General features: G+C 41.8%; 2 protein-coding genes across 6 annotated transcripts in view; one reads left to right on the top strand and one right to left on the bottom strand.

Moving 5' to 3' along the window:
* Positions 1-35768: 35768 nt before the first annotated feature.
* Positions 35769-125835, bottom strand: LOC118312957 (alpha-1,6-mannosylglycoprotein 6-beta-N-acetylglucosaminyltransferase B-like). 5 transcript variants are annotated; one of them, XM_035638057.2, is made up of 18 exons: positions 125351-125835; positions 119223-119335; positions 94456-94606; positions 87370-87479; positions 84900-84976; positions 84621-84800; positions 82768-82932; positions 76421-76590; positions 57684-57815; positions 48866-48999; positions 47660-47790; positions 46652-46657; positions 43740-43898; positions 43411-43557; positions 42858-42974; positions 39908-39982; positions 37951-38234; positions 35769-36855 (listed from the first exon to the last, which is right to left on the bottom strand). In XM_035638057.2, exons 1-18 carry the CDS (start codon positions 125416-125418, stop codon positions 36657-36659), a joined length of 2418 nt encoding a protein of 805 aa, XP_035493950.2. In that variant the 5' UTR covers positions 125419-125835; the 3' UTR covers positions 35769-36656. The 5 variants fall into 5 exon arrangements, with proteins under 5 accessions (XP_035493950.2, XP_035493952.2, XP_035493953.2 ...); XM_035638059.2 differs by having other exon boundaries at positions 43740-43895; XM_035638060.2 differs by having other exon boundaries at positions 84900-84973.
* Positions 125836-143073: 17238 nt separating this feature from the next.
* LOC118312852 overlaps positions 143074-144179 on the top strand; it is a 19113-nt gene continuing 18007 nt past the window's right edge. The window contains exon 1 of the mRNA XM_035637836.2: positions 143074-143163. The gene's annotated coding sequence lies outside the window, so the exon portion shown is untranslated. The remainder of the gene's footprint in view (positions 143164-144179) is intronic.

Raw genomic sequence — 144179 nt, 5'->3', positions numbered from 1 at the left:
TTAAAGTTTTGAGTTTACGTTAAATTTACATTTATTTAGACCCCCATTTGCTGCTGTATTGTAACAGTGGCGATCCTCTTCCTGGGCTATAGCCATTTGAATGATTACAGCATTTTGACCCTCTCTGTGAGGACATGCTCTTCACTCCATCAGTGGTCATTGGGAGAAGCCACAGTATGAGCACCTTTGCCTTCAGACATGTAGACAGATGGAGTCTGTTGTGTTCATGGAGAGGTTGTTAGAGACGTTTCAGGAGATAATTAAACAGATGACAGAGTGAAAAAAAGAGTTAAAAAAAAGATACAGAAAGAGGAAAGGTATGTTTCTGATTAGTTGCAAATTTATTTTTTCATCATGATCTTCCTCACAATGCCATTCAGATGCTCCCGAGGAATCAAGTTTTGTTTTGTCCAGTTTTTGTGTCATGCTGGCGGACTTCCTGAGCACCTTGTGGAAGAACCGAGAGTCGTGACGAACAGGTCCATGTTCAGCAGTAGCTTCTTCCTATGAAAATGAGAGACGCGAAAAAGATTGTAGAAAGGGATCATAGCCGCACCACAGGATCTGGCTGGGTGACGGGTGGGCGGCAACAGCAGCTACAACCCCAATTCTTCTTCACTCACCTTTTTCTCTGTGCTGCCACATCCATTCACCTTCACCCTCAATCAGAAGCCTCTTGTTCCTGCCTGAATTCCTGTGAAAACATGGACAGACTCTGACGTCCGCAACAGACGTCACTGTCTGCAGAACCAGCTGTACCCTCAGCAGCTGCGCAGGTTAAATTGGGATAATGGAGAACAGACCAACGTGTCTTCACCAGGCTGATAATAATAGCAGAAACTAAAATTGTATAATTGATTCATTTTCAATTAGTCTACATGGGAGGTATATGCTGGAAGGAAGCTGGTCTTGTTTTTAGTAATTTACTTAATGGCTCCCTAGATGTGGTCCATTCAACTAACCTTATTTTAGGATGTCCATTGACTGGGAATTACAACCTCATGGGACCACTAATGTGTAGTTTTTTCTTGAACAATTGTAAGAAAAGCAGTTAGCGAGAATTCAAAGAAAGTCACAGAAAGGCTTGTGTATACATGACTCTTTTTTAAAAAAAACGGTTTTCCGCATACAGTTATATAATTCATTAAACTTTAACTATGCACGTGGCTCGAGGCTTAATTCATCAAAGATACAAGGTGTCAATGAGTGAAGCCTCAATCGACCTGCATGTTATGAATTACAGACTTTCAGTTGGGCTCGTCTGCAGGTGTTGTGTAAAACCATCACGACACGTGGACAGGCGATCTGTCTCTGCCGAGGCTCCACGGGACTGTGAAGGAGCAGGTGGTGGACAGGCAACAAAGCTACGGCTTTCTTACGGTGTGTGTGTGTGTGTGTGTGTGTGCAGGTGCAATGTGATGGTGATGGTGATGGCGCTATTTCCATCCATCTCCAGAGTGTCCCCAATGAAAAGATTGTGTCTCCCAGAGAATATACAATATGTGTGTGGGTTTTTTTTCTGTTAACACAAAAGCCTCAAGATACCGCGGACCGATGTTTCACTTTAGTTTGGTGCAAATGGAGCTTGAATTTTCCTTGTGATGCTACTATACACTGTGGAAAGCTGAAGCACACGATGATTACTGAAAGATTAAAAGGGAAATAAGTGACAGTGTGTGACAATGAATAATGTTTTTTTTTAGATCACTCACATCTCTAACCCTTAATCTGCCATTTAACCACAAAAGATTTTCCCCCATTGTCTTGTCTCATGACATTTCTACGTGGTTCCAATGTTCAGCTGCTACATTTCCTCACACTTTAAAACCTAATGTAACTTATTATACGTGTGATCTTTTCTCATTAGGTGAAGAACTGTATATATATAAGCCTTAATGCTTAAAGCTTTTAGTATATAGCGCTAACCCTGTGACCTTGCAAATGAATATTTTAAATGAATATAAGTTAATTACCCACAATCCCTCAAAGTGTGATTAATCATTACAAATGGGCCAAGGGGAAGTACTCATATGAGCCCTGTATTAGTCATATATACATAATGTATGCATATATATTTCAATACATGCCAGGCTTACATGTATATTAATCAAGAAATCTTCAATAATTTCACTGTGACTGAACACATTAAACTCAGAGTTAGGATGGCAGGGATTTCAGCCTGCGCTCTTTAACATGCTCCGTGTCATTGAGATGTCACACCTCACTTCAGGTAATTACCTTTTTCATGTGAAACAGTGCAGGGCACAACATGTTAATGAACTCATTTGTCATTTTCATGTGATGAATCTAACAGGGCCTGTATAGTCTGTGTCTTACAGAGGGTGTGACAAGGTGCTCACCTCCTGTGAGTTGTTCATATTCAGTAATTATTTCCTATCTATGCAATAGATTTTATGTATGTTTTAAAAGTGAAGGTTCTTTGCATTTATAGGCAAAAATTAACTCTCCCTTGTCATTCATACATAACACAGGGTAACTAACAACAGCCACTCAAGCACAAACATTATACCAGAGTTATATATATATATATATATATATATATATATATATATATATATATATATATATATATATATAGTTTCTTCAGTGTTTACTGTTGTCGCGCTCATTAGCGCTATTCATGTACAAGTAATCCTCCATCGTACTCTGGCTTCAGACCGAGAGTGAGCGGGACTAATGATGCTCATCAGGGCTGCTTAGAGAGGTTTGGCCCCGTGCTTCTTTGTGTGAGCGTGTGTGTGTGTGTGTGTGTGTGTGTGTGTGTGTGTGTGTTTGCCTCTTAACAAGGTGAGGCTTAACTGACCTTAAGGGACCCTTTGGGACAGAGGAGCCACTTGACCTACTACTGGACCTGCAATTACACACACTCGACCCTGTCAAAAGACACAGTGTGACCTTTGGTCGAAGGCGGACCGAAGATGTTTTTTTGTTGTGTTGTTTTTATGCTCCTGATATCACAAGCGGTGATTTGATAGTGCACTATTATCTAGAAGAATGTACAGTATGTATCCACATAAAATGCTACTTTATCTCGTCTGAGCTCCAATGTTGTTTCTAAATGTGTGACAAAAAAATACACTCAGCACAAAGGCCGAATGAGACCAATTGAACGCCAGTCTTCAGTTCTATATGGGCAGATCTCACACATATGTGAGATAATCAATAACAAAATGTAGACAACTAGTTTTCGTGTGTCAAAAATTGTGTTGTACGTGTTTGTGGTTACAGCAGGCTTCAGACTACTGTGATAAAAAAACTGAACGTTACTGCAGAACAGATGATCTATTGAAGTCAGCGTCTTTTATCCATCTGTGTTTTCATGTTTTTGTTGTTTTTTCTCTCTCTGCTTCAGACTAAAGCTACATTTTGTGCCTTATTTTGTCGACGTTTGCAAGGATGTGGCAGTTTGGATAAAACCTCACAGGCATTGTTTAATTGACAAAGACGATCAGTGGTTCCATTGTTATGTGGTGACCGGTGAGGTTGTAGCCGGTCGATCGGTCCAGTGCAGTGTGAACATCGAAGATGTTCTTTTTGGCCGTGCAGCAAGGCTGATTAAAATGTGCAGTTGCTCAATTGGGTAACACAATGCATAAGATTACAGTAATAAATACACGCCGTGTCAACCCACCGTAACCGTGACTCTTTCAGAAGAGCTTTTCAAAATATCCTTTGGCTTGTGATTACTGATTATGGCAACAGCAATGAGCATCAAGAGGAAGCCCAGAGTCTGAACCCCTGCGGGACCTTCTGTCCTTCATGCAGTGTTTTGCATTTGAAGGTTACTCAGTAGGATATCGGATGGCCACTGTAGAGTGTCTGTGTGTGTGTGTGTGTGTGTGTGTGTGTGTTAAGGTTAAGCAGTATCAGAAAGGTTCAGTGTGGAGCCTCTTATCTCTATACTGAATAATGCGGTTGGCCATGGGGCCAGAGAGCAGTGAGACCCCCTCAATCTTTAGACTCTCTCTCTCTCTCGCTCGCTCTCGCTCTCTCTTTCTCTCGCCTTCTTACTCATACCCATGCTCATAAATAAACACACTCATGAATACACATAATGAAGGTTTAGTGTCGTGGATTAATCATAGGCAGGACCCAATTGCAGATGCAGGATCAAAGCAGGTTGGAGAATGATAAATCTAATTAACTCGAAGGCTTACACTTAGGAAGGCCGGCAGAACGGGACGTCCAACTGATATTACAACCATAAAAAATCCTCTCGGAAAACACACAAGAAAATGAGCACAAGCCGACCTGAACATAACAGACGCACTGACACAGACAAACGAAAGCAGAGAGACTAAACAGACACAAGAGGACACAGGTGATGAGACACTGGTGAGACACATGAGGAAAAGGTGGGGACAGGAGACACAGGAAATGTAAAGTGAACTGACAAGAGTGAAACAGGAAGTGCAGAGACACGAGAAAAGACACGCCACAGGAAAACAGGAAATGGCAAACGTGATACAAGAAACACAATAACAAGAGTAACTTGACAGAGACACAAGGAATTGGTAAAACAAAGCATAACTAAATGATAACATCCACAAGGAAAAACAAAGTCTTTTCACAAGCTCTCAGTTCACCACAAGCTCAAGATCCTCCAGGATCATGACAGTGGGGACATAAAAGCTCAGATAAAATAAAAAGTTCTGAGTGGATAATTCAGGAAAATAAATGGCATGACCGAGCATCCCAAGGGCGTAGCCTAGGCTACCACGGACAACGAAAATGTACCGTGGCTGGCTGTGGTAACATGCAGGTAATCTTCATTCACACACTGTGGGAGATCTACTTCCCACAGCACCTGATGAACATCACACCATGGTCGCCATCCGTAAATTAGGCTGCTCACAAAATTAAATAAACTGGAGCACAGATTTGATGATTTGTTATTTTCATGAGCATTCTTTTTAACAAATTGTGCTTTTGCAACATCGGCCATTTCAAAAAGTGGTGGGGCCATGTGTCCAGCGTCCTCAGTGTGAATGACACCTAGGTTACAGTCTGAAACTTCTTCGTTTGGATCTATCTGTGACATTGTTAGTAAATGCATCAAGGCCATAATTAGAATTCAGACCCTGTTGACTGTGACAGTGAGGCATTAATGGCGCTGTACATCATGGCTTTAAGCTCTCTGCACCCTCACACAGGCGTTTCCTGTTATCCTGGATCATTATGCCTCTCCTCAGTTTGAAGTTTGGTGGCGTCACCTAAAAGCACCATTAAAAAAAAAAAAATCCCAAATTTCTGTAAAAGGCACTATGAAATAAACTGGAGCTGACAATCGGGTAATGGGTACATACCAAACAATTCCAAGAGGAGATTTACACAACCAAAATAGGTGAAAACATCGGTATAGATATAACTTTGTGCAGCTTGTGAAGTTATTCCTGTTGGCAGATTGCTGATGATGGTATTTCTAGTGTCCTGGGCTCTCGTTTTGGAAGGAGTGATTTTCAAAATGTCATTGTGCACATGAACGGAAGTTTTTTGCTATTTTTCCCATCCCCTGGTTCTCCAGAAAGGGTGAGTGTGAAACATTTGTGAAAGGACAGACTGGTCTAACTGCAAGGATATATATATACAGTATATAAATAAAACAATTCTTGACAACCAACACATTTATCATAATTTTTTTTGTGTTGGTTGTCAAGAATTGTTTTCACATGAGTGTTGAAAATAAACCGAGCCAGAGAGCCGACAAAAGAAAAGAAGAACTGGGAATAAAAAAAGTTATCACAACACCCACACCCACACGCACACACACACACACACACACACACACACACACACACACACACACACACACACAGGTGGCCCATCATTTGTATATAATAGTCTCATGTCTATTACATTGACTTTTTGGCTACTTGTAGTAAGATCTATGTAAGTTCACACACAAACAAACAAACAGAACAGAAAAATGCACAAACACAAGATAACTAAAAAACGACTACATTATTACTTTCAACAAAACTGAACATTTTTGATGAGGTAATTCTGCAGTGCTGCTATATTGCATTGCGTTACATCAGGTGTTTCTTTCTATTATTGCGCTGTTCGCTCAGTATATGAGCAAAGTAACGGTGTGATAATTTTGCAATACTCCATATCCTCGCTCTAAATGCCTCACCTCACCCTGCCATGTGCTAAATGCCCACATATAAAATAACAGAGCGGTGCAGAATAAATGAGAAAGGGAAGCTAGCCGCCGCACAGATAGGAAGATCTATTTTTATTACGGAAACCTGCTCCCTGTGGTTGCCTTGACAACCTATGCGCCTTTGTTTAATCAGATTTTTCGAGACAAATGTATACTCTGTAAGTCTGTGAGGATACGAGCTTGCACAGCGGCCGTTCCCATAAAGAAGAGAAAGGAGAGAAAGGACAACTTTTCATCCAACATCATGTGGGTGGCCGGTATGACGAGAAGCTTCTCTAGAACGAGAAATGTGCAGGTAAGTTGTGAAAAGTTCCTGCTAACGTCAAATTTGTCGCAGAATTGCTCTGAAGTGTTTTTAAAAAGTATGTAGGAGTGAACTGCCTCCAGATTGGCTTGCACTGAATTCGAGAGCCACAACCCCAGTGATACAAACTTTAAGCGTCATTAACATATTTGCAGCTCTGCAGTGTTTCCAGGTCAGGGTTAATGCACTGCAGGGCTCCTCGGCACCCTGAGGCAGATTAGCACCGGAGGAGGCATGTTGCTGAGTTCAGCTGTGAATCTCTTTGTGTGTCACATCCAACAAATTAGCCCCGTTTCAACAGTACAGATTTTACTCTTGTAGTCTACAATACCTGAGTAGTTTGGTTCATTTATCTAAGAACAAAAAGAAACAGTGCATTATTTGAACACGACTTTTCTTTCATTTACCATAAAGTGATAAACCTAAACCCAGTTCATTAAATGCTTCCATGAACCTGGATCTGATTTGCATCACCTCACTGTGAATAAAGACGCCTCACGATGACGCCAGACCACAATATTACACCTTTATGAACTCTAACACAGACCTTCGGGGAGGCTCTTTATTGTACAGCGAAGAGCACAGCTCACCACCTCCACTAACAAAGTTCCTGGGCTAAACCTTATGTACTGTAATGTTTTTTACAAAATAACACTGGAATCATCAGTCCCTCCCCGTCATAAGAGGGGAATATAACAAAGTAAATAAGTTTTCGTCGTCTTTAATATAATCAGGGCAGCTCTAATTATAAAGCAAGGATCCCCAGACAGTGCCAAGTAAATGTGGTCTTCCCGACTCTGAATCGAACATTAGGCCAACAGAATAACATCACTTCAAATGATATTAGATTTCTTTAGGGAATAACATAGTAAGAAAAACAACATAGCCATATATTTTCAGTATGCTACTTTACTATTTGATCAATTCCTGTTTCTCTGTTTCCTTTCCTCCTCTTGTATTCTTCTCTCACTGACTTAGCTCCGCTCATTTGGCGCCTGCTGTGGTGTCCCTGAAGCAGTGTCTTTTAGTGTCAGGCCCGGAGGGTTAGGGTCTCTGCTCGGAACCTATAGATGGTGATATTTTACCTTCGATAGAAGAGATTTCTCGCTCCACTCAGAATAGACCGAGGGACGCGAAGTTGGGAATATTTAAAAAAAACTAAAACCCGGGCTTTTCAGAAAACAGTTGTGGCTGGAGTACCATAAGCCAACCCCTCTGCTCCGCCATCGCTTGGATGAGACGAGAGGCCCATTCCACAAAGTGGAAACTGTTGAAACTGTAAAAAATGTAGCCCAAATAATCGCACCATTTCAGCAAGCAATTTTAATCAGATTAGTTCAATAAATATTAAATAAAAAGTGGCCAAATTGGGCTAAAAACCACCCGATCTTAGAACTGTAATCAACTGTTCTTGGTTTAGAAATCTCCACCACTTTTTTCCACCCAAAGCCATTTGTACATTTATGTTAAAAAACAAACAAGATACAGCGTTTGATTATGCGTTTTGATAATATAGTTATCAACAAGGGTGTTGAACTAGAAGCTGCCGGACTTGGTTGTAGTTTTCTTGACCTTTCACCTCTCATCCAAGAGGCTTCTTCGTTTCTCACTAAGTTGTGGTGAAACGCAGAAATTGAACCTAGTGGAGTGTGGGCAGTGCTTGTCGTGGCTCCAGACTGTTCTTTTGGTGTTTGTAGGTGGGCATTGCAGGTGCTGTCCTTTTTTAAGAAAGTCCAAACAAGTCCAGTTGCTCCTGATTCAACACCCTTGTGGATAACTATGACCTGAATGAATAAGAATCTAATTTCATGCAAAGTGAGGGCCATTATAGGGTCTTATCTTATATTTAAATATGGGTGACCGTTTTCATGCAATCTTCTCCTAGAAGAGTGTTTCAGTCCGTTGTTCAAATCCGAAATCCACAGTGACAGAAAACAGTGGTGTCAAGAATGAAAAAAGACAGCAAGAGGATGTTATCAAAACTCTCCTTACTTTCTCAAATCCACAGCTTGGCCCATAATGGCGTGAGGCAGATGTAAACGTAATACTGCTAGTTTTGGGAAAGTGTTAGAATGGTGAAGGCGCATTCCATCATCTGACATTCAGTTCTCAAGAAACATCCTGGCATCTAAATGTATCAAGGGACTGACCCACAGCACCTTCAGAATTATGGTTAAAATCATTCAATGCAACAACAAGAGGGAGATGAGTAAATCAGTGGTATTTTATTTTAATGGAGAGACGAGAGAGAGAGAGAGAGAGAGAGAGAGAGAGAGAGAGGCTGTGATATTGACTGGTGTTTAATTTTCCTTGAATAGACTATTGATCAGCCTTATAGGAAGCTTTGTGTATTTCTGTAAAACATACAAACAAGCATGCATGCATAGGCACACACACCCATGTACACTGTGCTGACAATACGCTGTCAACCTTCATGATTGATTGGCAGACTCTTGTCTCTCTCTCTCTCTCTCTCTCTCTCTCTCTGTGAAACACACAGATGCCCACACGCAAACACATTCAAGCTGTCGTACAAGATTCATCCCACGCCAACACCCTGTCTCTCCACACACACACACACACACACACACACACACACACACATACACACACACACACCACAACACAATGCCTTCGGTCTCTCTCATCTGCAGCCTCCCATCACAATGCTATCTCTGCTCATTATGTCTCTTTTGTGTCCTTGCCCTACTGCCAAGAGCAATTGGGCCAGAGCTGCTATTCTTCCATGCCCTGTCTGTCGAGACAAAGTGACGGCTTATCAAAATGAACATTTCCATAACACTGGACCATTGGCATCTATGAAAAAAAGGAAATACCAAAGGTGTGCCGAGCAAAGACCACAATAAAGATCCACATAATGGTGTCTTGACATTTCCAGAGTGACAGGCTAATAGCTTCCTTGGTCCGCGAGAGTGTATGTGTGTGTCTGTGTGTTTATGTTTTTTTTTTACTGGTGCATGCTTGTGTGCATATATAAAAGTATATGTGGATACATATACGTATGTGCAACTGTTTTGTGAAACTTTGTTGAAGGCCCTGGCAAATAGGAGGACTCATTTCTGTGATGCAAGTGAGAAGCATTGACCGTTTTTAAAATCATGTTAAAGTTGAAAACGTGTCTGATCAATATGAATATTTTATGGTCCCTAGTAAGCAATTATTTGAACTGCCAGATTTTTGAGCCGGGTTCATCGAGAAATTCAGGGGTTCATCGAGAAATTCAACAGTAACGTTTATATAATATAGTAAACAAGTCAAGTTATATCTCCAAGCTGCTTGTCCCCGTCATATATATTTTCACCAAGTGAAAAGAACGATTTGACAGTGGAGTGATTTTACCACAGAGAGTGGTGTGAAAAACAAGGGTCCATGAGGGAAAGCATAAGGGATCCCAAAGACAAATCATGATGTGATTGAAATGAGATAAGGTACGCACACAGAAAGGAGGCTACAAGCAATCACTGTATACACACATACCATATGATTATAACAACTTATAAAAGATTAAACAGTTCTCAAGCCTGCAGTACACGTGCAACATAAATGGCTATAAACTTAAAAAGTCAACCAAGAGATTCCCAAGCATGTTCACATAAAAAGGTTTGCAGAATATTTTTTTTTACAAATGAAGGGCAAACTGTAATATTTGACATATATGAAGAAGGCTAAAAGCTACAGTTGCAGCCAGCAAATGCAAGAAAGCGACTGTATGAATGCGTAAGTTAATAGGCTTATAATTTCACTGCCCCTCAATTAGAGCACAAGTCGGCCTGACTTTAATCATATTTGTGTATTCCATTAAACTAATGTGTTGCTTATTCGTATGACAGGTTTAGCCCCGTTCTTTCAGCTGAAACCCCGGCAGTGTCAAACTGATTAAGGAGCAGATGTAAATCTCATAAAAAAAATATTTCAATAGATGTAAGTCGCCTTACTTTCATATCTTATAAATGCAAGTGCAAGGTTTCAGTGCTTCAACCAGTCTCTGTTGTAAGATGTTGGAATACAAAAGCACGAACGAAATGGCTTTGACATTGCAGCCAGCAAAAATGAAAAAAGAAAAATTAAATAAAAAAGGCAATGAAGAAGACAGGAGGGGGTCCTCCTACACAGGAGAACACTCCAGCTGAGGAGCTGGTATTAATAAGGGTCACTCATAAAAAAATAGTCAGGAAACGTCAAAGGGGTTTGTCGGGCTCACTCATGATCTGCTCACAGAGCTCCAGGAGATCCTCTCCGAATGGTGACGCCAGAGAACAGTTTGGTCAGTATAGGTCCTTCTCTTCTACACATCAATCTCTTCTGTCGAACAGAGGCAGAGTTAGGTGTTCAGGATGAATTGGCGATTTAACCTGGTAAGAAGTGATTTACTGTGGCAACCCTTAAAAACCCAGGGGTTAAACCTGAAGTTATACCTCGCCCACCACAAATCCTGCTTTGTAGTACAGGCCTCTGGTTTTCACCACATTCAACTCTGTTTTGTCTGAATCATTTAATATTTATACGATTGAACCCAATTGATATTGCTCCTAATACTGATTTTCAGCACTAATAGTTGTAGTTTAACACAGTTCTCTAATACAACTAAGACCTTAAGACAACCTGTGTTTTTTAAAATTGTATATTACTTATGCTACATACTCAATCCTCTACATTTTTATTGTACAGATTCTTGCATAATTTGTTTTACTCTGTTTCTGCCAAATGCCTTCCACACTGTGCACGCTACCATGGCCAGCTCTGTCACCAAAATAAGGACAACATCGAAAACATATGCAGGCAGAGGTGCATTAATGGCAGACTGACATACACAGATGCACTAGGACCCAGATACATACACGTACACAGTGGGCAACTCACAAGAGTGCATCCCTGCGTGTCAACACAAATACACGCACAAACTGTGTGCACACACAAGTGCAACTGCATGAAGGCAAATACAAGGACATCACATAACAATCCTCTTAAGTCGCTCCCTGTTGCCCAGAGCTTTGATCAGTATCCTACACAGTCCATGACCACACACACACACACACACACACACACACTCACACAGTCTGCAAGTATCTATCTTCAGGCATAACGAGCGCAGTGGACGTCAGGCTCAAAATTTCAGGCTTTGTGGGTGGATGATACCACAGTAATGCACCCCTGCTTGTTGGTCAAAGTCACCAGATACATTTCCATATTCATGCCTGTAATTTCCAGTTAAAAAGGTCACCCGCTCAGCAGCTATTTGCATAGCAGAGGGCTGCGCAGGGAGGTGAGCCGTGGCTGATTCGCAGGAACGGTGCCAGGAACGAGTTTCAGATGCCTCAAGTTTTTGTTATCCTCAACCTCAAGCTGTATGTGTGGGAGCACGGTGATGTCCTTCATTAGCAAATTCCTGAATATGTTGTTGCCCAGGGAATTTCAAATTAGAGATTTGGCATGTGATGGCATAGAAAAAAAATGTGCACAACAAAACAAAACATGCAAGAATGAAATCCCCCTTCCAAATATTAGTAATTGGTGACATTCTGAAAAGCCGTGCATTGCTCAAGGCCGATGGAACCAGAATCCTTAGGTAAATCATCTATTTCCTCACGAACTTGAGCGCTGACAGTGGCATCGCACTATAGACTGTACGCGTTACAGAGCTTTACTTAAAAATCTATTTTAGGTATGTTGTATGATCTATTGGTGAAGTAGCATTGGTAACTTTGAGTGGGGGTTTATTTTGTCACCCCCGGGGATAAAGATAATTCAGCATAGGTGGGGATATGAAGACCAGAAAGGGGGAAATCCCCCTCGGCAAATCGCACCCTGTTGGCATGTATGTTTGAGTCCGAAAAGAAATCTGGAGGCCACAAACCACCAGGGACCTCCAAGTAAATTAAAAACGCAGAGAAGTAGAGGAAAAGAAGATAAGAGTGCATCCCACAGTGGCCTCTGCAATGCCGGAGGGGAATCAGGGCCCTGTTTCTGTTGAGCTGGCCTTTTCTCCAGCAAATGAGGTCTGCTAATTCCTTCTCATACCAACTCACGCAGAGACAAAACAAGCCTCACCGAGACAACTATGCTTCGCGTGAAAACACCACAGGAACACTAACATATTCTATTATGAATATATTTCCTTTAGCCTTCTTGTAAGCCCTTGAAAGTGCGCGCTAACATTGAAACTCTCCAAAGGCTAATTCCTTAAATTCAAGGATTAAACCAGAGTAGAAGATACGCAAATAGTTATAATAAACCATAAGGAGACTCTGTTATTTTTGATCAATAATCACATAAATGAACCTGATTAACATTGGTGGATTTTTATTATTGTGCTGCTAGCAAGTAATTAACAGCTTTTGTCAGTTTCCACACCAATTATCCCTAGATTTTCAATGCTTTCATCAGAGCTTCCCCAATTAGATAAACTGAACGGACAACCAAACTAGATCTGGGCAAAAGATTTGATTAAACTATAAGGTCCATCAACATTATCATTGGGGATCACATTAACTCCCAGTGCTATTTGTGCTCCCCTTTCCAAGATGTTACACAGTCAGCAGTGGATGTTTACTGTGAGATGTTCAGCCAGGTTTAAAATCTACACCCCATTTTCTCACAATAGTCATTATCTAAACTGAAGAGTCTCAGCCAGAACTTCAGCCTGTGCTTCATTAGTCCGCAGCGGCAGCCTGTCCGGATGGACACTGCTGGACTCAGCCACCATGTCCTGCCTCCTGCGAGACGCCACAGAATGTTCTGGAAATATTTCTGTTGGAGTGAACGTGTCTGACTCGGACAATCTCCTGCTGCATTTGTCATGTGTGACAGCCAAAATTACGGACTCAATTTTCCAGACATTTTCCAGAATTCATGTCTGAAAAGAGCTATACAGTACCATCTGATCATTGTATCCATAAACAGTTACTGAATTGATTTTCTCAGTAAATATACTACATCATGACATATATTCACATGGTAATCATATTCATACATATACCATGAAAGAGGATTTAAAGGAGATATATTGTGCTCATATTCAGGTTCATACTTTTAATTTGAGCTATCACTTGAAAAGGTTTACATGCTCTAATGTTCAGAAAGGCATCACCGTCCTCATACTGCCCATTCCTGCAGCTCTTCTTTTCACCCTCTGTCTCAAACGCCTGGATTTCATTTAGCCCCTCCTCCCGGTAAACCCCAGTCTACTCTGATTGGCCCGTTAGCCCAGTCTGTTGTGAATGGTCAACCGATTTCAAAATGTGGAGGAAATGTCATGCCCCTTCACCAGAGAAGTGGAGATTCTCAGATTGCAAGATTGCAAAGGTGACATAATATGTCACCTTTATATAATATGTCAAACCAACATTTTCAAGGCCAATTGTATTTACTTGGTAGCTACACTAAACCATAAGATATTGTATATTGGGGAAATTACACAGGGGGAACAAACCACATTCCGACTCATACTGGATGTTCGAGTCGTTGCAGTGTTAGTGCCTGGGAAGCATATTTCATATTTGGTGACTCAGCTTTACCTCAGTTGCAATTTGCCGGCTGATGTAGAACCACCACGCTTTTAACAACTTCTGTCCTATGTGGACCATAGAGAGCAGAGCTGGAGACTCGGAAAAAGAAATGAGATAGATTAAAAAGACATTTGAAGTATGATGAGTTGTGTCAGGGACTGTGTGGGCCGACTACTAATCTAGATTTTATTAGTTTGGAAATCTGAGGAGAGAGAGGACAAACAGGGACGATGATCTCATGAATACTCATGAAACTGCAAGGACTGTAAGTGGGAATTTTTCTCTCGGTTCACTGAGCAACAATGATGCCTCAACCACTAACATTTGAAAAGGAAAGAGTGCATTAGCCAGCCTGTCAGTTTTCGATTGCACAACAAAAAGTCTCACTAAAATCACCAGACCCCAGCAAAAGAATGACAAAGATGTCAAACATGACTAAAGACATCATTCCCTCTATCTGCACTATATGTTCCAGCAGTAAAACATATGGGCCGATTAACATAGCTAAGCGTTGGATTTAATCATAATGGGATTCTTTAAGGCAGTGTGTGCATGAGACACACACACACGCACACACGCACACACACACAGACACGCACACACACACACGCACACACACACAGACACACACACACACACGCACACACACACGCACACACACACACGCATACACACACAGACACGCACACACAGACACGCACACACACACACACACACACACACACAGTGTGTGCATAGGCATGGATCTAATTAGGATCCAGGCAGTTAATGGGCAGACGCCTGATGGTGTGCGATTGCCTGGGTCTAATGCAGACACTAGGGGAACATCAGCCCTCATGTCTACACACACTGGCAAAAACCTGCAGTGGCAGAGAAGCTTTCACCTTTTTTTATTTCACATATTTTAAAGTTGGTGCTTGTTTTTTCTTCTTCTCTCACTCTCCCCCCCTGTGCTTTTGTTACATATACCTTAAATTCTCTCTTTTTTCTCTCTGTCTCTGTCTTTCACACACACACACACACACACACACACACACACACACACACTCGCGCACACATACACACACACGACAATGAATAATGGCTTAAGTCAGGGGCATAGAGGTTATTAATTTACAGAGCACATCATCTGCTTCCATATCCCTGTGTGGACATCCCTCTCTCACTGTACAAACCCCAAGAGACAGAGAAAGGTAGAGACGGAGAATTCAATATGCTTTATATACGTGAAGCTGATTTGACACACGCACGCACGCAAGCACACACGCAAGCACACACACACACACACACACACACGTGCACACACACACACACACACACACACACACAGACAGAGAGAGAGAGAAAGTCTCTGCAGTCTTTCTTGAGTATATACAGCTACCAGAAGAATTAAGAATATGATGCAGACGCAGTTTAAATGTCCCCGTCCACTCGCACACATCTGCTCAACGCATTCATGTTATCGTCGTGTAATGTTGTATTCTGCAGGGGGCTTTGATAAGCGAGTTTGCTTCATGGCAGAGGTTTGTGAAGATATTCCGATGCCATCTGGTGTGGCCAGACTCCTCCAACTCTGTCCCATAGTGCATTGCACTGCCTCAATAAACTTTCAGTCTTAACATAATGCTTTGTGTTGACAGACTGTACGGTCCCGAGCAGCTGAATTTAAATAAGAGTCTTAATTGTCTTATTTTTGCCAGCTATGTTAGATGGAGCTTTAGTCTTATTCCTAATATAAAAGAGTGCAAGTTTCTTTGTTTTCATATTTATGTAACGGCTCACACTGTGACTTTGTTTTAATTACCTTTTCTTCTTCCCAAGTTCCTCGTCTTGCTGAGTTGGTGTGTGTGTTGAGTGTGTTCCTGTAGGTGTGGCAGTGGGCCTGCTCTACCTCCCTGGGCCCCGGGCTGGTTTGAGGCTCTCTCTCTGCTCGTGGCCACATAGTTCTGCCAGATTGTTGGTATTGCACTAGGCCAATGATGAATTTTTGGCCTTTTGTGATTTTTTTTCCAACCATCACACAGTGTTCTGTGTCTGAGGATCACTCAACCTGAAACCCGGTCTTTTCCGGGAGCCAGCTTCAGCTCTATCGCAGATACCACGCCGACGTCAGCCACTCGGCTCGCTCCTGCTCACCACCTGTCGCACATTTACTCCTGTGAACGTTTTATTAAAACTCTTAAAATATTCACCTTGTCCATTGTCTGCATACTGAGTCTAAACCTAGCTTAGCCTTACCAATTTCGTCCATTATATTTATAAGTTGATTAAAAATCTGCACATTTTAGCAAAGTATTATTTGTAGCCTTGTTTTCGTTTATGAAAACCCTTTAGTCTCTCGTAGTCAAAACCAAGAATAAGCATTTTAGTCAAACCCTGGGAAACTCCTCCTCATTCAACATGAGCAATGTGAGTCAGTCAGATAGTGACCGGAAAAAAAGAAAACCTTCCAAATAACCTTCACAACAGCCCTTCAATAAATGTTCAGTGTTGTACCAGAAGGTTGTTCATTTGATTCCGTCATTTTTGAGGGCTTAGTGGAAGTATCGTACTAAATTGTGTTATACAGAGAGACAAACTAATTTGTTGTACATTACCATTTAAATATCCGGAAGCTCTTTTTACACAAAGCACGCTGAGTACGAGACAGATAACTGATGGCCAACGGACTTGGTTCAAGCTTAAAACAATCAATCAAATCAGTCAAAAATAGACTATTCAGTAGTTCACGGACCCATTCAAAATCAAATTAACACATTTGTCTTAAGTAAAACAACATCACTAACTGGGCTAATGATTTTCAGTGAGATTAAATCTTCATCTACAAACAATATAGCTATTTCCTGTTGTTGGAAGAGGCCAACAGATGATGTTATACAGTACCACTGATTTTAGTAGTTTTTGCTTAATATGGCCTCAAAAATAAAAGTAACATTATTCAACATGTTATGTTAGGTTACCTCAGTTTATGTCTGGTGTCTCTTCAGGCTTGTGCCTGCTTGATTGACTAGTGACCTCTGGGAAGTACAAGAGGACGGCAACAGCCAGAATTTAGCACCAAGATAACTGTGGATAAACAGAGGATTGAAAGGATTACCTTGAAGACCTTGTTAGCAGAGAGCAGAGAACGGGGGGTCATCATTTCCAAAACTATTACAGAGTTACATAAAAGTCAAGGTTGATCTGAGCCAGTGGAGGGGGAAACAGTCTGTGCATCTCTACAAAAGACAAAAATAAAGACATAAAATTCTCAGAACACTAAACACTGACCTTGTGATGATCTCAATCAACTGTGCTCTGTGATATAAAGCCACTGCAGATAAGACCCATCGTGTTTCTATAGGTGGAGACTATACGTGGCCCTTTTTTCTCTACTGGGAGTGCTGCTCTGCCATTCAACACATTTGTTCTGTCTCCAACTCTGCTAGTAAAACTTTATACACACACACACACACACACACACGCACACGCACGCACACACACACACGCGCGCGCACACACACACACACACACACACACACACACACTCGTTTCCCTCCCCTGCGACCCGACTGCTGTGCCAGTGTGTTGCCGTGTTAATTAAAGGCAAATTTCCACCGAGGAAGGCAGCCGAGTTCATAACACCACCAGAGTGACAATGGAACTGACGGTGTTGTATTACCATCAGTGCGCCATGCAAAATTGCACCGCTATCCCGCAACGAAACACAAACACCCATGCTTATTAATAAAATTCCTGTGACTCAGAAGGTGGGGGGGGGTTATTGTTTGTGTCTGGTGTTTTTGTCATTAATATGTGTGTACGTGCCTGGTGCTGATAAGAAATAAGAATGTCTGCGACGCTGTTTTAGTGAGGGAACGGTTGTGTTTGTGTGGATATGTAAATGTATGATAATGTGTGTGCCAAGAGTTGCTGCGTGTTTTCACTCTCATTAACATACTTCTCTATCAGAGCAAGATCAGTGACAGCTACAGTATACAGGGGAACCAACAACAATAGCTCGCACACAATGGTTTTCATTATACTGCCTCAGTACATTGTCGGAAGAAAAATCAACCAGCTGTAGCTAACACAAGTACATGCTGATCACAATTAAAAAAGACAGGAAATTGATCCATGTGGAAGGAAAAAAAACACTTCTTAAGTAAATGGGGGAAAAAAGCAGACTTGATCCTCCAGTACACATCAATTTGAAACTAACAGCATTAGAATGAATGAATTAATTTGCTGTAAGACAGTTGGATGTGGCATTAAGCATTTTCTCTTCTTCTGTAAAAGATAAATAAAATACATGTCTCTGATAAAACGGAACCATTAAATGGGGTTCGCATTGGTGACAAGCACTCCACCCCCCACTACTCCCAGGTGGAGATCATTTACAGCGCGGCTCCGCCAAAGGCAGAATTGTGAAAAATATGTCCTTGGGTAAAAAAGGAAGTCACAGAAAATGTGTTTACATATTTAGATATAACATGTTATCTGGTATTAGGCTGTTGTAACTAATTGCAGATCCAAAGTGGGCTTCTTAGTTCTAAACAATGACCTGGTGGTTCTAGACTGGTTGGCCTACTGTACTTTAGATGTGCTGGCGACACGTTCAGCTGTTCTGCTTGTCATACACCACCAAGCACTCTTTCTAGACAGAACAGACTATCTCTGCTCTCTGTCTGTCCTTTGTCTCCTTCGGTCCCTCTGCCTGACGTGCTGTCTTTCCACCAACCCCTTCTCTAAATGAATCCTTCTAATTCCCTTATTGTTCGTGGTATGGTGGCTACACAGTTTATGGTGTGGGATCATAGTCATTTATAGCACCCAGGCTGTGCGTCACCCAAACTGGGACACGTTTCAGCAAAGCTGCTCAGAGAGATTCATTTGGTGGGCAGAGAAGTGAGGGGGAGAGGAGAAGGGCTAAGTGCAAGAGAGGTGAAGTGTCCCTCCAGTGACCCATCCTCAAGTGATATATTTTGTGGAGGCATGATAATACAATTATGATGTAGGGGAAAAAGATTCGGTGGTATCTGATATCAGGATACTACAATATAGGAAGATAATTAAGAAATGTATTACAAATTTGATTAAGAAGTTGTTGCCTTTTCCTGAATTCATGGATTTTGTGTTGGCAAGCATTCTGCACCTTCAGGCATGATGTCCAGACATTTTCCTGAACTTTCCTGAACTTTTCACACACCAGAAGACGTGGAAAATATACTATATACTCTATGTTCCTGTACCTCCAGGACCCAGGGGACCTTAAATAGACAGAAGCAGAGGGAACAGAGGAGGAGGTGAAGGGCCTTGAGGGTAGATGGAGGACAACTCTCATCTCAAATCATTTTTCACACTTCAGTGGTTTTTGTCCTTACTCTCATTTGGATGCGCTGCGTTCGAAAAGTTTTTTTTTTAGATTGGGTAAATGTGAAATACAATCTATGCGTGTGTGTGTGTGTGTGTGTGTGTGTGTGTGTGTGCGTGTGTGTGTGTGTGTCAGAGGGAAAAGGAGTTGCAGAATTATTCTCATATCTACTGTACATATCAGTGTCCAGTTGTCCATAGACACCAAAACACAAGTGCCAGCATTACACAACCTTGAACACTTCACCCACCCACCCACGCACACACACACACACACACACACGCACACGCACACGCACACGCACACACACACACACACACACACACACACACACACACACACACACAGACACGCACACGCACACACACACACGCCCATCCCCTACTCCCCCTCAATCATTCAACAGCACGCAGGTGACCGGGGTTTCGTCTACATCAGTCAGAGTATCTTGTTGATTTGCTGTGGACATTCAGCCTCGGTAACACCCGTGTTCCCCTCGCTCACTGAAATGCGGATGGATCAGCTGTTCTCTGCCTGCGCTGAAAGGTCTCCTCGCAGGAGGTGGCTGTAACCGCTGTGGAGCTCAGAGGTCGTGGTCTGATGAAGCCGCAGGGTGCCACACGCTGAGTGTGTGTGTGTGTGTGTGTGTGTGTGACACTGGAGAGAGATGACATGATTAAAGCAATGTTCCCATGGCCTTTAATAAGTCTGCTCCTGTGGTATGGCATCAAATGTTAATATGTTGATACCATTGTGCAGAGGGCGGATTCGTGTTGCAGGATTAGATTAGAAACAATAACATCACTATGACGAAAACCGGGCAATGACATTCATTAGATATCAAGACGCTCTTGATCCTTTATCTGCAGGAATTATCAACTGATTTTTAAATGAGGACAGGACTCATTGTTAGTGAGTGAGGAGGTGTCTAAAGTCATAAAGACAGAAGAAGAAAAAAATCTGTGTGGTGATATAGGCTTATCATCTGGGCTTTTTCATATCGCTGGGAGTTTGTCAGTGTCACTGAGACTCTGCTGTGGTCACCAGGGAATCTGTGTCGGAGAAAGTTTTTATATGTTTAGTTTGATTTGTTGCATTTAAAAAAACCCAACTTATTTCAGTGTAGGCAAATATGGAGAGGCTAAATTGATGGTAACCTTCATCATAACTGTGAATTTACTGTTGGTCTAACTGTTTATGATGACTCTTTCACTTGTCACACTAAATTTCTTCCTGACTTGAGAGCGGTCATTAAATGGACAGCACTCTTTGTGAATCCAGATTGTCTGTTGTACAAATTAAATTTGACATAAGTACCAAAATTAAGCCAAGTTTGCAATGGGGTGAATCCCATTTTTGAACCCAGCTCAAAGACAAATTTTTGTTTCTATATGTGACTGAATTCATACAGTATAAAGATTAGTTATTTAAGATTATCATATTGGGAGCTCTTAAGGCAGTTAGTGAGACTGGGGCTCCATCCATACTACTACCTTTTTGTATTAGAATTAGTCCCAATCTATACTAACACACCTGAAAATATATATCATGTGACCATTCATGTACACTGAGCATGTGCGTATAGCGGTGTAAACAGGAAGCAGATTGTCTACGAACGAGTCTGCCAACATTCATGACGGATGACAGTCTGAATCCAGTGTCGCTCAGTGACAATCTTATCTACATCTGCCGGACAGGTTGAATTATTTAGTAGCACCATCCCTTGCCTTACTTGAAACTTAATACAGTATTTTGTGGGAAATATCACACTGGCTGCAGTTTGAGCTTTGAGCAATTGTTTTCTTGTATGTCAGTTATTTTTCTCTGTTAATTTTTGTGTTTTTTACATTAGATTTCTCCGACCAATGGCTTCTATCTAATCCTAATGGATTTAAAAAAAGCTGAGACAGCAACGACTTAACTTTCTGTTGTTTTCAGAACATCATTCACCATGAAACTGTTTCTATAACTTTGTGTAGGGAAGTATCTCTGTCATACCTCTTTCCCTCTGTGATGCTACCGCAGTTAAACAATTCCTGATATTTAGCAAGTGTAACTGAATTATAGCATTATTTCACGTAAGTCCATTTTTAACAGTCATATAGTTAAATTTTTCATCTTCTTAATGGCACAGGGTAACCACATGAAATGAATATGGAATGACTTGGTTACCAAATGGAAGAAATTAATATTCAGTTCCTGTTTCAAAAGAGAAGCTTGAGCCTTTTCTTCAGGACTTGAAAATGGCATTCAGGATTCAATAATCCTACTGCAGGAGAAGGTATCAAGTCAGCCGAGGTGAGGCAATGCTCTTATAAAAGAAAATGACAAAGTAAAATATATATTCAGAGTGCAGCACCAAATGAAAAAAAACAAAAAAAACTTAAACAAGTGAGATCTTGTCTGTGTATATGTCCAGAGGGAATAAAAGTCCTCAGGCAAATGAGAAAAACAAGGAGACAATGTCAAGCATGTCAAAGACTGTGTAGGCAGAGAGAAAATACTCATTGGGATTACAGCCAGCACTCTGAGAAGATCAGCTAGGTGCATATAAAGGGAATCAGGAGTTCGATGTTTCTTGTGTGGCATCAGCTCTGCTGGCTTCTGATTATTTCCTGCCTCCGTCTCAGAAACCTCCAGGGACGGCGAAGGTCCGGGAGCAGAGCGTGGGGAATGTGAAGGATAATGTGATAGAATATGAATTGTATCGGGTCGTTGGCTTTGTCTCTCAGGGAGGAATGGTATCCAAATATTGTTTTACCACAACAAACGTCACTACCCAAACCCTACAAAGAGAAGTTGGCTTTGCTTTAAAATTAAAACAAAATGTCTAAAAATGTAAATAGTGAGGCTGTTAAATGCGTGCATCTTCTTTCATTCAATTTGAAACCATCTCAGCTCGTGCAGATGTGTCTTTGGGACAATATCAGTTTAACGGCATCTTTAAATATACTTTGCATGCATTTGCATTGACAATAAAAGTGGCTTTGTGTTCTGTCTTAACACACATATGTTTTTCCACATCATGATAAGTCAAATTAGGAGATGAAGACAGTCCCTCCCTCATTATGCCATGTCTAAGTTGGCTTGATAGCAAACACAATATTTTTTTCCTGTAACAGTGGTGATACTATGAGCACAAAATGTTGTCATTTATGAGCACTGCCGTGTGAAGACTGCGCAGAGAGGGAAATACGGAGTTGAATGACAACTGTGCCCTTAATAAATTGATAGAAGAATGTGAGGAATCTGACGGTGGCCTTTTCTCAAACATGTGAATATGAAGTTGACAATGTCAAAGCCATTCTTTAATGCGCAGGCTTTCTCTGCCTGTAGAGCGGATGCTCCAAAGCACAGGGGTTAATGCGAAGGGACATACCAAGGGAATAGCGACATGACCTTCTCTGTGTCACTGTTTGATATGGTTAATCTCAAATCAACACAGCGGCCAAAGCCTGCTGAGCCCAGAGGTTGTCAGCTGAAACTTTGAGGGGAAGAGTTTAAAGGAATGAGGGATTATCTGTGGCAGTACAGAGACACGGTGATACAAGCGAGATATCAGGAAGTGCCTCAGAAGGGAGCTCTCCCGCCCTCACAGATACCGCTCCTGTCACCTTAAAGCAACGGCTTTCACACCCACAGAACTTTCTGACTCCTCTGAGATGTGAAAAGAAAAAGAAAAAAAAACACTGCACAGAAAGTGAAGTTGGATGTGCACTGCCAAAGGTTAAAGTGAATGGACGATGTCGAAGCAGGGGGATCTCCGGCTGTTAGGAAACTCCCCTGTGACGTCTCTCCACTCTCTGAGATACTTGATAACGTCCGGAGGGAAAATATTGTAGATCTGTGTATGGTTCTCTCGACTGTTTCTCGCACTCCCTGTGACAGTCGCTTCAGGTGAAAGAAGTTTTCTATTCTGAATCTAATAAAACTTTCATCCATGTCACTAGAGAGGCTGTCAGCACCAGTGTCTCCTGAGGATAAGGTGAGAAAGTCACTGTGTATTAAGTCTGTGATCAGATATGCAGCAACCAAAGGCCACGTTTTGATCATCATCCGGAAAAAATAAGCACATCTTTGCCAGCCACAGTCTACACATACAAAAAAAAAAAAAAAATCACCTAGACCATGCTGAAGTGTTGCTGGAGCCACAAAATCAGTAAATGCACTAATAGTGGGACCGGAGTGTGATGAAGGAAGAAGTTTCATGTTTTAAGCAGAATAATTAGTTGAAGCTTGATTGATCAAGGTGAAGCAAAATCAGCAGCAAGTCCCAATCATGAAGGATTTCATGGTGGTAGATTGTTTTTAACCTCGTGCTACGTCTCCAAACAAGATTAGTCTGAATGGATCCACGTCACATTCATACGTGTGGAATTTCCATTGGCTGCCGAATCCTGAGCCACGTTTTACCAGGGTCATGTGATATGATCTCAGATCCTCCGTCCAGCTAGTAGACTATCCTATTTGTGAGGGTCTCTACAATGACCATGGTTGCTATGGCAACTGCCAACTGGGATCTTACAGCCATTTCTTCCCAGCCATGCTTGAGATAAACAACGAACTGTGGTTTACAGTAAGACATGCGAGTGACCTGTGTGGGAACAGTGCCAAAATAAGAGCCTGTATTGTTTTCAGGTAAATCATTTGTTGCACTGTCGGAGAGCAGGCTGTGACCTGGAGTTTACCCGCTGCAATTTAAACCATAACAGAAGAGGGGGAAAAAAAGAAATCTTTCCATCTTCTCAAGTATGGGACACTGGGCAGGTAACATGCACCATGCAAAACCAGAAATGAATTCACACTGGGAACAAGCTAATGTTATTTTGTGGTTCATGAGAAGGATGAAGGACGACCAATGAGAGGGAGACTTGCAATATCTATGTTCTCTTCTATCTTCTTTTTGCTTTGCTTACCATGGTTATTGTGTACGTGCTTGAAATACCATCATTTATTTATCACTCCATGGCCTGACAAGCTTACAGACGCCTCGAGAGGCAAGTGGAATGTAATTATTTGTTTTTTGTTTATTTTTTTTCCATTCGTGAAAACAGGCGGACGTGTGTTTTGTGTAATGTTAGAATTATGTGACATTGGTGACATGAGTTTCTTTTAGGTGGAGTTTTTCTATATTCTGGCTTCTGGCAGACAAAAAAATCTCCCGTGTAGACTGGAGTAGTTGTGCAGTCAAGCATCTTGTGGCCAAAATGACTATTATGCGAAACATGGCAAAAATGACATTTTTTAATGACTCCTCTGGCTTTTGTAGGCACATTTAAAATAGTTCAAAAATTGATTTAGCTAAAATTGCTGTTTTCACTTGCATTCAGGGCTTCCATACAAGCTTTTAACCCATACCAGCAGTATTAAAAAATAAATAACAAAATCTAAATTTCAAAAGATGCAATTATTAGTGTGTTGGGACAAATGTAAAGGCAAAGTGAATACATATCTATAAAAAAAGAATTTGCTACAGGACTGTTGTTTTAGACTGCATTAGTTTAAGCTGGTGAACTTAATAAACAGCCCACTGAGTGCACACAGAAATGCACTTACACATACAATAAAATATTGTGTGATAAAGATACAGTTTGCAGTTTTAGTCTGCTGCAGCTATGGACTACAGAAGGTGAAACTAATAAAAGCATTATATGATGAAGTGTGATTTGAGCTTATGTGTTGTGGCATAATTCTCCACCATCTGTGTTCTTTTCTTATGGTCACACAGTATAGTTCAATGTTTAGTGTTGTTGACATTTATCGCGGAGTTTTCAGAGCAACCAGCTGTCCTGCTTTGTACTGAGGCAGAGCAACATTGAACATATACTGTACAAATAAACAGCCCAAGGCTTTAATACATAAACTAGCTAATCACTTGAGTTAATATCACCTACAAAGAAATTCATATCAATTATAATGATTCTGTGCCTGGAGCACATATGAGGCAGGGTCACCTCAACAGAATGCAAAATGTCAACTGAATAAATGCAAATATATGTAGTGATAGAGAGCCTGCTTTTAAATCTCAAAAAACAAGAACTTGAATCAGTAGAATGTGACCTTGATATGTTCAGTATCACTGTTGCAAAGACTTCCTAATGAAATACAAAACCTGGCTATGGTTATGAATAGAGAATTTGTTCATTAACCTGGTAACTCTAGAGCAAAGCTTTGGGTCAAAATAGATTAAAAAGGTCAGAATAAACGGACAGTCTAATCATGCACCAACATATTTTGTCTGTCGCAGTATGCAAACATGCTCTTTCTGCGTTATGTAGACTACATGCTCTTACAATGCCAACATGTTCTCTTAAAAAGTAAATGGCAAAACTGATGGCATGAGTTTTACGATGATCCAGAATCGGTAAAATTTGATGAAAATCTGTGAAAATTGACATCATTTTTCAACAAGAAGATGACATGACAGACAAATATGATGTGATGGGGCCACATGGTTTTTCAATAAGCTTCCCAACGCCATGGGTCCATCTCAATATGACCATTGGTTCATGAGATATATAAGATAATATATTTTGGGAGTATTCAGCCCTGGTGACCTTTACCTTTGCCCCTTGGTGACCCAAAATATGTTTGCATGCAGACAATATCCATATTAACGTCTTTATTAGGTTTTTGTCCATAACGTATCCAATAGTGTAGATATCGACTTGCGCCGACACACTGACAGGCCCAAAACAATACTTCACTCACCCTTGAGGGGTGAAGTCATTACATGCTGAAGAGAAACACGAGCTGCTGTGTAATTTCATGAAGCAGAACTCAAAAGTAATATAACTGCGACTTAACTACAAAGTGTCTCCAAACAAATCACTTTAGTAATGTTGATGGGAAAAATTATCAACATAAATAGTTGATGTCATCTCCTTTTGAGCGTTCATAAATGATGTTATTTAACATGATCCAATTGTCACAGTGAAACATGTGAGGACTGTAAACAACAGATTGGATTTTCAGCAAAGCGCAGGTTAAACAATGATCCATTTAGTGTGTATTTCAGGGTGCTCTCTGATACCCTATGAAATAAACATTTGTTATTCCACATTACACACTTATAGTTAATGCCCTAGAGACTGAAATGCTGTACAGTAAGTAAATATATTTGACTGCCATTAATATTGGCTTTGTGTCCCCAGTGGCAGTTTGTTGCCTCCAAGCAATCTCCTCATATCCATCTGTACTGTCATGTAGAAACGTATAGCCGGGCTGTTTGTGTCCCATCCTGTCAACACAATCTTCAAAGTCCATCACACGCCTCCTGAAGTTTTCAGGACTGCGCTTGTAATTTTTTTTGACGTTGGTTTTATAGCGGTTTTGCATGGAAAGATATAAACATTATGTGAGAGAGAGAGTCAGAGACAGAGCTTGAATCAATGAGATTGGGAAGTCTTTTTCTTCTGATAGACCATGGTGAGCTTCTACAAGTGGGGTTGTGTGTTTTTCCTGTGCGACTGTATCTATAATCCACCATTTCTCTTTCCATGTCGCCTTGGGCTGATCAAAGCTCCTTTCTGTTTGTAGAGGAGTCCCCAGGGTCCATGTGTGAATAATACTGAACACATGCACACAAGGCCACACATCCTCTGATTCGTAACAATAAAACCCACTTGTATTTTTTGCGCAGCACACACATGAAAACATGTCTTGCTGCAGTGTTTCATAAACGAGAGGTCAGTACTCAAATACGTTACTGGAAAACGAGACTATAAAATGTCATGAAGAAGTTTGGAATGCATTTTTGAGATTATGCATGTATGTTCTTTATTTTCTATTTTTTGCATGCCCACTTTCCTGTAATGTCAGCAGAGGTAAGTCATTTGTTACACCCTTCCTAAGCTTGCACAGTAGCCTGTGTAACTGTATTTCTCAAAAGAAGGTAAAAACAGGGATTTTTTCCTGATGCTGCCGGTGGTTGCTGTGTGTTTGTTTTTGTCTTTTCTATGATGCCAAATAAGTTAGTCCACTCTACACTCCTTCCCAAAAGAGTCAAGTGATATAAAAAAGACCTTGTGTCTGATTGTGTTAGTCTGCCGAATAATATTAAGCAATTACCTCATGCTGTTTTTAATAAAACCTGTGTGATCTGGCCTAGTTTGGAGTGCCAGCTACTGTATGCAATAGTTGCATAGTTGGTAATAGTTTAGAGAGAATTCTGCCATCAACATTTGTGCAGCTAATGGTTTGATAGGAGCTGCATTTTCAGGGGATTTGTCTTTCTTAAGAATTAAAAATAAGGGAGAGGGAAGACAACCTTTCTCTACTGGTGCAAAATTAAAACAGAGCCTTTTAATGAACTCTGGAATAATTCATAGAACTCAGGGTCAGATCCATCTGGCCCGCCAGCTTTTCCACTCTGTACAAAATGAATTGCGTTCATGATCTCCTCACCGGTTGTTGGCCTTCCAGTAGTTGTCTTATCTGCCTCGGAAAGCGAGCGAAGGTTGAGCTTTTCAAAAAGCCTGTATACAGTGCAGGGGTGTTATGGACTCCAAAGTAAAAGAAAAGCTTAAAAAAGCCTCAGTGTTGCCAAGAGCGATACCATTGAGATTACTATTTCTACTTAAAAATGATAATAATCATCAGTTTTCGAGGCCTTTAATTTGTATTGATGGAAATATTAAGGCAGTTGAAAAAGGAAAAGGGACAAACTATATGATAATAGTGAACAAGAAAGCAGGATTAACTGACACAATTGCCAATTTGCAAAACCTAAACCGTTTCGTCATGTTGTTCTGTGTGATAGTGTTTGAAAGAAATAAACAGACGATTTACGATCAAATGGAAGAAACACCCGTCAACCGGGTCCAAAATGAGAATCCAGAAATGCATAGTTGGTTTTTGGGTTCTGCTGGCACCATTAATCTCTTAATCTTTGAGTTCATAGACGGACAAGGAAATCGGTCATTGAACTTCATCATCGAAACTCCCATTAGAAAATATGAGTGTGTGTAAGAAATAGAGTATGAAATAATTGTGACATTTACGTGTGAGTCACAGTCGGCCCACACACCAAGGCCACATGTACGTGTGGCGCATCAGGCAGCTGGGCAGCCTGCAGGAAAAGTAAATGAAATTCTGACATTCAGTCTGGCTGGCACTAAACGCAGGTGTACGTCCAGCCCTGCAGGCTAAAGTTGGATCAGTACAACTGGACATACGGTCTTTGTTCACTGGGAAGGTTTTTGTCTCCTTCGTGCACACTTTCCTGTCTGTGTGTCGGCCTTGTTGCCTTGCTCTCTTTTCATGTGGCGTGGTCAATGTGTGAAGTGATGGGTGTTCAAGGTTGAGTCAGACATCACAGAGGAACCGTTGTATAAGATGCTCTCACTTCCATCTGGTAAAGGACCTCTCCATCTCCTCAGCCCGCCCGCTGAGCACCCTCACTGGGCAGAGGGAAACCCAGGGCCAGCCTCTCAAACAGCTTTTCACACCTCCGCCCTTCTTGATCGTCCACTGTTTGTCTTTTTCTCCTTGTAAAGAATCATTTAATTCTTGGAACAAGATAACAATTAGCAAATGGTGTCTGAATTGATCTTTGCCATTTATTTTGAAATATATGTGTTTTGATGCTTCTCAACACAACGTGTTGTGACAAATTGCACTACAGTGATGCATTAGTGCCATGAGCTGCAGAAATAGTTTGTACAAGGAAAAGCTTAGTTTAAGTTTTATGTTTTTCATAGACGTGAAACAACGCAGGGTTAATCTACCCAAGCCCATTTCCCCCAACAAGTCAGGTGCTATGTGATACTGAGTTTATATATGTGGTGTATTCCCCCAATAAGCATGGATTTGTTGCTTTTTAAATATGGTGACTAATGGGACTCAATGCACAGTCAGTCTTAACAGCACATTGAAATGTAATCATTGGAATTGTATTGACATACATGTAAGTTCGACCTGTCCAGGGTCTCTCACCCAATGTCAGCTGGGACTGGCTCCAGCTCCCACCGCGCCTCTAAAGGAGGAAGCTGTATAGACAAGGGCTGTAAGCGACAAAATGTATCTTTCTTTCTGCACACAGTGACTTTAAAAGAAAATGTAGACAGTGAACAAAGTCACGCCGGAATTGCCCATAAATAATGTAATTTTAGACACCAGTCTGTGTTTGACTTTTGAAGAACACTACCCGAAGGTTATGCTTTATTCTCGTGCACACACACACACACACACACACACACACACACACACACACACACACACACACACACACACACACACACACACACACACACACACACACACACACACACACACACACACACACACACACACACACACACACACAGTTCTGTACCTCATTACTGCAGCTCCCTGAGGGGATCCTTATCAGTTTTAGTCGGCCTCACCTATGCCAGCAATGAAAGAGGCTGGAGGGAAGGAGGACAGATGCCGAGATGCAGAGAGATGAAGGGATGATGGAGGAAGAGTTGGGAAGAGGAGTGCAGTAAAGAGAGGCATATACTGCAGGTGAGGAAGAAACATGGTTAGAGAGGAAACAAGGGTGGAGAGTTGCTGTGGGGAACCATGGCAAGAGAACAAGGTTGGAAGAAATGCACGCAAATAAATAAGCACACACTCATTTGATACTGGGAGAGACAGAGAGAATAAGGTTTTTTTCTCTCACCCGCTCACCTGGGGTATCTGTCATTGATTCGCTGCTCTTTAAATATTTGAACGTCCCCCTTTTATTTACGCAAAACCTTATTTATTCAGGCTCTCGTCAATTCTCAGTCGGAGTCAGCCAGCGAGCCATGCATTATTGACGAGGATGCTGTCGACCTCTCACGGCTCGGATCTCCTCCTTTTCTTCCTTTCTCCTCCTTCCTCCCTCTTTCCGTCGCCTCCCATTACATCTTCACTTAGTTCTCCTCCCTTTTCAATTCCATTTCGTCCCTCTCTCGCTAATTCCTCGTACCTTACACTCCTACGTATCACTTCTTCCACCTTCTATTATCTCTTCTCTCCCTCCTTTCCATTTTTTTCTCTCCGTCTCCCACTCTTGTTAGTCTGGAGTTTTTCTGTAGTTTTTTTTAGTTTTTTTACCACAAAGCAAAGATGAATCAAAACTATTCGAGGGGATAAAGAGTGAGTCGTTCACACATAACACATTTAGATCTCTGTATTTGTTTTCAACTGCTGTCAAACCCTGGCTTAAAAGCATACAGAATATAGCCTACCTGCATAAAAATTCATGGTACTGCTTGATCACTTAGTTTGAACCCTGCTAATCTTCAGTCTTGGCACAGCAGAGACAGCAATAGCAGCACATCTGAGGCGAACAGGAAACAAGCCCACTCCACCTTGATGTGAAAAGCCCAGTGGGGATCTGACCACATGACTAAAGGCACTGGATGCATCCTCCTCCTCCTCATCAGCTTCATTAAAGAGCTGTGCCAGGAAACGTGAGAAAGTACTACAAAGAGCTGAGTGTCTGTCTCTACATGTGTGGGCGAGCTCGCGTTTGCAATCACACACATTCCCCCCAAAAAAGCTTTCATACACCTACCAGACATCCACACAGCAGCGTACACATACAGAAATCATATGAATAAAAACACACATGCTAATGTACATGCAAATCACACGCACTGCTGTAGAATCCGAGGCCGAACGGGTCATCGCAGCGTGTGTTGAGGTGAAGACAACCCCCCCCCCAAAGAACTGTGAAAGTGGTAATTAGGGCCACACATACTGTAGCGGCTATAATGTACAAACAAACAACGTGTGTGTCAGCAAGACTGTTGTTGTGCCAAATGTCTGGCTGGCAAATTGGACCTCTGAGAACCCCTTAGAGAAACGACACACAAAACACGAAGAAAGGAAGAGAGGAGGGCGGGAGGAAAAGGCTGGAAGATGAGAGTCTGGACTTGGGTGGAAAGGGAGCGTGTGTTTCTCTAGAGGACAGACTGCGTTTCTCAGAGATATGGAATGAGTGCCTGCACATCTGTATATATAATCTATGTACGTGGAGGTATTTAAAAACACGTCAGGTATGTGTGCAGTCTACGTTGACCTCCGGTTTGTGTTTGTCAACCTAAAGGAAGAGCGGCAGCGTCTGACAAACACGTTCCCTGAGAGTTACACATTTGTTATTGTCAGTGGCTCAGTAATTCCTCAGCTGTGTACATCAATCTGTTCCCGTACTGATTAGTTATTGTTTAAACACCATAAATAATATGCTTTGGATGTGGTTCTGATTCATATTGCTAAACAGCTGACAGACCAAATGAGTCTGGTAATAAGCTCATTAATGCTGCTTTGTGAATACAGTTGCCCACGCAGCCTGGAAACACTCAACAGACACAAACAAAAATATGACAAGTATGTGAAGATTGAAAGGCAGAATAACCACACAAGTACCATAGGTCATTAACTCTGTACTTCAGATACATACTCATACTTGAGAATTTACATTTTTTGACCCTACAGGATACGGTTTGGTTTCATTGTTGATGCATCTCTTGATCATTTTCTCAATCGCTACATAATTGGAGTCGAGTAATTGTCCATCCGATTCCAAAGTGATATCTTCAAATGTCCAGACATCATCCTCAAACTTAAACATAATCAGTTAGAATAATAAAACAGAGAAATGAGGCAAATCTTCACATTGGAGACACAAATGTAATTTTCTGCTTCATCTTCTATTAGCTGTTTTATAAAATATAATCTACTGATTTAAATACAACTACACAATTGTTAGAACATTTAGTTCCAGCGACAACATCCATTATTGCACATGAATGCCTCAATTATAATGATTCAATTATATATTCAGTTATATTGACACTGGCAAAGGCCCACATTCTGGGAACTAAGCTGGAAACTAACAAATATTATTATTATCATTTTTCAATCATGATTGTTCTGCTGATTGTTTTCCTGATTCATCATTTAATTGCTGTTTATAAAATGTCAGGATGTACTGGAAAGTGCGCACCACATCACGATACCAAAACCCAAAGGCAATTTCTTTAAAGCCCAAGAAAAAAAATCCGCAGCACGATCCTCACAATCAAGAAGCTGGAACCAACAGACTTTTGGCATTCTTGTTTGAAAAAATGACTCCGATCAAAATGATTGCCAATTCATTTTATGTCAGTCAACAAAAGAAATGAATCCACTAATTGCTCCAGCTCTACACACACACAAAATGAGATTGGGAATAAGAAATGTGCACGTGTTCCACTTCCTGTTGCAGAACAGCATCGGAATAAATGAGGCTTCTTTAAAAAGGAGGCAGATGTTGACGCTGTTTTCAGTGAAGGAGGCTTGATTAGGCATCATCCTCAGTGATCAGCAGTCTCTGTGTAAAGGTTACCCACTGTGGATTCACTGCTCTGTCGGGCAAACACACTTTTCACCGGTTTTTATACGGAGCCGTGAGTGATACCAAGACAAAACTGCCCACTCATCCCGGCTGCTGCTGCTGGATATTCTTTAAGTCTTGATGTTACACTGAAAATCCTCCTCGGTGGAGGATGGAAAAATAACTTCCTCTTTGTCATTTTTATCAAAGGCGAATAACATGTGCAGACATTTACATTTAGGTATGATATGTTGTTTGAGCACTAATTCTTTCTTTCGCTTTCATTTGGTGTTTGATCCAAGTTATTCCGTCTGGATGGAGCCTTCAGTCAAAATGAATTGTGGAAACAAAAAATAAAAAGGAAGAAAAGAATTCAGCAGGGATTGCAGCCCAGAAGTTATTTTGACGACTACTACACACACGGACCCACACACTTTGTCCTTCAGAGGCATGTCAAAAAGCATTTTGATGGGGGCTCTACAAAAAAAAATGCAGCTGTAGGAAAAAATAAATAAAAATCCCCATCTGGTTTCTAGGCAGCCATGTGTGTTTAGTTTGAAAGTCACCCGGAGAGTAGACAAGGACTCCCACAGAAAACAAGGACATTGGTTCAGTGCTTCATGTGCTTGATTCCATATTACTACAACGACACGACTGGAGATACCAAACCTTGATTATGAACCTCGTCTGCCATGAGTTATGTTCATATTTTAGTCATCAGTGATTTGTATCTTTTGCATGGCAGGAAAGCATGAGGTTCACACAGTGCAGTTAAATGTGAAGGTGTAAAGTAAGTGACTTGGGGCTCTGTTCAATACTGTACTAACATTAAGGAATATTTTGACATTTTGGATAACGAGCTCTTTTGCATTCGTGCTGAGAATTTGTTGGGAAGATTGACACCACTCTTTATGTTCGTTCATTTAGGAAGCAGTGATTCCCCGGAGTCTCTTCATTAGTTGCTTTGCAGCTTCACACCAAGAAGTGACTGCACTCGGCACCTGGCGGAGAAATGGTGAAGCACATAACCCACGTCAAAACTACAACTTGTTGGTTGTCGGTTTTTTAATGATGGACAGAGTCAGGCTAGTAATTTCCTCCTGTTATGGCTATTAAAATATGAATGAATGAATTATCATCATTACACCTTATGCTCATAGACGTGATACTGGAACCTTTCCATTGGCTGGAGCCTGCTCTGATGTAACAGAGACAGAAGAGATTTTCTAAGAGGACGCTAAGTACTTTTTTATTATCATAGTAAATACTTCCGGATGAATTGTGGACATGAAAAGTAAAGAGTAGCCTCTCGTATTAAATTGCAATCACAATGAGATGGTGAATGGGCACCCCCCCCCCACTATGCTCGTGCAAGTCAACGAGGTCTGATTAATCTCCTTTGGCATTCATACTTGTGATTCATTATTCATTGAATTCTGCTTTATAGTCACTGGGATTCTGACCGAGAGCAGCTCTGTTTCACGCACACACACTCAACATGAAAAGCGCATATAAATGACAATAACACCTGTTCTTGGAGCAACAGAATACGTCTCTTGCCTGCTGGAGCTATTTGAATCATGTCACGAAAAGGAGGACAGAGATGTCAGAGATTTGGGACACCTGGACATGGGGCTATATCTTGGGACTGACCTGGACAAACCGGCACATCGGGGTCACCACAGACCCACTGGATGTCTCAGAGGAGCTCCAGTTTGGAGAGCAGAGTGAAAATGAAATATGATGCGGAAGGACCATTGTAACCGGCCTGAGATGCAACTGGGTGTTTCTCATCACTCGAATTCTTGAACTACAGCACCCTCACTTCAATATGTTAAAGTAACTGCGGCAAAATGGAAATGAATGGTGGGTCCGCTGGTATGACAGGGGACTTGAAAACTATAAATCTATAAGTGAAATTAATTTATAACCATTAACATTTTCATGAAATCAAACCCCATTTTGGATGGTAGTAGCTGTGTAGCGATTCAATGTTACTACATTTAGTAATACTCTGTCAGCCCACCATTCCTCCACTGCATCCACATTACCTACCAGCACACCAGGGATTCACAGGAAACAAGGTATGCATGGAAGTGCCAGTTTTGAATTTTATCCCACTGACATCAGCTGATATCAGCAACATTTCCTACTGCCACTTCACATCCAAAAAACATTCAAATGACAAAGCACAAGGTGGCTTTTATTGTAGGGTTAGGGTTAGGGAAAACAGGAAATGAAAAGTACTTGTCACGGAGTGTAGCACGGCCGTTCATCGTAAATAGGTCTACAAAAGCTCTCCTGCATTTTTGACAACATATTGGTCCCATTACAGGGAGTAATGGAAGAAGATGGGGATGTCCTACTGTTGTGTGGAAAACTACTCGCGCCATGTGCAGCATGAAATCATATCACAGTTGCTCATGTCATGATGAACAAAGGCCAATTATTGACTATATATAGACTATATATATTAAACATTGTAAGCTTGTATGCCTGCACTGTAAACAACATCTATGTCGCATTTCAGACAAAGAAGCCACACGACGAGTATTTGCCAAACAGACTTCTGGGAACTGTAGTGATAAACTGCTGTTGCCATGACAATTAGGATTGTTGCCAAGGATTATAACTTCAAACTTGAAGATTTTCTGTGACAAACCTACAAAATAAAATTCAATTATATTTAAGACTTGTTTTTTTATCAATACAGTAGCTACAAAAGTATTACTGTGATTGTTTACTCTCATAATAAATTTTCATAAAGCATAATCCAGCCATGACAGTTGCTCTAATCAAGCACTTTGCACATTAATGATTAAGTTCAGCTTCTCAAATCTGATTTCCTTTTTCCCTTCGACCTCCAATCAACAGCTTTGACCTGTGCGGGCCGCCGACTCAATGTGAAAAAGATCAAACGTCCCTTCAGACAGTCAGATTAAATTAATAGAGATTTGATTGAATGTGGATGGTGGCTAGAGCAAGACGAGGAGAAACTCTCCAACATAAAAAGATAAGATACAGAGTGAAGACCGGATGTAAAATAAAACCAACCTCAACAGTTGTCATGTGTTCTGATGTTTTTATTTCATCATTTTCTTTCCAACGTAAAGCGCACAGGGACTCTTTAAAAATCCAGCAGAGATCTCTGAAGGCTTATTTATTGAAAAATAATCTTGTACCCTTTATCTTTGTCCTCTGTCTTTCTTTTTTGTGGCCAGAGATGATTGCATTGACCAATGTTGCCTCAGACTTGCAGTTCAGTCTGATAAATGTCTCTATCCGTCATCGGAGGAGGGAGGAAAGAGTCACGGAGATAACCCAGCTGTCCATCATCCTTTGTCCAAGTGCAGAGAGGAGATTGGATATTGACCCGAGGTTGCCTTCTCCAAGCCACCATATTTGAAGACCCTGTCATGGATTGACACGGGCGTCCTAATACCGAGTTTCTCTGGAGTCATTTAAGATGTACATTTTCCAACTCAAACGGCTCATTTTTCGCAAGATGCAATTCCAGAAATGAAAAGATGTGTGTCACATCTTGAAGAAACTAGTCGGAGGGTTACTGTGAAAGTTGGTTGGCACTGTGAGTTTGCAACCCAGCGTTTATCATTCAGTGGAGTATACATCTTTGTTGTAAGGACACCTGGTATCACTTCCTGTTCTGTATCAGTACTACCCCTCACTTCTAAACGTCTCCAGCCTGTTAAAGTGTCACGGCAGCTTAACAACTACAGTCGACCATAATCCAACTGGCACATATCCAAACCCTGCTTTTCGCTCCTTAAAAACATTGCATGCCCGCTCCTCATCATCCTACATTTTGGGGTGGAGCTGCCTCAATGCACCATCAGGTAAGCTGTCACAACTGCTCTGGCTGTGGCTGCCCTGCAGCGTCCCGTTACCCCGCCAATCTGTGTCTAATTCTTTTGTCTGCCCTTCACGTGCCCCTGTCATTATAGACAGTCTCTGCACAGCGCCACCTGACCGCGGCGGAAGTCTCTGCAGGGACAAAGGCGTCTGTATTTGGGGGAGTGACCTGCACAGCTGAAGAGGAGGGGTTCCCGCTGGAGGCCACACTCCTGCCGTACCACCGAGAAGGCTGGAAGGACGTGGTTGATCTCGGAGTCCATCACATCGCACTGCACCTCCAACCTGGAGGGTGAAACAGAGAAGCAGAGGCATGAACGCACGCTAAAATAACAGTTGACTGGGTTCGATCACAGCGAAAAATGTTCTCACAGTGTTCTTCAAAGGATAACTTTGAAAAAACAAGTTATGAAAGTTATTTCTATTTGGCATAACCTCAAAATAAGTGGAGCAGTAGACATGGGGGAAGAGAGCCGTTTCATCTCTTTGATCACGCGACAGATGCCATTTTAAAAGAGAAGGAAGGAATTTAGTGGAGAGGTGACAAGGAAGTTGGGAAAAAAACTGCAGGAATGAGATGTCATTGTGAGAAAGATAACTCGTGTCAGAGAACAGACCTGAGCTACAAAGGAAGAGTAAGAGACTTGAAATGAAGGAGAGAGGCACTGTAAACCAAGACAGAAAGAACAAAAAGTGAACACAAAAGAAACTTGGAAGATAGAAGGAGAGAAAAGAATCAGAGCTGAAACTGAAAGCAGTTTGGAAGGGGGCCTTTAGAAGAGAGGACTCAAGCACTCGCAGGCTTTCAGTCTTGGAGCTCAAAAAAAGGGCGAAAGGGCGATGTCTGATACTTAGGTAGAATATGAGATTCTGCCCCATTTTCATTTAGAGTTCAACTGTAAGATCTACAGAAATTGCTCAGCACATTTCAATCTAAAACTTGTCATGGTTAAACTAAAGATATGTTTTTATTTTAACTTTACCGCAGTGCAATCACGCTGCTCCACGGGGACGGCATTTAGTTTCAATTGATATCAGAGAAGTTATCCATCCATGCAGTGCAAAAACACACTGCAGGTTCAGATGCTGAGTCGTTATTTGAACTCCTCTGGCTCATTACTCATGAGCTCATAACTCATCGTGCCGAAAGACAAATTTACAACTTTTCTTTATATTCAATGCATTCCAGCTGACAATGTGTGAAGAGAAATCACACTATAATTATCATGACTTCTGTGGGAATGACAAAAAGCCCAACGACTGTGACTGAGGGATCCAAATGTTGCAATGAAAAGTTTCGACACGTATAAATCACCATTGACGCTTTGCTGGGACTGAACCGTTGGTTGGCAGACAGTGAGTTACTTTAGGCTGACGTACCCACGCAGGGCCTCCTTGTTGTTGATGATGCGGAAGTGAGCAGGCTCACAGACGAACCCGGCTGACTGGCACGCCTCCACGCAGGACTGGTCCTCTTGAGATACGAGCAGCCTGAGGGAACTGAGAGGAGGCCAGGCGGTGGGAGCCGTCACACTGGACGACCAGCCGAGGGCTGTGGAATTGGGCAGGGGCACAAACAGAGGTCCCGGCGTCCTGCTGCCACCAGCGGACCCCTGTTTGGAGAGGTTGGTTGGCATGAAGGGAGTCTCAGGGGCACAGAAGTCCTGCAGGTGAAAGATTTAGCAGGCTTAGTTTGTGGAGTCGTGTCTTTTTCGTGGCGCTACTGTTGGAAGAAAACCTGAGAATGTGTCTTTTACTGTGTTTAAAGGCAGAACCACGATGCAGCTCAGTGCAGAGCATTTAAACTTCCCTCTGTGTCTGCTGCTCAGTGACATTGTTGTTCTGTGTTTTAATGGCTGCTCAGAGGGCACTACTCCACCGCCATGGCTACTGGCTGTATCCAATACTAGCAGCCTGTATCATATGCTAGAGGTGGCTGCTACTGTTGCACTCTCACACTGTGTCTACACAGGAGGTATTCCACGAGAAGCATGAAAAGCAGAGTGGCTTTCGTTGACGACGTGGGGGTCACATACTTTTTCCCCTTGCCACACGTCATTAAGTTTAGCTATAAATGATATATGATATAACAAACAGCATGTGAAAACCCCAGAGTGGAGGATCTGAATGACTGGTGTGGGGTACGCATAACTCTAGAAACTCAGAAAACAGTAATTCTACGCACCTACATTGTTTTCCTTGGTTCGATTTCTCTCGTTGCCATGGCCACATGGCAATGTGCCATGGTGGCAAATTGAAAACAGTTCAACCGTCATGGACTAATCTGTGGGTGGCAAACAGCCGTGCAAGTTCACAAGAGCAGAGCTGCCCTTCCACTGTGCTGCTTTACAAAGGACTAAATACAAATAAATATAATATATCATACAGTGTAAATCGTATTAAAATAAATATCTTCTTTAGCCAGCTGCTCTATCAGTTCCACCAGTATCCTCATTATTACTCTGTCATTATTGCTAATGCGTATGAGCTGACAAATACGTTTTTTTTGGAAAAGGTGAATAAGTGAAACAACAAATGCACCTAAGCTGTTTTCAGACGTGAACTAGGGAAAATGAGTTTGAGGTTTTTTTTTGCGTGTGACAAAGGGCATTAGGACCCTTAGCAGCATCTTTATAGTCTGAAAGCAGTTATACAGGCACAAAAGTTCACCAACTGTACGAACTGGTTTCTGTGTAAAATGTTGGTGAACAGGAATCCAGCTCAACGTTCTCCAGGCTCTAAATGCTGTTTGTTTGTTTCGTGTCCAAACCAGCTTATAGTTGTTGAGAGACCCTCTGCAGTTTATTGTGGGCTTTTCCTTTTTTGTTTCTTTTCAAAAAACAGTTTTTCTTTGCCAGTCCTCCATCATTATCACCCTCACACTTTTGCTCTTTCTCCTTCTTCATCCCTCCTCATCAGTGTCAGAAGGCCTTCTGCTTTAGAGCCGCAGGACAGATATGTGGTTCGTAATGAGAGTTTGCATGTAGATTAATCACAAGCCTACATACATGGAGTGTACACACACACACACACACACACACACACACACACACACACACACACACACACACACACACACACACACACACACACACACACACACACACACACACACACACACACACACACACACACACACACACACACACACACACACACGTTCTAGGTGTTGTACTCTCACGACATAATGAGGAAATATTGAGCAGAGTGGGGGATTTGACGGCTGATGAAAACAGTTCATATAGAAGACAGAATGAAGAGCTGTGACTATAGGAGACAATCTATGCATGTTCAGTGCATTTACATTTGTGTTGTCCAGACGTGGACTGGACCTCACCTGGTGCTGTATGTATGCGTGTACTCTTTCCAGCATCCCCTCGCAGGTGTACTCATAAGGCAGATATGGCTTGACCTGAAAAATGACAGAGACAAATAGTCATCATTCCATTATCATTTCCGTATTTTGCATGTGCAATAGTGTGCGTTTTGCTGTTGTTTCATTGTTCACACTAATTGCAGGGGAGAATATGCAAACACAGAAAGGTCCTGGTTTGCTCAAACGGGACGTGAATCCAGAACCACATCATACTGCAGCCCCTTCAACTTTTATTGTATCTTGGAAATCAAAATAGACTTAGGCAGGCTTTTTTGCTTGTGACAAAAGGCATTAGGACCCTTAGCAGCATCTTTAGAAAGGGTGGGTGTCTTTGTAAATGATACACACAACTCACTAAATTGCACTTCCGTCTGAAATCAAAGCAGCCTAATGTTCAGCCACGTGTGAAATCAGATTTGGCCCATTTCAAATGAAAACCACTGGGAAGCAAGTGTGCAGGGATGATGCAATTTAAAAAGTTCCGCACACTGCAAATCTGATCAAAGCCTTATGTTAATCTACTTGTTAAACTGGAGCAGAGAGTAAACACGTGCACAGGAGTGACACACAGACACGAGCTCCCTGCAACAACAGTCTATGGAGCAGAGTTTTCTCTCTTTCACTTTTTCTGTTTAGTTGTATTTCACCAGGCATAATGACATAGGCCCTGTTCCGACCCGGCATTAACACCTTACCACCTCAGGTGATCAGATCACATGTGGAGAGCTCTAAGTACAGGTGTGAACGCACCCAACACGCATGAAGCATTTGAGCTCTGATCACTCAGGCCACATTTGCAGGTGGTCTGGGACGCATGTGGCCACATTCTTTTAGCTGAAGCTACATCCATACTACCATGTTTGAATTTTAAAACTAAAAACGGTCTCTGTCCACACAAGCGTTTTAGCTCTGTATCAGAAAGAATACCAGTCCACACCAACACATCTGAAAACGTATGTCACATGACCGGAGCATGTGTGTACCAGTGTAAACAGACAATCTACTCTGCAGTTAGTTGCCAAGTTACGGAAAATACTACGATCGAAAAATAACAACGGTTAAAAGCACAAACTTGTTTTGGACCAATGAAAAGGTGGAACTGGTACTACAAGCATGTAATCAACTTCAGCATGAAATATTGAAATATAATCTGTGCAAAGGTCTGTCACTGCAAACACCAGGTAAGAAAGGTGGGAGAAAGAATGAAGGACAGAAACAGTAAAAAAAAAAAGAGATGGAAAGGGGGAACAGAGGATGGAAAGGGAACAACAAAAGTAAGGACAGAGAAAGAAAGAAAGAAAGAAAGAAATAGATGGTGAAAGGATTTATTGGAACACAAGGACTTGTCTGCCAGAGATTGCTTTGTCCTGCATGAATGAACATGAGCCTCACACAGTGTGTGTGTGTGTGTGTGTCTCGTAGTTAATGGCTGTAATGTGCAGGTAAGGCTCTCTGTGCTGATATGCCTGACCTGTGCAATTTCAGTGTCTCTGACTCTGTGATCCAATTGTACTTATGTGCTTGCTTTTGTGTGTATGTCTCTGTGTGTGTTTGGGTATGAAAAAGTACCAGCAGAATAATTTTATCTGACTGTGTGTGTGTGTGTGTGTGTGTGTGCGGTTGTGCGCATGTGTTTGCTGGGGCATTGTGCCTCCAGTGAAGGGTGAAGTGGTCTATCAGCTCACTCTCAGTGGTCTGACAGCGCAGACGGAGACAGAGCAGTCAGCCGGTGCTGCTGAGCCGCAGCTTATCCGACAACACAAACGAGACGAAGAGATGACAGAGAGCGCACACACACACACACACACACACACACACACACACACACACACACACACACACACACACACACACACACACACACACACACACACACACACACACACACACACACACACACACACACACACACACACACACACACACACACTTGGCATTGATATCACAATTTCTTTAGCTGTAAATATATCACTTTATCAAAAAAACAAGAATGTGCACCACAGTTAATGATGATATTGATTACATGGCAGTCACTTATTCATAAGGTGTGATGCAATAAGCGTGTATATGTATTTGCCTTGTTGTTCGGTTATTATATTGTACGTCTTCGGTTGCAAGACAAATTTCGGAATAGCATTTTGACAATTATGTGTATTCTTATCTAATCATATTTAACTTATCTGAAAAACTCCTGTCAGTCTCACTTGATGAAACTGCATACACATGTATGGATGTCTTTGTATGTACACAGTATATATGTGGGCACATTTACATATGCAACATATGTATATACCCTAATGTTCAAAAAGAAAAATATATGTATGTGAAAGGAGAACGTGTGTGTGAAAGGTCCAGAATTTATGTGATGTCACATAAGGCCCCTCATACTTCCCCTTCACTTGCTCTCTATTCTTTTAGCATCTTTTCCCCTTCCTCTTGTGCTTTCCTGAAAGATTACATCTGCGACGCTGACTCCCACTCTTGGCAGTTCCTAGCATCCTCATATTCTCTCTCAGCCCACATTTACAGAGTGGAAAAGTTCAGCAATATCAGGCTGCGTCTTACATACTGGCAAACTCTCTGGAAAAGTCCATCTTGGCAAAGCTAGAAGCTCCAGCACTTTAATCGTCATCACAACTTCTTAATCTCAAGGTCATTTATAGACGGAACTTCACTGAGTAATTAATAATACTGTTTACTATGACAAGCCATACAAAATGATTATCATCAACTGAGCCAGTGAGACAAGTGACTTGACCATTTCCCCCTTCATATTACCTGACAAAATGTTGCTTTTTAAATATTGTACGAAAAGGGATTAGAACAATCATGCTTAAACATCAGATTATTTACTGCTGATTAATGACTCTTTAAACTCGTTTTCTATCTATGCAAGTTACAGTGACATTACCTTGGTCCTCATGATTTCCCTGATGGCAGTGTCAAACTCGAGGGAGTTGTTGTAGTCCACTGTCATGACATGAGGTTTGCCAATGTACTGCTCTGCATATGGGTGCTGGGAGGACACCTTCAGGAGACACGCGGACGGCAGTTAGAGCTCCACACAAAAATATCTTTCAATCTTATCACTGTGGGGTATCTTAAAATGATGAGGATGCATGTCACAGATAATGAAGTCAATTTGATCAGAGATCAGATACAGACCATGACAATTTTACACGCTGAAGTAATGGAGAAGTGGAGATTTCTTAAGTGGAGATTTCTTAAATGTGGTACTTGTGGCACAGAGCTCACACGTCAACTTTCATTCCAAAGATTGTGCTTGAGCGCAATGAGCTTTTGTCTCACAGGGATTTCTTTTACATACGTTTACATCATTATTTGAAACTTTGGCCGTGTTTAATATGAACATCCAACATTGTAACTTTTTGTATCAATCGATTATATAAGATCTACTGATGAATAGTTGGGTGTGCAGTAGCGACCGGCAGCAATGATCTTACCTCTCTCGAGGTGGGTTTGCCTCGGAAAAACTCGTGATTGAGCGAGCTGTGAGGCGGGTGGAACTTGGGCTGGAGAAAAATGCAGCCATTGGCTATTGCTTCAAGAGGGGCGGGACCTTCGTAGGGGAAACCAAAGCCAATAAAGAGCTAGAACAAACAAAAAAAAATCACAAAAATGTATTTTATAATTACGGTAATTCACTTCAACATGTTTTTATAGATGTTATTGTAATGTGTTGTATGTTTATAAAAAAAACTACACAGCTTCTGATTAAATGTGAGTGGAGGTAGGAGTATTTGTGAAGGTAATCTTTTTTATAGTCTCTTGCCTTGGCCTTGCGTAGCAGTTGCTGCAGTTCATGCTGCGGCAGCAGGCCGTGGTTCTTCACAAAGGCCGGGACCTCCGGAGGTCTCTGGGTCTCGTAGTACACTGTGCCGTGGACCTCCATGTACCTGTGGAGAATCTGCAGGAAACCCTCCTTACCCTGCTGGGAGAGGAGGATGGGGAAAAAGATGGGTTGGTGAGATGGAGGCTGCGGAGTGAAGAGGAGGATTTATGACAGCATAGAGAAGAACAAGACTCTCGAGTACAAACAATGAGTGCGGTTTGTGTTTTATTTCTGATCTTCGTGGGAGTTGTCTGCTCTCTGAATGTGTGACATTCCGCTTTTGGTGCGAGTATGTGTGTATTTCACAATATCTAAGACTACGCCCTACAAAACACCTTTTACATGTGAAAACAACTTTCCACAGCAACATTTTCAGATCAACTTTACACAGATTTCTGTCCACATAGAAAAATGCAAGACGGAACAGGAAATGCATCTTCCTTTTACGCCTCCTTGACTTAATAAAGAACAAAACTCTTAAAGAAGTGACTGGCAGTTACTCTCAGACAGAATCTCAGCTGGCTGACCCTCCATTCTCTCAGCTCCTGCTCTCTACATTCACTTTTACTGTATTTTACCCGTGACTTTTATGATATAAATGGTTCTTGTTGTGTTATTTGATCACAGACTGTACATGTTAACAAAGGCAAACATTAACTACTTTAACTCCAGTGATGCGTTTTGAGACAGCAATCAAATATCTATGTTATTCTGTAATATTAAAACCCCCAAACAGGGAGAAATTTGCCCTAGGTGTATGGATCTGGCCAAAAGTTTCTCATAAAGAGGAGAAACCGGCCTGTTTTTGTGCATGTGAACCACTCTGCGGGGCTGCTGACACTACCCCGTTTTCTCACTGTCTGACACATTTTGGATTTTACACCTGTACACTTTTCATTGCTACCTACAGAGATGCTTCTTTGTTCAAGGATTAAACCCAGGCCAGAGATGCACAATCTGATTTCAAAGTAAGTAAGTGAAAGAATATTATCCATTCATTAAATCATCAGATTGTTTACTGAAAAAAACAACAAGAACAAAAAAGCAGAAATAAATATTAGCTGAGAGGGGAAAAATAAAAATATAAATAAAAATAAAGCCTCATTAAACTTTGCTTGACTTTGGCTGAGGTGTGCTGCTCCGTCATAGCTGTGCATTCATCTCTCTGCTTAGTTTTGCAAACAATATTAACATAATATGTTTGTTTGTGAGAGAGCCAAGGGGTCACACTTTTAAAGTCAAGGTTGAGCAGGATGACTGCGAGAACTAAAAAAAACAAACAACAACCAAAACTGAATCATGTGAACAGAGCCCGGCCCCGGGGCCAGAGTATTGACTGGCTGTCCAGTGTTAAGCAGCTTACTGTAACCCCCCTGCTCTGTGGTGGAACCCCCGCAGCCGTAATAGGAGGCTGTAGCAATCGATAGCTTCCTCTGTGAGGATTTTCCCAGCCAATTAGGAGATTAGCTCAAGCGCTAAGTGCAGCAGACAACATGAATTAGCAGAAGGAGAAACGTGCGTGGAAGAGCAGCTGTGTGTGTGTGTGTGTGTGTGTGTGTGTGTGTGTGTGTGTGTGTGTGTGTGTGTGTGTGTGTGTGTGTCCAATCTAACCCTCACACGCGGATAGGATCAGGAATTGATAATGAGTATGTGCTGATGTGCTGGTTTTTATAGCTCAGCTCATTTCATGTGGATTTAAGGAAGCGGTTTTCGGGACATTAACGCATTGAGTCCGGTTTGCATGGCGCGTTGAAAGGATGCGATCACACAAAGGAGGAATTATTCGCTAAGCCTCATACCTTCGTTGCTGTTGCTACACCTGTCAAGCATTCTGTCTCTCACAGATTATCCACGTGGATTGCAATGAAAACAGTGGCAGGTCTGTGATTTCATAATGGGGCAGAGAGAGACGGCCTTCCACTTTCCAGCTGGCACCTGATCGATTTGCTGGCTGAAAATTGTTACTGCCTGAGCTTTATTTGAGCTCCAAGAGTTGGTCCAAACACTGTGTCTGAATGACTTTAACTGTTTCTAGTTAATTGGTTTTAAAATTAAAAAACCCCTGCAAGAAAGGCCTTAAATAAGCATTTCAAAGGATTGAGGCCAAAGCTTTATTTGGCACTAGTGGATGATCCATGTGCAAGTCATTATTTTGTTGTAAATAAACCATGGTTCTGCTGCTTAGTTTAACTTTCATTTTGACTTATCAGGAGAAAAGACAAACCGAGGTGTAATCATATGTAGTGTTTGCTGAGTTTTAACTTTCCTAAATCCAATAAAGAGCAGGACAGAGTCATTTCCACTGGTTACAGTTGCTAATCTATGATCGGACAGTTGCTGTCTGGGGGAGGGGCTTAGCGTAAAGTCAATTATCATCCGAGATGCTTCAGTGGCTCTAACTGGTTGGGAGCCTCGATTTACAACTCATCGTGGGTGATGAGATGACTGCTCGTGAATAAAGTGGGAGCCACATGTGCAGACCAGCATCATCCATTGGTGCTGCATTGGCCACATTAACCAAGTTGTATTGTCAAAAAAGTTTCAGTTGTAAGAAAGTGAATCATCAGTTTACATCACAAAAATCACATCCTTCAAGTGACTGGTTACCTAACCAGCCATTGTGCTCTCTGACAAGTAGCAGCATAAAAAAGATAATCACTGTTATGCATAAAACTCTGAAGAGTGACGGCTGCGGTGCATCTGAGTGTACACAGTCACAAATAGCTTCTCATAAAACACATGTCTATGTGTGTTTGTGTGTGTGGTCCTTGACATGTTAACTGCCCAGAGTAATTTGTACCTTTGGGCTCTGAGATGGACATGACAGGACTATTTGTTGAACAGGCTCTTACCTGAAGCTAATGACCATCCAGCCAGACAGCAAGAAAAGCAGAAAGCATAAGAGGAAAACATAATCAGACAAAAGTGTAGATAGATCCTCAAGATATGAACAGTACAATAATTTTGAAAACCAAAAAACAATGTGAAAAAAACATGATACATTTTCTGCCTTTTCATCAGGCTTTGGCAGAGTATTGTGATTTTTCACGAGCCACAGATATATAAAGAAATTCAGGCAACTGTATGAACAGACAACATCACTATCACCACTCTAACAATGGTGGCACCACTGTGCCCTTCTACACTATGTGAAGGAAGAGCAGGCGGCGTGTGTTCAGATCAAAATTGCCTGTAAATTAAAAGAGTGCAATTGTGTATGTGTCATGTGAAGCTGAACTGTAATGGGACAAACAGTCGGGGAGCGGGCAAAACGCTGTCATTGGATTTTTCTGTTAACACTGCAGTTTATGGTTGGAGGTAGTGTGTGCTCGCACGTGTGTGTGTGTGTGTGTGTGTGTGTGAATTTGCATGTCAGCACTGACAGAGAATTCAGCTGTTAAGCTCTTGTACTAACTCATCTGTTTAAATTTGATAGTGCAACACACAATGGAACATTGTTGTTGTGTATACACAACAACACGTTTGTTTATGTGTGCAAGTGGAAAATGCACTGGGCTGTATATTGTATACAAAGGCATATGTGCATGAACATACAGTGCATGTGTGAGCACAGGGATATAGTGCATATGTGTACATTGTCATTGTTGCTTTCATATATATGTAAGCAACGATGACAATGTACACACATGAACATATATATATAGTGTGTATTTGTTGTATGCACAAAGGTACACACAAGATGAACAATAATAGTTAAATACTGAGACAGTTTCAGATAGTTTTTTTATCATAGGGATCAAACAGCCTTCGCTATAAAGAAAGCTTTTATACGGCTTCAGGATCAATGGCCGCAACAACAAAAATGTAGTTATTGTGTGTGTGGGATTTGTGGTCTGTACCTTCCACATGCTGGCCTCTTTTCCGTACACAACAGCCATGTTGTTGACTTTGTTCTGCTGGATGCTCCTCTTCTCCGTCTCATTAAGCTCCTCCGAAACGAAGCCCATGAATGAGTTGTCTGGTGTGTGAGCTGAATTTGGTGTGTGTGTGTGTGTGTGTGTGTGTGTGTAATAGTAATAGGGAAAAGCAGGGTAGTAGCACAGAGAGAGAAAGCATCACACAAAGAGAGGGGGAGAAAGAAAGTTTGACAGTTAGTGAGAACCAGAGAAGAAAGACAGAAGGAGCACTACAGCCTTGTTTACTTCAGTTCAGTTCAGTTCAATAAATCCTAGTATTTTACCGGATGGAAAACAACAACCGATTAATTTATGATTTCTTTTGTTTTCATTTCTGCTGTTAAACTCTTGGAGAGTGACCTTTTCAAAACCACCACCAACTTTTTATCCTCACAGTTACAGCCATTTTATTGGTTACCAATGGACATTGTCATATATTGAATAACCGTAAAAAAAATGATGGAGCCTTCTGCTCTTTCACAAGTATGAAGCAGCTGATGAAGCCGAGTCAATCATTACAGCTTAGGAGGGTGTTAAGACAGTAAGCCACACGTTAACGCTAATGTTGAGGGTCAGCTGTAGCTGAATGGGCACGACGCGGTTGAGAACTGAACGTGAGAGCAGGAGAGAGTTAAGTAGTCTTAGTAGAGAGTGTCGAGGTATTTACAGTATGTAGCATTAAACAAGACAAGAAAAGCAAACGAGAAAAAGAAGAACGGATGCAGCTTGAAGGGACACTAAAAGCTGTGGTGTTGCTGAAAATAGCAGCATTAAACACATTACATCACATTAATGTGAACAAGCAGCCAGACCTGTCAAAGAAAGTCACAGAAAACACTGCATTGATGTCATTTTTTTTTCATATTCAGAATAAATTTCAACACTGATAACATATGTTGTGTATTACAAGGCAGAGTCTTAACGTTCATGGTTTGAAGTTGGATAGTAAAAATGCTGCAGCTGATGGGAGGTTTTTTTAGGATGAAATGTTTTGCGATACTCAAAATAATGTTGGCACATTCTACATATTATATGATTTACTCATTTGAATTAAATGAGAATTCTTTCAAACAAAAAATTGCATACTGACGGTACAGATAAAAAAACACATTCAATTAGGACTTCTTAAGTAAGTGAACTTTTCCTTACGGAACATGGTCATGTACTGCCTGGCGTTGAGGTTCCAGTAGCCCCAGTTGGTCCGGTAGCCGTGCAGGGTTGCATACTCCTCATGATTGTAAGCTGGCTCCGTCCCAAAGGTGTCAATCACCCGGATGTGGCACCTGTAAAAAAGACACAGGACATTCCCTTTAAAGTTAAAGGCTCCTGTTGTATCTGCTGTGTTCCATGAACAATTTGTCTCAACTCATATTTAGTAGTCATAACCTGTATATAAACACTTGGTGGTGGTTTGAGACGCAATATAACAAACTAATGACTGACTAGATGATTGTTAGACAAATTCATTTTGTCAACCACTATAACTTGATAGCTGTCACTATAATTCTTTGAATCACATCTTCATGAAGTTGGAACCAAGTGGCAACCCACTGTGATGTCACCCACTGCTTTGTGAACTGTCGCCTTGAGGCCTCGAGTTAAAGAAAACAAATACTACAAAATAACAACAATATTTAGCACACTACCCCTAATGATGGTCCTCATATGAAGGGTTGTCAAAAAATGAAAAAAAGAGAAGAAGCCCTAAAAGAGAACAACAAGAAAACAGGAGCGTTGTCTATGTAGTGCAAGCGTTGGAGGTTTTACTTGAAGATGACAAGTAACAGAAAAGCGAGCAGGCAAAAGAAAAAAGAAAAAAAATCACAGAGGCTCAGAGGCTGGAGGAATAATAGAGCACTGATCGCTGTCCAGACGATCGATGAGTAGAACTACAATGAAGCGCAACTGAAGCTGTGCAGGAACACACAAAATAGAATCACATACACACACACACACACACACACAGTTAGTGTTTTTTTTACTGGAAAATTGTCTCAGGGACCTGGAAGTGGACTCTACCTTCGGCTCGTATTAATCCCTCACAGACTGAGCACGTAGTCTGTACTATCAGATTCTGTACTGAGTTGGTGAAAATCTTACACGCTGGCCAATCCACAAATTAAATCATTTTGAGGGAAGAATCTGTGAAAACAGAACTGCAACGCGAAAAAATAACCACAGGAGAGTTATGCCCACGTTTTACAGTTCAAACTTCACAGCAGCATATCTAACAAGGTTAAAGAAAATTAGCCTACTGATGCCTCTGTAGCATTTCCCCGGCCTTTCACGTTAAAGGAGTCCATTCAGAGTCTTCAACAAACAACAACATTTTTTCAACCACACTCCATCTTAAGTACAACATGTTTTTCTGCTGTTCTGTTTAATGTTGCATTGAAGCGGCTCGCAGTGGAGAAATTGTGACGAATCTATGGTGGATTTTTTTGAACTTGTTGAACACAAGGATAAACCACGAGTCCAGAAAAATAAAGAAAAACATCTTTCATTCTGATAAGCAGAGCAAAAGTCCTCCTTTTTCCTCATTGTAGCTGCACTGGAAATGCTTGGAGGATATGCCATGTTTTCTACATCTTAGTGGTGCTGAAGTGTTTTGAACAGAAAGCCTTTACCCTGGGGAGACCAACGATTCCCCCTGGAACTCAGCAACAGTTGCCGTCCCTCTTACCTTCAATTCCGAGAGCAGCATTTAGCTGCAGACATCTGCTGCAAGAAAACAAGTGTTTGTTTTCATGTTTAAATATATTTTCAGGAGCTTTAATACAGGCCGTTGTTCGACAATGCTGTCGAAATTTCCGTCATCGACTGCAGCTCGCCAGAGGCCGACCTTTAAATTGACAGAGAAAGAGCTTGGGTCTTATCTTCAAGAGGGAGTCAAAAAACAACCATGCACTTATCATGTAGCTTTGTTTTTGAGGCATCGAGAACGAGATTCTGCAGTGAATGCTGTGTGTCTATTTGTAAGAGTCACAGGGGCCGACGATGAATTATTAAGAACAGATGTCGGCTTCCCTTGTCTCCGTCTCCCCTCCTGCTCTCTCCCTCCAAACCCTCGGCAGCTCTGAAACGGTGGAAATGTTTCTGCCCACAGATAAGATGGGGGGGGGGGGGGGGGGATAAGAGGAGGAGTAGCTGAGCTGAATATCTATCGGGAGATCAGAGTATGGGGCTAATCTGGGTTAAACGGCTGCTCAGGGCTCAACAGTCCTCCGAGGTGAGGAGAATATGGCAGGGTGGTGCTTTGTCGCAAACAGATTTTGGCCTTTAACTACGAGTAGTTAGACAAACCTGTGTTTCACTGGACAACAGCAGAGTTTTTTTTAAACTTTGATATATAAATGGCAGCACACCTCAGCATCTCACGGTCGCACAGTGACAGTTTGTCTGTATTGAAATGGGAAGGCAACATGCTCTTTGCAAATAAGTCTCTGACCCTTAGCTTCAATATGCTGACACAAAGCAGATGTGTTCCTCTCTCTCAACTTGTTGGAACACTACTTATTAACAAGAAGACCACATGCAGTTTCTCAACTCGATTATTCACTCTCCCGCCTCCAACTAGTTCACAATGCAGCAGCTAGGCTTCTTACTGGTTGATCACTGTCAAAGCTCTCCTGGGTCCAGTCTTACTGTAGGTCCTCGGGCGGTGCCCTTGTGGCCGTCCCTGAGTCTCGACTTTGGAACGACCTGCCTGAGGAGATAAGGTTTTCAGATATCTTTTAGATCTCTTCTTAAAACCCTTTTTTTGTCATCTTTTTGTTCGCTTTTACACAATGTTTGTCCTTCTCTTTTGATTGTTCTCATTCTTTTTATTTGTATTTACTGTTTTTACACGACGTTTCCCTGTCATTGCTGTTATTTCTTGTGTTTTATTAGTGTAAATGTGTTTTAAATGTGACTTCCCCTGAGTATCCTGTCTACTTGGTCTGTCAAAGCACTTTGCAAAGCCCGATTTTATAGGTGCTACATAAATAAAGCTTATTATTATATATATTATTATTGTTGTGCATCTGTGCTTGATATCTCTGTGTTTTTTGACATTTGTGCAGTGGGATGTGTTGGTTTCAGCTGAAAGCCGCCACACCCACATTCACACACAAATGCTCCAATCATTTTTCGGTGGCTCATTGCCTGATTAAAATGGAACACTTCCAATTCTATGTGACAGTTCAGTTTGTGCTCCAGGTCCAGAGGCTGCCCAGTTTGCCATCAGTGGAGCACACGCATACGCAACACACAGCCACATCAGGACACCACGTGCAACACAGCAGGGAAGGGAGACGCAATATATCATTTCACTGCCTTAATGCAAGCATTGGGCTGCAGGCTTATCAGCTGATTGTGTCAGTTTACTGCAAACCAGACGCCTCTGACTCTCACTGTGTCTGAGTATTAGTTTCCCTCCATCACTGTCTCTGTGTCTCCTATTTGCTCAGCAGTTTTGGAAGAAAAAGAAGTTTCAGAAACAGAATGATAGGAGCTAAGACCATTGTACAGACTTTACACACACAAATTCAGTGTTATGCCTTCTTCCATTTGACCTTTCCTCATTCTTGTCCTGATGACCTGGTGTAAGAAATATTTTTTCTTTGGAAAAAATCCCATCATATATATCACCTGTGGATGCTCATTACCTGTTATTACATATGGCTTTATGTAAAAAAAACCCCACATCACTATGTAGTTCATGAATATCAATAATAATAACTTACTAATAACTTATACTGTACATTGATCATCCTTTAGCAAATGGTTTACATTTTGAATTGAAGAACATTCAACATTTTAAGCACAATTTGGTGATGGTTAATTGTTTTACAGGCAGTGATCCTTTCTGTCCAAGTGCTGTGATTTTCAATACTCCTCCATCTATCATTTATCCTTCATTACTTTAGCAAATTCTGCGGCTTACTCGTGACACTATACCCATTATTCTGTTTTAGACTTTGTGAAGTAGAACTACTTGAGCATGTTGTTGTTGTCCTGTGGAACTGGAAGAATGTTGAAAGCAGGTGGGGAAAACTCCGAATGTTACTGGGGAACCGAGCTGGAATGAAAAACCCAGTGATTGTAGATAATCATTATGTCAGAGCAGCTGGGGAAGTGTTGTCAAGGGGCTTAAAAGTCGTGCCACTGATTGGATCACTACAATAGATGCTCGTCTGTTGAGAAAATTGCCAAATGTCTTGGACTAATGAAACCCTCAGAAACTAATTATTTCAAATCAGGAAGATGGTCATCCAGCTCAGAACATGGTGGACATGACGATCTGCCAGGATAAGGGGCAGCTTAAAATCACTCCTCTGGAACTCTTTTGGACCTTGTGAACTTTTTTTGTTTGGACTTTGAACTTCCTTCCCCTTTTACTTTGTGGTTGCTCACCTAGTGAGTGTTATGCCTGTTTTACTCCCTGTCTTTTCCTTGTTTCCCCTCTCTCGTGCCTGTCTCCTCTGCCCTCGTTTACTTGTGTCCAATTATCCCTGCCTCCCTCGAGCATTTGGTCGCTGTGCTCCCAGTCGTCTTTGTCAGTTTGTCTGTTCGTCTCGCCGGTTTTGCTTGTGCTCCCATTTGTCTCAGTCAGTCTATAGCCTTGTGATTCTGCTCTTCTCTGTTCACTTCTGTTTGTCTACCCAGTCTAGTTTAGTGGTTCTATTCTACCCCCTGATGATTGCTTTGTGTTTTCTACTTTGTTCCTTGGAGTTGGACTTTGTCTGCCTGCCTGCCTTCCAACCTGCCTACCATAGAGACTGTAAGCCTATCAATTTAATTAAATATTCTTCACTGCACCTACATGCCTTAACGCAGGCATTTTGGGCCCTGGAAACTAAAAAAACTTAAAGCCACATCATTCTTGAACGTAAAAATTGATTTTCAAAACAACTCCCCTTGGAGAGCAGGCAGCAGTAATTTATTACAGTAACTACGCTTTAGAGAATCATTATCTCACCTCAGAGATGTGAGCGGGAGATTGAGCAAGATGACAGATCCACAACAATCAAAAGAAACAACTGCTGTTACCTCCCATGAAACTAGCTCCTTAGCTTAAGCGGAATTGTTAGTGATGTGTCCCCAAAGAGTGAGCAGGCTCCAGGGAAGTACAGGCGCCCTAGATCATCTTCCGTCTAGGTAAGGTTTGTTTTTTTAGGTATTCCCCTGGATATCTTCTCCAATCTGCCTCTAGCCGAGCAGTAAATTTGCCATGTAGAGGAAATCAATATGCTCGTCCCATTATAAGATGAGTGGGTGTGATTTAAGACTGTCTCTTATCGGCGATCAGCATCTTTAACGGCAGTGCACATGCACCGGCACACACACGCGCACCCACACCCCCACACACACACAAACACACACACACAAACCAGACAGGACAGCAGCATGTTGTCCAGGCATAATAAATGAATGTGAATGTTAGTGGGAGCATAAAAAAAAAGTAATTAAAGGGAGCTGAAGGGCCCCAAAGCTCAGAGCACTTGATTAATGATCCCTTTCAGTGCACAGGGCTCAACTAGAACTGGTGTAACCTTATGAGATGAGACAGACAGAGAGAGAGAGGTGAATAGGTATGTAATTGACTGGTCCTAAACCTCAGGGGGTTGTGGACATTGATTTTCACTAGTGCCTTCAATGTAACTTGCAACATTTCATGCAACATTTGTAGAATGTAACTTCATTTCAATCAGGAGAGGCAACATTTGACAGACGAACAACATGTTTTTGCCGTGCACGACAGAAGAGAAAGTGACACGATGAGAAGTGATGCAATTAGACCTCTTGGAGATTTTATCATGATTATTAAAAGGGGGAAGGGAAACCCTCCCAGGGTCTAGACTCTTGTTGGTGGTTGTATGGAGTGAGGGGCTGTTGAGGATCTGAATATGTATTTGGGCTCTACATGGCTGGACCAGGGCTTTGAATATGAGTAGTGGAAGTTATTGGGGTTTACATAAAATAATCTGCATTTCTTTTACACTATTGGGCAGATGCTGGTCTATAAGAGCTCTATCTTTGACAACTTAGGAACCAGACGTCCAATGACTGACATTTTCATCCAGTTTGAAGCATTGAAGTAGTTTTTGAGGTCATAAAAAGTGAGGGAGACTAGAAACAGCAAGAAAGTGGTCAGCTGGATTTGTAGTAGCAGCCAGCCATCCAGTCAACAGCCAGGTGCTTATGGAAAACTCTGGATTATGGAACAGTTGGGTTAGCATGGTAAAGGTATGAATGCCTGGAAGGGAAATACTGGAGTAGGTGTAGGTTTCTTGCTCTACAATAAATCAGAATGAATTAATAGTGAATTCCTCCCCATCATACACCTGACTGTGGATTTAAGTGAATTCTCTAAAGCTCGTAGTGTGTTAACAAATCTTCACCTGAGCTCCCAAGTGCACAAAGAAATGATTATCCCGGCCATTCCTCTCCATGAATTTGAAATCACCGAGGTGCATCCTCTCGTGAAAGTGAGAATAGATGTTCCTTGTTTCACCTGTGTTGCTGGAAAATTCAGATGATACCCTCACTGCAAGCTTCCGGCCAACAAAGAGACCATCTCTTACAAACACTAAAAGTCACATCCTGTTAGGGAAAGCAGAAATCGAGACGCCGCGCGGTAATGACGGAGCTGGGAGCTGCTGACCTCAGCAAGCAATTAGGTGCAGACTGCAGGCTGACTGGCATCTCGGCTGGGGGAAATGTGGGATTGTGTGTGTGTGTGTGTGTGTGTGTGTGTGTTTGTGTGAGAGAGAGAGACAGAGAGAGAGAGAAAGAAAGAGAGGAGGTTGTGAGAAAGAGGGAGACAGCAAAACAGGTTTGTGTGCTGGGAAAATAGCTCCCCAACCCACCCGCAATGCATTTCTCTTGCTCATAATTGGATTTTAAAAATACATGGAGCGGCCCTTTATATGTGGTGTCAGGTTGACTCCTGACACCTTACACTACCTCTGTTTTGTGGTATCTCTCTGTCTTGGTTCTCTCTATATTCTCCTTTGTTGCCATCTCCCCTCACACCTTCGCCGTTTAATCTCATCCTCAGTCTTTCGTCTCTCTCTTTCACTTTCATTTGGCCTCCTACTTGGAGATGCCCTCTTCTCTTTTATGTTTTATTGTTGCTTCTTTATGCTTGGAGCAAGAACAAGGAAAGTGAAATGTCAATTGCTGCCATCACATGAAGATGCCAATTTATTGGAGCGAGAAAAATGAGAGTGGGACAAAGGCGGTGGCTGCATGCTGTTTTTTTAGGTGGCTGGAGGAGACAAGGCTCATCTCCGGGTGTTTTTTCCTATTAGGTACGAGTGCTTCGTACCCTGCGTGCAATATGCCCCTCCACTACCCTTCTACGACATTAGTAATGTTGTCCCACACCAAGCACACTTGCATATCAACACTCAATACTCTCAATCTTCTTGTGTCCAGTCGTGATTGTAATTTAATCCTCTGCCCAAAATTCAAGTAAGGATTCACTTTTTCATTAGACCATTGAAATCCTTCTATGGCCGTGGTTGAACAGGACAGTTATGACATTTTATTGTAAATAGCGGTTTCTCGAGTTTTGGTGCAGTATATTTTTTATACCTGATGTGAACCGCACCAGAATTCAAGTGAACCATACCCAAGCTCACCTTTTCAAGTCGAGGAGCAGTTCGTTGAACCCACAAATCATAGGAAATGGACTTTGGGATCAAGTGTGCTCGGATCCAGGTCCCAGATGTGAAAACTGCTTCATTCGTTTTGACAGTAACAATATGAAAGACCTCTGGAGATCATGTGGGCTCATATTGCTGTGCTTTGCAGGGTTTTGTGACTTTAAATTTGGGTTTTGGATCAATAGTTTGATAATTTTGTTTGGCTGCCTCACTCTTATGTCTGTTATGGCCTAGTTGTTCCATCTTCGTAGCAATGCCAAAAGCCATTACGCAGACTTTTGTAACAGCAAGAAAATAACATACTAAATAAATAAACAAACAAAAAAATAGATAGATTCAAAAACTCCCAGTCTGTTTCTTTTTCAACATCTCACTAATCTTTCTACTTTCTCCTACTCCTTTTTTTACCTGACTCTGTATTTCTGTGTTTACCTCCCTCCCTCCTGTTGAGTTTCTGAGTGCATTTAAACAACAGCGAAAATAAACTGGTGTTTGTGTGCATGTGTGTGTGTGTGTGTGTGTGTGAGTGTGGGGGGGGGGATTGGATGTGTGCCAATGTTCACGTACGAGTTGTCAATATCTCATATGCCTCTAATCTTACACTGCATGTAATACTTTTCTTATTCTTGCTGTGCAGAGTAATGATGCATGACAGGTGGTGACGGTGCCAGTTTGTGTGTGGGACAGTGTGTGTCAGAGTGTGTGTGTTTATATGTGTGTGGTGTCTTGTGAAGTTGTTCCATTACATCAAGCAAAATCACAGGTGTTTGACATATTGTGCATTTTGATTTTATGGTCGATTGGCTGGATGCGGACTGGTGGAGGGAGAAAGTGTGCGTAGATCTGTGTGTACATGAGTGTAACATCTGAGTGAGTTACACTCAGACCTCTAGACAGACATGTGTACACCTTATTACCAGCAATAATTAATCTATAAACACAGCCAACGAACCTTCCTCCCTGCCTGGAAAATTGCTGACATACACACATCTTCAGATACACACCAGACACACAAACCCACGCGGAAATATTAATAAGTAAAGCAGCACACACATCAGGTGATGCTGATTAAGTTAAAGCACAAACTTGCCCTGCACACTCAGGACATATCTGAAGGGTTGTCAAAAATGAAAAACAAAAACTCACACCAACAGCTTTGTCTACAAAGTGCAGCGTAGTACACACACACACACACACACACACACACACACACACACACACACACACACACACACACACACACACACACACACACACACACACACACACACACACACACACACACACACACACACACACACACACACACTAACTTGTGTTTCTTGAGTGAGAGCCCCATGTGTTGCTTCATCTGCTGCAGGCCGTGGTAGTCAGTGTAGATGAGGTCAAAGGGCAGCGGGCCAGTGAGTGGGCAACTGCCTCTGCCTGGAGGCACGCCGAGAAACCTGGAACACACACACACAAGTAAAACAATAACTTTAAACAACTAACTAACTTTAGACAAGCAGAGGAACACGACAGAGAACTAGTGCATTAGCTGCACTTCAGCCGGCTGAGCTACCAGAGCGGCCATGTATTAATTTAGTAACTCGGACAAAAACATTTTGGTTTTGTCCATCATTTAAAATGTGAGGGGGATGGATAGTTCAGGAGAAGGACAATTGTTATTCAATAATTTATTAAAAGATCTTCTCTTATTGATTTGCGCCCCTCCTTAGCAGGTTAGTAACCAAACAAAACAACGAAAAATATTAATATCTGACGACGAGGGAAAAGGTCATCGCTTGCTGTGGGCTGCCAGTGTACAATGCCCGGGGACCAACTACAGTTCTTTAAAATAATCAAAATCATAAATGAAATCATCAAAATCAAAAGATCAAGCTGCTGAGCTCTGGTTGAGTTGACTTGGAATGATGCAAAAGCATCAACACAATAAGCAGCCAGATAATCTAGTGTCATGGAAACCAAAAGTGACACATTTAATATGAAAAGTTCAGTAAAACATAATTAATAATATTAATAATGTTTGCTTATTGCTGGCTGGTTTGCTGTACTTTGAGGCAACGATTGGACGGTACTTGCTGTCAGTGACTGACAGCAAGTACCGTCCAATGCTCCACTGCATGCTCCACTGCACAATGTGCTTTATCGTCTATTTTATTTTTAAATGAACCATAATTCACCAAATGAACATCATGCTGTGTTGAAAAAGATACAAAACTAGCGATTGAGACCATAAACTGCTGGGGAGAATATTTACTGACATTATAAATCAAGTGAGAAAGAGAGTAATTTTCTCACACACTTCTTTAGAAACTGACTTCTTTTGTAGCCAGTGGAGTCGCCGTCTGCTGGTCATTCCACTTCCGCATTGGCTTCACATTAACATGCTAAACTAAGATGTTAAACTTGGTAAAATATATAAATGCTTAGCATCACAGAAATATACCATTGTCCTGTCTACTAAGGTTTTAGCTAAACCAATGCTGTGCATAAGTACAGGGTCATAGAGCTAATAGCATTGTTGGCATTGCTTTATAGTGGTGGACAAAAAAGTTGCCAACAATAAGAAAAGATGTCATTATTTGAATTTTAAAAAGCTTCAATATTCAGAAATTATAAATGAGATGATACTTGACAAAGTTGAAATAATCCGGAAAACAGGGACTGCTGAATTACACGTTTCCATCAGCAGAAGAACTGCATGGTTAGCATCAGCGGTGACAGCTGACAGAGAGCACCAGCTACTGAGACTGAACTATATCGGCAGAAAACCCAGTTTGACTGACAGATGGTCTCTGAGAAGTGCAGCTTTGCAAAGACAACACAGCATCGAGATCCTCTAAAGATGGAAACACATGAAAACAAATAAAAATACTGCATTCCCCTCGAAGAAATCAAAACCCCTGAAACAGGAGCTTTAAGACTCAACCTGCTGAGCCACACAATAATACAAGTGAGAGAAATAGAGGGTAAACTATATGAATATGAACCATAGTAGTCACATTAGTAGCAACTTCCTACATTTTGTGCCATAATTATAAAAGACCACTAGTATGTCCTTCAAAAAAAGTTGGGTGACTGCAATGACACAGTAACTCAAATAGAAATAATCAAATGGCCATCACTGTTTACAGCCTCGCTTGCCTCGAGTTTGTCATATCAAAGTTGAAAATTGAATTCGCTGGAGAGAGTCAAACACACACAAAAAAAGCTTTTTGACTGAAAATTACATTTAAAACATGTGTTTGTTGATCAGATGGTATCGCGTGGGTAACGCTGAGTTCAATCAGAGGCAAGGCAGAGGGGCACAGAGGAGGCCCGTGGCACAAAGATAATTCAAACAAACAGGATGAAAAGAGCTGAATGTGAAATGACCTGGCTGAATTGTAGCTTACAGCAGCAACATCGGCAACAGCAGATGGTTGATGGATGAGATGGAGAGAGAGAAAATGGAGAGAGATACAGTTATATCCAATGTGTTGAGGGTGTGTGTGTGTGTGTGTGTGTGACAGGTGCTCTTGTGTAGGATCTATAGGCTACATGTGAGATCACCACATATATGCACACACTGAAGGAGTGGAGGGATATTTTGTCTAAGTGTGCGGTGTACTGTGCCTAGTTTCACATCCTTGTATGACTCTGTCATTGATCCACATAGGCCCTCTCTGTTACCGTGTCGACAGACCTGCTATTAGATATCTGACCTGTGAGTGGTCTGCTAGCGCTTACTTATCTCTTATTCCTTAGACAGATGAGGCCAAAGGCTAATGCAGACTGTAATGCAATTGGTAACCCGGTGAATTTCATTTTGCTATGCCCGTTTTACAATGGAGTCTTTTTGGCTGCACTGCTTATCCAAAGGGTCCTTTGACAGTGTTGTCAGGCAGCTCTACTGCCAGCTGCTCACCACCATCAAACAGCAAGGAAAACAAGCTCATAAAATAATTTGATGATGTGAAAAATTAAAAAAGGTACGAGGGTGTAAACCAACGACTGCAGCATGTGGTTTCTACATATGGATTTGGATATGCCTCCATGTCTCTTACATCAAAATCCCAAGCATGCAACGTAAATGTAAATGCTGTCTGCATCCATGGCATTTAAGCAGCTAACCCCCATCTGCGGTTTTGAAGCCCTGTAACACATTATGGAACAGCATGATGGGATTTCAAGTGTGCACTTTGCCTCGAGTGTGGTGCCTCACATTAGTCTTATTTTCCATTAGTGATACAATGTCTGCGTCCATCCTTACAGATAAAGGAGAACCCTCTTACTGAAGTCCATTCAATGAGAACCAATAACATTACAGGCATGTCAGGGAAAAGCAAGCTTTCTACTGCATGATGTAGACTTATTACAGAACTTTTAAGTGAAAATATGCATTAATCTGCTCCTTTTCTAAACTTTTCGTCTTCCTGCCTGGTACGGTCAATAAGGTTGCTGATTCAAGAACAATTTTTTTCCAACTCGTTACTGATAGGACGATGAAGAAAGCTAGGAGTATCCTGGCAAGTCCTTCAGCAATTTTGAGTCATTTCTCAATCATATAATAGCCTCATCGATGTTTTGTGTCTCACATACAGTCATGCACTCACATACTCGCTCTTGGTGATCCATAAAAAGCACTTGTTCAACAGCATCGTTCATGATGATCGCTGCACCGTCTCTGCTCATTCTTTGAGGAAAGCCAGCAAAAACACAATTTGTACCATCTATTTTCAATTCACAGAGCTGGAGCTTAGTCAGTCATTTTGTCTGTCTGTCTGTCATAACAGACAGAAGAGAGACAATGAGACCAGTGAGAAAAAGGTTTGGATAATTGTAGTAATGCAAAGTAAGAATAACAGAAAAAAACCCCACGAATTAAGATAAGACAACACACAAAGCTTAGATACCAGCAGCATGGTGGAATAAAATCAGCTCTTTTGGTTCTACAGTTTTCGTCGATAAGACTAGAAAAGCGCTATATAAATAAAGTTCAAGCATTTATATCTTTCTGTGTGTTTGAATGCCACTTTGCATGTGTGTGTGATTGTGATGTCTTTATGTGTGTGCATGTGTATGTGTATTTGTGCACGTGTGTAATAGAAACTTTGCCAACGAGCGCACTGATTTCAATCCCCTGGGTGCAGTCAGAAGCGAATGTGTATGTGCCTCAGTGGCGCATACACGCACAGGATGGCAGCCATCCCAGACACAATTCCAGTGCCACACGGGAGTCCAATTACCCATGGTTCTCTTGACTCCTGGATGGCATCTAGTCAACGCACGGACGCACACACACAGCCTTGCAGAAAAACGTGTTGCTCATGCATTTGTTGACCATGTTTGCCCACAATCTGAAAGTGATGTGGTACGGTCCAGTGATCATAAAACCTTTTAACAGGGCAATGTCCACTGCTGACAGAACAAAAACAAGCCAAATAGGAAATACAAGGACATCTGTAGGACGTGGACAAGGCAGTTATTCCCCTGCAGTCATTAATCAAACTGAAGTGTTTTGGTTGCTATACAAGAAGACAACTCTGATGGGAAAAGCTCCTTTACAACTGTGATGCTCTGTCTGTGCTGACCTGTTTCCTCAAACCTCCAGATATTGTGTGCACTCATAAGAGCCAGGTGGTATTTAAATATTATAAGATTACTTTAAAAAAATTTAAGGAGGAGGTATTCATATTTGTATCCTGATAATCATGTCAGCTATATGAAACATTCCTAATCTTCACGGATAAACAGGATACTGTTTATCAAATCTTCTGTTTACACACTTTATACTGCAGACTCGATACCTACCTTTAGTTGTTATATTTGTTATTAAAATTCTCGGATCTTAAAAACAGCTTTAAAAACATTGAACTCTTGTCAGGAATTAAGGATTAGACTAGCAGACCTGCGCACGCCACTGCTGTAACTTCCAGACATGTAACGTAGACTTGTCTTCCTAAAATGGCAGTAGTATACGACCTGCAGCTTCCTCTAGGATCCACACATAAGAGGATCAAGCTGGTGTTGCACAATTTTGTCATTATGTCAGTGATAAACTTTAGCAAAATTAATCTCACTGACTTTAAAGGCAGAAACCTTTTGATGCTACATAATGCAACACCAAGGCAACATTCTCATGACAGTGTTTTTGGTTCCACAATTGACTTTTTTCATGACCCGTCTTTGAAATTGTTGAGCTTGTCAACAACTACACATCTAGCATTCCAAGTATACATTTACCTTTTAAAGTATTATGCAAAAATCTACAAACCAGTTTTAATGAAAGTTATATGCAGTTTTATTTCACATCCCCTTTGCTCTTTAAATGTGCTTTTTTGGCTTGACCACTCTTCTGTAGGTAACAGAAGCGATTACCATATTGTTCTCTATATTAGTTTTCTTTCATGGCAGAGTGAGGACTCTGACCCTTTACTTGCATGCATGATGCTTGTGTAGATTAGTCTCAGCTGCCCAGGTAGCTGTCAGAACATGATACATGATTTTCATGAAGTTGAAAATACTTAATCCAAATTGTTGAATTGTTGGATTGTTTTAAATTTGTTTTGAATTGAATTTGAATGATCATAGAAAAAAAGGAAATATATATAAAAATTCGATTTTTTTTAAAATCACAGGACGTACGCACGCATGCACACGAGCACGCATGAGAGCACACACGCACACACACACACACACACACACACACACACACACACACACACACACACACACACACACCATCCCCTTCTCACTGCAGATCTGACAGACTGCCTGCTGATCTCGTCTCGCCCTCTGTCAGCCAGGGCAGTGCGGGGTGACACCGGCTGACAGCACCGATTGAAATGCCCTTCAACTTCTGTGTCACATACACACAAATCACAGACACATGAATATCAAACTAATGCATGCACTCACAAACTACCTCCGCATACAGATCATCTGTTCCTCAGTGTTACCTGCTGAGCGCAACATCTCCACCCTACAGCGACACATGGCCAGCTGTATGACACACACACACACACACACACACACACACACACACACACACACACACACACACACACACACACACACACACACACACACACACACACACACACACACACACACACACACACACACACACACACACACACACACACACACACACACACACACACACACACACAGGAAGGAAAGAGGAAAAGGGAAGAAGAGATCAGGCAATGTTGGACAGAAAGATTGAGCGGTCAAAACAGACCGCGTGTCTGCGTGTGTGTAAATGGTAGGGTTATTGAATGAAACATGAATATGAACACATCGCATATGCACCATGTGCTAATAAGGCCTGCTCCTGCTCTATCTCCCCAGGCTTCAGGTGGTCTACTCTTTTCCCTTCATCAGCAACTTTTGATCTCATCCAACTAAATCAAGAAGAATGAGAGTCGGCATTGGTTGTGAAGGAGGAAGTCGAGGGAGCTAAAAATGCAAACATACCGATCCATACACATGTGAAACACCCTACCCCCCACAAACGCTCACACAAACACACGCACACACACATAAAATGCACATGGGAGTGTAAACAGATAGTTCGGCAGAGGTACATATCATTATGCTCTCACGCATGGTCCAGATCAGATAAATCCACTTTGCAACCTGCCACTGGCTCTCAGGAAGGAATGAAACAAGCAGAGTGCCAGTCAAGTGATACAGCAGGCAGATGTCTTTCGCTCAAGTGTGGAGCGAACACATGCACATCGATGAATGTGTAGGAACAAACACTTACAATTGCAAATCATCTGAATTCAGGTGGATGCAGGAGCCATCTCACATCCCAGCGTGCGCGTCCCCCACCCACGCACACACACACATTTTCAAGTGAATCCATTACTATTACTCTGCTGACAGGGCAGAGCTCCGGCTGAGATCCAGTTTTTAATCGATGTGTGTGTTGCTGCCTGAACTGAGCTCGAGCTCACACCTGACACTAGACTTAAACCAAACTGGTGCTAAGCGAATGACTCTTCCAGCGGCACTTGAAACGACAGGGCACGACAACAAACCCACCTCTCATATGTGCCTTGATGAGATACAGAAAAAAAAGATTTTTTTTTTTTTTTCAGGAACTCACCATTTGGACTTGACAAGTGATAATTAGGGAGTTGTTTATTCACACCTAGAGCTGATATAACCCTGGGGCAGTCATGCAAAAGTATCAAATGTGTGAAATATGAAAGAGTGGAAAGAAAAAGTGAGATTTTTACCACTAATGACAGCAACAGTCAAAAACGACAACATTGGCTGTTTCAGCATATTCTGCAAAATACGCTTTTGTTCTTTACCTTCCCAGTGGAAAAAGCCACTAGCGGCCATGATGATAACAATTCTTGTCCATTGGGTGCAAAGAAGGAAATAGTGTGCTGCAATTATAAAGGCCAACACGCCTGCTGAGGGAGAAGGTCATGGTGGGTGATTGGTTCATCAAAACTCCAATCTTTAACAAGGGAGACCACTGTTTGCTTCCTGTTTCCTAGTAGCAGTCAACATTTCTTTCTTTTAACAATGATCACAATTGATACCTGACCCTACACAAGTAATTATCAGTTATTCTAGTGGTTATGATTGCTTTGTTGATTGGACCCCCACTTTGGTCACGACTGAAAAGTATAATTGAAAAGACTAAGTGCAGCCTTACATGGCCAAGTTTATGATTGTTTAATTAGGGGTATTATGGACTTGTTGGAAATTTTGGACAATGGAGAAATGATCCTGCAAGTGACACATCTGAAGTCCATGGACACAGGCTAGTAAACGGGAGAGCCAAAAGAAGTACCTAACACGATTCAAATCCAATACATTCCGAATTTTGACCCATCAAATATGAAAAACTGTTTTTTTTTGGTGTGGAGGACATAGCTGTCATAGACCATCATACATCTGCTCATATCTCTCCATCAGGCAAATGGAGCAGAAACATAATGTCAGTTTGTGGGTGAAGGAGCTGTAAAAAGGCTGTTAGAAGCAGCGTCTGTCGGCACATGTCGATTCTGTGGGCATCCACAGAAAGAACTGCCAGAGCATTTTCTAACGGCCTATCTTGAGTTCAGTTATTACCCAAAATTGTCCTGCACAAACCAGAGACAGAGTGAGAGCGACTGGAGTGATGTGTGCATAAAGAAAAAGCAAAGTGAGGAAAATGGGGGGAAAAAATAAAATAAAGGTGAGGAATAGACAGCAATCTATTTAGATTTAGTGAAACGAAAACCTTTCTTTGCTCAACCTAATTTCAAGGCTGACTGCCCTAAAATGGCCCAATTTTCTCCCGGAGATGGCGCAGAAATATCAGGAGTACTGACATCAGTTTGAACCTGGCTTTGAAAGCTTGTCTCTTTTTAAGCCATTAGGTAGACAAGCCAGTGACAGCATCATTGAGCCAAATATTTTGGGTTCTTGCATTAACTCTTAACAACTCCAACGACACCTCGTGAGGTGGAGTATGTAGACACCAAACCCAATTATGCTTGACTTGGCGCATGTCAACTCCATTCGCTTTTCAACGAAGGTAGAGATAACAAGGACTCTGATGCATCTAACAAGCACTGTCAAGTTTGCTACAGGGAAATGTGGATAATAAGAAGTTTCTGGCCCCATTTTTAGCAGTGCTTGGCGCAGACGTGATAAATTGGTTTTCTCTGGTTTAAATGTCATTTAACTTAAGCGACGGTTTCAAGATAGATTTTAATCTTCTAATGGGCAGATAAAGAACAAAGAGTTGACAATGACCCAGTACAAAGATAAAGCTGTTATGCTCATAGTGAGTCACTGAGACGTCAAAAGTAAAATAATTTGTGGGCAAAGCAAGGAAAGGAGGCCAGAATTTGAAAACACTACAGCTTGTTTTTGATTTCCTCAGAAATGCTCAGTTTTACGACGCACATGGTTGTTGATGTAACTGCTGATATTCTCTTTTGATGCGTGACTACATGCGTTCCTAACATCAAAAGTGATGACTATATGCTTGCTATGCAGGTGCTGCACATTAATTTATCAGTAGTGGTCTTGTGCCATTGCACTAAGAGCCAATTAAGAACCATTATGTCGTTCATGATCTTTCGAGTCATCCATTTCTCATAACCCGAGAATGAATTTGGTTTTTTCAGCCTCACCCAACAATATGTATGACGTTAGATTTTTCAATGAGTAACTCCACTTTTATGGCATTTCACTCGGTTGTAAAATAAATGTCCCTCCATTAAAAACTAGCCCTGATAAGCTTTGTTAGGTATGTAGGTTTTTGATACATTTTACGCAAGACTATCCAAAGTAAGTAAGCAATGTAGTTACACTATGGCCCAACTAACGCATCCCTCTCCAATGTAGAGATTAAATGGTATGACAAGTATCATGGTTACCTGTATTCTCACAGTTTGGTTAAAATGTCCTGGGAAAATGAGACAAACCAGGACATTTTCACAGCACATCATTCACTGAGCAAAAAAGTTACTTTCCTTTTGCAGCACCTTTCCCACATTTTCTGCACACAATCTTTGATCAAGTTTTCCTAAGCAAATCTATAAAACCAAAATATTGCACCACAAATCAGACGATCACAAGGCGTGTCTCCAGAGCACTGTCACTGCCTTCTGTGATATCTATAATATTTGAACTATTTGAACATATTTTTTTGAATTTTTTCCACCTGTGGTGTTTAAAAAGTGTGCGAGTTCTTTTAATTTGTGTTAGCCAAAAACTATGAACTGGTTTACTGAGGGAAATGATGAGTTATAACGGTGCCTACGTTTTTGTTGTGTAAAGCGAAATGTTTTACGACATGCGATTACACTTCAAGCAAATTCTCTTTTCTGTTCTTTCCTTTATTTTACTTCTCTGCCTGCCTTAGGCTACTTCTCCTGAGAAATAAAGCTCGGTGAAGGAAAGGAGCATGACGAATGGCTGATAGTGTCGGTTTTACTGGAGCTCGGTTCAATGTGTCCCCGGGCCCTTATGCCTATTCAGCGCTGGAACACTCCTTCCCCGGTTCCATCTCCCAGTAAGAGGAGATTGAAAAGCCCTCAGTGCCTGAATCTTGGATGAGGAAACACACACACACACACACACACACACACACACACACACACACACACACACACACACACACACACACACACACACACACACACACACACACACACACACACACACACACACACACACACACACACACACACACACACGCACACGCACACGCGACACACTCACACTTCATCTCTGACACATCCACTTTTTGTACCTGTCTGTCAAGCGTTGCCTTTCTTCTGACTTGGTTCACCCAGAGGCAACTGTTTGGACCCTGCTGCTGGTAGAGGCTGACCTCCCATAGCTCCCTTTTCTAGTCAGACAACTGAAGTTGTATAAAGACCCAGATGGAAACTCTCCACTGTACCTCTCTCTCTTGGTCACTCACCATTTTACTTGTACACATTTGGCAAAGTGATTTAATGGGACAAAATTACAAAGAGACCTGTTCCTCCTCAGAGACCGCACTGTATTTTTCTCAGACCACATTCACTCTTGTACTCATTTCACGTATCTTGTAGCTGTAGAAATCATGTGATGTGATACACACTTTTGATTAAACCTAGGCCCTTTTCAGACCTGGTATTAATATCTGTCTCAGGTGATCCGATCACAAGTGGACAGCTCCAAGCAAATGGGCTGCATTTATATAGTACTTTTTCTAGTCTTGTCGACTACTGCTTTACAGTACGGTTGTCATTCACCCTCTCACTCACACATTTACACAGTGCTTCTATACCTTGTACGTAGCGCTTTGTCTGTCAGCCATGCTTCTCATCCACACGCTGCCGTCAGGGGCTACTTCGGGGTTCAGAGTCTTGCCCAAGGACATGTCGGGATGCGGAGGGGGACTGGCCAGGGATAAAACCACCGACCTCCCATTATTGGAAGACCAGCTCTATCTCTTCAGCTGTAGCCACCCACAGTTGTACAGGTGTATATCCAAAGCTCAATGATCACTCAATGGGCCCATCTGTATAGTGGCACTGGCTATAAATAACATAATATGGTCTTTGAAAACCAAAGCAGATAAGCGCTTTAACAGCATGTTGGGCCGTCCACATGACTGTATGAGTTAAAATAGCTGGAACCACTGTTCTTTCCGTGTCAAATGATGTGAAGAATGGCAGCTAATTTCAGTGTAACTCTAGCTGCCATTATCACAGGGGTCAGACCCCGTAGAGGCTAATTTGAAATATCCCCCACTGATACAGTTAAACTTGGGAGAAGTAAAGATTGCATGTGCAATGGATGAATTAACATATTCTCCAACATCTGGCTAAAATGTGAGGGGTTTCAATTAAGAACTTTCCGGATAGCTATCTGCTCTGCCCACGGCAAAGAAGTGATAGAGATTGAATGGGGTCTTTAATCCCTCATGATATATTGTGCATGCTGACTTGGCATTTAAATGGAGCAGAGGATACTTAATATTCTTAGTTAAACCTGTGCTATTTCCTGCTGTGGGAAGAGAAAAGTGAAGCAGGTCTATAAAGTGAGAGACTGACAGTAGAGTAAAAATTGGTGTTAGGGCTGGTTTGCACTGGAAGAAAATAAATCAATATTTACAATCTCATTCAAACTATGACCCAGCTCATCTTCAAAAAGTGCCCCATGGTTAAGGTCTGCAAACCCAATTTTGCACGACTAAAAGCACCAGCACACACAGACACACTCTTGTACGTACCAAACATTGTGCTAAATCAGCTAAAGAAGCATAAGCAACAGCTTGTCCTATTTATGTTCCTGAGACCCAGTTGTGTCACGCAGACCAATTAGAGGTAATACCACGCAGGGATATGAGTCAAAGCAACACCAGAAACCAAAGACAGACCTCGGGGCCACGGCTGTTTTCTCTCTCTCTCTCAGTTCTTCAAATCTGAGACAAGGGAAGTCATTACTAAGTGTGTGTGTGTGTGTGTGTGTGTGTGTGTGTGTATGTGTGTATGTGTGTGTGGAGTTAGGAGTAAGGGTAGCAGTGATGAGGAAGTTTCTAACAAGCACAGTGATTTGAGCTTAGAGGGTAACAGAGTATAGGAAGGGAGAGACAGAAACAGAGAGACGAAGAGAGAGGGAGATGGAGAGAAACGAGGCAAGAGAGGAGGTTGGTTGCAGTTTGTTTCTGCAGACGGGGCATACAACACATTTGCACGCTCTAGTTTTTTAACAAAGAGACACGCTGACACTCCTTCCCACATACCAACACACGCATACACATTCACACACAGAACATCTCCCACAACTGATTAATGTTAATGTACCACAGTATTGCCTCAAAGAGGGAGCTACCCCTCCAGTCTCTTCAGGAGTTCCACACACCTCAGCACGTTCCAGCGAATAAAGAGATCGGATACACACTACCGTAACTCAAAAGGTTAGATATTTTTAATAGAAGACGCTTTTTCCCCTGCATTTACAGCCGTGGGTATAATCATTTTTCGACTCAGCTGCTTTGAAAATGGTTTCCCCCCTAAAAACCTGCAGAGTTGCTCACTTGCATAACATAGTAAGAGAGAACAGAACAAGTTTTCAAGTTAAGAAAAATATAAGAGAATCCAGCAATCTCAGGAAAGTGAGAACAGCGTAATTTGCGTGGGAGAGGCAAGGGAAGCGTGATTGGGGTTTTAAAGAGGGTTCGTGTGAATGTGTGTGTGCTTCTATCTGCTTGGGCTAAGTAAAATACGGCCGGCCTGTGGGAGAGAAGCAGGTGAACACTGAGGTCACTGACTCCGGACTCTCTACAGGCTTCACCTCCGTGATGGTGGAAGGTGAGTGAGTGAGGTTGATGGTGGGTGATGGATTGTAAAAAGACATGTGGTGAGACAATGAAATAAAGGGAGAGAGAGAGAAAAGAGGGAAAAGAGGGAGGGATTATGAGTCACAGAGTTGCATAGAGCACGACGTTAAGTTTTCATGGAGTTTACTCACCTATTCCGACTGGCCTATCCCACTGAACACCGCTCTCCATCAAATTCATGGATATGTTGCTTTGGTTATTTTTTTTCCATTTATTTTAAAATGTGTTTGTTTTAACTATATTTGCCACATCGCTACTGAAACTAAAAAGTCAGCAATCACAGACACACAGATCATTTAACAAGGTCAGAACGCAATTAGTCCAATGATATTGAGAAACAGATGAAAGTGAGAGATGAAACTGCGACCAAGGAGACGCTGATAGAAAACAGAAAAGAGAAGACAGAAAGAAACTAAAAGAAGGTGAAGTAATGCAGCAATGGTCAAATTAGAGCACCCGCGAGGCAGAGAGCAAAATATAGAGAAAAACAAGTGTGCCTCTGAGAGGATCTGGAGACCCATCCAATTTTATGAGGCATTACGTAACCTCAGCAGATAGCTCTTTTTGTATTAATCTCATGGGTTATGTAAGACATCTGTGGGCAAAAGCCCTAGACTTATAGCAATGAGCTTATGATGCAAACTAGCATTAGTTCTTTTACAGGATGCTGCCGCTGCTGTTCCACTACTGATCTGGCTAAAGGCCCAAAGGTAACACTTACTTGCCCTGCTTTGACCCCAGAGGCACTAAAGGCTTTGCCACTGCTGCATGTCCAAATAGTACAAAAAGCAAACTTCTCTGACCTCTGTGCGCAGAACATAAACCCCAGTAAGTCAGTTCAGTGCGAAGGGTACTGTCAACAGTAAACCTGAAATCATTGGACAAGATAAAACACAAGCCTGTTCAACCGCTCACCACTACTGTGAGAAAGAGCTTAAAGCCACCAGGAGATTTAACTCTGGGAAAGACAGACTAATTCTCTTTGAGATGTAGTTATTATGTGAATGGTTCCGTGGTTTGACTGGCAAAACGAGAAGGCCAGAAGAAGAGGGGAGCAATATCACTGTTGAAAAGTAGAATAACACTGGTAATGTACATAGGCATATAAAAAAGAATATAACGTGCAGAATATTTGTGAACAGCATTGGCCCACATAGCAACTGTTAATCGTCATCAACAGTGGTTTAAAAACTGATCTCGGCCACCACAAGGAATTGACCCGTTATCTTGTCTCATTGTGGACACGGAGGGTCTGACTCAGCAACTTAAAAAAGCTTGTAAAGAAACACAAATTTGTAGAAATGGAAGAAGAGGCCAAAGCGGAATTAACTTCAAACACTGACATTAAATCATAGAGAGTGAACGAGAGTGAAACTGTGTGAAATGGACACCTCTGCTGTTCACAGGGTGAAGTTGTGGCTAACATTTAGCTTGGGGATTATTTTGCAGCAATGTCACACCAAGGCAGCCATTGAGTTTAACAGAGCCCCCCGAGCAGGATTAACTAAAGCAGCAATTTTATGGAGCGGAGGGACACTTGGGCTGAACAAAGAGGAACTCGAGGGGCCCAAGTGCCAGAGCTTTGCTCTCTGATCACCAGTGCAGCATGTACATTTCAGGTGTAAATGAGCTCATACATTTGAGACAAATTAATGGAAAAGAAAACTAGGGTTCGAAAAGGCATGAGCAGAGTCCGAAATCCTGTCATAAAAAGTCATGTGTTTTGTCTTTTCTTTTAGCAGTAGCAAAATATACACAGCATACATACACAGAGACCATTTTGCGATGGGACCAGCTACAACACCCGTGAACGCGTTGATGTTCCGACTCATGAGTACTCAGGAGTTAAAACAACATTACTACATGAGTGCTCGGTACTCTTGGGTCAATCTGCACCCATCTTCTTCTTAATTTTGATCTGGATGACACATCTGTAAAGTTTCGGGACTGTAGCTCACACGGTTGTCATGACGCTATCTTAAGCTCCTTTCAGACATGCACTGAAGTCCATACATTTTCCTGGACTATTCCAGAGGAGCTGCATGTGAAAAACGCAGAAATGTCCAGAAATGTTGCTCCAGATATTTCCCGGAACTTTTCCTGCCAGGAGTGAGCCCATGTGAAAATACAGCAGGAACATCTCCAGAGAATTCTCAGCGAGAGAGTGGGCATGTTGATGACTGTAAACAAATACGCTGCTTTCTAGTGCAGAATTATCATCTTGTCCTGCCTCCTCCATGCCACAGAACGTCCCGGCAATGTTCCTGTTGGTGAGAACGTGTCTGACTTTGACAGCCTCCTACATTCGTAATTTTCGGTCATATTCTGGAGTTCATGTATGAAAATAGCTTTAGTTACATGATATGTCCACAGGCAGACAGAGAGTCAAACAGACAGACAGACCACCATGCTATGATAGGACCAGCTGAAAGGAAGGTGTGAATCCCGACGGTATCCGAATATCAATCATCAGCACATCTCAGGAACAGACTCGGCTCGATGCAGTTTGACTCCCTACTACTACTCTACTCTCCTGGAGGTGTTGATTGGTTCTTACTCCACCTCCAACCCCATCTAGCAATATATCCATTAAATTCTGATCAATATAAAACAGTTTTCAAAAGCAACCGCAATGTAATTCTGTCCAGTTTCTGATTGTATTTATTTTTTCACACATTAACTGTCCCATTATGCCACATTTACTGCCTTTGGGTTTACTATGGACTACTTATTTGTATAATGACTACTTCCTCTGTCCACACGATGTTTCCTGTGTGTGCTCCAGGCCATACGCTGCATAAGGCCATTCTTTTACTATCCTGTGGCTGATTCTTCCTCCTTTCGGTTTAACAGAACTTTCAATATGTTGCATTACAGTAGGGACAGGATCAGACACAAAGGTGCCGGTCATCCACATTCACAATGAATCCTGCAGTGATCTGCACCCTCAAGCCTGTAATGCAGACGGAGCTGTGTCTTTTCTACACTAATACATCTCAGGTGCCTCTCCAATCTAGTTGGCACTAAATTGAGCTTGCTTGCTCAGTTATCTCACATTGTGAAGAGCGCACACTCAGCAAAGACGGGGAGATGCAAAATCTGTATTGAATTAAATCATGTTTTGTGTGCACTGGTGTGTGGGCAAGTAAATGGAGCAAGTGAAATGTATGCTTTTTGCATAAATGACGGAGAGTCCAAAGGCTTTGGGGGGGGGGGGGGAAATTTCTCTGCATAGAACCATTATTTGCATATTTGAATAACAAGACATCTGCCCCAACTCGACAGATGCCAACACAGCACTTTGCTGAACTCCATTCTTCCAGATTGGCTTCTCCATACACACATCTTCACCTGCACAGTGGCAGCCTTGAGAGTGAGATGTGTCTATTCTGTAATATATATATATATATATATATATATATATATATATATATATATATATATATATATCCCAAGTCGATGGTCTATGTTCACCCTCAGCTGTTGTCTATGGGCCCCTGTACATTAATGTGCTCTGTTAATGCATCCCTAGTGACTAGTGTCCGGACACCTGACCGCAGTACTGACTGGAAACTACAAACCAAGGTATATATCATATACAGTAACACAACTCAAGCCCGAATCAGTCCCTCAGTGGCCAATTACAGCTGCTCTCTGCACTCACCCCAGCCAATCACAGCTCTCAGTTGCGGCCTTGAAACCAGTGTGTCACAGGCTACGCACGCACACAGGGTGGAGGGACCCTTGGCACCTCTTCAAAGTTTTGTTTTAATGCTGGTCAGCATTGCCGCTGGGAAAGCGAAGCCGTCTGGTTTTGTCCATCGAGCCACTCGTCTGTCTTTGGTGTAAAATTTTTCAAACTCTCTAATGTCTTCTCAGGAGTGCTGACTGAGTAGTACTCTACACAAAATGTCTTTATCCACGAAGAAATCTAAAAATAAAATTGCAGTGTAAAATTAGCACCACAAGTGTCAGAAGTTTTGAAATTTGGAACGCATGTTTTAGCCAGAACAACGACAGCATTGTTTATTGTTTAAGTCTCTATACCTAATCATTTTACCACATACTAAAATAAACCAGCAACAGCAGCAAACAGGAGATCAAAACACGACATGTGTGTTCATTAATCTGAAGCTGAGGGATACTTTGTGTGAAATAACTGAGACAATCAAAGTGTTGCTGCCTTTAAATCACGTCTTAAAACTCACTTTTATAGAATTGCTTTTCGTAAAAGGTGTCAGACTTCTGTGTCCATGAGCTATTCTTCTTAATTCATAAGGTCTTTTTTTAAATCTTCCTGTTGATTATTGTTTGAATGTTCTCACCTTTGGAAAGTATTTTGTGCTTATTGTATTTTCTGTATAATCATTCTTCTTTCATTGAGAGTTTTTATTTGTCTCCCTTAACATTGATTGTGTTTTGAATCTTCTCACATTTGGAAAGCATTTTGCCCAAGAAGTGCTCAATAAACTAGAATTACTGTCTGGCAGTTTTGTGCCTAAGTCAAAATGTGTGTTGTAAGGTCACAGTAACCTTGATTCTGGGAAATCTTATCAGTTCATTCTTGAGTCCAAATCGATGTTTGCACCGAATTTTAAGCATTCCCTCATGACGTTTATCAGATATCGTGTTCATGAGAGTCAGTTCGACGTACAGAGGGACAACTCCAAGCTACGGCTACAGCTTTCGCAAGCGCAGAAGCATAATATAATAATAATAATTATTATTACTATAATTTCTATTTCATGAGTGTTTTAAAAAGGACCAAGTCATGATCCAAATGAAGTTTGAAGAAAGATTATAACTTCACCAAGAAATCCAAAGCGAAAGGGTATTTTTCTTTCCAAAGCAAAACAATTGTTCATGCTGGTACGTTACATTGTGCTGCACAATCGCCAAAAACATCACAGCCTGGGTTGAGAGAGAGAAGTTTTAAAATGTGAGCCCCAAGATACCACAGTGACGCGCACGCAGGCAAAATGATCCTGCCATCCGTTTCAAATCTGACAGCTGGACTGTCCCTGCCATCTCTAAACTCATTCTTTAAGTATAAAATTCCTCTAGATTTTCCCACTCGCTCCTGGTCCCCGCAGAGGTGTTCTATGTCTACAAAACGACTGCCAAAGGCTGGGAGTTAATACAATACTTCCTCTATGATTTGTGAGAGTTGTCGTAGGGAATGCTCGGTGTAAAATGCACAGCACAGTGTCTCTGTGGACACTATTATATTGATCTATACACTATACTGGTGTCATCGCAGTGATCAGAGATGGCAGAAAGACAAAGACTATTGGAACAATCAGGGCTGAACAAAGATGTTGTCTATCTACCGTATGAATCAGCTGTCTCCTCACATGCATACCTATTCATAATTCTGCTGTTCAACATTTGCCATCCATCTTCAGCCTGACAGCCCGTGTGATTTATTCAGTCTTGCCATGAAGTAGATATTGCATAGCCTGAACAGAACAAGCCTGAGGGATCTTTCCCAACAGGATGGATTTACATCCATCCACCCGCCTGTGTGTGTGTGTGTGTGTGTGTGTGTGTGTGTGTGTGTGTGTGTGTGTGTTGGCTCTACAGCTGTATCAGTCAGCAGAAACACGTAAGCGCGCTGACGCAGGGGATAAAAAGACACACCGACGCAGTCACACTGACAGGAAGCTGTGGAGTGCATCAATACGGGATCAATACAGCGACAAATATATCAACAGCAACTTCTCAGAGCCCTGATGCCCATTCTTTGGGTTAAGTGAGAATGGGGTAAGATGAGAGCACAATGCAAACATTTTGAATAGAATATGTATGAGAACGAGAACATGGTGAGAATGGGAGAATAATTAAAGGTCACTGGTTTGTTGTCAGAGAGTCATCAGGGGCTACGATGTGGTAGAGATTCTGTCTCCCAACTGGTGCGCTGTTCTGGTTTTCAGCACCTGATCATCAACAATTGTAATCGTTGCTGCTACTTTCACATTCTTTGCTACCCTGGCGTTTGTAGTCTAAACACTAAAACGTGATACATTCATACATTCCTGTTTTCTGCTCAGAAACAAAGACGGGTTCACTGCAAGGAGACATCTTTGGAAACACGAGGGTTGATTTGATGAATGACAGAAGACATCATACCATCACTTTCTTAAAGCCCATCACCACAAATAAATCAAACCAGCACTGGTTCCGTACATGTAGCGCATAGTGACTCACCCCTGCAGCTCCTTGACAGACATGGAGATCTTCATGTTATGTCCCAGAACATGGAGAGCGGTGAGGATGTCAGCCCACTGGACCATCTCTCCCAATGGACCCCCCTTCAGCACCTTGGGGCTGAAGACATCTCCAGACTCTTCTGTGAGGAAGCCCACATGGACCAGGATCTAGAAAAAGACAATGACAGGGACTGTTTTGTGGCGGAGGGTAAAACAAAAGTCTGTGGACTGCAAAAAACATTTTTTGTAAACTAATATCACTAAAATGATAACTGAGATGTTTCTATGACAAATCTCAGTAATCAACTCATTGAGAACAATGTTATTATTACGAATAGAAATTATGACCAGAACTTATGAAAATGTGGTGATGTCTAACTGATAGTTATGGCAGTAAAACCTGACCCTAACCCTAATCATTTCATAAGGGGTTCATAAAAATAAATTTTTACATTTTACTTGTATTATAATATCCTCCCATGCTATACTAAGTAGGACTTTGTAAGGTGACAGTATTAACACTAGCATATTAAAGTGGCACATTCATTAAAGGTGCACACTTTAGAGGCAACATGTCTCAATGGTACTCATTCTATATCATATGTTTTTTTAATAAAGTAGATTTAATTTAATCAGATTCAAATTATATTATTTATATCCAGTGTGTGTGTGTGTGTGTGTGTGTGTGTGTGTGTGTGTGTAAAGTTAAGCTCCTTGAAAGTTAAGCTTCAGCAGTTCAAACTGTTTTAATGACTTTGAGGATTAAATTCATTACAATTTCCAAAAAGAAATTATGGAAACCGAAAACTAATTCTTTGAAATCCTCAATGACTTATCCCCTCATGCCCCAATGGAATAGCATGCATGTGTAGGAATCCATAATTTATGTTCCATGTGCTTGTACTGCACATCATTCCCAGGAACCTGACGGGCAAATCCCTTTTGTTTCAAAACATCATATATAACATGTGAAGGAATCCTCACATTTTATATGTTGCATTATTGTAAAAAAAAGTTCCTGTCACACGTGCACCTAGCAACTGCATAATTAGTGCAACCCACTGAGAAGTGAGCAACACGTTGCTTTTCACAGCGGATTAGACACAGCCATGTCCAAACATTGCTCTGCTGAGTAATCGTGATTAGCTAACGCAGCATGAACACCTCCTGCTGCTCTTGCTGTCAAACGAAGCCCGCAACTTTCATTGTGCAATACGCCTAATGAGCTTAGGGTCAACTGTGTTGAGTTGGCTGGAAAGGTTCGATGGCCGTTACACGCCATGTCTCCCTCTCTCTGTTAAGTGTATGTGTGCCCTGTGTCTGTACCTGCACAACTGTTGAGGTAATGATGTGAAGCTTTTTCAGTAGTGTGCTGCAATGCCCTCTCTTATTACTCCCTTCCTCTGTTTATCATGTCACATTAGCTACCATGCACTAACGTTGACATTTACTTTAGGAGTCAACAGTGCACACAAAGCAAACAATACAGTGCCCCAACACATCACATAATTCATGCTCCTGGAATCCAGTCAGATGGAAATAGAGGGAAAACAGCAGTAACCCATCTGGGCATGTATTTTATACAGTTAATTTCAAATGTACTGTTTTAAGAGGTTCGTTATCAAAACCACATTCATGCAATACGGATGCTTAAGTCATTCAACTGATGCCCAATACTTAATATGTACAAAATATGGGGGACACGTTGGACAATGGTGCGTTTGCAGCCGAGTCAAGCTCCAGTGAGACTCCAGCTGGTGTGAAAAATCCCCTGATTTAATAAGCCTGCTCTATTAACTTCTGCTTCATAAAAAATGATAAGTGAAATTTAATTATAGTTTAGGTGGCAGATGGCAAGAGTGAGAATTCATGGAACCAATACCATTCACTCTTTTTACTTGGTGGCGGTGGAAGGGGGGGGGGATTCGCACAAACACTGGCTACCATGCAAAAAAGGGAGACAGAAGGAGCCGAATTTCACATACTGGCAGCAGCACAGTAACGCTGCCACATAAGTATGAGAATATCACTGAGCAACAGCAGAGCTGAATAACTGTGGATGGGATTCTATAAAACTGGCATCCACACACAAGTGCAAAGTTAAAAGGGCAAAGTTAAAAAGGAGAGAGGTACAGTATATGGATGCTTTACAAAATGTGGCTACTCTCACACATAATGTGGACTGCTGAGGAGGGATTTTCACTTTCTCTCTAACAGTCAGTGTTTATCTCCGTTTGTTCATGTCAGTTCTGTTGTATGGGAACAGAATTAGAGAGGAGTTCAATTAATGATATCAGAACAAGGCTGGAGGAGCAACTATAGCTGCAATACTTAATGAATTAATCGGTTAGTGATCAACTACTTAATTAATCAGCAACTATTTTGATAATCAATTAATCGGCTTGAGTTGCTTCTATGAATAAAAACAGTAACAAATCTCTTAAAAGTTTCTTTAATGTGAATATTTCCTGGTTTCTTTGCTCCTCTATGGAAGTAAAATGAATATCCTTAGTTTTTGGACCAGACAAAACATCATCTTGGGGTTTGGGGAAACATTTTTCACAATTTTATAGATCAAATAACTAATCAATTCATCGAGAAAATAATCAACAGATGAATCGATTATGAAAATAAATGCAGCAGTTGCAGCCCTGGACGTGTCCTATAAATCACAGAGCAGGAATCAATAGCTTGAGTGGAGAGGAGATGAGAACAAGTGTGGGTGGCTTATTCCGAGCAGATCACTGGCACACACTCTCACCGCCAACTCAACATGGGCATGTTTGCCCAAGCACTCGTTTGAAAATGATCTGCGGGAAAAAGCCACACAATGGGAAGTGAGCAACAGAGGGAATAACTCTGAAACTAAAGCTGTACTTCCTCACAAACTCCTGGATCACGGCCAGCTGCCTCCCAGAGGCACACTCATCACACACGAGAGTGGAGCTCTTTATGCGGTGGACTTATGGTACTCCCAGATGGTGTCTGTGTGTGTCCTGATGAAATTTTGTTAATTTGAATTTGTTTCAAGAGCAATTTTTTCCTCCACACTGACATACATCAATGAACTCCAGTCAGAGCCCTGCGTGTGTTTGTGGATGTTGCTGTGTGTTCAGCGTGGATGCCCGCACACTCGCCACGAGCTTGGGGGATTCTCAGCAGGACCTGAAGCCGCTCTCTACTGTCAACGTCCCGTGGGGATTGAACACAAAGACCTGCCGAACCCACTGAGACAGACAGAGAGGTACGATAACGATGCACTCACGCTCACCTTTACAACATCCTGTCCGCCTTTTTTCACGAAACTTTCATGCCACAAATCAAGGTCTTTTCACAACATCTTCCCTGATCTGATCGGTTGTGTGACTATATATCTGGAATAAGCTGTGTAAATGGAGATCTTTTTTCTTCATGTCTTTCCTGTGCTGGTGTTAGGAATGTTTTATGTACTGTAGTATGAATGTGTGTCTGAGTAGAGATCCTTGGAAAGTCCTTGGCGCGTGCATACGAGAGCAGGGGGAGTAGAAGTGGCTCTTAGGGATGTGGTAACACTCGATGCTCTGCTCCACTCCACTCACCGCTAACAGGCTAACGACAGATGAATGCTAATGCTTGTCTCAGCATCTGTAAGCGTAGGACTGAGTGTGCGTGTGTGTGTGTGTGTGTGTGTGTGTGTGACCTCGTTCCCTCATGCACTGTGGCCCTTGTGAAGGTCGCAGCTGTCTGATGGAGTCCACGGGTGGCAACACAAGCTGGCGCTGCCAGCCATCACCACTCTACCCTTAATTTCACCTTCCCCCTTATCCACCTCTACCCACTGCTCTCCCTTCTTAATTTCTCCTCACGACTTCCCTCCTTTCCTTATTGCCTTATTCCTCCAACCTGCTTCCTCCCCCCTCCACTTTTACTTTTTCGTAACCCCTCACACACACTCCCGTTTCCTCACCTCAACTCACCCTCCACATCCCATTAGTCTCCTCCACTGTCTGCACCTCATCAGTCAGAGGTCAATTAACTCTCAAATGCTGACAAACACTAAATGTGCCTGCTCAGTGCACACCAAGCACAGATGTACACAAAGTCACTTGCCGTGACACTTCACAGGATGAGGACAGTTTGAATCTGTACTGCCTCTTTTCCTTTATGTCACAAATCAGCTGAATGTGTCTCTATTTGATGTGGGGGGCAAAAGAGAAGATGTTTATATTTCAACATAAAATGTTCCATTTGCTTCTTTAAGGAAGCAATGACACAGGCTTTTGAATAAGTTTGATAACAACAATGGGAAAAAAGACGAGTTCTCTCAAATACTTAGTCATTTTGAAATTGAGTGCACAAAAGGTTGATTGTGTTCTTTCTGAACCTCACCATCACTGAGGAACCAAGTAGATGAGTTGTAAAATACTGTAAAAGAGATTTCCAAGAATAATTAACACAGGTTTCATCATAATTTGCACAAATTCTAACAAATGTCTGTCTAACATCTAAAATAGATTTGTACAAAACATAGTCTGCTCTGAATCTTGCGCACGTGACAAATTTGACTGTCACTCATACACACACACGCTCACATCCCCATTTCTTGTCCTTGAGTCTGCCGCTGAAAGTTGAAAAGAATCATCTTGCTTTTTCCACTCCCTCTCCACCTTTCTCCAATAATTCATTTGTTGTCTGATTCAAATCAAACGGAGAGCTAAACAAGGAAACATGTGAACTAAATCAACGCTGCCCCTTTGGAATAGTGTTCTGCTTGAGTGCGCAGTCTTTACTCCGCTATTGGAAATGAGGATTTTGTCAAAGGCAAAGATTAGGCAAGCACAGGGCCACAGTCAATTCACATGAGACACCTGTTTTCCGGGGTCAGAGTTAATTTAATTCGAATGACGACTATGTTAAAGTTTTAATGAATCTCCCAATGAGGGAAGAAAGTAAATTGGTTGGAGATTTCATTTTCAAATAAAATTAAAAAATTACATCATGGCTTTTGTTGCAGTGACATCCAACACAAACCCACCCACCCACCCACCCACACCCACACACACACACACACACACACACACACACACACATTTTTACTTCTGTGACTAATTATTGTGATAAACAGCTTTTGACAGCCAAGGCTAACTCTTACAAACACCAAGACATCTGCTGTTGAGATAGCAGCAGTAGGTTGTGAGGCATATAGGCTGTTCAAGCAGCCACAGAACCATGATGGAGGATAACAAATCCCCTCAGTGCACTGCACACAAAGGAGAACATCAATCACAGTGACGGAGGGCCATTTCCACCCTTGTTAACTTACTTTAGAGATAGATGGGGGCAGAGGGAAACATTTAGGAGAGAAGAAGCACAGAGCGTGCTCGATCTGCCTTCTCACATTAACTCCATTCATCATTATTGTCTTAACTAAAAGATTATGAGTTTATACTCGGAGCAGAAAAAAAGAAATCTCAAAGGGGAGGAAGGTTACGTTCTACAAAAAGTTTGCGAGACTCCTGAAGTTTTGATCCCATAGTGCTTCCGTTGGCATTTAGAAAAGTGAGCCTTTAAGTGATATTTTTTTTATTTTGAATGAAATCACAATTATCCACAGGCACCCTGGCCCAGTCCAGTATTTGCTTACTCATCTCAGCCGTGCCTCACAACTCGCCCATCTCCCTCCATCAATCCTTCCCTAATCCATTTTTCACACTATCCTTCCCCACTTCTCTTATTCTTCTCCCTCTGGCACTGGCACACGCTTGGCATCATGTTGTTATTCCAATCATTCATCACCATCATTTCTTACGCCTCTCCTCCTGTTCGTTACTTCTCTCTCATCTATCCTTTCTTTCTTGCTTTTGGCATACAGGGCTTAAAGCGGGAAGTAGCCAAGCCCAGATACCAGTATGATACCAGATAGATTTTTTATTTTATAGTATGCAGCTTTGGAAACCATTTTTGAACTGATATATGAAGACACTCCAATTACAGGAGAAGAATGCAGTCTGCAGCGATGGATGAAAACCTTTCATTACCTCTTCATCTGTTTCCTCAAAGTACATGTTATCATTCAAACTGAGGACCTTCAAGAAGCATCCGAAAAAAGGTTTTTTGTACCAAACTACTTCAGTGGAAAACACGTGTTTGACATAACTATTATCTTTGAGATGAAAAGCTTTCAGCAAACCTTGAATCACCCCTTTCACTGTAAGACATTTGAAGATAATTTTGAGTCTCACTTGTGATTGTTTTTTATGTTGTACAGTTTTCTCAGCTGCACTTTGCATTTAGACATAAAGTCGTCCCACACCTCCTTCACCATCTATCAGTGTTTTGTCTCCATTGCTCCCTCTGTTCTCTTACCTTCTTCTGGTCCCTCCATCGTTGCTCCAGCTTGGCGTCCAGACGGTTGGCGGCCGTTGCCCACTGCTGTGCAAGGCGGCGGATTCGGCGCTTCATGAAGCTGAGGGACTCCTTTCCTGTCCCAACCTGATCCAGCAGTACAGTGAGGTCTGTGCGGAAAGCAGCCTAGGTGGAAGGCAGGTTGATGGATAGAGAAGTAAAAGGAGAGGTGAAGAGAGAGTGTGTGAAGATGTGAATTAGAGAATGGCCCTAGAGTTTTGCAAGCATGTGTATGGCTAGAATGTTACGCCTTAGCCAAACTAGCAGCAGACTGTGATCCACAGTTCAGTAATTCGGGTCATGGGGTAATCTCCCTGCAACCACAAATTAAGTAAAAAGTCAAGGAGAATCTGTTCATGCACAGATAAAATGCACATGTTTTCCCATGTTTCCAAACAAACAAGCTCTTATAACTGTGAACATTACTAGACATTAATGTGTGTGCATGTGTGTGTGCGTGTGTGTGTGTGTGAGCTTCAGTTGTACTGCGTCACCAATGTGAGGGACAAAGTAGTACATAATAAAATACTGCCCAAAACATCATTCTCCTGCGATTGCCAGTTAAAGTAAGAATAGTAGAGTGTTTCTTCTTCTGCAAGGACAACTACAACTCACAACACAAACTCTAGATGTATCCACTTTGAGATGGTAACTTCACACACTAATACATTTATAAACTGATACTTAGAAGACTATTAACAGGCATTAAAGTTTTGGACTGCTCCATGACCTCCATGGGTAGAAGAAAACAATGAGAGGAATCAGGCAGGTTTTAATTGGTTCAGAGTGAACAGGGTCAGATGAAGGTTAGCTATTATGTAGCAGTTGGAGCAAACGGCTTACAGTCTTATCAGCATCTTTTGAGCAAAAGGACTGTTATCCTCCCACTTTCGATTGGTACTGCGGAAATGTGATTGACAACTTTGACCACTACTACTATCTGTTTCTGTCATTTTCAATTTCCAGTCCATGTTAAGCTGTCTAAAAGAGGAAGATAAAAGTGAAAAGACATTTCTGATGTGTTTTTTTTTCCCTGTTTTGTAAAAACTGTTTCCCTCTCCGACACTCAATTTAAATTTTTCATTCGATACTGAAGCAAGCAATTAACATTTAAGGTCGCTGACTACTGAATGGATGTTTACTTGGGAGCAGCTTGGCAAACGTAACAATGAAGGGTTCATAACAAGGGCAGGCATTTACACATTGGGAACATTTTTTATTAATTTAACGAGTTGAAATCCTAGATTTCTTTTTTATGTTCCACCACACATTTGGTTTGTCTCCAATTAAAAACCTAATACATTTTTTTACAATGAAAACATTCTACAGTCATATGTGGCTTCTATAGTTGAGTAAAGGGGACATTAGTTATATTCTTTCCTGAATATATGACAGCAAAATTAAAAAATTAAAAATGTCAACAGGGGTAGTAAAATAAAGAATTACTTGTAATCATCCACTGCATTCTTTGGACCTTATTTAGTATTTTCTAAAAAGAAAATCAAACCTGTTTTCACTGTGTTGTATTCTTAACCCCTGACTGCAAAACATGGGTCATACATGTAAAAGCCAATAATGGAGAGACCAATTTATTTTCCACAGGCCATCAGGTATTGCAAAAGTGATCACTTTCTGATACTGTACATACTGCTCAGGTGAGTATCTTCTAAATATCCTTTCTGTCTAACTGGCAGCCTCCACTTACCTTGTCTGTTTCCAAATATATCTACATGCACGTCTGATATTTCCATAGTAAGATCGATTGTTGTTGTTGATTTTCGTGTGTTATGCATGTTGGTGTGCGGTCTCCTCACCTGTCTCTTGGGGGCCTTCGCCGGCTGTGTATGTTGTGTGGGTGGGCTGCTGTGGTTCCTCCAGGCCAGTGGTGGGCAGAACCACTCCACCTCGCTCAGGTAGATGAGGAAGGAGCAGTCTGAACCGTCGACCCCATAAAAGGCATAGCAAGGGTCTGACGTCCAACGTGCACGCATCCACTGTACACAATTATTCATGAAACAAATAAATAAATGTATTACAGTATAGGTGCAAAAAGGTTGCCCCGTTTTAATAAAAAAAAACTGATTGACACTCACATCTACTTTCCCAGGACACTCTGGATAGTGTGGGTCTCTTGGTACTTCACACTGGCTTGACGTCCCATCTCTGACTGCTGAAAAGACACAGCGAGTGACAATGTTACCTTCAGTTATGAACCATTTATATATATTTTTGTCGGCTGGACACCTTCCAGAAGACAGCCTGCAGAACACCAGGATTCACACCCGCTGTTTTTAGATCGATCGATCAATATTTACATATTGTGAGTGAAATACAAATTGAATGCCTCCGCCTTATACCCACAATCATTGCTGCTTCATTAGCCTAAAGGCTCACAAGCTTAGCTCACTTAAATCCCTTGGCTTTAATGTGAATATTTATTCCCCAGTGAAACTAATGATTCCAGCAGCAATCAGCCAATGCAATATTATCCATCAGCTCATTGACCAACATATGGCGCATGCGAAAACCTTTTTAAAATACAGGTTTTAATCAATTAACTTTCACAAAATGTTGACTGCAGAAGAGCTGCTTGACCAACGGGATCCCCCCTCAGAACTGCCGCGGTACAGTATCGCCCACATTTACCACTTTTCCCTACTCGCTTGTGGCCATTTTATGACGACATTCACCTTCTGCGTTAACATCATCATTTCCAGTGTATGTCACATGAGCCGTCGGTGGCCATAAATCCCTGCCTGTGCTTCCCTCTTTGCAACTTCGCCCCGTCTCAGCTCTACTGCACTGCACACTATTCACTGGGACGCTCGAAGCAGCACAGCCCGTCTCCCGCCATTGACAAGCATCCTAGGGTTATGCCAGCAAGTACGTCTACTCACTTAATGCACTTACTGCATTAATTGCTTCACTGATTTAGTTAACTGCCTCTCTGCTGCTGATGTGAGGAAAAGAAGGGACCAGAGTGACAGAGAAAGTGAGAGAGAAAACTGAAATGATGTCGTCCGTGAAAGAAGCCTCATTTTCCTCATTGTATTTCTGTCTTTCAAGCCCCTCCCTCCCCTCTCTCCTTCTTTCTCCCTCTGGACCAACAAATTTGCCTTCTCTCCAGATTACGTCTGTCTCCATTTGCCTAATGAAAAAGAGACATTTCTCCACATAAGTCTTCCCTAGGGCTTCTCTCCATTCTCTGGAAACACACTCACACACACACACTAAGAGCCTACGAATATAATTACAATAGCAACCACTGCAGAAACAATTGGAAATGTGGTCAGCTAACTAGATAAAAACTTGACTCCTGTCCTTGCAAGACAAGAACATAAAAGCCCTGTCAGTGCTTGAGGGGGACGAAATTCTAATCATGTCCCCTGCGTCTCCCTTTCTCCCATTGCTCCCCCTCGTACATGCCTGACCATGAGATAAATAAACTGCCACTGAGCCTTATGGTAATAAAGTCTGCCGGCGGTGTTTCAATTCATCTGTGATTAGAGAAAGCTGGGTTTTTTTCTTCCATTTTGTCGTGTGCCATCGTCTCTGCAGATACAGTGGGGGAAAACAAAGGGAGATTTTTTGCTCACTTATTATCATGTTGAGAATTGGGCAATTACCTTTAAGAGAAAAACTGAAAGGGAAATAAGAAAGAAGGAATGATTAGAAAGGTGTGAGTGTGTGTGTGTGAGTGTGTGTGTGTGTGTGTGTGTGAGTGTGTATGTGTGTGTGTGTGTGTGTGTGTGTTTATACATAAAGCTGTATATACATATAGCTATAACTATATATTTTACAACTCAACCATGTTAATGTTTTATGATTTTGCAATGATGTTTTTGACAACTTTTTTTTTTTTACCTTTACTGGAATAATCTGACATTTTTCCAATATTGTTTTTTCATGTTTTTGTGTGAAAGGAAGAATAACTGAATCAATAACGTGTATTTTGGCGAGGTGTCAGAAGTGATTTGTGTAAATGGGAAAAATCAGCTGTGCTTTAAGTTGAATGTTACTGAAGAGTTAGATGTAGTGAGCTACTTTTTTTTTTCCTTCAAAAATATATTTCTTAATTACAGTCACCTTATTACCAGTCTAATTAAAGGAACCGTTGTAAACCCAATACATTTTACAATCTAGGTTTAATGTGTCTTGCCCAATAACACATCGGCACACAGACTGGAGGAGCCGGGATCAAACCACCGACCTTATCCTTTGTGGACGACCATCTCTCCTGAGTCACAGCCGCCGCAACTCTTTGAGTGGGTCGGATCATTGTTGTGTTAGTGTATTTAACATATTGATTGTATTTTTATTCATTTTTCTTTAAAGATATTTGGTCTTCATATTTATCTATATGGATGTTTATAATTTGGGATGGCCTACAGTGCGATAAAGTTCAAGACAAGTATCCCCACAGGTATGATTAGTGATTTTCATACTCAAGATATCACTCAGTTGTTTTGTCAAACTTTAGACTTACTACAGCATGTCTAGATATTGTATAGATACTGTAGAGGACAGTAAAGGCATTTTAAAGTGATGGTAATGACACTGTACCTCTTCCTTGCACCACACTGTTTTGCAGTATTTGCTCCACTCTGATGGCCATGTTCGAGACGTTCTGGGCTATAGCTTGGATCCTCTCCACCAGGCCGGCTGGTTGAAACCTGTAGACACACACACACAGAGAGAGAGGGAGAGGGAGAGGGAGAGGGGGAGAGATAGAGAGAGAGAGTAAAGAACAGATAGTCATATGACAGTGACAGGTAAAGTACACTGCTGTCACACAACGTAAACTTAATTCAAAACACAAGTGCCATGGCCAAAGCCAAAACCTCTGCATTAATGTAGAGCATCTCTATGACACTCACTCGCACTCGCGCGCAAGCACGCGCACACACACACCTCAGTAGTATCACTTCTCCTTCTCCAGATTCTTCCCCGCTCACTTCAGTCATGGGCTGTAGTCTCTCTCCTCTTCATTTATTCCACTCTTTTACTACTGTCTCATTGTTGTTTCTGCCTTTTTTTCCTCCTTTATTCTATCTTCTCCCAAGCCATTTCTTCTCTACTTTCCTTCCCTTTTTTTTTTTACAACTCAACAGATGTAGAAGTGTTTGGGGGACATTCAAATTGGAAGACACTTGGTTGGAGCGTGAAATAGAAAAAGACCAGCGCTGTTAATACCACTCCCTGTGTAGGGTAAGAGACTTCCCATTCACATAGTGAGATGAGTGGGAAGTGTGTGTGTGTGTGTGTGTGTGTGTGTGTGTGTGTGTGTTTGTGTGTGTGTGTGTGTGTGTGTGTGTGTCTTGCTGATTGGATCGGGTTGTGTGCTCATTGTAGTTTTGCCCATTAAGCCAGTGTGCCCACCCATGTTCATAATGTTGTGCCCATTAAGTCCGTTTTGATGACGTGATTTCAGTGTGTGCGCGCGTGTGTACGTGTGCATGTGTGTGTAAAGGCTTGAACGCAAGGCTGCTTAACTAACCAACCAACAACAGCAGCTGCATGAAAATGAACTAAAAAAAAACATTAAAGTGGCTGAGGGAATATGGGATGAAAGGGAGTTTGTTGCTTTACAAACTGTTAAAAAAACAAAGCATCATAGTCACAGGCAGTCTCCAAGCTCAATTAACGGCGTTTGTAAGTGTCACATGTTAGTGTGTCTGCATCCTATTTAATATTTTCACTACAAGAGAGAAGTCATTATTCCCCAGTGCATGTGTATTTCAGGGACAACAGCTGTCTGCAAAGAGTAAAACTGCTGACGTGAAATTATAAAGAGATCTACGGTCTTGTTTGTTGCTCTTATAAAGAGTACCGTAGCTCTATGTGTTATTCTGCAGAGTGCACAGGGGGAACACGCCTCAAGTCAATTCTAACTCATCAAAATCATAAGGGACATTTTGACCTTTAAGAGTATCTCATATGGTGACAAGTTCATCTCTGACTGGTAGGTTGAATGGAACCTACAGCGAATGAGGAACAGCTCTTTAGCGCATCGAGAACTAGATACGTGAACTCCTCCACTTGACTCTCTTGTAGCCTAAAGGGCGCAATCCACTGTTTTCTGGCAGAGAGCCGTGGTCTCAGACTTAGAGGAACTGACCCTCATCCCTGTCGCTCTAAAACCGTGCATCGTTTTCCACAGACATTTTGGAAGGCACACCTTCATTCTCATTATTGTCAGCGTGGTTATTAAGCCACAAATGACTTTTTTCTCACCTGCTGACAGAGGCCGTGCTCGGCGTGAAAGCACAATGAAACAGAGTTATCTCAAAAGCAACATGACAGAACTAATTATGATTTCACTCCTCCAGTCTGTGCAAATACAGAACACGCTATAAAACTATATTAAGGCATTAATATTAATATGTTTCACAAAAGTTCCCAGCTTTAAAAGATTACTGCTGCCATGTAAGGTTTGCAATGTATTTGGACTGAAGGACAAAACCTTTGCTCGCTAAGCTGGGTAACCCCTGTTACAGTAAAGCTCTCTTTAGGAGGGGGGCTTGACTGTGGCTGTTGAAGTTGGCCTACAAAAGGCGCGACCTTCTAATCTCACCTCAGATGTCCGTCACAATGTGAACTCTTCCCCAGAGAGGAACACACAGACACAGAGGAAGGGAACGAGTCATGGAGGGAGAGACTGGAGCGAGAGGATTGCACAATGAGATCCAAAGAGGGCAAGCAAAAGAATGAGGCAGACGGAGAAACATACAGTGGGAGAGCTGAGGAAAGACTGAAATCAAAGCTGGAACAACATGAAGAGGGGGGATCAAGCATCAGCGGCAAACGGACCAAGAGTACCAGGGGGACTTCTCTGTCGGAAGAGAAGAAGATCAAATAATGGGATCCTGCTTTCCTTCATGTGGATGCCAACAGAAAACAGCTTGACTGAGACATTAAACAATAACCATGATCAAAGATTATGAGGATATACATATTTGATGGCCCAGAGTTGCATGCTCCTCGCAATGAAGCTTCCTCCCTTTTGATGATCGTAGACAGTTGGCACTTTTTACAAATGAGGGAAACATGACAGCAACGAGGAAGAGCAAAGAGGAGACAAAACGGGAGGAGAGTGTAGTGGGGGAGAAGAAACAACATCGGGAAATCCACTGGTGTGTGCCAAACAGAAGGAGAACACAGGGAGAAGAGGTGGGTAAGAGAAAATCAATGATAACTAGAGGGAGGTTTCCTAAGGATACAAATGAAAATGCGCTTTCGTGTTCTCCGTATTCGCCTTTTCTCTCGCCTCTTTATCTAATGAGCTTATCCTCTCAAGGCACGTGGACAGACCTGGCAGCCTCCCATCAACCAGCGTTGTCCAGGGCCACAGATGCATGTGACAAGGTGTCAGCGTGTGTGCTTTTGTGTTTGGCTGATGTCCATTTGTTTTTTGCGTGCAAGCTGATTTTCCCCCCGCTTGCTGTCATGATGTTAACAGCACACTCCGCATAAAAATGAAGGCACACATGCATGAATGTACACAGGCATACACTTGACCCTAACACTGCAACAGCGTTTGCACTGCATCGCCCGCTGAGCTATGCACAGGGCAACTGAAATCAGGAAATGAATGAAAAAAGGAATTTACGTGTTTTCCTTCCTGTCTATACTTCCAGCAAAGCTACAGCATGACACTGACTGGAGTGATGTGGAATTCATCAACCCCCTGGGATGAAGGTTGTTACTGACAGGGCTTAGATGGGCGCTTAGGGAGGAGAAATAGGTGAAGCCAAGCCACGGCCGCGACATTCGGAGAGCGTACGCCTGAGGGGAGACTTACTTACCCATCTCCCTTCTCATCTGCTGCACCGTAAAACCGAGTGAATCAACTCTGGATCCATTTTTTCTCCCCCTTCATCTTTCCCTCTCTCATTTTCTCAGGCTCTTCGCCGTTCCACTCCCTTCCTCCCTCCCTCTGTTTTCTGCTCTAACGAGTGGCTGCCCCATGGGCTAATCGCAGGCTGGGGCCTCAGACATCAAGTCCCATTCGCCACTACACGGGAGTGTGTCAGCATCGATGAATCTCACACGAAGATGAGACTCCCGCCCAGTGGATGTGTGTACGTGTGTGTGTGTGTGTGTACGTGTGTGTGTGTGTGTGTGTGTGTGTGTGTGTGTGTGTGTGTGTGTGTGTGTGTGTGTGTGTGTGTGTGTGTGTGTGTGTGTGTGTGCGTGCGTGTGTCTTTCTGCGAATGTGTGCCTGACTGGCCTGGATTTCGGATATGTTTTTATTAAGCTCTCTCTTCCCATTTGCTCCTCACTCCACTGGCAAAAATCACACTTTACCACATCACTTACACCAACCAAGCATCTTTCAAGCACTGATGTGTATGTGTGTGGGTGGAGGAGGAAGAGCAGCGAGCCAATATTGTAAAAAGACACAAAGAGCAAGAAAAGGAAGGCAAAGAGATTAAAGGTAGGAAGAACAAAAGACAAACATGGAAAAAAGAAGGAGAGGAGAAATGAGCAATGGAATGAAAATCATTGGATTGAAGAGAGACTTTAGTACAATGACTGTTGCTGTTGTTGCATTCAGTGTGTGTGTGTATTTACTTGTTCTTCTATCTTTACGAGGTCTGTGTGCGCGTGTGTGAGTTACCTGTCCACTACAATTTACTTAGTCAATATCTTTTTAATTTTGCTTCCTGCATCAAAGATTTCACTCCATCTATTACAGCTGGTTCATTCCAAGGATCTATTCATCCCGTACCAGAGAACAATGCCCTCAAACAACTAAAATAAAATGTGATTTTGACAGTGTGACCTGGTTTTTGATGCATATTGCTCACAAAGTACTGCTGCCTGAAGAGAACAACTTTTCAAAAGGCAATCATCTAAGAAGACGGTAAGATGCGTAGCACACAGCAGATGTTTATATGCCAATCTTTAAGCTTGGATGATGTTCTCTTGGGCTTGTTTGAGGCTGATGTTTACTGCTTCAGACCCATCATAACATATCATAAATACTGTATGCCTTGTATCAATTAGTACCAACATAAGTCTAGACTGTGGTCATTCATAAGAGTTTTGTTTTTGATCACATATTCTAATGCTACGATCACCACACTGAGCCAGCAAAACACATTTTTGCAGCTGATGTTGGGCTGATGTTTTAAAATGTATTAAAATATGACATAGCTTTATCAATTATTATGAATTAGTCATTGCCGGTTTCATTTGGGGTAATACATATGTGGGGTTATCACCAAATCACGAATTGCATTCTGTGCTATAAATGTGGCTCATTGGTTTAATGCCTGCTGTGTGTAATTGGATGTCTAGCCAAGCCAAAGGCACCATTAGTGGGGATTAAGCCTGGGTCTCTGCAATGGTGGCTTATTTCCCCCGTGCCACTAAAATACCCCAACTGAACCCCCGGTATGATGCTATTCTGAATATTGTACCCAGTTGTACCCATGTGAACAATGTGTCAATAACGTCATAATCATCAAAGCTTGAACACTTGAAAGTCCCAACCATTTTTAGATGATAATGATGATGATACAATAATAATCATAAATCATGATTAGTCAAATGATAATGCAAATTATTCTCCATATAATATAATTACCATAACCATGCAATAATGTATAATCCTGTAATTTTCCACAAATTTAGTGAGATACATTATTGGGTGTTAATTATTGGTAAAGCTGTAGGTGACAATGAGTCTAGTGCTTACGGGCAAAATGTTCACTTACCTGTTTGGAACAGGATGGTCACACAACATTGATTTCAGCTCTTGTACTTGACCCCACTTAGACCCTGACATAACCCACTATGCAGCCAAACTGCCCCCTTCAAGGGGAATAACTGCAAATTGATTTCAGTTACAGTTACATTTTCGTGTCACATCCTTGTTAGAGTCCCTGACAATAGAGAGAGTTACACCCCTCGCCCACGAGCAGACCTGCTTCCTCCACATTAAACAGCCCATTACTAGACATTGATTGCATTTAACACTAACGCACGGCCATATTAATCGCTCCATCCTTCCGCTCCGGTGCCTCGGCACAGATCTGAACCTCAGCGTTTATCCGGGATCATTTAACAAAGTTGGAGGAAGTGAGGGGATTTCTGTCAGTGTGTATCACATCAGCCCCACTGCACTGAGTTTAGTCGGGCTGCGTGGAATTGAAAGGAGCCGGAATGAAGAGAGTGTCAGACAGAAAAGACAAATTGGATGTTTTGGCGCTAAGGGGGCAAAGAGAGGAGCAGTTTGATGAAAGGCAGTAGCAACAAGGTCATAGAAGACTTCTCTGTTTGCAGCAGCAATTCTGAGGTAATAGGCAGGAGTTTCCACAAGTAAGTACGTATATGAGGAGGCGAAAAAAATGATAGTCAAGATGAATGTGAAGTACAATGAGGTGTGGTGTTAAAAGGAGGGAAAATAGAAGTCATGAGAGCAGTTGAGTATAGAGAGGTGGTGTACAGTGTGAATCACAATGAGGAATATATTTTGAATATGACAGTGTCATTATAGTGATTCATGTCTATAGTGTGTAATCTGACGAAGCTCTAACAACTGCTCTGTTTGTACGAACCTGAGATGAGCAAAGCATTTCTGTTAAAGCCATATATCCACACTGTGTCAACTTACTGTATGAATTCAATATTAGGTTAGAGATATAGATTTGGGCTCCTTTTTTTTTTAAGTCTAACTAAACAAAATATCCTTTGGTGTATTCGCAGGTTGAAGGATAAAGAATGTAACGTGGCTGCATTATGATCATCATTATTATGTGCTTATTGTTTTCTACACTTTTCCTGTTATCACAGTAAACTGAACAAAGATTGATGTTTAATTTATCATCCAGAAATTGGAGAATAAAACAGAAAATATTTAGATCTTTATTTGACAAATAAAACTAGTGTATTCAATCTGATGTCATCCGCAGTTTTTGAACCATTTGTTATCACTAAGGACATTTTGTCTAAAAGGTAAAAAAAAAGGTGAAGGCACCAGGATAAATGGCTGTCACTAAAAGCATTTACATCTAGGTAATGATGATTAATGTATTAAGAATTGGGGATTGCTAGTAGGGAAGAGGGGAGATGGGAGAAAGGGGGCAGTGGGAGCAGGAGACAGTAAATCTGGCACAGGCCTACCGATAGTGCCAATTAAAGGATTACCAGTTGAAGGACAAGGAGCAGTTCACACCATGTGGAGTTATGAATGGGATTGATTGGGTCTGCAGACGAGGGACCGGCATCGACGGCGGCATATATTCTAAAACATAATCACACAGTGAAGAAGGAGAGATCTATATAGCTGAGGAACAGCCAAAGAGGAGAAGGAATGTAAGCTTTGTAGCAGAAACTGTAGCATCAGTTGTTTGCTCTGTATCATGGTTGAACAACATGCAAAGGATTTTATATAATAAGGTTGTGTTTTTGGCTTCAGCTATAAGAAAGAGCAGGCTATCCACTTCCACGCAATATAAGACGCTCAGGGCTGTGTTGTGGCCTCGGCAATGTGCGTCCATGAATTTGGGCGGAACCTCTGAAGGAAGGGGTGTATCATTAGTCTGCTGAATTCAAATATCTACAGTCTTTCTCCAGTTTCGCTAACTCCACCTTCAACACAGACAGAATAAGGCAGTGAAACGGAAGGCAAAGTCAGCGTACCTGTTGATAGCAGAGCTGAGCTCGTCCAGACGCCGTGCATCAGTGGTGGAGGTGTTGTCGAGTTTGGACAGGCTATCCATCCTCTTCAGGATCACCTCCAGCATGTCACTGATCTTCCTCAGTACACCACGTGACTCCATGCCCCCCAGCACTGCGCGGAGAGACAGACATGGAAGCAGAGAGAGAGCGAGCAGATGAGTGAAAAGCTGGACAGTGGAGTACACGGCAATTTTGTAGAACAGCATGCACGATAACCACAAAGCCTGCAGCTCTTCTGGATCACCATGCTGTAGTTGGTTTGGCTGTGGGTTTGATTTGGACAACTGTCTATGCCCTGCAGTGTAGATGAACAGCAAATTCCCTCCTCGTGTGCCAAACAATGCAAAATTCCTCCATTAAACACTTAAGTTTCATCCATGTCTGCCGAGACACGTATTATTTATGTAGTGAAGACTTTGAAGGTATTTAATGAACAGTATTTTGTGTATATTGGCATTATTAGCGATTAAATGCTTGAGTTATGGCTACAGGGACCTTGACATTTGACCTCCATCACCAAATATGTTTTAACCTCTAGTCCAAGTTCCCTCACGGCGCTCCTGAGAGATTGTGCTCATGAGAATATGACAGACGGACAAACTGAACGACACATGAAAACATGATGCCTTGGACCACGGCTCTCACTAGCAGGGAGAAATGGACATTTCTTCTGAAGGTAAATTGTTGAAACAGCAGCCAGTTAATTCCACTGTGTTTATAAGGGAATATTTTTAATCTAACAGCAAATAGCGTAAATGTCAAAGAGTATCACCCAATCATTTACCTACTCAAAAAATGGTGTTTGTCATAGCCAATACTCCAAAGGGAGATGTGAATTGAAATTTAAGAGTAAAATCATAGTAAGTGAATTGTCTCTCATATGACAAGTAGACTCTCACAAGTTCTACTACTCATTCTCTGTTGGCATAAGGACAAGTTTCCTGTTATAAACCAGTTTTCAAAGAGTCAATGTTCATCTCTATTTGGGGCACATAGCATGCAATGTACCCAGAATCCATAAATCAACTTGACTTATTGTCCATAAAAAAAAATATGAGAGATTTATTAGCTGAAGCTGAATGAAAGTATTTATAATCCTAACGTATAAATGTTTAGACATTGAATTAATTAGTACTCGAGCTGATTTTTTGTCATTTAGTGTGACAAACGTTTTAGTTTTCATTCACTCCCTATGTTTGCTTGATGGTTTGCTTTTGTCAGGGACTTTTCCCATCTTTGGATTTTTTCGATTTTATCAGGCAGTTTGTTCACACGTCACCAACAGGTAAAACCTGCCATCACCTGCATAGTACACTGTCCGTCTGTAGCTGTCTGACAGAGTTCACTAACCCCTCCTCAATAAGTGGTTGCCATGGAAACCAAGGTCCCTACACTGGTAGGGGAGGAATTTATACGCTCAGTCTCTGTTCGAGGAAACATGGTGGGGAGTGTGGACTGTGGGACTTTCTCATGGTGAAGCAGTAACACAAGTCTCCTCTGAACAGCACAGATATGCAGTGTAATTTAGATACAATATGGCTGATGTTTAGGACCCAAAATAATCTCCACATGTATGGATGTGACGTGGTTCAGGGTAAAATAACCTGTTTCGAACATGTAAGTATGACATTACACAGTGTTCAACTTGAGATGATATCCCTTTTTTTTTTTTGCCCTTGACCGATGTGCTTCAACAAGGGACCCAACCTTCTTCCATCAGCTCACAGGATTTTCCTCACAGCTCGGAGTTGGTTGGCGAGAGTCATCTCGGCTGCTGACACACACAGACAGTCCTTAAAGAGAAAAGCTCACGATGTCCATAGCACCACTTTAACTTCATGAGAGCATCTCCTCCTCATTTGAGTGTTCTTACTCATCTTACAGTCTAAAAACCAACACTTTGGTGATCTCGGTGTTTAATAAGCTATTTTTTTTAAATTGCTGTAATTATCATTTCCTCTGCCATCAGCAGTGTATGTTGCCCCATGCACTATTTTGATCTCTCATCATAAACTGGGTTTTGTTCAGGCCAGACATCCAAACACTCGAGAGTCTGATGTCTGCATATGAGCTTACCTTGATATTCTTTGATACTGTTTCATATGGGAATGAGACTTTAACCAGGACTATGAGTTATGAAAAGCCAGGAACTTATTACGCCGAGGCTGTGTGTGTGTGTGTGTGTGTGTGTGTGAAGATGAGCTGGCCGTCAGAGCTGAAAAGAGATTCTCAACACAAACAAATGGGCACACGCACGTTTGATGCAGAGAGACAGTAAGTGATAGAGGTACTGTGCAATACACTCCGACTGCATACAAGATGTACAAGACATCATTAGAAAAAATTACACAGACACTGCCAGGTTCAGAGGTTCACAGGGTCTGTGAATTCAGTCATTATGGCTCTGAACGAGGAGCGTGACTGAGAGGTGGAGAAACAGATGGAAAGCTCCCTCATTCAACTCATAATTTTTAGGAACACACACCAAAAATAATCAGCGAGAGAAGAAGTGTGGCTCAAGAAAGAGGGATGCACAGTTTGTCCTTTTTTTCCGACCTTAAGTTAATTGTAGTGAGTAATGAAAGACCAGCAACAGCAAAAGACATGTACCTAAATAAAAAAAAAACTGGATGCTGTACTTTGTTGTGGCCAAAAGCAGTTGGGAACATCAGTGGATATATCATTGTGTGTGCACATCTAATAAACAGACAAACACAGAAGGGCAATATGGCAGAGAATGTGAAGTGTGAATCACAACAATGGACCGTCAGGAGGCCAGCTTATGATGAACAAGACACATGAGGTGTTCATAATGTGACAGTTTTGAAGATTTGATATCTATGTTTCCAAAATGAGAAACTGAATTCAGTGTGTGAACACTGTTGATGCAGATTAATGTCAGGTGCAATGAAAACCAAAGCATATTGAAAGTCAGGACAATCCCCACACTGTCACACCTGATAATGCAGGGTAAAGAGAGCCAAGGGAAAATGTGTCCACTGGAATCTGATGCCATCATTAAATCCTCCATGACCAAACACAATGCAGTAAACAGCTTAATAGGATACAGCTCTGGACATTAGGGACACAGAGGTCAGAGTGTATCCTTCTAGCCTCCATCACAGCTCATGGTAGAGCCCGTACTGACACTGCAAACACCTGGATTACGCTGTCCTACCGCTCTGTCAAACCCCGTGTCTGCTGCTTGACAGGCAATTACTGCCAATGGGCTCCATGCCTAACAGCGCTGATGCAAGGTCATTGTCTGCCTCGATCGCTTCCAGCAGCAGATGGATCCTGAGTTCAATGAGTTATCTCCACAGCGACAGATGTATCCGTCTGAGGCTGAGGGTGTCATATCCTTTGCCTGTGATGGATCGTGGTGTCAGGGTGTGACGATGGGAATGCTGCCCCTTTTTTGTGACTGGCTGATAATGGATAGCGTCCACATTGAGGGTCAAGCAAATTAAAGGAGTGGCCAAGCTGAGAAAACGATAACGCATGTTAAAGGTTGAACACATAAAGGATTGTTTCCGTGCTTTTCCCAGAAATTATATTCCTGGCAATGTCTCTGGAAACATTTCGATCAAAATGTATATTCGAATAAAATACTGTGAGCATATATGAGTAGGAAAACGACCAACTAATTGTAAAAAATTGGCTGATCAATTACAGCCACAAATGGCCGTGATGATTAGGGAATTGACTCAACAAAGCCTCAAAGGTGCAAGAGAACAGATCTTCCCTGCGTTCTCGTGTATCAAATATCATTTTTGAGGCCAGGGGCTGATTGTTCTCTGTGAGTTTTTTGTGTCTTGACTGATCTGTGTCAAAACTTGGTCACAGAAGCTGCACTCCCCTGGGTGGCAAACGACCAGTATCAACAAAAGATTGCTGCTCACTGGAAATTTTCCTTTTTGACTAAGGAAACCAAAGTGCCAATATTCCAAAAGCTTGTTACATAGAATATAAAGGTGCTCATCATATGAAACCTCATTCAGACCTCACTGATATAATGTAAAGACAAACAGGACAATTCAGGTGCCGCCTCCTTCTGAAGATGCATTTGAAGACTGATCGCGTCACTGCCGACTAATGCGTCCTTCCTGTCCTAAACAACGAAGGATCCGACGGTTGGATCAGATCGCCTCAGCCCAGACATTTTGGTTCGGCCTTCACGGTCTACTCGGCCGACCATTACCACCCGCCTTCATCGGCTGCGTAGACCGCATCCTCCGAAGGAGGCGGCCCCTGAATTGTGACATAGCTACTGTATGTAATGGAACAGAAAAGAGATAAACAGCATTAATAAAATCACTGCAGAAATGGAGGTGGTTTGACTTGCCCAAGCTTTGAGGCAGTTGAGTAAAAAATGGGAGCATGTGTCTGTGTTTGTGTGTCTCTTTGGGTGACTTTGACATTATAGGCTCAACAGCACTTTGCAGAAATGCAAACATCAGGATGTAAAAGAAAAGAATCAACAAGAGAAGGATGAACACCTAACATGGGCAAGAATAAGGATTAAAAGCTAAGAAACATTCAATTTGCCCTTCCGAGCATCTGTCTTCAGCCTTGGGATATTGTTTGTATGCATACTGATCACAGATTACATGAAAATTTATAAAAGGGCACTAATTGCCCCGCTGTTGCAGAAGTTAGCTCATTATTTTGGTAATGCGTCTACATATCCTGTCAATAGCACTTAAGTCAGAGGAAAACCTTGCATGGAAAACACGCATCTTTTAGCGGATGGAAAAAATCTGTAATTTCTTCATTGTTAATCTCAATTTGTGACGGAGATCGTTTTGAACCGACTTCACTGTTTGTAACGCAACACAATTCACTGACCACTAAAGAACCAAATGTGTTTCATTTCAAACTGTAGTGCTAAAATAAAAAGGGCAAACGTGTTAAAAGTGACTGAAATGACCATACAAGACTATAACTGTCGGCACAAATGTCAAATCAGACCAGATAAGAGCTCACTGATAATAATCACTCATCACTGCTAATGCCCACGGTGCTGAGACACCTACCTGACTGTGAGCCGACAGTGTTATCACTGCTTTCACCCTTTGTTTCAACTTTGAAAAATGCCATTCAGTCTCGATGAATATACTGCCATCATACACATGAGTGATAAAATTCCCATTACTCGGTGCTTCTATCACTTGCACTATGACACACTGAGACCTGCATTTGAATCCCCACCGAAAGCAAATATGCAGTCGGAGTCGGAGCAGCTTAGATCAGCGACGCTTGACCTCATGCAGGGAAAACACAACATTTTGACCAAACCAATACAAGTTGTGAGTTGTGCTGATAACAATGCATTGTGTGTCTGTAACTTTGTTAATCTTGATCAATGCATGCAATTGTTTGGTAGACACATCACAACCAAATATGCTATTAAGGGAATTTTTATCAAAGAGTGAAATATATATATATATAAATAAATTAGATGAAAGATTAAAAAAACTGGGAAAAATGTGTAGACTTCACACAAATTCATTATTCACTTTAATTAGAAGTCCGTTGCTACTTGACAACCTGAATCATTAACTTGAACCTCAAGAGATCAAACAAAAGTTGTTTTTGGCCCTTCAGTGATGAATCGGTACACTGTCTGCCTGTTTGTGTTTGTAAAAGATAAATGCGGTATTAAGATTCAATGTGAGTAAAAGCAGCAAGTTAACAGGACCAAGCTGCTGGCATGCTATTTCATGCTGCGTTTGGCTTCCCCCACTGGCATGGGGTGGAAAAAATCAGCAGACAGACACAGACACACACACGCTCACTCACACACAGTGCCAGGCTTTAGCCACCATATTGGACTGAATATTTAATGTCACGGCACATCATATTTCTCCTGAGGACTGAAATGCATAAAGTTGAAGAGAATTCTTTTGAGTGTCTGTGAAAGGACAACTGGAAACGGAGAGTGTTTGTGTGTGTGAGTGTGTGTGTGTGTGTGTGTGTGTGTGTGTGTGTGTGTGTGTGTGTGTGTGTGTGTGTGTGTGTGTGTGTGTGCATTAGCTGTAGCCTCCACAAATCGTTTGCCATTTTACCTTTAACCATTTTGAACTACCGAACCGATTCTTGAGAGTGGGAACAATTGAAATTAGTGACTGGGAATTAAATTCAGCAGCCTAATATAGAAAAATCCTGAGCTTCTTCTTACGTGTGTGTTTGTGTCTGTGGGCGCGCGTGTGTGCAAATGAGTTCAAGAAATAGCCACAGCATGTCCGTCTGCTTGACAGAAAGGGTCATACAATATAAAACAGCTATGACTTCCTCAAATCCTTTTATGTCACTGAGTTCAAAATTTCACATTTTACCACGTCTGGGAACAACGTCTGTCTGTGTCAACTGCGCCCATCAAAAAAATAAAAGGACTTTTCCTATCTCAGCACAGTAGGGTGTCACATAAAAGAACAGAGGGAAGGCAGGAGTGTGTTTGAATAGTATTTGAGTATGTCTATGACTGATGCATGTAAAGTGCGCAGGGTGAAATACAATGGATTCCTCTAATACTGTTGAAGGCTAAGCCAGGAAAAAAGGATTTAGAGCAGTGGGGTTCCCTCCATTAAAAGTGAGTGCTTGCGCCAGGAGGACCTCCTGCCGCCTGTGTAAGTGTGTGTGTGTGTGTGTTTGGGTTTGTAAGGACAGAAGTCATAGAAAAGGAAACTGGTTGAAAAGTTGGATTTAACGGAATTGACCTAAATTAAATCGCACAAATCATAAATGCAAAAAAAACTTTTAATTGATTGTATAACAGAACTTTTTCGATTTAAATCAGTGAGGCTTAAGTCAAGTGAACAATTAATATTGACAGTTATAGCACATTTCCCGTCTCCTCATCTCCAGCTCAATCAAGCTGTGAATCCTTGAAAATGAAACTGACTTGAATGAAACTCTATCATTTGACATGTGGTGGATTTGTGAGAAAGCTCTGAACTATAAACCTTCCTATGGTGAGTCAGCAATTTGTCGCGAGTGTGTATCTATATGATTTCACCGTCTCTACACGGTGTCTTTGAGTGTGGCTGCATTTGCACACAACTCACGAGTGAGTGACTTACTCATATGTGGCGCGCGCACACACGCGCACACACGCGCGCACACACACGCGCACACACACACCTACGAGCATGAGGTGTTATTCGTGCCGGAACAGGATGGTGTCTAGATTGGTTTGGGGAGGGGGGAGGTGGGGGATGTATGAATATTTATGAGAAGAAAACCATTTGTAGTCTGATGAATGGTGACAGAAGGGCCTGCTGGATAGAGGTTGACACAGCTAAATTAACTGGGGACCAATGTCATTTTGTCATTTTGTCATTTTGTCACACACACACACACACACACACACACACACACACACACACACACACACACACACACACACACACACACACACACACACACACACACACACACACACACACACACACACACACACACACACACACACACACACACACACACACACACACACACACACACACACAGCTCCTTAAACAGGTAAATACAGAAACAAACAAAACATCTAAAAGATAGAAACTCATCTCTATAGGCTAAAAATCAGGGCTGCTATTACATGATACATTATGGGATGTTTCATTAGTCCTTATTTACTCCAGGGCTTTATATTTTGTTTGAGATATCCAACTTCACCAAGTGTGATTTGAATGCCAGGCTTTCAGGCTGTAACTCAACAAAAGTCACGGCAGTAAAATGACCACGGGTGCTGTCATGGTGTCCCGTCTGTTTTCTCCCATTACTCATGATCAGCTCCACGACTTGTCTGGAGATTACATCCTCACCGCAGTCTGGCTCTGCTCCTCAGGTTAAGGAGGGACTACAACCAAGCCACACAAGCCAAACGCACACATATTAATTGGCACCTGTATGTACTACTCCCCCCACTTCATCTCCATCCTCCTCCTTCACTCCTCCCTAAACCTCTCCCTTCTTTACCCTCGCCCCCGTCTCGCTCTCATCGCTGCTCTCTCTCCCGAGGCCCTATTCTCACTCCATCACCTGATTCGTCATTCTCCTCCACCATCGCCCTCCCTCTCCTTTGCAGTAAAAGGAAAGCGAACAATCACCAGTAGAACTCCTCTCCTTCACCCCTCAGTGGGCGGACAGACAGCGTCGTACAGACAGACAGACGGACAGAGTGGAGCTAAAAGCTTCTCTTCAAACTCCCGTACATTTCCTCTGCCCATTTCTACACCTACGTTCAATTAGTCTAAATTACTTGCAGTTTAATTATTATGGCGTATGGAGCTCTACTGTTCATTAGCTAAAGAACGGCGGGACTGATTGCAGACAGAAAAGAGTGGGATGGGAGTTTTTTTTAGCTCCACACTGGGAAGGAAAGTGTTCGGTGTAAGCAGCATGTGGGCAATACAAATGAAACAAACGAAGCATGAAGGAAGTGAAACATTGCGCCGGCAATAAAGTAAACACAATGAATACCAATGATCTAAAAGACAATTTAATAAGATGTAAGATCTGAAATGAAGCGATAATCAGTAAGATAAGTTTTACCCCACATTATAGAATAGAATAGAATAGAATAGAACCAGCTGGCGATGGTGGGGAATTTAAACACTTGTCTCCATCCTAATTTCCCCCTCTTAGTTCAGCTGTTGAAATATTTATTGTTCATTTGGTTTTGACATTTTTCTCACTATTCATTCGGAGACGTCAAGGCAAATTGGATTTCCTGATGGGAGATGGGAGAGATGAGAGGATATTAAAAGACGTGAAGAAGGAGAGACAGCAACAATGCCAATTAATGCCGAGGGTTGCTGTCACTTCTCTTTTGAGTGCTTCTGTGGTTAAGAGTGATCAAGGACAGGATGAAGAAAGACTCTGTGTGGCTGTAATCTAGCTCTTTGAGTCTGAGCAGATTTAGCCCTCCTCCTCCTGTCCTCCTCCTCGTCCTCCTCCTCTTACCCTTCCATTCCAGAATCTAGTTAGCTGAATTGTATTTTTTGTTTTGGAGATTTCACATTCTAAGTGGACAAGATCCTTTTCACCTTTTTGTATTCTCAACTTTTTCTCCATCTGCAATAACTTAAGAAAAAAAAAAGTTCCATTCTCTCTCTCTTTAATTATCACTCTTTCACTCTCTGTAATCATGGTTTATCTTATCATGATGACAGAGGGTGAAACACTGGCATCACCGAGCTTGCTTGACACAACACACAAAACACACAAGCACACAAGCACACACACACAAGCACACAAGCACACACACACACACACACACACACACACACACACACACACACACACACACACACACACACACACACACACACACACACACACACACACACACACACACACACACACACACACACACACACACACACACACACACACACACACACACACACACACACACACACACACACACACACACACACACACAGCGCTTTAGACAGACAAATAAATAAACAATATTTGAATAGAAAGCAAATTGCATATACACAAATGCAGCATGAAAGGTTAATCTGTTGACAAGCACAGTGTGCCTGCCTGTGTGGGTGTATTTGTTTCTTGATGAAACTGTGATGAAATGGAGCGATGGTGACTGCCGCCTGAAATCACAATTTCAAATGGAAAACAAAACGATGCATTTCGTCATCAGATAGGATTATGCTTATTGGAATTACGCATGAGCAAGGCACTGTTTATCTGTCGGACTGAATGGTGACATTTACAAGTGATGACCTCCGTTCGGATTGGACCTTCGCAAATACATACGTGAGAACAAGGAGGCAAGCACACTCAGAAACACACTAAAAAATTGTCCATGCAAACATGGCTGAAAATCACAAGTGTCACAGATCTCTGGAGGAAATACCTCTGCTCCTGCAAATGTGGGCCGTTGTTAGGTGCAGAATTTAGACAACAAGTTCAGGAAACGCATGCAATTCCTAATCCATGTTGCGTTCACCAACGGTTGTCCAGGCTGATGCCATTCGCTTTCTTCCAGAAAAGGGTCATGTGAGGGGAGCATGACGACTCAGGGAAGAATTCAGGTAGCGTAAGGCAAGACACAAATCACCACAAAAAATGGGAGTAAGAGAAACTTTCCGTTCTCCATCCCTCCTTTTACCCACGTTTGTAGTACAGCTGCAAGGCTTTGTGATGGGGGTTTTGTTTGCTATGGTCCGGACTGAGACCACCTCGTCTAAAGTGTCTCGATGCAATCATTTTGAACTGCGCCGAAAAGTGATTACTGTGTTCACGTCTGCCCAAACGGATCGCACCAAGGGGGCAAATCGAACCAGAATGTGATTCAACTGAACTAAAAGGTGCAGGTGTGTACCCAAACCTGAGAGCAGAGACATTTATCATCAACTTCATCCAAATTGTTTTAGCTACCTTGTGACGTCAGTGCGACCATTTTCAGAATACATGTTTTGGCAACTGTTGCATAAAAGCCATTATATGTCAGCAGTTTTTATGGTAATTATATGCAATGAAGACTATCAGAATTTTCTTATGACTCTGAGCCTCTCTCATCCTGTATGATAAGCGTATAGATATGTTAAAAGGCTGTTAAGACTATGAATACATTCACTTTCCTGCAACAAATTTATTCACAGATTTCTCAATAATCTTTCTGTCGTTATTTCACATGCTCACATATTCTTTACCCTTACTATTTCTGACGTCTCCATACAGTACTTTCCTTCCTGCTATCTCTCGCTCCCAATTCCCCTTAAATGTAATCTAATAGTCTCTTGCTCTTTCTCTCTCTGGACCTGTAAGTGTTTGTCTCTATAATTCAGCCCTCGGCAGATGAATTAGCATCTGTCAAGGCTTTGCTCTGTGCTGAGAGCTTTGGCAGAAGCCATTTCTCGATGGCACACTTCAGCGCCCTGGCACCTTCACTCATCCCGTTATTTACTCTGACTCACAGGTAATGGAGCAAAGGACTGGTGAAACCGTGTGTGAGAGAGGAAAGACATACCGCTCTCGGAGCCAGAACGGACATCTGGCCTCGTGATACTGGGAGGCTGCGTTACAAACTGGGGATATACAAATGTTTACAGTTGAAATGAACAGCTGTGTTGGGGGCAGTTTAGGAGTACAGTGCAAAAGGTGTTTATCTGAAGGCTTTTGTGCCAGCGGCTGCGCAGCCAGCAGAGGAAATAAGCAACACACTTTACAGCAGCAAAACACATTTGTTGCCACTACTGTGGAAAACACTGGTCGATTGCACACATTTAATTTTTTTTTTTTACATCAGCTGTTGATATTGAGTTCAATTGTTAAGCCTGCAAAAATAAGATTTCACTGAGCCCCGATAAATGTTTTGCTACAAGCGTATAGCCTACCGCTTCCTGCAAAATCCCAAACTTTTCTTCGCTGATGGAATTTTAAGACAAGTACATCGGAAAACAGAGGACACTTAAAATTTTCAGGAAACACATCAAGCAGCAGGGTACCTACTGTACTATATAATGACGCACCTTAATTATGATTCTATGTAGCTCTGATAAAACCTTATCTGTGTATGTTTTCTACCTCATTATATGACAAATATTAAATCTAGTCAAAGTTACAAACTTTACATTTGTTGACTACGTTTTTTTATACAGCCTCTGCTACACAGAATTCAGATCAGTAGGCTGTGGCGTCCTAGCTCAATATAATTTTGAAGCTTTTATCAAGATCATGTGAAATCAATTTAATTTATGTAAGTATTGAAAATCAGAAATGTTGTTAAAACAAAACAACCACAACAAAAAAAACTGCTTCATCATCGTCATCACCAGTCCTGACCCTGCCAAGATCGATACACTGAGGACACGAAACCTAACCCTTTTCATGCAAGCCAGGTCAGTTGTGAAATAACGTTTTTATCCAAACCTGAATACTAAATCTAATCTACTGAAATGCTTTTACCAGCTTCATCGTAAATGTAGTTGCATATTTAAGTGTCAAATTCCTTTGTCGCTTTTTCTACTTAAGTACAAGTTTATTCTGTCTTAAACTTAATTTGTGCTTTACACAAACTCTTGAGTGATCACCATGAGAAACCGTTATTAGTTTTTAATTGTGCTGACGCTGAGATCAGATAGATAGATAGATAGATAAATACTTTATTCATCCCAAGCTGGGAAATTCTGGTGTAGCAGCAGCACGTTTCACACAGCACACATCACACATTAAAAAATATAAACAATATTTAGACAATAAATTTAAAATGCACGAATTGCCCAAAAAATATAGAAAATAAGAATAATAAATTCACAGAATTTACATGAAGTATTTACAGTGGAACAAGGTCTATCTGTCAGCCAGAGGTGAGGTGTTGTATAGTTTTATGGCTTGTGGCAGGAAAGATTTCCTGTAACGGTCCTTGTGACAGCGAACCTGAATCAGCCTATTGGAGAAGGAGCTCCGCTGTCTGTCCAGTGTGAGGTGAAGAGGATGGTCCGGGTTATCCATGATGGATAACAGTTTGTTCATTCAGTTTGTCATATCGCTTGTCGAATAACTAAAATTGTTCCGCATGATAATTCTGATTAAAGCCACATTTCCATAAATTGAGCTTATTTTCCCCACACACACAAATCAACACGTACACATACTGAAGCTCAGTCTCTGATCTGTCTCCCTCCCAGCTTTATCTGACAGCCATGTCGGCTTCAATAAGCCTCTGTTTGCAGCTGAGGCTCTGCGGTCTCTGACTAATTTCATTTTCTTTCTGCTACCTTAGACACAACTGTGTTTTATTTCGGCTGATGCTGACGACGTCACTTTATTCTAACAAAGATAATTTGTCCTAATAAAGAGGAAAATGTAGTTATTGGGTATTTGAAACTAAGTGAGTGCTGTGTTGATAATATTGCTGGCCACTTAAAGGTGAAAGTTGGAAGAATGAACCGTCCGCAGCCCTGAAGTGCAAATTTAAATGAAAAATTGCAAATCACAAAAAAATATGGCTATTCAAAAAAACTAATAGAAAATGATAAAACACAACAGCAAATCAAAAAACACAAAAAATAAGAAAATACAATGGCCAATTAAAAAATAAAACGTGTTTGTGTTTTGTCATTGTGTTTTCCCATTTGTCATGTGCACAGCATACTCACAAACCACATATAGAAACGGAACAGAAATAATAACACCATACATGTAAAGAACAAACATGTATGTATTAAATCCCATAGGATGGCTAATCAATTATTTATCAATACACCTGTGCAGAGGATGATGTTCTTTTGAAATATTGATGATAGCCACTAGACAGTGCAAAGTGTGTTTGTTGTGTGTGTGTGTGTGTGTGTGTGTGTGTGTGTGTGTGTGTGTGTGTGTGTGTGTGTGAAGGCCAATAAATACATAATCGTATTACCAGTTCTATGTGTGTGGCATATTAATAAGACTGTGTCTACTTGCCATCTCCATTGTTTGGGGCATAATTATCTGCAAAAGACAAATTTGTTCATATTCCATTACACTATAAAACTCACCATTCAGTCACAATGTCACAATTTCATACAGCAGCCTGACACTTGTCTTTCTAACTAGCCAATAATATCTCTTCGAAGAACATATAAACATATATAAATTTATATAAATTTATATTAATAATAAATCAGAGTGACAGTCCTTTTATCTTTTATATCAGAAAGTGTATTCTGTTGCCTTTTAAAGAGTGCAATATCAACATTAATCAAAGTAAATGATCAAAACCATCACTCGGATGGCCGAGGACATTTTTACAGTATGTATGCAGCAACAAAGTTCTTTACACACAAATCTCATTTTTGCTAACCTCCAGTGGGTTAACTCTAGGGTGTGTCAGTGCACTGTGACACCAATCAGATCACTTTTTTCTTCTTCTTTGTTTGCAAAGTTGTGATACCAGTGGAGCTGGAGCTAAAGAACAGCTGATATATTGGTATAAAAGAGAGGACACACACAACACGACTAGACTGGACTATGCAGTTTGTGTTACAGACGTCGTGCTGAAACAATTGAAACAGACACTCCACTGATCTATAATATTCTTGGGTCAAATAAATCTCCCAGCTTTACAAAGAAAGATACACTAACAGCTGTGAGAATTTAAATAAGTGATATGTACAATTAATTGCTGTGAACCTTTTTACTAGATATGAATGCAGCATGGATTTTATCTGCACAGAGCAGGGCTGAGGGGCTTAAGGCCAATTCCTCGCATCGACTTGCTAAACTGTGTGAGCTCAGCTGCTTACAAAGCTTGTGGGTATAGTTAGCTGTGTGTGTGTGTGTGTGTGTGTGTGTGTGTGTGTGTGTGTGTGTGTGTGTGTGTGTGTGTGTGTGTGTGTGTGTGTGTGTGTGTGTGTGTGTGTGTTTGTGTGTGTGCGTGTGTGTGTATATATATATATATATATATATATATATATATACTGCCGCTGGTCCATATATTGAATGCGTGGATATGATGTCCTATATACTGTGTGTTCGGAAACAATCAGTCCACTGGTTCGTATGTGGAAATAATCTCCATCTTGAGCTGCAGGTTTATGAGTATTCCAAGATTCCCCAACCACAAGATGCTGAGTCGGACACATTTCATTCTTCACAGACTGATAGCCTGGTGGGATCCAGGCAGACTGACGAAGCCTTGAGAGGACCCATTAAGGAAATGAGAGTGATCAATCTAAATGCATTAATCCAACTCAATCTCCTAAATGCAGATAAGAAAAAAAAAAACTGTAGCAACACTATCTCTTGCACTCAGGCAGAGATACAAAATGTTGGCATGCATGCCCACATAAGTACACACTCCCACATACATTTAGACAAATACACAAAGCACAGTGATTTCCAAGTCACTAAGATGAGCCAAAAGCTAAAATTAGAAACTGTTGTTTTGGGCTTTATAATAATAATAATACATTTAATTTGACCTGCGTCACTGCAGCTCAATTTGTGCTTCAAGTGCACGGGTTTGAACACACACATTTGTAAATCCCAGGAAAGTGACTATGCTTCACCACATCGATTGTAAGGTGAGCATTTCTGACAAGGAAAAATGGCTGCGCTTGTTAAAGCCGCTTGCATTCAAACGTGGCGCATTTTCTCCGCAGACGAACCTGAATGTTACATGACAGAAACAGAGAATGAGAGATTTGGGGCGAAAAACTTCCAGAAATTGCTTTTTTTTTTTCTTCTGTTGTGCCTCAGTGTGTCTTTTATTTAGTGAGGAACGGATGGGACCTATCATCTGAGATGACAGGTAATGCCATTTAAAATTTCCCAGAGAGAGGAAAAGCCCAAGGCTTGGCAGTGGAGCACACACACTACCAGATCAGTTCAGGAAGCTGCTAAAGAGATGCTTGAGCGGAGGAAAGGTGTCAGCAGGCTGCATGTACATTTAGGCAAAACAAAAAAGTGCTAGTTTCCATTCAATATTTCGCCATGACAAAGAATCTAATGTTTTTACTGTGATAATAAAATGCAAAAAAGACGAAACAGTATGAAAATACATTGCTTACGAAAAATTTACTGAAAAATTATAAGATCCTGGCTGCTGCTTTTGTTTTCATCACACACAAGTTTACAAGATAAAATTCTCTCCACAATATTATCAATTATAATGGTGTGCAACGTGTTTTAGTACAACTAGGAGGTAGCTTTAAAGGGCGTAAAATATAATTTGAGAGAGAGAGAGAGACGAGAACGGGAGAAAACAGGTGCTGACTGGTTGACCTTAATTTCAGCTGACTGTGTGACGAGTGCGCAAAAGATGATGTTTATGCATTTGTGTTTTCAGCAGGCACGAATCTTAATTTAGCTTTGAGCCCAGCTTTGTATCCACTGCTTTAAAATACAAACATCTCAGCTGCTCTAAAATCAACCATCTTGTACTCTCCTGAAGCTCCCAGCATTCACACACACACACACACACACACACACGCACGCACGCACGCACGCACGCACGCACACAGTGCTTGGACTTCGCAGAGTCCAAGCACTGTGTGCTCCTGCTCATCTCTCTGTCTCTGTCTCTATTTTTGTGGAGCTTCTCTCAATCTCTGCCACGACCTGTCAGAAGAAGCTCTTTATTCTGTTCATCCTGCAACAGTGGAGGGGTGATGTACTGTTGGATAGTAGACACAAAGAACAGTTTGGAGTCGGTAAGTTTCGCCTGGACAACAATAGAGGGAGGGAGTGTATTCAGTAGAATTTCATATATTTAATATTGATATCTGCACAGTGACAAATGCCAACCAGATCATTAGTGGCTTTTCATCCAAAACATCACATTAAACTAAACAGATCAATGTGGCTAATTGTTCTTAATTATCTGCACCTCCTTTACTGCCAGCTGATTATGCCCCAGAACATCAACCTTGCCAACCAACTTCTTGCATCGCTGACAAAACATTACATTTGCTGCTGCCCTCAAACTAGGAGCCAAAGCAAAAGACAAGAAAGGGAAAGGGAAAGAGGGAAAGACGTGTATAGACAGTGATGAAAAGAGAGCCGCAGTGTGGCTGCAGCAAACAATGCAAATCAAACAGAGCAGAGCAGAGTTAACTCTTATTAGAGCAATCTCTCTCATCTGTTGTTTTCTCCTCATCTATCTATACTGCATCTCTACTGCCCTTAGAGACGTGTCACTTCCTCCTTGCAGCGTTTCCGGAAATAGCACCAGTGCCCTCATAGGCGATGTACTGATACTCCGTATCTCACAGAGCAGTTCAGATGCAGTACATACAGTAAAGTATAAGAGATTTACTGTGGCACTAATCTAAAAGTGATGGTGACAGTTTATTTATGGCAGCGCATGGATGCGTTGTTCACCTCAGCTTAGTTCTGCTTTCTATTCTATTCTACCAGGGGTCATTTTTGGATTACGTACAATTATAGTGCGGCATGTCATTCGCCAATTTTATAGCAGCTGGTCACAAATCCCTTGAAAGCCTCTTTCTTTTTCATGTGTCTCCTTCTGACAAGGACGACAGCATATGTAAATGAGTCCACTCAGTTAATTTTTTGCTTCATTTTTCACTTCAATAGCCAGATATCAGTGAATTACTGAAACAACTTTCCATGATAAACTGATTGTTTCCACTTGTCTGCCAGGATAGTGATCTGTGTGCGATGTATTCTCAAGGAATAGCTAGAGAAGGTTTTTTAATCGGTTCTTCATTTCACCACGTTATTGTATGAAATCGTGAGCTGATGTGTTTATTGCTGATAGAACGAAGGCTTCTCCCTCATTCTTTCTTATGCAAGGCCCATAAGATTTTCCATCGTGGAAATGGTCTTGTTTGCTTATAATACTCTAATCAATATTCTATTTCACAGACAATAACAGCAATGTTTTGATTATGTCAAAATGTTATATTTAGTATAAGCATCTTAAGATATTGTGAGTGCATCTGCCCCATATTTCAAACCATGTCAAGGGAGATCATTTCAGATGAGGCAGGGTCAACTGCACACAAAGAAAAAACAGCCGTAAGCCGTCTGAACCCAGCTTCATGATTTATTTGAGTCAAATCTGTCACTTTGACGAAACTAAAATGTTTCAAAACCATTGCTTTTGTCACTTCCATTCTATCTAATGAATTGATTCCCCCGCATTGTAGTAATCATTCCTGTCACTTATCAGACAAAGGCAGTCTTTTTTGGGCAATGGGGAAACTGTCAAACTGCATTCAACACAGGCCTGCTCATGTAAGAGCAGGATATTAAAAATAAGAGTTTGCACAGAAATAGGCATAGGTGAGGTGAAGAAAAACAGGAAAAGCTACAGCCGGCAATTATTCCGAATATATTTATCTCAGGGGGAAAGAAATGAGAGAGAATGTGCAGCTGGAAGAGAAGGAGAAGGAAGTGGGAAGAAAATAAAAGAGGTGGCTATAGGAAAGAAACAATCTCAAGTCATGCTTGGTCTGCTTTATGACCTTATCAGTCACGCCAGTAAAGACACCAGACAAATACAGCCGCCTTAATTGTCAACACAGACGTAAAACAATCAGTAGTCTCCCCAAAAGCGTGAGGCAACACAGGCCACCATTAGAGTATATCTGCAGAAAGGAAACACTTCCACCAGGGAAAATAACCAGCGTATGGCAGGGGGAATGATGAGCTAGCAACCTGTAGACAAAGCTTGATGCAGGCGGGGTAATCGAGACAGCCTATTGGTGCAGGGTAACCTTCCCAGGGCCATAACCATAACACAATGTGCTATGGAGGAATTTCTCATTTGCGGCGGGGTAATAGCACTTAGGTCAGAACAATAGCCCTCTCCACTTGGAAATTGGATAGGTTTTCTCATTAATATGTATCGGTGTTAGGAATGGCCTAAGGATGGAATAACATTGGGGAATGGCCTGAAGTTTGCACAGAGGGGAAACAAAGTTGTGGGGAAAAGAATAAATATGGATAGCACAGATGTCTTCAACAGATGCAGCCTAAGTCCCGACATACTGTACTTGTGGGTGGTAGAGATGTAGAAAAATGGTTATAAAAATATGTGCCGCTAGTATAAAATTGAATATCTTCACAGCAATCAGTGTAAATAATACGCGATTTAGGTGATTGTGACAGGAAACAGGAATCTAACTCAATCAAACCTTGCCATCAGTGGCTCATTTAACAGCTGCTTGGCTTAACAGCTGACTCTGTCCAATGAAACTACATCAACAGGTCATAGCAAAGGGAGTTTTGATGCCCCTGTAAGTTGGGGGGTCTTACCAGTCCCTGTTGGAGCTGCTTTTGATTTCAATAGTGTCTTCTACTGGATGGAGCTGTGTGCATTATTTCTACCTGTAGTTTCCCATCCCATGGCTGAAGATGAAGGCTTAAACTACAAGCTACAATTGGGTGTGAAGTAATTTATGATTTTGGTACAAACTACAATTGTACAATTGTACAAATTGTAGGGGAGGAAAACCATGAATTATTCTACTGGCGCTGCGCATGGGCGCAGCGGTTCTGAGCTCCCCAAGCCAACGTAGCTCTAGTTGCTCCATGCGGCTGTTTTTCTTGTTTTTATACAATAACAATAAAGACTCTGTTGAAGTTGAACTACATGGTACTTCCCTTTTTTACAATTCTGCCCTACAGTTGTCTGAGCTTGTTTTAAACATACATATTTTTTACTCTTAGACATAAATGAACAAAGTATCTCTGTTAGCTCACTGCTGTAGCCTGAATGCTCTCCAGGATTCTCTGATGACAAATACAGCCGAGCAGAACATTCACCTTTCCTTTTACTACACTCATCCCTTAATTCCTTAATTTCCCTCATACCAGACCTTACCTACTCTATACCTAAGTCTAAACTTAACTTCAGTCCTAGTCCATCTAAACCTAATACATTAGTTATTTTTCCAAATTATACTCTTGAACTTCTGGATGCCTTTTATGGATGTGGATCAAGAAGCAGCTTCTCTCTAAATTGAAGTACACCAATAAATCTACTCCAAAGCTAGACAGTTGGCATTAAGTCGCCTTCCACGTTTCAAATGGCACAATTGCAAAGTCATTGATTATAATATATTGTACACTTTTATAGTGTGTGTTTTGCTGCCAAACAAAGTATTGAACCAGTGTCTACGAGAAGATCTTGTGTACTTTAATTATTTTGAGAAGAGATGCTACCTGGTCTGATAGATAGGAACTGATCTGAGCTACTGTCTTCAAATTGCACGTAAGAAAGACATAGAAAAGACATTGTTGACTTTGTATTTGTGTGACATGCTATATTGGAAATGGTGAAATGTTTCAGGCCTCTAGAATTGAGAAGATCCAGTGTTAAGGATTTAGGGGGATCTATTGGTAGAAATGATATATAATATTCATAATTACTTTTTCATCATGTGTATGATAACCTGTAACTTAGCATTGTTGTGTTTTTGTTACCTTAGATTGAGCCTTTTATATATACATAGAGAGCAGGCCCCATGTTGCCCCACCATGTTTTTCTACAACCAAGAACCAAAGAAAGGGTCTAGAGGGGCCTGATGGCCACCATAAATTTTCCCTACACACTTGAATAAGGAGGGCAATTTAGTTGGTTGCATACTGCAACCTGACTGCTGGATGTCCAAAATGTCTACACACAGCTGGACCTGAACGTTAACTCCTGGTAATATTAATGTTTATTGTCTCTTTGAATCTGGTTCTTGAAAAGGCACAGGTAAAAGTGAGAATTGGCTCAATGTCCTTGATTTGAATTATGAAATCTCTACTATTGAGGTCAGGAAAACACATGCTGGCACTTAGGTACACCAGAACAGCCTGTTACACACACATTCACTCACTCACTCACAAAACAATTCTTATCTTTCTAGCACTTGGTGTTATCAGGAGAGAATTGCACAACCATGAATCCAGATGCACACACGAACACACACGCGGTCCATTCAAACTCCCCAGGCTACGGGGGCACTGATACAGAGTACTCCCCGAGTGGCTCCACTGCTGCACCTCGCGCCGCACACATGCAAACGACTGTCATGCCAGATTTGTTCAACATGAAGTGATGGGAAGGAAACATAACTGCAGGGAATGTGTGATAGAGATGAACATCCGGTGTGAAATAAACATGAAAAGGGACCACAGAGTGGGGCTGTATGCCGTGCTCAACCTCATCCAGCCACTGTATAGTGATATACACATGTTAATGTAGGTGCATGATGCATATGCCTGTGAGCTGCATTTAACCATCGTGGGTGTAAACTCTCAGCTGAGGTCCTCTTAGGACAGGAAAATGTCTTTTGGGAGTGAGTCTTTTTCTCACTGGTGGCATGGAAACTTTCAGACAGACATGACAGAACTGAGTTTAATATAAGTCAAACTGCGATTTGTCTCGGCCCCTGCTTGGATGTATACAGGGCTTTTTCCTCTTGGCGATTCTAATTCTTCCATTTTATGAATTGCAGTCTACGACTGCCTGTTTTCGGGTGCATTTAGCTAATAACACAGCGAGATGAGAGTAATGCACACTGTAAAACTGACAAAAATATCACTTTATATTCATTCTCCCATCGGGGACCCACTCAGATAGTGAGAAAGCCCACAGTCTTTCAGCTGCAACGAACGGTGCGGTGAGAAACATGCTTCGGGTAAAGGCACTGTCCTGGGTCCTTGTTAAAGTAATAAACTGCAGAGTATGAACAAGCTCCACAGGGAGGGCCTTTGATCAAGCTAACATTTCTTTATGTCTGATGTATTTTAATCTAGAGAGAGAAAAAAATCTGGTTTTATACCTTTTAACCATCCTTTTCATCTGTTTCCTAAAGAAATCTGCACACACACACACACACACACACACACACACACACACACACACACACACACACACACACACACACACACACACACACACACACACACACACACACACACACACACACACACACACACACACACACACACACACACACACACACACACACACACACACACACACACACACACACACATACACACATCCACCACCTTCTTGCTCCTTCTTCATTTTCTCATTTTCACCATTCAGCCCCTACCTCTCAATCCTTGGCTCGCAGTTCCTGATGAGTTTGTCAGTGACTGAGCAGACACGTGGATTTGAGCGGAAAAAAAAACCAAGCACTCTACACCTCCAGTGGAAGTCGATAATCCACAGAAGCGAGAGGTGGCTAATACCCAAACAATTGCTATCAGCGCAACTCCTACCACGGTGACAAAGCCCGACACTAATTCGGCAGATCATATTTACAAACAACAAATTCATATCCGTATAAAAATGGTTATATGGCATAGTAAGAGATGAAATGCTACAAGTTTACAAAAGAGGAACATGTTCACTACTGTGTTGATGATTAGCTGAATGACAGCTGCTGAATCTGACATCCCCAACACATTCTGGTTGTCATCTGAATGGCAAACTATAAAATGTTAGGAGCCAATTTTGACAATTTCTGGTGGTCTGGAAAAAAAAAGACACAGTCCTCTCCCTATTTTTTTGAGTGGCGTCTCTTCAATTAATTGTTTCCGCTCCTCGACCACAACATGATATTTCTTGGCAACTGTCAGATGGTCACAAACGCAGTTGTGACTTAACTTAATCCTGTCAAGTATTGCAGACAACAGTTGATTAGCAAAGTGAAATGAGGTCAAATGAAAATGACCCGGTGATAGAATCACCACTAAACTCTGAAAAGCACAAAATGCAAATGTTTTGAGAAAATGTATGAATTTGGCAATGTTGAACGTTTCCCTGTGGGACACCTGCCAGAAACTACATGTACTTAATGAAAAAACACAGTGGAAACAGTGTGTGTGTGTGTGTGTGTGTGTGTGTGTGTGTGTGTGTGTGTGTGTGTGTGTGTGTGTGTGTGTGTGTGTGTGTGTGTGTGTGTGTGTGTGTGTGTGTGTTAGGATGTGTAGGTGGTGAGTAGAAGCTTAATGAAAGGGCCAGTTGTTTTGTGGGGCTGATTTTTTAGAGAGCAGATGGATCGGTCTCTCAGCCTCTCTGGTCTCAATCTTGTCCCACATTGCTGCTGCTGTTGCCCCATTGAACAGCCAATTTCCTGCCGGCTCATCACAAACATACGTAAAAACACAAACAAAGGGACGAAGCTGCGAAAACAGTGTGTGGCAGCAGACCACAGAGACGACCACAGAGAGAGAGAGAGAGAGAGACACACACACACACACACACACACACACACACACACACACACACACACACACACACACACACACACACACACACACACACACACACACACACACACACACACACACACACACACACACACACACACACACACACACACACACACACACACACACACACACACACACACACACACACACACCTAAGAGGAGGCACGGTTGGACACTGCAGAGTTTTTAATGAGCATACTCCAGATGTCTTCCCGAGCTGCATTGCATGAGTAGTTGATTAATCAAGTACATTTTACTAAGAACCACTGACACATAAACACTAATTCTAATTTATCAGACAAACACAGTAATCTCAATTTATCACAAGCACAATAATCACAAATGCCCCCCCCCGTTATCCCACACACACACACACACACACACACACACACACACACACACACACACACACACACACACACACACACACACACACACACACACACACACACACACACACACACACACACACACACACACACACACACACACACACACACACACACACACACACACACACACACACACACACACACAGGATCATCTTTCACTATGACAGATACCACAAAAAACAACACCTGCCTGATACACACTTACTTGTTTTGATTCAAACTGACACATGCTACACACATGTGGAGGTGAACACAGAACACAGGATGTCTTGTTTTAACACGAGCAGTAGGTACAAGTGGTCGGCCTCCACAAAATGACCTCTGGCTTTCAATCTTTGCACCTTGTACAGCGTGACATTACAATGGCACCTTTTGTTTTGTTTTTCCTTTCTGCCTTGCCACTGGCAGTCAGCGTCCACTCTGGGTTGTGTGATATTGTTGGCTGGCCAATGTGTTAATGATGCTTCACTGGTGAGATAAGACTTCGCCAGACGCAGGCTTCAATGTCCATGCAACACAAGTAACAACCACTGTGCTGTGTGCAGTGGTATAGAAAAATCCAATGTTTATTAAGGTTGTATTTATCTGCGAATAGTGTCTGTGGACAAATGACCACAATGAGGGGTTTCCCACAATGAGTGTGAGGTCTCACAGGGAGATGCTCCACTTTCGTGGTCATTTCTAATGTATATTGCCTTAACCTCAGTTTCTCTTAGTCAAGCAAACTCAGAAATCTGAACTCAGCTGCTCTTCAAATTCAACCTGCTTTTACAAATCTGCAACTTGCATGCTTTTAATGCTAAAGTTAGTTGTTTTGCTTGCTCATATCATATTTGCTCATATACTGGTTACTAGTCTTATAGGTCAGGCACAACCAGAGGCGAATGTTAGTATTATGTAGTCAACTCAGACAGTCAGGAAATGCTGGGAAATCCAATGCTTCCTATGAGTGGATCTTTAGAATGCATTTCAGGCTGGACTGATTATCGCTCCTCTCAGGTTCATTCTGTTGTGAATTAGGTTTCAGTGTTTTGTCTTAGTGTAAAATACGGTCAGCTGTGTAAACACCAGCACATTCACATGTATTTTCAAATGTTTCAGTATGTGTGAAAGACTGAACAGGGTTGCTGTCAGTGCAGGAAGCCTGGAGAAGTGAGGGTGAAACCCAGATATAATATTAGCCACCCACCCTGCGGTCACTGCTGTGCATCGGACTGCTAATTTCCGAGCTACTGGCTGGTCGCTCTACTTTATGTCCCACTTGCTGGAGACGGTAAATCTTCTTTTACAAGCACCTTGATTTATCTCTCCAAACTTGACCGCGACTATAGGAAAAAACAGCTTTTCGGCTGAAGGTTGTATGAATATAATGTTTAACAAATTCAATGCATGCAGTGGCATTTTTCATATAATTTATGATTTCTATGCTTCATCCTGATTTTCCAGGCTATATATATATATTTTTTTGTATGTGATCTTCCAGTTTCATGCGGTTCACCAAGTGCCACATGGCAGTGACGCACCACCAACACCACATGAAGATATAGAACCACAATATGCAGTGGCATTACAACATTTCAGTACTTTTATAGTGGAGGAACTGTTTACACACACACACACACACACACACGTCAATACCTTCTGTGCGGATGGTGAAGGGGGAGTCCCCCAGTCTCTTGGCTGAGAACTGCCCCCCCAGAGAGGTCATTAGAAAGCACAGGCTGAAGAAGCCTATTCCCACCACGAATATCCTGCAACACAAGGGGAGGAGAGAGGGAACGAATTAAAGGGGAGTTGAGATAGATCAACTTTTTATGGGGATGGGCAGGTAAATATATGTTTTGGGTGAACAGTTTGGAATTATGAAAAGATATTAAGGAGAGTTAAAGAGATAACAGGGGTGAAAGGCGTGGGAAAACCAAAAGGAAGAATGTAGGCAGAAGAACAGGCAGACAATAATGGAAGAGCAGAATGATTGACATTGAGAAAAAAAAGATGGAGGGAAAATAGAGATGCAAAGGCAAGAGGACGAGGGAAAATGTGGCAGCAAGCAGAAGAGGAGAGGAGGAGAGAAAGGAAGAGAGTTAAGAGCAAGCAGGCAGAACTTCACGAAGTCAGAGCAAAAATAAAGCAATGGTCACATGTAGAAAAGTAAAAACTTGAAGCTAAAAGGCACATTTGAATCTTCTGATGAATAGTGATCACATAGCATTTTGTCCTGAGTACAAGCCAATGGATGTGGATATTTCTGAAATATCAGAGGTCCACATGGGGGATGGGAAGAAAAAGGCAGGAGGACAAAGACGGCCAAATAGATTTAACCGTTCAAAGTGTGATAAAGCTAAAATGCCAAGTTAAGTCTTTACAACACACAAAGTAGGTCAACAACAATGGACTATGAAATTCTTTCTTCACTGTACGAGTTATTCTCCTGAGATATCAAATACATCTCCATTCAAAGACTGTGTCGGCGAATGACAAAGCATTAAACTGGTCCCAGGTGATTAGGTTGTAAAATCCATCAGGGATGTAAGCTCCCATCTTTGTCGCAGACCTGGCTTTGTAACATAAAGATCTGCTTTACTCTGATTTGTGTCACAGATCTCATACATGAACCTTCCTCAGAAGAAGAAAAAAAAACTAATAAAACAGACTCGTGTGGGTTCTCCCTTTGTTAAACCGCCATGAGAGAATCAGATTTTTGACTTAAAAGAGTTCAAATCAAGCGTTTTGTATCAGAATGAATCCTGTCCTAGTTAAGCTGCTCTCTTCAGTCTATATGGATCAAAGGTTACCTCATTATGCCAAGACTCTTTGGGGAACCAGAGAGGCTAAGCTGTCTGTGATTCGTATCCACTGGACAAAATACCTGTCAGCTTCCATGACTAACAAGTCAAACCCTACTTTAAAAAAACTGCTTGCTGCTCCGCTGCTAAACCCCACAAGAGAGGATTCTTATGTAACAGAGAGTGGTTTACAGTCCAGCATTTGCTGTATAACACATGTTTCCGCAACTGAAGCCGTTCCCCCAAATTTCCTCAATTGTGTAAATGTGTTCGGGTAAATGCATTATAATTTTTTGTGAAATGCTAGCACATCAGGAATCTTTCGTATGATGTACGGATAAAACAGCAGGAGAGAGAGGCATTCACAAGAGCTTTTGTGAGAAAATGATCACAATTCACTTCATAATTTATGACCAACCCTGCAAAGGTAAACTTTTAACTTACGCAACAGAGGTTGGAAAGCTTGATCTTAACATAAAAAAGGAATGCATAATTCATATCTATTGCTTTCTCTTCAAAGCCAGGCAAAAGCTGTTTGCTTGAATGCGCGGCCCAGTGTGAAATCTGGCAGCTCTTCCTGGAATGTTGAGTAGCTTCAGTCACGCAAAGTTCAGAACAAAACCTCTTAATATTGATGAGGCCGTGTAGGAAATTAGTTCCTATCAACACCGACGAAGGGTGGCCACTTAAAAGCACATTTGCTGAGCTGATCTGATTGACCCAAAGAGATCAAGATGATGTTGAATAATCTGTTAAGTATAGAGTGCGGTGGTTTGGCAAGCTCCCCGGGTGACTATATCATTTCCCAGACCGAGCCAATGTGTCTTGCCCTGGGTTGTAATACACTCAGATTGCTTCAAGGACAGACGGAAGGATGTGGCCTCTTCCAGAGGAACCTTTTTAATAACACAACACAAAATATATATGTTGGTAATGAAGAATCATTATCATCAAGGCTCTTGTCTAATGGGTTTCATCAAACATGATAACAGCTATCTGATCACCCCAAAAAACGTAAAGCAGTTGTACAGTCATTACAACTAAACTGGTCATTTATCTTCATGTTCTGCACCTTCTGTTAGCAAGGAGAGAAGACAACACTTTGAGCTGGCTCTGATGGATTACAGTACCGATTACACTTGATTGATTTGCTAGTGATGGAAGACGATTATTAGACACTTTAATGTGAAGACTGTGATCATGAGAAGCCACAGCAAGCGGCTTCAAAGCAAAGCGCCAGCAGGTCAATGGCCGCTCCTGCATTTAGCATTTCTTCATTAAAGGGGAAATAGACAACTTTTGGCTTAAACTTGTCATTACGATGTTAAATCTAATTGAAGCCTAAACGTGATAGAAAAACATCCCTGCTTATATTGGTAAAATGGCGACTGCATTTACGGCACAAAGGAACTGCGTCACACATAACCACAACAGAGAAGACAAAAGCGTTCTCCTGGTATTTTTCTCCAGGGATGGAAGAGACGGCAAGCTCACGACGGGCTCGTGACAGACGGTGGAACAGCTGACTTGACAAAAACAACTCAACCTTGCGAGAGAAAAAGAATCCCGTCGAGCTCCCGAACTTGAGAAGCTTAGAAAAACCACACGCAGTTAGTATTCCTTCTACTAGATCAGTGAGTAACTCAAACAGCCTAAGTTTTAATACCACCGGACGTCTAACGCAAGGTGACTTGTACAAATTGGTGTTTGTAACGGTTGTTTTCTGCTTTGGACAGTAGCCAGGCTGCTGTTATTGACTTAGCCATGATGCAAACGCTGTCACTAGTTAGCGCTAGGAGGTTTCTTCTCCTCTTTTACGTCCAAAGTGCTGTCGACAACTTCCTCAGGAGCTCTGAGGAAAAGTACCACCGTCCTTACCGGCGTCTTGCCACTGCAGCTACTGTCTTTGCGACAGTGACCAAACAATAATACTACCTGGAACCACCGTGGGCACGAACGTTGTCTGTTGCCTCTTTAATTTACAAGGAACACCATAACCGTACTTTATTCAAGCAGAGTCCCAGCACCTATAAGCACATGCTCAGCCACTGCTTTCGCATATACTGTACAACTGTCTCCCCCAGGACACTGTAGTATTATGAAATTATGAAATATTACCCCCATCTGTTCCAGGCATATTGGGGAATGAATTGGAACAGCTCAATCATTGTCAGAGGACCACATGAGCTGCAGCACAGTAACTGATGTGAATCCAATCCCATACAATCTGTATGCTCAAGGGATTATTAGTCATAAATATGCAGCCAATGGTGGAGATACTTATACCTGCATGGATTATGCGCTTACTATACAACCATCTGGTCAGCAAGCCAAGTAAGTGGAAGCTGCAAATCAAAATCACTGACCTGATTTTGAGCAATTGTTCATACATCTCAACAGCCCCATTGTTTGTTTTTCACTCTCATCCTCAGCGTAAGACAAACCGAAGAGGCACCAGTGACAGGATTGAAAAAAGATGAAGGGGTTGCACAAGGGACATGGTGCAAAACAGGCTGATTTTACAGACCGCCAGCATCAGTGATCGAAGAATTAATAAGTATATGTCTGCAGGACCGGGGGGAATGTTAGCGGTGCTTGTAAGCAACACAAACATTGATGGAAAGGAAAGGGAAAAGAAAGTGAAAGTGCATGTCAGCTCACGTGGGTGCGCGGGAGCCGGTCTGATGCTGTCCTACGGCGATCGTTTCCCCTCTTATCATTTAGCCCTTTTACAAAGTGGCGTTAGGTGGGTGATATGAGAGGATTAGGGCCCGGTCCTGCCTGACGAGTCTTTAATTAACAGGCTTAAAGTAAATGCTCTGCTCCCTATAATTGGATCAGAAGGAGAGATCTGCTATCAGCTAATTGGCTTCCTAACACATGCCTCTGGGTGGATGATTCTGAAGCGAGTCGTTCTGCGAGGCGTGGAGGAGCCGTGGTGTAGGTATAACTTGTGGTGTTTTCCAAGAAAACTTTTTTCTGGGAACCTGAAGTCTAAATTCAGGGAAAGATTTCATGGCATCCATACACAGCCTTGAGGTGAATTTCAAATTGCACTTGACTACAACAACAAGCAGCATTTTTGGTTATTAAGGTCATATTTTTTAGTATTCCATCCTGTTGCCTACTAATTAGGACATGGTTACCTGTCTTTATTGTCTTCTGATACTGTCCTGATGCTCCAGTGATCCAAAATTCACATTCACAATCAGGCTGGGCAATAAAACAATGACATTCATTATTGTATTATAATTTTCTTTAAAGGCAATATAAAAAAAGTTCAATATAAATCTATAGAGTATTGTGTAGAGTTGTAATAGTTAAGACTCCGTCCTGTCTGGACCCAGACCCACAACTGATAGCTCAGTGAGAATTATTAAATATTGACAGAGTTTTTCCATTTACTGGTGGTGCGTCACTAGCCTGGAGTTGCATTTTTTTTTGTCCAGATCATAGTCAGGAAGCAGGGGGTAAGATTCACTTTCTCCAGGGCCGAAGCGCCGTCTCGCTCCGGGATCAACCCCCATACTTTCCTCAACTAATCGAGAAAATAATTGACAGATTAATCAATGATAAGAATAATCGTTAGCTGCAGCCTTAGTATTGTACAAGCATGCTGAGAGGTTTACCGCAATTGTTTTAAATGTTCTACTACAGATTTGTGAATTTTTCTTTCCATAGAGAAGAGAGTTTAAAATCACAGCTAATGGTCTGGTGTCTCACGTTTAACTCAGGAGCAACAATCAGTCTGTAAACTTGAAAAGAATTATTGATATCGACGGACATGAATGTATTCATCAAGATGACATTTTGGGATATATCGCCCAGCCCCGAGCCACAATATCCCTTGTTCAACTCTGGCCAGACAACTTAATTTCTCCCCAGGTTTTGGTCGTTTTTTTCTTGACAAAACTATTCCATAAAGGCAATATGCAATGAAAACACACCCAACCTTCACGGCAAAATGAGTGAACCTCCAGCTCAGGGCAACAGATGTTGTGTCACTTTAAATGAAATCACTTGTAATATGCCCTCACTGTCTGCGCTGTCAAGGCCAGTGCAGCTTGGTCACAAAGGCTGCTTCATTAAATGTGCTTCATCGACCGGACCGACAGCAGGTGAAGCAATGCGGTACAGACCGAGTGTAACTGTTACCGAGACCCGCTTTGGCCGCTGCAAAGCTGCTGCACCATTACTCCAGCCCACCTGATAAATAGCTATGAAAATCTAACATTATTATAGGTGGAAGTATGAGGTGAGTGGAAGAAACCACTTGAGAAGGTCCTCTAGCTTTTTGTACAACGGAGAGTCCGTGCTGCTTTTGATCTCCAACCGCCTGCATTAAAAAAGAGAGAGTCATAGGTGGATTCATTTGATGATTTAGAAATGAAAAGCAAATACAATGCAGCTCACTTGCACAGCACGGCCCAATTGACTGGAAAAGTATCAGCTGTTTCAGTGATGTGGAAGAAACACCCCCCCCCCCCCCCATGTACTGTACATCTTCACAAGCAAACCCCATGCAGCCGCTCGGTGATAATGAGAAAAAACTAAGCCAGAGCTCGGCTGACTGGTACCACGGCCATTACTTACATTGAACAGTGTTATTTTCGTGATTTATCTCTGCGGGCTGTCCCTTTAATTTTTTTAATGAGTGAATCCAAATCTAATGCATCTGCTGGAGTTCAACATCTGATGATCTGGTGTGTGTGTGTGTGTGTGTGTGTGTGTGTGTGTGTGTGTGTGTGTGTGTGTGTGTGTTTGGTGACACCACATGGACACACACACACACACACTTGGCTCTACAAGTATACACAGTACTCTGCCGATGCTTTAACACTCAGTGGATCCATTCCTCAACACCTCTGTCGTGAAAGCGGATGAATGTGTTCAGTATTTGAAATCAACCCCACGCGACCACGGTCGCTCGAGGGCTCCGGGGAAATACTGGGTCGAGAACCACGTCGTGGACTCTCCTACCTGAACGGCTTGAACGTCACCAGACATCTCCTGACCATTATTCTGCCGTGGGTGCATCCACTGATCATTTTCCAGAACGCGCGAGCCCTGACATCGTCGTTGACCTCCCGACCTGCCTCTTCACGTGACCACACATTCTTTGCTGTTCTCTCACACCGGCGGTCCCCGAGTCGGTTGTTTGAGACGGAAGGAGGACTCCTCCACCTCCACGGGAGAAACGCGTACAAAGTTCAATTCAGCAAGTCTCATCTCCCGCGTGTGAGGGAAATGTTATTCAGGGGGTTTTCATTTCCGTCGTCAGGTCGAGCGCGTCGCCGCAGGTTGCGTGGACCGTTCAAGTCACTTCCCGTGCGAGTGAAACAAAGGGTCACGTCGCTGTCGTCAAACGTGTGGTTCCCAGTGGAAGGGGTTCGGGGTGCTCCTCGCTGCTCGCTCCTCGCTCCGTCTCCGCGGACGTGTGGCCGGTCAGCCTCGTGCACTCCTTCACTTCTCCTCTCAAGAGCCGCGCTAGATGATCGAGCGTTCAACTTCCTGTCGGGCCTTTCAAAATAATAGCCCCCAAACAACCGTGTCGAATCGTGCGTCGGTGGTATTAAGAGCTCATAACATTTGCAAATAATAGGTGCTTCGTTCACTTTAGACCCTACAGTCGGTGAGAAAAATAAGGCGTCGGCTATGCATCCATGGACATATGGGAAGATGAATGAAGATCTATTTAAATTCTGATGGCAAAAAAGTAAATTAATTTGATTATTTTTCACAATATACACAGTTTAATGTGTTCAAGTTTAATGCTAAGGTTACAACCCACAGAAATCTGGGGAATAGTGTTCAAAACATAGAATGTTCACAAATGGACGTAGTGACCGGGTCCGACAAGTGAAGCCAACAATGCGAAGTGTAGCTGAAACCTGTCATTATACCTAATGACCAGCAGGGGGCGACGCCTCTGCTTGCAAATTGAAGTCAGTGAGAAAATGACTCTTCTTCTTAATCGATATATTACGGCAGTAAACATTTCCCTGAGGAGTGTATGGTCTCAGTCACTAGTTTCAAGTCTTCGTCAATACAGCACGATGTTCATTTTGCAGATTGTCGTCGCATTTAGAATTAAAAAGATGATAAAGTACGGTATGCATTGGGGGCGTGGCCCGTGTGACTGACAACAATGGGTGCAGGTTGAAGGTGTAGCTGGACGTGCAGTGGAGAGCCCTCAGTCAGGCGCCACCTCCCGCTCCTGTAAATATGGTTACTTCTGTTTTGTTCGTTTTTGAAAGATGGCACTGACCACAATGCTAAACTCGAGGCTTCAAAACTGCTGTTCAAAATCAAATGGATGATGTCACGGTAGGTCTTTTTTTTTTTTAAAACCCACAAACAATGTGTTTGTGTCATGTATTGTGTTTTTTCTGTCATTGTGCGGGGGATAAAACTATCTACAAAGAAGTTCAATGATCATAAAGAAAAAAAAGAGCATGTAGCCCTATAGGTCAAAGCACTCAAACCATTACTCAGTGCGAGCATTGTCTTCTTTTATTTGGGAGGCACATCCACATGATTTCCTACGCTGCTGCAGCTTCCTCCGGCTGACTTGACGCTGGTCCGGCTGCACAACAACAGAGAGATCCGATGGTCCGAAGCCTCCGCAGTCGCATTTCGCCTGCGCAAGGCGCCATCCGCGACTTTCAAGTTCGCTGGAAGCACTCAGAACCTCAACATCCATTGTTCCCCCTTGGTACTATGAATAAAACAGTGACCAGTTTGCTATGCCCTACTTATCTTCTATGCAGCCTTTAAAAGAAAAGAAAAGAAATCTTCGCCGAGCTTTGAACTATAGGGACATTGGTGGCAGGCGTCATCAAAAAAACGTGTCATCATTTATTTATCATTTTCATTTCATTCTGTAGAAGTAAAATGGGCGTGGACAACTGTTCTGCACAAACAGTAGGTTCCTCCATTTTCACCCGGGTATTATAATTGTGTGATTATTCATATTTCTCTAATCACAGTTTTTGCTCATTTGGACCTGGGACTGTAACGTTGCATCTATTTGATGGTGACTGTGTTGTGCAGCGCAGCAGTGAAGTTCAGCACCACGGACAGCGAATGTGATCAGGATGCAACAGCGACACTCAGCGGCAGAACGTGTTACTGTAGCCACAAGAGTACTAGAGTCACAGCAACAGCAGGAGTGACGGTAATAATCCCAGTGCTATTGACAATGTGTGTATAAAACTTTAGAATAAATACTTTTACAGTAATGGATGAAGTACTGGTTACTACAGTATAACAATGGGCTTAAATACAATAGGATTTTTTTTTTCCCCCAATGACTACCTGATAATACAATTATTAATAACCATAACATGCAATTAAATATGTGTGAATCAGCGCAGACAAAAGAGGGAGGAAAAACCCAGGGGCAAGTATTAAATGATTAGCAGTCAGTTTAAGTTGTGGCACCAAATATACAGTCTTTGTGGCCAGCGAAGCGTTGGAGCAGAACTGGAGGCAGAAGGGGGAGTTCTACAGGGAACCAGACCAAAGATGAATCTCAAACTCCCTTCATGCATCACTTACCCCTGGTACATGTGGATATGACTGACAGCCAAACACCCGTGCCGGCTGTCCCCTCTCTGCAGGTTGTGCGAACTGTTCTGCACAGTGGTAGAAATCAGTGAAGTCTGAAAAACATTCTGTGTGACGCAGAGAATACCCAAAGGCAGAATGCTTTACCTCACTTCATACTCTTACAACGCAAATGTAGATGTTATTACCCATGTAGCTCAATTCTAAGGAATCATTTAGAAAACGTTGCACTGTCTGAATAGATGCATATAAAAAACGACAAGAGCTGCCCACTGCAGCAGTAAAGTGCAGCCTATTATTTCAGTGTAAGAGGTGATGAGTCCAGCTCTCCGGTTCTAGAGTGGAGAAAGTGTCCCCGGTCCTGTCACAGCTATAATATGTAGCTTTTCTTTTTCTGGTCCTGCCCCCTGTCCCCCTCCACTGGTTAAGTTCCCTCTGCAGCACTTGTCACTATTCCTAATGAGCTGTCTACCTTCAAACAGCATCTAGCCCGAGGCTGAGCTAACCAGCATCTGTAAAGCCACCAGAAGAAGCAGGCAAAATGTAATACAAACAAAAGGCAGTCTTGATGTTCACTGCCCTATTACCGCATCTTTTGTGCTGCACATTTGGTGCTGCTGTATGACTTTCTTTTTGTAGGCCACTGCTTTGCTCTCTGTCTCCTTCTTCTTTATTAACATCTTTTCCGCCCGGCTTACTTGGTGGCCTCAACGAATGATAGATACCCTAGTGTTATGATGGCTTTAAAGTCAGTTCCATGCCAGGGGCTTAGTGCATGGACACAATGTGTATTTCATTCTATTTATCATTTGTTGTTTTTGCATACAGAATTTGCATTGATGTAGCTTTACCACAGAATACAGTAGTATTCACAGAAACAGTTTCACATATTTCCTAAAACTAGCTCTCAGCCAACAGTTTCCTGCAGGCCTGTACACTTTTTTTGAATGGATGTAACTTAACTAATCAATTGCAGATGGATTTGTATTGTGATCTGCCAGCTAATCAATGGGGCATTTTGCCAAATCTTTAGCAGACAAAAATGCATCAATACACTGTTTCTGGAGGGAACTGTGTCCGTCCATACATGATGGTTAGAACCCATAATTATTCATAATATAAACACATTTCTTCTCTGGTGTCATTTGTGGCTATGTTTCTAAATGATATCCACAATGAAAGAAATATTGGAGGGTTACCTTTTCAACATATGGGGAAGAAATGGAATAAAACCATACAAATAATGAACAAAGGGATGGAAATATTTCCATTTTGTACAGAATAAGCAGTATACTAATACAACAGTACTGCAGAAATAAATAGAGCTGAAAGACCATCACACACTAAGACAAACACACAGAGACGCAAAGCAAGTGAGACATAGATCAAGAGGAAGTCTTTCTTACATATGGAATGTTCCACATATTTTCTTCTAGGATAGATGAGGGGAGTAAAATACATCTATCAATGGACAGGGACAAAGGGAGGAGAGCGAACCGGCACATTTGTTTCAACTGTTTCACAAGAAAACTTATTATATCTGGCCCAAAAAAAGTTGTTATCGGATTTCAGTTGCAACCAACTCTCCAATGGGGGGAAATGACTTTGAGTCCTGAAACATATGAGCCTCAGATATATACATAGAAAATGTATATGTGTATATCCTATGTACAAGGATTTTGTTTTGATGTTTTGGTGCATAACTAAATACTAACATACTAAATAGAAAGTGAGGGGACAGATAGAGCAAATTAAAGCGCAAAAAGTGTGATTAGAATAAGAAAGTGATACAATAAAAATGAAACATATAAAAATACATACATTAAAATATGTGCAAGTTGTAAATATGTGCAATATATCACCAAAAAAAAAATTAAGTTTCTAAGACATCACTGATTTAACATAAAAACTAATATTTTTAGTTTGACTGCATTTAAATGGATTGCATTGTTGCATGCATTTCATTACTAGAAAATTATGGTATGCATTCCAGACTACTTTGATAAATAGCCATACATTACGATATATTGAATAAATAAACTGATACGCTGATGCTACATAAAATGTTTAAAACCCAGAGCAACCCATGAAGTCATAGTGTAGTATGGCCAAAGGAGAGGACATTAGATTGTTTCTTTTGTCTCTCTCATGTCACATGAACTATGTGCCACTGTCATATTTTGCTCACTGGCTGTCTTCACAACGTGACAATATGTTTTACCTGACTGACTGCCATGACTTTCCAAATACTTTGGTCCTTGTAGGTTTCTGTCTACATGCACTTGTTGACTGATTAATGCTGCAGACTGACAGTCAAGCTGGTAGCTTCCTCTGGACTGGAGACTGAACAGACAAGGATGACTGGCACTGATATGCTTCTGGTATGTGAAGGTTAAGGAACTCCTGTTACTTCCAAATGTCAGTGCACTGCACATGGAACTATTTAAAGTATGTTTGATCTACACGTGTTCAAATATCTAAACAAAATCTGCATAGTGGGAGCAAAACAATTTGATGTACGATTATAGAACCAATCAATGGTTAACAGTCGTACAACGCGTTGATGACATACGATAACATACAGTTCCTTAATTAATTAGTCTACGAGACTCATTTGCAAATATTCACTTCACGTTTGAAAATTCCTTTTTAAATAGAGAAAACCAGCTTTTTGAAAACCATATTGAAATGATTTAAATGATCGTATTGCAATACCTGTAAACCTACATGAACAACTAATATAAACATTTAACAAGAAAATGTATCACATTTAAACAAGATAAACCCAACTACAATATGATGATGAACTACACTCCTGCATGTTCTTCTTACAAAATTGTCCCAAAACATATCTTTTACTCTCTGGCCTTCTCTGAATGGTGGTATAAAAGATATTATATGGATAAGGCTAATGATGCTGCATTGTCAGTCAATGGAGAGGTTGTTTATCTGGATAGCAGCATAAATTGATCTTCTGTTTCTGGAGCTCGCAAAGGTCAAAGTCCCCTCCTCATTTCTAAATTAATCTTGTTGGAACAGCGTACTGTAGAAGAGGCAGCTAAACGAAATGCGATTCCAGTCAAGTGATTAATGCAGGTCGTTATAAAGGTAAGTTGCTCTTACATGAGGAGTTGAGATGAGGACAACGGCCCGAGATCAAACTCCAAACTCTGATCCTGTAGAAAAATAACATATCAGTGTCATGCACCCCGTGGCAGGCGGTCTAATTAAATTTTATCTGGCAGTGAGGAAAAACTGTAAAAAAGGAAACCAATGTTGCTGTTGCAAGATGTGGCAGACTTCAAAAATCAGATAAAACATCCATGATGTACAAAAGACACATCATAGGAGACATTATAATGAATTTAGCAAACAATGCATGTACTGTAAATATGTGACTGCCACCAAAAAATAAGGGTTGTCCACAAGTGACAGAGTTTTCAAATTTGTTGGCGAAACAACATTGTGTTGGAACATGTATAAATTGCTGTTACTTATTGCGAGAGGCACTAACGTCTACTCTTGTCTTTCATCTGTTCTACAAGACAAGTCCTTCTCATTTCAGAAGGATAACCTCCTGTGCTATTGTTCAGTCAAACTGTCGACTTACACTGGTTACATTCCTGCCTCAGGATTGGTTTGAGCCAGATCCTGTGAACAAAAGTTCACAATTGAAATAACGAAAGAGGGAAAATCAGACCAGGCAATGAAAAAAGCCTCCATTGTTAATTTAGACCCACTCAGTTTTTTGGCTCATACTCACGGCTTCCATCCCCCTCTCCCTGGTTGCCCAAACAAAGACAGACTAATTGGGTGGCTAGTCTCAAAAACCAAACAAAAAAACAATCCATTACCTCTGAACTGTAATTGAAAACAGAGCCTAGAGTTAATTACATATCATTAATCATCCCATTCACCTCCAGCTACCTGTTCGCCTTATCGTTTTTCATTTCAACAACTTTTCTTTATACCAATTACAAACCTCCCTGTGGATGGGATGGAGGGGAATACCACTGAAAGCAGGGATGAAGACAAAACAGTTCAGACAAATGGAGGGATGACAGAAATCGATGGAGGAATATAGACTGGACATGAAGCGAGAACATTACAACAAGGGAGATTGATATAACTGTAATGAATGAGGAAAATGGCTCGGTGGAGTAATTTGTCCCAGTCACGTCCGGGTTGATTGTGGAGCGTTGTGTGAGCGGTTGAAAGGCGATGGAGAATTGTGATGCTGATTGACAGCGCAGGTCGACACGAGAAAGACAATTTGCATTTTCATTACATTTGAGATCGACTCCCCTGCGCCTTTGTGGTTTGATGTGTGCGCACTCACACTCACACAAACTTACATACATAGGCATACTACCATGCAGACATCAAGGTGCTGTCTCAGTGCAGAGCCTCAGTATCTGTGCAGGGCGTGAGTGACAGCTCCACAGTGGCTCCCTGTGAGTCTGTGTGGGATTTGGAAATAGAGGCAGAAGAACCAAAATACTTGGGAATACTTGGGAATGTAGGAAAACGCTATAATCAAGACAGTGCAGATTTCGACACATGGAGGCTGTATGAACATGAGGAGATATTATATTTTACAACTTGTTGTTGTGACTAGTCTTTCAGCTTTAAGGGTCAAGGACACACAATCAACATGATATTCTGTGGTGTGCGTCTACAGCACATTCACAGCCGGAGCACTGAGCAGTACTGGGTGTGCAGAGAGAGCAATTACAAATTAATAAAACGGTAGTTTTAGAAATACAAATGCTAAGTACATCCAAAGTTCATAAAACACTAAAGTAAGGTGACACGTCTTAGAAGAGGAGAAAATGAACACGGTCTCACTTGATTTGTTAATACATCATGACATTCTATGAGTCAACTGCAATGTCCATTAAAGGTGGCAGGGTGTAAAATGTCTAAAATAAAATTGTGTCTATATTTACTCAATGTCTGGTTTGGGGTCGATTTTAGACACCTTAAAATCTTAAATTATTGCTATAGATAATGTCGAAGTGCAAGGAGTTTATACAGTTGAAATGTATGATGACAGGATAGTGGGTACGGCTTACGGCACTTGGTAAGTCAACACATTCATAATATTGGCAGCTTACTGTAACTGGGAAAAGTTGTGTAACGATGAACCCACAGAGGCACACACTGTTTCTTCAGACATGCACTTTTGCCAGGCAGACAGTTGTGACAGCCAGCAGCCCTCGGAATGAAAGGAGCAGTCATCGGAGTGGGACATCACCGAGGAAACGCCAAAGGGGGAAGGCCTGCGGGGTCCGCCGAGAGCCCTAATACTGACAATGTGACTGACAGACATACATTCTGTGGCAGCGGGGCAGGGATGGAGTACACAGGGGTGACAAGCTCCTCAAAGCATCTTCTGAGAGACAGAAAAATGAGCTGATCCCTGAATTTTGTATTATTCTGTGTGTGGATCTCTGGTGGTACATAACATGTTAGAATTTGATTCCAAGTATATAGATAAATACTAGAGCCTCCTACTTATTCTGCTCTCTGTATGTCATCCAGTTCATGCCATCTACCAGTCAGTGTGTAGAAATGAATATCTAAATAACTCAGGTAAGCAAACTCTAATGCTGGAGCATACCAGTATATTCTTAGCAACTTCGTGGCAACGGTTTGGGGAAAACACTTCCCTCTTTTAACATGACCCCATTCACAAAGCAAGGTCTATAAAGGACTTGTTTTTCCCATGGAAGCGTGGAAGAACTTGGCTGGCCCGCGCAGAGCTCTGACCTTAATACCGTTCAGCCCTTTTGGGATGAACTGGAATACTGACTGCGAGTCAAGCCCATGATCAGTGTCAGACCTCACACAGAAACATTTGAACAGAATGGGAGCAAATTCCTGAAAAAAGACTTGTGGGAAATAGTTCACAAGGAAAAGAGAATGCTGTCATGGCAACATATTAATGCCCACATATTTGAAAGGAGATGATGAACAAGATGTTCAGCTGTCCACCTTTGGTCTTGTTGAATATCAAAGAAAGTAAAATGTGGGGGAAAAAACATCACAAATACAATGTGTAAAATGCTAAATTTGATGTAAAGTGTTTGAACTATAACTTTCCGGTTTGATAAGTCTGGCAACTAAAGAACATCCTGAGGATTGAGCTCCAGCCTCCTTCAGGCCTCTCTGGCCGAAGCTCCTGGCTTCCCTTCATTGAAGCAGACTCGTCCCTCTCTCGCAAACTCGAAAGCAACTCCGCTGCTCACCCTGCTTGACGCTGTTCTCACCTCTAACCTCTCACATCACATCTGTGTGTAATTCGCTGCAATGGTTTTTTTTTCCTGTTGGAGAAGACAGTGCTGGAGCAGGAGCGTTTGGAGATGACTTCAGATGAACCTCTCATCTCTGCCTGGGAGTTGAGTCCCAGGACGACTTTTCTAAGCCAACACAAACCGTCCTACTTGCCAAAGTCGATGTCCTCCTCTCCTCTAACAGTCAACTTTGGCCACGTCTGAGGCTTCTTTCCCTTCAGTTTCTCACAGGTTTCCTGAGCAGTGGCACAGCAGCTGCTGCAGCCATACACCAACCTAGTTTCTTTGCAAAAATATAAATATAAATAAAAATATATAGAGACAAATGAGAACAAAAAAGGATTTTGCAACTCAGCTTCAATCTCCATAGCTCCATCACAGCACAGCAGCATCATATTTGGCGAGCGAGTGATTGATTCCATCCACCTTCTACCTTATGTAGCAATAAAAAGAACGACCAGGGCAAAATCAGTAGAGGTTTATAACTGTGGATATAATGTTAAGACCACTCTGAGTGGTGTGGAATTGAAATCCAGATAATCAGACAAACTTCTTTAAATGCGAGCGAATAAAATTCACATCACTTTGTGGGATAAATATTATTTCACCAGGCTCTCTGGTTTTTCCACCGAGAACACCACCATCACTTCGGGTGAATTGGGGATGACCACGCGCCAATTCTCTTTGCAATTCCACCTGCCCCAGTGGCGTATTTCACCAGCTCAACACAACAGTGTGCCACCAATATCTAATTGTCAAGCGTAGAGACAGTGTCCTAAACAGGACAAATGGAACAGAGGCTCTGTGAAGGCAGTGATGTGTCAAACCCTGCCATGGCTGGTAAGAGGTTGGAGAGCCAGAGTGATTAAAGCAATGAATCACTTGTGGGGAGGTCTGATGGCTGCTCGCGTCATCTTACACACACGCTGGCAATTCAGGGTGCGGACCACAATTCTTTACCAAAACTGGAGAACAGTGTGTGTGTGTGTGTGTGTGTGTGTGTGTGAGAGAGAGAGAGAGAATGAGAGCAAGATGTTTCAACACAGACGCATTGTTTTTCACTCTGTTGTTTACACCACACTGAATAAATCGTCCAATTTCATTCTCATTCTTTCGCCGGCCGAAACAAGACTCATAAATCTAGATAGTAGATGTGCGCGGAGGGCCACAATCACTTTGTAACACTGTGAGCAAATGAGGTCAGGTGTTACTTGCAGGTGGGTAGTGCTGTGGAGAGAGGCTCTTTACTCTGTCCAAGACGAATCAGAATTATTTAATTGACCTAAACTTAAGCATAATATCACGGAGATATTGGTGTAGACTGAAACAAAAATAAATCTTAATAATTAATTGTTCACAATTTCTTCTCGAGGTCAAATTCTACTAAAATCATACAAAAACTGACCAAAGGAAAACTGAATGTCAACAAATGGTTAAGAAATAATTCCTAAACAATAGAAACAGCGAGAAAAATAAAGTAAAAGGACAAGCTTGTAGAAACTAAATAAACACAACTAACCGTGGCCACACCGACAGAGACCGTGGCCAATCCATCCTTGTCTTTCAATTCACGCCTTTGCTTGCATCGTTTATCCCAGTCAAGTGAGGCGTCAATGCCAATATTTAGGAGTATGAACTGTGATTGATGGTGGCACCCACAGTCTGCCACAGTAACTGCTCTTTTCACAATAACAGGACACTTACATCGGCTTTAATTGGCAGAACAGCAGCAACACAGCCGTCCAACAGCTGTTGTCTGACACTGACAGGGAAGATAACAACCCAATGTCAACCATGTGCCAAAATTCTGTTCTTTGGCCACGGCACAACGTTAGAATATAAAAGAGACATCTTCCATTTGCATTTACTGTCATGTCGAATGAATCAAGTTGCAGTGTTTTTCTACATGCATTTCTATATTTGTATTTTTTTCTTAATATTGGTTTGTGGAAGTTGGAGTAATTCTGGATTGACAATTTATTTTTCCAAATGCCCACCAGACTATTTAAGATGACTGCATTTGAGTATTTCTTCAACACACTCAGACAAGATTATCAAAATAGTGCGGGTGAGGAGCTGATGGTTATATAATAGTTTACTGTGCGAGCAACTTCATCATATAAGACTGAAAAACGGAAAAAATGAAAAGGATATTTCTGACCACCTGCAAATAGTATCTGATCACCAGCCACGCGGGCACAGTGGTTGATCTTGGACAACTGCAGCGAGCTGCAGGACTCCTTGATCACAGGCCTGTGTGCCCCAGCAGGCGATCTTACACTTAAACCGAATCAACAGCTGAGTCTTTTTCATCTTTGGATTTAGCCTAGAATCCTTTTTTTTCTTTCTATTTTTTACCAGAGCCAAGAAATTATAAGATCCAGTGCAGGTGTCTCTGTTTTGTACTGTATGACATTTAAATTGACTCAGCAGGAAAAGGAAGAAATAATTTCCTTAAAGCCGCTGTTGTGATGAAACGCGAATGGAAGTCATGTTTCATTTCACGTTTTGGTTCCGAAGGGCAGGCCGTGAGCATCGGCCAGTTGACAGGATTTTGTTTTTATATGTGACGATGAGTCCAGAGGGAGAGCGGATCTGAGTAGGACAGCTGTGAACCGAAGCCAAGTGCATTTTGTTCTCCCGGCACATCTTAATATACATAATGCTCAAAGTCAAACTCAAACAACTCTATGGAGTGGCAAGGGAAAACACGAGACCTGTGGAAAAGAGTACCAAAACTTGGTTGGTTTGTTAATTTTGTACTGAGCATCATGATTACGTTGAATAAGCAAACATACTGCGAGGGACATACTGGAGGCATAACTGTGAAAACACTTCACATAACTGTGAAAACACTTCACATAACTGTGAAAACACTTCTTAACTATTCCCAACTACAAAGCAGTAACAACTGATGGATGGAAGGAAGGCAGATGCAAATGGCAGATTCACACCCATCATTTCCCTTTCAATACATATCAGTGTGTGAGCGTATACTTGTAAATATATATTCGTGAGGACCATTTGAGTAAAGACCTTACGAAGTAAGGACATTTCAGAAAGAGAGAACATTTTTGTGCCGGTCCTCACCTTCTGACACACCTCTTTTAGGGTCAAGTCACAGTCGAGGTTGGCGTAAATGTATTCATCAGTGATATGACTAAATATTATCTCATGCCCCATGCCCACATGCACATTGTTTATTTTACATTCATCCGTTGAGTTGTGCTAGCTAACAAAAAATGCAGCTACAGCGAATACAGTGGTAAACTTGTCACAGTTATAATTTTTGAAACAGTATGTTCATGACATCAAACAGAGGAACACGTAACCAGGCCTCATTTTTAAAAATCAGCGACAGTGTATTTTGCTGACTAAAATGACATCTGCACAGTCACATTTTATTATCTGCATCTAGTTGAATGACTAATCTCTCGCTGATTTTTTAAATGTCTCCGGTAGCATCGGTTGGTCTTGATAAAACATTCAAGGGCTACATGAGTTATTCTATTGTTTCTGTATTGCAGGGTAGTGCATGAACCCTACAGGCTTGTGGCTTTTATATTATAAGGAAGAGTTTGAAATTAGGCTTTTTTCCCTCTAACATATGTTTACAAGGCACTTACATAATATATTAACTGGACAAACTGTGAGGTGCTTGACATGTTGTTTAAGGATTGCCTAGAATGATACAGATGAACTAAGACATCGTACAGAATCCCAGAGCGGGACATAGACAGCGGGGAAGATTTTGCTGCATCTGTCACAACGAGACGAGAGTGTGACTTTTGCAGGGAGCACACAATTCCGTGGTTAACTGCAATATTCTTGCCTGAACCCCGTGTTTCCCATCACGTTGCTCCCATTGTTGTAGGATTGGCCACGAGAGTCTGAAATATTTAGGTTGTGCTTTTCCATCTTTGGAAGCATATAAAAATAGGCCTTTTCTAGTTCTGTCTTGAACAACAAACCAATGGAATGATCGATGATAGAGGCACATGCAGACAATTCACAGTTCACGATAACAATACTAATAAATTTCATTCATAGAGCACTTTTCATTGCTAAAAGCAATCTCAAAATTGAGTTCACAATGTTACGCATGGCTTATATCAGGACTCCAATCTGTTATGACAGAGAAGTATGTTGCTTGGTTACTCTGCTGATCATGTCCTCAACTACATTGTCTCTGACCAATGCAATGATCTCACTTCGGATGTTACTGCTTAAATACAGTAGTACACTTTGGTTTCCTGGTTCTGGATTCATCATTCTGTGTTCATGTTGGGGCCACTTTGCCCAAACATTTGACTGGTTGACCTCAGCTAATAGTGTAACAAGCATAATAATGTCGTCAGCTAGTATTTCTTAGCTGGTTGACTACATGACCAGTTAGTCAGACTAGTTAGCAGCTTTCTTAAGAGCATAAAAAAAGGGTAATTTCTTCTAATTCTGATAACAGAATCATCGAAACTCTTTGTGTTCAGAGTATCACTTTTATTAGTGACCCTTGAATACCATTTCGGCCATTTGCCTCTTGCTCAACTTTAAAAGGTACAATCGCTCTTTTCGGGAGAAGTCTTTGTCATTCAGAGTCACTCTTTAAATCCCTTAGAACAAGTTAATGGTCACTTCCTCACACTGATTGACATTTATATTTTATATACCCAGGGTGAGTCCCTGTACACGAAGGTTATCCAAAATAATTCCTTTTATTATTATTATTCTATGACAATTAGCCACAATATATTGAGTAAATGTCTTTCACTTTTTACTGACATGCCACTTCCGAGCCTTATATCATAGGGGGAACTATGAGCCCGGGACTATAACCCACCTGAAGTGCAGTCATCATTTTTCATGCATTTTTCGAGTATTTCTACCCAGAGGCAATGTAAATACACAAGAAGATTTCTTGACATTATAATCAATATTGCACCATCGGTATCGTATGAAAGTGATTTGACAAGCTCAGCTTTTCACTGAATGTATTCATGCACTTCATCTAGTTGGCAGTTGAAGCAGCCGCTCAGCGGCTCACTCCTGAGGGAGGATCCCTGTCAACAGTGATCGATCACTGGGACGGCTGGCCGTCACAAGTCGACACTGACAAGTTCACACGGCTTTTTGTGTCTTTCTTTGAGATGAATGGAAGTTTGTGGATATTGACAGTCAACTGTTATCTCCACAGATGACCACTTCTATTACGACTACTACAGTCCAGCATTACAGTGTATGGTATTATAGGGTCTTAAATCAAAGGAATTTAACTTAATCGTGTGACCTATCCGCTGTCAGTTTGGCAAACTTTAAATATTGTGAACTTTCAAATCACACCTCTTTCTTTTACTTGATAGACTTTGTTGCAGGAGGCAGTGCTGTGCTTCTGCCACCCGCTACGGTTTGGCAGACAGCGTTGTTTGGCTGCAAAAAGGTAACATTTGAGAAGCTGGAAGACAGGAATAAATGGATTCTATTTCGAGACACCTGCTATATCTAGACAGCCTAGCTATGCCAATACTTTATCTGGCACATTGTCACTTGCAGCCTTTATGCCTAAATGTCTCCTGGCCAAAAGAGTTTGCGTGTGAGCACACGCGTAGATGTTTTGTGCCCCTGGGTTGTTTGATGAGATAAAAAGTAATTCTCTTGTTTCTATGTCTCCCATGCTTAGGGAGCGAAGCGTCCAGTCTAGACGTGCCTTGAGCTTGAGGAGCTGTGCTCATGGAAAGTTCAACCTCCTGCTTCTGGTTTTGGATATATATTTAAACAAATCACAGTAATACACACAGAAAAACCCCTTATGACGGCAATTGATATTTTTCTCCAATAAAAGACAAAATAAAACAGTACAGTAGCACATCTTTCAGGGTGGCCCCTCCGACTGTATGCCTACCTGGGTCAGACTCAGGGTCAATGCTTAGTATATCTAGTGGTCACATGTTATACCTGAAATGCCTCATGTGTCTGTCAAGAAAAGAAAAGTACAGAAGATGCAAGACGTTGCACTTTCCTTACATTTCCTGCAGGAAACCTGGATATGTTTCAAGGACAAACGAGCTTGACCCTTGTATCAGTTTGTATAATTTATGTAATATGCTTTTTATTTTAATGTGAAAAAGCCTATGCATCTTTGAATAAGCTTTTTCAGTTTCTGTTTCAGATCAGGTCATCAAAAAGACCATCTCCACTCAGATTAATATGATATTTTGGATTCTTCCTGGTCTCTGAACACCAAGAACCTGGTCATGAGCTCCACAGGATGCACTTCCTCAGGAGGCTGAAGTGAGTGACCACACCGTCGAGACTCTCCTTTTCAGGATGTGTCCATTTGCACCTCTGGAGTTGACATTTGATGCGCTGGTTAATTCCCTAGAAAGTTGCACAAAGTTATGTATCTCCAGAGTGAGAGTACAACATGTTCATTCACTTTAGAATGACTTTTTCATATCCTATTTAAGGCCCCTCTCCCTCAGAAAGGACGGTGCGATTGAGCGTGGCAGTGAGCTAATTGAAGTCCGCTGACACCATTAGCAAGCTGCCATCAGCCTGATAGCCAGTCGTATAACAAGAGGCTGAGGGGCCGGGGAAGAGAGACGGAGAGACAGTCGATGATGAACAATACAACGCAACACTGATTTCTTTCTCGCAGGTCAGTCCACGTTCAACAAAACAGAGGGTGGATACAAATGCAGCTACGGACATAAAGACAGCAACAACAAATCTCATATAATCCCATAATGAATTGAAATCTAAATTACAACAAACAGAGCTGTATTGGCCTTATCCACAAAGGCCATTGAATACAGTGAACTGCGAGCTCCTGTCACACACTAGCCTTTATCTCTGTGGCCCATGCTGATGCACCATGACTGTTGCCTTTGGTGAAAGTGCTAACATGCATACAATTGCTAGAAAAAGGGCATTGAAGTGGATTCACAAAAAGAGGAGGTTGAGAAAGTGTTTGCGTCCGGTAGGCACTCTATTTGTGTATTACAAATGCAGATGATGCAAAAAATATATATATAGATATATATCTATATATCTTTATATTTAAAAAATAATTTTACAGGAAAATCTCTGGCAGTTATCCACAGTGGAAATCAAAGCTTCAGCCCAGGCTGTGTTAACAATATTAAACCATTAAACTGCCCCCACCTGGTTCGAGAGGTGCCACAGAAGGCGCCTAAACAGGCTGGTAACATGCTGATCTGTGCCATCGTCTCCACCACTGGGCTGCCAATTCGATTTGGCGGCGACCGTCTTTATTTCCCCTGGGCTGCACTGCTATCACAGTGAGGCGAGGAGGTGAGCCGTCTTGCTGAGTGGAAACGCTCCCATAGATGTGCACTATGTGAGAGACTAGCCCATGGGACCAATACTGGCTAATGGCTATCTGATTGACTGGGCAACGAGAGGAAGGGAGGCGAAGGAGTGACGAGGGGGAGGGCCGGAGGGTGACAAGCCTCTCCGTCTGTTTGTCTTCACGAGCACTCAAGTATGATTCCATGGCGCATGTTTATGCATGCTTATCAGTCTTTGGATGTATAGATATGTGTGTGTGTGTGTGTGTGTGTGTGTGTGTGTGTGTGCACACGTGTGTGTCCCGTGCCTTTCTGCCTGTGGCCCTAATGAAGGCTGCTTACAGTATAATGAGAGATGTGGTCAGATAATGGAGGAGGTAATTACTTCAGTGCGCAGCAGCCGCTGGTTAGGAATTACATTATTGATCGGCCACATGCAGCAGCATGACGGGCCGAGGAGGGATGCAAGAATGGAGAAGGAAGAAAAATCAACTCCTAAAATAAGCAACTTGTCTGTCTGGCTTCCAATCAGGGCATGTGGCACACGGGTGAGCACGTGCATGTACACACAGAAACCCACACACACACTCCAGCTCAGCAACTTGAGCGGGGAAACATCTGCAATTTTGTGAGTGTGTCGTGATCCAAACCGCTCGACTGAGGGGGATCATTGCTGGACCTCATCTAAGCAAAAAAAATGAATGTTTGTCTCCAAACATTGTTCCATCTATTATTAAAAAGAGAAATCATTTCAGAAAACATTTAATTGACACCTAATACATCGACACATGAGCTACTTAATCTGACAGTTTGGCACTTAGCTGCTGCATTGCCCCAAGCAGCAATTTGCACTGAGCACACACTTCAGCACATTCCTTATTACAAAGTTTAACTGTAGTTATTGTCAACCAAAACTGCAGAGTTGCCCTGTCGAGGAACTATGATTTATGAAAAAAATATGTCCGTAGGGAGTTTGTCTGTTAACAGCTTGTTAGAGCTTTAAAAATGACACTAAAATTGTATTATTTCACTGTACAGGAAAACTCTGGAGACACTACAGCATTGATTTGGTCACTGTTTATCATATTGATGATGAACGATAATACTTATCATACTGGAAAATAGTTAGTTTAAATAGTTGCCTAGTAGGGGTGCTTGCAACCTGTTGATATCGTGAAGCTGGCTGCATGGTTATAGTCATTAAGCGATATAGTATGTCAGCAGTGGAACACGAACACATGCGGCACACAAACCAGACACAAACTGTATACAAACACACATTATCTTGGCCTGCAGCCTTTTATCCCCAGCAGCAATCAATACATCATATTGATTCCCGGTGAGACAGCGGCTCGTAAGACATTAGGTTCTACTCTAGTTCCCCATTTGCTCTGACCCCAGCCATGCTGGAGCATCTCTTTGCTTTAGCAAGACTCAGAAGGTGACTCTTGCAATAACTGCCCAACTCACACAACTCAACTTCCTTATTTGTACATATAATTTTCACCACAAACACTCATAGGGCAGAATCCCCTTGACATTGCAACATAAATCTCCCATTCAGCAGGCGGACAAGGTGGTAACTCTAGTTGTTAAATGCCATTGGGACTCCATGCAGCATAAGGTAATTATGGACTCAGATCTGCCCTCTAGGTTGCTGCAGTGTGTGTACATTAGGTGTGTGTCAGTTTATATATGTGGCAGTATGCATGAGGGCTTTTGTGTGTGTAGGTGTGATTGTCGAGGCTTTAGCTTTTCATTAAAACAGAAGGCCTGGCAGACCGGTGCTTCAGCGTGTGTCCCCAGAGGCGGCCTTTTTCCACAGGCTTAACGCAATCAATTCACCAACCTGTGAAAGGGAGAGATGAATGTGAAGGGGCAGACTGAAGGACGGATGGATGGGCGATTGGGTAGAGGGAGGGAGGGAGGGAGACACAGGCAGGGACTGAAGCATGGCAAACGGGATTGATGAGAGAAAACTCCACTAGCATAGAAATCCCTTCATTTTTGCCAAGAGGCCTCCGCTGGGGGAAAGCAGAACAAAGTCAGAGGAACTGGAGAAAAGAGGCAAGAGGAATATTGAAAAGCTACGGCAGTAAAAGCAGCCTCCTCCCGTCCTCCATCCATCCCTGAAGATTTGTGCAGTGACTGGAGTCACATCAACTAAATGACCACACTGTGCAGCCACCTAACATGTTCAGGCTGTTCTTTTCCACAAGCCTCATAAAGCACCATGTTGAACGAATAATGCATGTGCTTCAGTAGCATAGAAGAATATCTGACAGCAAAAGTCTGCATGGTTTATGACAATAATTGGTATATATATATATATATATATATAATTTTCATATTTGTTACTTTCTCCACTTCCTTATGAATATATTGATGCATTTAGGTCTGTCTGTTTTTCCTTCCCTTTTTCTGCTCAATTGTGAATAGGTCTCACCTAAGATAGATTCCAGAACCATATCAAAAAAACAGTAAAACATCATCACCAGTCTAGCAACACTCAGATTCTTCCTATTCAAATTCTACCAAAAAACAAAAGGAAGCATGAAAACAATACTCTTTTTGAGCATATCAAAATATTACACGACTGCAAAGGCTGCATCTGCCAGTATTGCATGTTTATCCGCTTCT

This window comes from Scophthalmus maximus, chromosome 8 (genome assembly GCF_022379125.1).
Source record: "Scophthalmus maximus strain ysfricsl-2021 chromosome 8, ASM2237912v1, whole genome shotgun sequence".
NCBI classification, from domain to species: Eukaryota; Metazoa; Chordata; class Actinopteri; order Pleuronectiformes; family Scophthalmidae; genus Scophthalmus; species Scophthalmus maximus.
The sequence above is the reverse complement of the archived record's forward strand: the minus strand, read 5'-3'. Positions and strand labels throughout refer to the sequence as shown.

Bases quoted from the DNA above. Each gene is read 5' to 3' on its own strand.
- LOC118312957 (XM_035638057.2), bottom strand. From the start codon at position 125,418: ATGATCAGTGGATGCACCCACGGCAGAATAATGGTCAGGAGATGTCTG. The intron at 87,480-94,455 runs GTACGCTGACTT...GTGTGTCTACAG, and splicing joins CTCAGCTCTGCTATCAACAG to GTTTCAACCAGCCGGCCTGG. The intron at 49,000-57,683 runs GTTAGTGTGTGT...TCTTTTTTACAG, and splicing joins CTCTCACTCAAGAAACACAA to GTGCCACATCCGGGTGATTG.